This window comes from Piliocolobus tephrosceles, chromosome 15, assembly GCF_002776525.5.
Source record: "Piliocolobus tephrosceles isolate RC106 chromosome 15, ASM277652v3, whole genome shotgun sequence".
NCBI classification, from domain to species: Eukaryota; Metazoa; Chordata; class Mammalia; order Primates; family Cercopithecidae; genus Piliocolobus; species Piliocolobus tephrosceles.
The window spans coordinates 37,818,525-37,921,766 of record NC_045448.1 but is presented as its reverse complement, the minus strand read 5'-3'; the positions used below and the strand labels follow the sequence as shown (position 1 = coordinate 37,921,766).

Below are 103,242 nucleotides of genomic sequence, written 5' to 3'. Positions count from 1 at the left end.
ATATATATATATCCTACCTCATGGTATCTTCATGAAAATGAAACAAGATAATGAATGAAAAACACACTTGTCTGTCCAGTGCTTGGTATATAGTAGGCATTTAATTATATGTGTGCGAGTGTGCATGTGTTCCATGAATTACCACTCCCCATCTTGCATCACCAAGTACATCTCATATCATCCCTGCATTTTTACGCCAATATTTCTTTAATCTCAAAGCCCTTTCCTCCTCTTTGGCTTGGCAAACTAGTACAGGTTTGAGCTCAAATATCATCTTTTCATGGAGATTTTTCTGACTCCGTCAGTCAAGGGGGTCAGTGCTTCTTCTGGGTGCCTCTCTGGTGGCAATTATCTGACTCTACTGCAATGACTTGCTTACATAGCCACCCCCTTCGTTGAGGGTATTTTTCATTTTGAAATCTGCAAGGTCTCGCGTGGTGCTTACAAGCCAGGAGAACCTAAATAAATGTCAGATAAACAAATGAATGAAGTAATGGGGAAAAAGGAAGGGTGGAACTGCCACCCACTTGTTCTGGTAAGTGAGGCTTGGTTGAAAGTACCAAAGTTCAAACCTGAAGCTTCACATGATTGGAGAGCAAATCTATGTAAGTGTTCTGAGTAGGCTTTAAAGAAAATTACTTTAAGAAATTTGGAGATTATGTGGTGGGTGAATAAGAGTAATTGTCTTACAAAGGATTTCTAGACACAAAAAGATCATTTTCCAAAAATATTTTCTTTAAAGAGGAAGTTGACCAGTTGCTATAAGCAATTAGTTATTTAATTAAGAGTTTCAGTTCTATCTAAAATTAAGACAAAGCACCTCATTCAGAATGAGTGTCACCGGGGAAAAATCATTGAGTCTGCACGCAGCTGTTTACCTTTTAGTACACAGTGAAGCACACCTGAGCGATATTTGTTTTTCTTTTCACAAAGGTCAACAAAAAAGTTTCAAATCATCTAATGTATCTACATTTTTAATATCAAATCACAACTTTGTAACTAAAATCTCCAAAAAAGGGTTATCCTATGAGTTACCTTGACTTTCAAAGCAAATACACAAAAGTAAAGAGAGCCTTCCTATTGCTCCTTCAGGATCTTATGAACTTGGCTATACAAATGTCATTCACAATCCATTTGACCTCTCATGTCTACCTCCCTAGAAACATTTTTCACAGGTGGAAATTGCAACTAGAGCCAGTGGTCAGCTCTCCCACTCACCCTGCCAACATTAGCAGCAGAGCCACATCCAAAAGTCCAGAGGCAATGTGAAACTTGGCTGGAGTCACTACAGCCACGGAACCTGGTTAAGAACAAGAAACAAAAGGTTATGGCCTCAGCTGCATCTAAAGTAAAGACATTCCTGCTTTAGATTATAAACTGGTTTGGATGGAAACCAGCTGATGTGTGGACACTCTGATGGTTTCAATAGGCTTTTCAGCCCTTGTAATTATCTCTGTGCTAAAGTAAATGCTAGTGTAACCATTGACATTTGATAAGTCACTCTGTGCTACCCAAGGCAGAAGATAGATAAACTTTAATCATTGTTTGGGTAATCAATATGCATTTCTTATCATAGAACACTATGCTTTTTTTTTTTGACTTTACGTATAGAATATATTCACATAAATGTGCACTTAAGTTGACATAATTGCACAAGTATGCAAGGTTTTCTGCTTTTTAGTACATGCGTAGTTTTGAAACATGATACTCCTAGAGAACAAATGGTGACTTTCCTTTGCAAGTTTGAAGATCGGGCAGTGGTAATGGAGAGGCAGGAATGAGAACCTACTGAGAAAACACAGCAAATTAAAGATGAAGTGGTTCTGCTGGGACCACAGGCTTCTGGGAGTGTGTTTTTGCTAAGACAGATTACATATTATCCTTTTCCAGCATCATGCATGGCATCCTTTCTCAGATTAGTGAGAATAATCTTTCTCAAAAGATAAGAAACATGCCATTTCTCAATAAGGAGACAACCTGTCAAAATTATGCATAAGTAAAACCATAACTCAAGGGCCTTAGTCATTTATAGCCATTAATTTCTTCCATCTTCTTTGAAATAGCCCCAACGGAAGAAGCAAGTGTCAAGCAGTTCACACACAGAGACATGGCATACCGGGGACCCCTGCCAGCTCTACAGGATCCAAAATAGTTTTTTGGCATCTGAGCAAGGAATGGGTTCCAGGCTTGAGACAACTGCGCACATCAGAGGAATGGGTTCCCTCCCTCCAGCTGGGCCCCAGCGAATCCTACGGCCCTCCTGAGCAGGTGGTTCTGCTTTGAGGGCAGCCAACGCTTGACAAAAGCCAGCTGGGAGCAGCTCAGACCAAGCCCATACCCATACACTGCTATAAAATGTTTTAAAGACCCCATTACATCTTATTTACTCTCCTTAGCAAGAGAAAGTATCAATGTCCTCCCTACTCCTTCCAAAATAGGCAATATTGACCTCCGTTTGGGGGTTCTTCAAAGACCCATTAATGAGAGTTCCTTCCCTGGGCATTACCAACTTCCACGTGAGTTGATGGAGATCAGTTTATTTCACATTCAACAAATATTTCCTGAACATTCACTATGTTCAGGCACTGTGCTATGTCTAAGGGAAAAGTTCATGGAGGAGTAATAATCATCATGAAAAAAATAACAGCTCAGGGAAGAGTAATAAAAATAATAAGAGTAATAAGAGCTCCAACATACTGTGCTTCCTACTATGTGTCAGGCCTCATGGTATGCATGTTACAGGATTGTCTTGCTTGATCCTTAAAAACAATGCTGTAAGATGGATATTGTCATTCCTATTTTACAGGTAAGGAAGCTGGGACTCAGAGAAATTAAGGGACTTGGTGAAGCAGAGAATGTCAAGGGAATTGATTCAGTAGTGGACGGGGAGTCCCTGAAGATTGTTGAGCAGTGAAGAGACCTGATCAAATACTAAAAAAGTACATGCAATGGCAAGAAGATCAACTAAGAGGTAGGAAAATTAGCCAGGAGATCAGGTAACATTCAATGCAAAATGTGATGAAAGTTGACATGCAAATCTAAACAATATGCATATTTGCATATATGTTTTAAGAACACAGACAACTGCAAATAAAAACTATAAAGAAAAGCAAGGGAATTGTAAATGCAAAAATTCAGACCAGTAGTCAGTTCTGGAAGGGTGGGCAGGTGCAGGTGTTGTAATTAGGGATGGAATATCAGAGAGCTTCCACAGTATTTAAGTGCTCTATTCCTGAGTTGCGTTGTAGGAACCTGGGTGGCCATTGTATTTTCAGAAATCTAGATACCTGAGTTTCACAAACTCTCTCAGATCATAACGCCCTTAGTGTCTCCACAAATTTTTCAGTGTCCTGAGACAAAACTAAATACCTGGGTAGGTTTGTTAAGTCCCCAGATCTTAAAAGTCATAGATCGTGTATTGTCCCTTGAAAATTAATATACACTGTGAAGCCTCTGTGGTTTCCCTGTGGTGTCCTGGGTGCCTCAGCACAGAGACTGGGAACCACGACAGTGTAACATCATTTATTTTCATGTATGAAATGTTTCATATTTATGTGTGTTAAATATATAATTTATTAAATATGTTATAGGACACAGTTATATATATTTATGTAATAAATTAATATTTAAATATGTAAATGTTATATAATATAAATAAAAGATAGAAATATATGAATATATAAAATTTAATAAATTATTATACATTATATAACATATATTATATTTAAATATAATAAATGTATTTATACATTATATAGAAAATATATTTGAACATAATAAGGGCTTGTTCAATGGTGAGGCCAGTGGAAACAGGAGGGGGGTCTGTCTTCTTGGATTTCCTTGGCTCAGTGACTGACTGGAGGTGGGGATGGGGGAGTCAAAGGCCGCATAAAATGTTGAGGCAGAACACGAGGAAAAGTGCGAAGTCAGTGGTGGTAGGATCTGTTGAGGGATTATGGAAAGTAATAAGTGTCGTTTGGAGTACAGAGGTTTGTGGCAGCAGAAGGCATCAGATTTCCAGCTGGTTGAATATTTGGGATCAGCTTGTTGTCCCCAAGGCTTGGAGCAGGGGACGGATCCAGAGAGTGCTACACAGAGATGGGACAGGAGGGGAGAGACGACAGAAAGGCCAAGTGCAGGGATTACGTGGTGAGGGCTGAGGGCAGAGAGTAGGAGACCCCTATGTATTTGCACAGGAGAAGAGAGAGGAGCCAGGAAGAAGCCATGGAGGAGATTTTGGAGAGAATACAGGGCAAAGAGCAATAGAACACAACCTCACAGAAATTGAGGAAGACATTTCCAGAAAGAGGGTGAGGTGGGGGAGGTTGTTAATGGGGACCAATGCTGGGACAGTCACAGACAAGAAAGGTGGATCAAAGCCACTGTAATGGACAATCATGAAACCATAAAAAACAGATGGTGGGTTACTCTTGCTCTTTGAATACGTTTGAAGGTCAAGAGAGGGGGTCAAAGAGGTCAAAGGACTTTTTCTTGTTGCCTTGTGAGCAATGGAGCACCTGTGCTCACTTCTAAGTAGAGAGAACAAAGCCAAGGGAGAGGGAAGCTTTAAAACAAAAAAGCAGAAGGGATGATGATTGGGGCGAAGTTACAGTTTCTTGTTACAGGACAAGAAAGATGAGTGTGTCATCCTCAGAGACAAGAGGAAAAAATGAACGGGTGAAGCTTCAAAAGAAGAGACATGGAGAAAGGTCATGTCCATGGCTTGGTGTCTCAGGAGAGTGAGAGGACAACCTGAGGGAATGAGGCTTGGTTGGGGACTTGAGGAGAATGGGAAAGACTTGGGGATCCAATCTGCGAGATGCCTGAAAATTCATGAATCTTGTCCAAAGGATTGTCCAGCAGCTGTGACAGTCACCTGCAGGCTCGATAGCCCGTGTCAGTGGCTTCAGTCAGCACAGCCCTGCGGCTGTTCTCCTCAGTGTTTGGCAGCTCAAGAGAGAGGCCAGAGAGGGTTGGGGCAGCAAGGACAGTGCTGATGCAGTGGAGGTCAAGGTCAGGAGGGAATGGTAGAGATGTCTGATGGTCATCTGGGAGGGCCAGGGGCCTGCCAGGATGAGGAGAAGGGAGGTGTGGGCAGGGAGGCAGCTGTGTAGGAGAAGGATGTGCTGCCTGCCTGCCTGCCAGTGCCCCCAGATTCATTCTTGTTCTTTCCAGGGCCTCTCTCCTTCCAGACTTTAGGCCGTATACACCAACGTGGGGACCTGAGGGAGCACTGGGGGTGCAGAGAGGGAGAATCATGGTCACTTCTTACCTTCTTCCCCCTTTCTGTGGCATCATTGGCAGTGGTTGTGTTTCCTCCTTGGCTGTGGATCCTGCAGGGAAACCCTTTCCTCCATGATCCCAGCTCCCACTAAGCAGCCACTGCCCCATGGCCCTGACAACCAGACTCTGGTCACACTACTTCCTCCCCATGTTCCTCCAGTCTCACTAGTGGTCCTGGGTTGCTAAAGATGCTAATCTCTCTATAATCTGTGAAGTGATTCCCTGGTTGAAATACCTAGAGTGGTTTCTGTCTTCCTCAGAGGACTTTAACTGATATACTGGAATAGAATTAAAAACAAATATATCTCTCTTGATCTGCTCCCATCTCCTTTTTATACCTTTGTCTCCAAACAAGTGGGGAACAATAATATATAGTTTAAAAGTTATCCAAAGCAACAAAATAAAGGAATGAGCAAGTGTGTATACAAATATCTTCTGAATGGAGAAAAGATAGGGCATGATGGCCTTGGGTTAACTGGAAGAGCCATCCCAAGCTTCTTTGCCACTTTCCAGAGATGAAAGTGATGTGAACACAGAGCCAGGTTTGAGTACGCTGTCGTCTACATGGCCCTCTGCCCTCTGAGTAGCTCCTCAACCATAGGTTTGGTACCTGAAATTCCTCTATTCCTGATATATATATATATATATATATATATATATATATATATATATATATATTTCTATTTGATTCCAGTTACTTTTCAGCTCCAGGAAGTTTCTACTGAAATAGAATAAGCAATATAAGAAAGCCACTCTATTAGACCAGGATGGGCTGGCTCTCCAGTTGGAGAGGCTTTAGGAGATAGAACCATAATAGAACTTGGTTTGACTAGACAGAGAAACAGGGGGAGGATTTGTAGGGACAAGCCAGGTGGAGGATGGCCATGAGGACCAATGGACAGAGAGGGCAGGTTTGCTGGGAATAGACAGTGAGCACCTCCATCTGGCTCGCACTTTAAGCAATGGAGGGAGAGGAGGCTGGGCAGGTGGGCTGGAACCCAAGGACCTAGACTGCCAGACTGAGGATCTGGACTTGTCCCAGAAGGCAGTGGGAAGCAGAACTCTGCACAGAGCTAGAGCATGTCATAAGTGGCATGCTAGGACAAAGAAAGCCCTGAGTCCAGTGGCATCATGAAGAACGGATCAAAGGCAAAGGGAAACTAGAGACAGGAAGACTGACGAGGAGGTCGTTGCAATAATCCAGGCACGATGTGATGAGGACCTGGACTAGAATAGTGGCAGGAGACCAGGGAAATAAAGGATGTGAGAGATATTAGGGAGGGACTATTCCACGGGATTAGGCTGGTTGGATAGGAGAGTTCTAGCAGATGGATGAGATTCAAGCAAGGTTGATTTGTTGGAAGTGCTTCCAAAATATGCACTTTATTACTTATTCTCAGATATTTATGACTTCTCCAATGTCATTACCTAACTCACTTACAATCTGAAAACTCATATCCACTTTATCCATCACATGGGAGTCACTCGTATTCTGTGTTTTCACAAATAGATTAGCTTGACCCTTTAAAAAAGTCTTTTATAACATAACATGTAATTAATTTTTTTAAACCAAGGCTTACAGAATCCCAGAACCCCCAAATCCAGGCTTGATTAAGAATGATTAGAAAAGCTTGGAAGTGGTAATTAAGCATTAACTTAGTTTGCCCAAATGGGGGACAGACTGTACCTCTCCTATGGCCAGCTCAGGTCATGTGACAGCTCAAAGCCCAACTGCCTTATCCAGGAATCACTCCAGTGGAGTTCAAGTTGCCCCCGTTATGGAGGACGGTCATGTCCACCAGAAAAGAAGACATCCTGTCACTAGAGAAATGGTTTATTTTGAGTTTAATTTGGCAGTAAACAGAGTCCTTTCTAGAATTTTCCTTTGAGGTTCAATAGATAATTCAAGGCATTTAGATTCTAAGTTTGAGTTAAATAGATCATACTGGGTGTATAAATATAAGGATATATTGGGAAATAGACAATATAAATGATAATGGAAGAGAATCTTAGTTTGATCCAATCCATGCAAGAACTGGAAATTCTATTGCCTTTGATAAAAGGTTTTCTTCTATGAGCTATACAAGATAAGGATGCTATGATCACATGGTCGCTGTTACTTTTTTCCAGAGAATAATTTCCCTACTAGTAACTATGACTGTCCTCAAAAGCAAAATTTCTACCTTAAGACTATAAAGTAGTTGAAGACTTACAAGCAGCAGTAAATATTCAGCCCGGCAAGTTTCCTTGAAGCCACCACGCTTATCCCCCACAGTAGATGCTGGCCCCACCTCTGTGAAACCCCCTGGAAGACCCTTTTAATTCACTGACATAGTTCTCAACAGCCTGCCTCAACCCACTGTATTCCCCTCTCCATGTAGTACTTCTGAGTGTTCAGGTCATCAACTTCATTCTTTCATTTCTATCCTTCCTCTCACAGGACTCAATGTGCAATATTCCATTCCGGCTTTGAATTTGGGATCAATGGATGACATTTAGATGCTCTACTCTTGCCATGCTCTCTACTTTCATGAGAATTTTGATTTATTCTATGATTTATTCTATGTATAAACTTAGTTAATAAACTAAGTTAATTTTAATCAATCCCTACCCTTGACTTAAATGTACACGTCTGGCAAAGTCCTGGTTTGGGGCAGTTTGTTCATTTAACAAATGTTTAGCAAACACTTGCTAGTTTCAAGCACAGTGCTAAATGCTGAGATACCAAAGTAAAAATTGTGTTCCCTCCAGGAGCTCTTAGGCTGGAGGGGGCAGAAAATTATTACATACAAGCACAGATGACTCATAAGAATCTATGCTGATTTGGATAGAAATTTTCTGCCCTCGGAATTTGGTATCTAATCCCCAAATAAAACACTTTAAACAATGCCAATCAGAAGGAATAGGCAAGACTAAAATCAGTTGTTGTGTTTGTGGATTAGGGATGATTTATATTTTGATTTAAAATTTCCTTTAATGATAAAATAATATTAGGCAATCAATATAGATGTAAATTTTGGATAATGTCACTGTGACTCATAAAGTCACTACCCACCTGCCACATCCGGTGGAGACATCTGACCAATGAGGTTAGAACAAGGGGCTGCCTCAGAATCCCACACAGAAGCTGTGGACAATGTCTGCTGTGCCTCTGTGGACACTGAACTGCACGGTTTTGGTTGTTTTCACATCCAAAAGTTGCCTTTTGGCCCACCGCACCCCCTCCATTGTGTACCCATATAAACCACAAACCCCTGGCTCCACAAGGGGATGAACAGAAGAACAGAAGAGCAGCAGAATGGCACAGCAGAGAGAAGAGAAGGAGTGTCTAAACACTGAGAGTCGTTCTGTTGGAGGTGGTCAGAGAGGAGATCAGTTGCTGGATGGGCAAACCCCATGGGAAGATCATCTTCCCACTCCATCCCCTTTCTAGCTCCCCATCCATCCTGCAGAGAGCCACCTCCACCACTCAAGTCCCACATTCACCTTCCTCAAGTCCATGTGCAACCTCATGCTTCCTGGATGCTGGACAAGGACCTGGGTATCAAGAGGGCACTGAGCTGTTTAACAGTTGTCTAAGTCGTCTGTGGACAGCAAGGCTAAAAGAGTGCACTGTAACACATGCCTATTTGGGCTTCGGGAGTCACAAGCTGCCACCCCTGAACACTGCCATGGGGCTGGAGCCCAGGGGCACTCGCCGTGGCTTCTGCACACACCTCTCTGCATGCTCCCCCTCCCATAAGAGGTTTGAGCATGCCCAGTGGCCATACATATGAGCCACCCCCCATCACAGGTCCTTTGGGGTTGTGGGGGGGCAGTCAGGAAACTCTCCTGTCTCACTTGTCTACCTTGAGCCCAGCAGTGTATTGTATCAGGACAGTTGCAAAGAAAATGAAGTCCCCACCTTCCTGGGCTGCCCCAATGTGAGATTTCAGGCACTGCCACTGCTGTGAGAGTGTGGGGGAAAGTGGAAAAAACTGGCAGACGATAGGACTAATGCAGGATGTCTATGTGGTATAAAGCCTATCTGTCAGTGTCACCGAGAGGCTCAGGAGATGGATGATCAAGAAACTTCATCGTTTTCTGGAACAGTGCCAGTCAGAGGGGGAGTCACAATCTGCATGTTTCCCAGACCAGAGCAGTTATCAAATCCCAGGTCTGCTGGTTGCTAGCACCTCCCAGAGGATGCCCCCATCCAGGGAGACTGCTTGAAAACATTAGCACCAGGCTAGCTCCCTGAATAGGCACAGCTTCAGTGAACAGGGAGTAGGCTAGACCCAGAGCCTCATTCTTTGCTCAATTCAGGAGCCTTGGGAGGCTGGTGGAGGGGTGAACTGAGGTGCTGGCTGTGTAACCAGGGCTAGGGCTGTCTCTCAGGGAGTTCATAGCAGGACACTCCTTTGCTTACTGTCGAGGTTTGCTCTCTGGTGACTTCCAAATTAGGAATTCAAGCTAGCCTGGAAACTCAGGAATGCAGGAGGAGAAAAAGGCATGTCCCAAAGAGGGGACTGAGCTGATCTTGGCCCACTGCCTGAAAGGAAAGGCCACAAGCTCTCTATCCACCCGGCACTCTGATCACTCCCTCCTCAATGGCACTTTTATTCCCCAAAACTCATTTGGTTGAACTTCTGACAATAGGTATAATTATCTTTATTAAAAGCGTCAGAAAAGAACATTTGCAGTTTTATTATTTCTACTTCCATCCATAGTCTGTGATAGAAGATGATGCTCTTTGGCTTGTTACCAATGCCAACAAACAAATCATAATGTGTTTGACTTTCATTTGGTGCCGGGGACCCAGGCTCAGGTAATACTGGCCAATGATGATTATTTATGGTAGAATATAAAATGGAACTTTGATTTATGAATCAAATATTTGCTATGTGATCTTAAAATGTGCACCTACGTATTTTTACAGGGAGGCTCAAAGACAGGTGCTGGTCTCTTGGTTTATGCTTTATGGTGATTAGCAGGTCAGGAGGGGTGAGGAGCAGGCAGGCAGGCCAGCACCCAATGCATCCTGAGGCCAGGTGGGAAAAGAGGCAGCTCCATGGATCACAGGCCCTGGGGGAAAATATGCTGGCATTCTCAGCTCATCCCTCTGCCATCCCTCTGTTTCCCTTTGTGTCCTGTGCAAGTGTCTCAGGCCCCAGGCACTGTGGGAGCAGAGTTACTCTTCTCTATACTGTGGGTCCCTGAGAAATGGATAATTGCACCCCTGAGGTAAGAAGAAGTACAACACTTCCAGGAAACCTCCTTTCTTCCCTGGCCCTACCCCTGGGGGTGACGCCGGCCAGGCTGTTTTCTAGACCATATTTTATTCCTTGACTGACCCGCTGCACACCCACCAGACTCAGACCTCCACCGCATGTAACAGCTGCTCAGATCAGGATGCAAGATCACAGGCAGAGTGACAGGCAGAGCCCCAGAGCATCACCCCCACCACCCCCTAATGGTTGGAGGAAACCTTCGAGGTTGGCCTGGGGCAACCGTCCAAATTACCTTTTGGGGCCTTTTATTATTTACTTACTTACTTATTACTTATTTATTTATTTATTTATTTATTTATTTATTTATTTTGAGGCAGTGTCTCACTCTGGTACCCAGGCTGGAATGCAACCTCCACCTTCCGGGTTCAGGGTTCAAACAATTCTCCTGCCTCAGCCTCCTGAGTAGCTGGGATTACAGGTGTGCCCCACCACACCCAGCTAATTTTCGTATTTTCAGGAGAGACGGGGTTTTGCCACGTTGATCAGACTGGTCTCGAACTCCCGACCTCAGGTGATCTGCCTGCTTCAGCCTCCCAAAATGCTGGGATTACCAGCGTGAACCACTGTGCTCAGCCCGTTAGTTAATTAATCTTTAATTTCTTTTGTCTAACACATATTTGTTGAGTGTTTGTTCAGTGCCAGACCAATGGTGAAGTAACTGGCATTGTACCTTGTAGTGCTTACTGTCTAGCTGGGAACAGAGCTGAGCACCAGGCGATTGCTCTGCACTGTGGTGAGGGGGCTGATTATGGGAGCTCTGGGCACTGTCAGAGGGGCGCCTTGGCTTTGCTTGGCTTGGGGACTGGGGTGGAGGAGGACAGACAGGGAAGAATGAGTGAAGGTCGGACAGGCAGTCTGAGTTTGAGAGTGGGGGTGAGGAAAAGATGCTGGTGAGGATGCTCCCAGCAGAGGGGACAAAGCTCAAAGGAGCTGCGTGCAGACAGGAGGAAGCATGGTGGATTCTGAGAGCTGGCAGAGGCTGGATAAGCCTGGAGCCCTGGGCGTGAGGTGGCAGGCATGGAGAGGTACCTGAGAGAGAACCAGGGGACTGATCGTGAGGACTTCAAAGCCATATTGGAGGTTCAGGCTGAGAGTCTCATGGCCAGGCCATCACTCTCACTGCCAGGATCATGGTCAAATGTTCTCTGACCCCACCTCACCCAAGCGTGGCCAGTGCTGTGGGCTAGGACCAGAGGAAGGGAAGAGAGAGAACAGGACATCGTGATGGAGGGAAGCAGAGCAGCTTCCCCAAGGGCTGTGTTCTTGTCCTGCTCCCTTGGGTCACCCAGCTTTGGTGAACAGCCCTGTGGGGAGGCTCTTGCCACTTATTTTTAATTTCCAGGATGCCTTAATAAATATCATTCTTATCTCAGGAAATGAGTGAAATTTTGCAGACACACCATGCCCAGCATGGCAGAAAAACTCTAGCTGCCTCTGCAAGGGCTGCTCTGCAATCCTGATGGCCAGAGACCTGCTGCCAGGGTCTCTTGGTAGACTCAGGCTCTCCCTGGCCAGGGCACCTTAGCCAAGTCATTGAACCTGGACACTATTTGTCCAACAGATTTGTTTTCCTGTTTCAGACTCTAAGGAGGAATTGCTTTTGCTCCTCCTGGCTCTGTCATCTGCCCTCCCTGGACCTAAGCCCGCTCTTTTCTCTTCTGTGGTTCCTGGCCTCAGACAGGCTGCCCGCCATCCCACCCTGACTTCTGGCTATGTAGCAGGAATGGTGTGCACTGGACATGGCAGGTCAGAGCGGAAATGCCTTGGCAGAGAGGCGGGAGGCAGCTTTCCTGGCCCTCAGTTCTGCTGCACCGGCTTTGGGCCAACATTTCTTTTCCTTCCTTTTACAAATAGTCTGTTCACCCACAAGACTGGATCAGAAGATAACCCATTTACACAGTGAAGATTCTGGTGACAGAGGTGAGAGGCCAGTCTTGGGAGCTCCTGCTACCATGTGTGGCTTCTGACATGAACCTTGGGAACGCCTTCACTGGTCCGGCCCATGAGCAGCCAACCTAGCCGCTCCAACAATAGGCTTCACTCCTGCCAAAGAAAGCTGGCTGAGCCCCTGGAGAGCAACACCCGGCTGCTTTCACTTCCCTGGCAGGAGCTACAGTCAAGACAAGAGCCCTGGAACCCACAACAGGCCCACTGAGCATTCATTGATTTCCTAGGGGTTTGCCATACCCTTGGCTCTTGTCTCACATGCTGGCTTAAGCAGGATAAGACACTCTGCAATCCAATTCTGAACTGTGTATACAAGCTGTAGTGCTCAGAAGAATGCTGAGAAAGGGAAGGTGACATGGGCTGGAAGGTCATGTAGGAGTGCTGAGCCTCTTGGCGACTGTGTGTGGAGAGTTTTAGGTCTGTACCAAAATGCAATTCTTTTGCCTCTTTCTCACCACTAGTTAGCGGGCTCTAAGGCAGGTGGTATTCGTGGCATGTTCACTGCCTGTCCACCCGGTCACTGAGCAGACACTTACAGGACATTAAGTTTATTCCCGTCCCTGGTCAGATGGTGAGGACATACAAGGGTGAAGGGTAGGCTGCTGTCCCCAAGGAGCTCACAGTGGGGCTCAAGGCTTTGAGGTTTAGGGTCATAGGTGCTTGCTGAGCTGTACCCCAATGCAAAGCTCACAGGTAACCAATCTGATGACCAAGGTTAAGCCCACTAAAATGTTCTAATGACCCCTTGCATAGAGAACAAGGACTTACAATAGAACAGGATGACACCGGGTGCATTTTTTTCACAATCTGTTGATAGCAAGCTTTATCTGAAATCTTTTCCATTATGAAAGGCTAAGGAAGCCCCATTCATCCCAGGTACCACCACCTAGGAACCATATCCTGTGACACAGGCTAATTAGAGGACCTGGGTTTGAGTTCTGACTCTTATCTCTTCCTATCCTGGGCAGGTCACTACTGCTCCATGCCTCAGTTCCACCAAGGAGAAATAAAATATAACAACAACAACAAAAAAACACCAAACTAGTAAAACCAAAATTATCTACCATAATAATAAGGTATTAAGTTCTATTAGTATCATCATATGGCAGAATCTGGTATAAACTTAATAAAGCTAGAGGATAATTCAGTTGTAGTATTCAGTTTCCAGCCATATGATAAATACCTGAAGAATATTCATTTCTGCTTTTCCTCAACCCAGAAGCTGCTCAGTAAATTCTCACAAAACCACCTTAGATCTTAGGTGAGGACCAGCTTTCTCTTCATAAGTGCTGTGGCTGTGCTCCCAGTGAAGCAGCCTCTGAGATGAAGTTTAGCATCCAGGATGTTTTGGGGGGAGGTTTTATTTTATTTTATGTTTTGATCAACACCTGTTGAGGTGAGGGAAAGCAAGTGGGAGTGGCCAGGAGAGGAAGTTGAGCTGCATGCAAACCCGCGATGGCCTCAACAGACCACCCAGGCTCAGCCCTGGAGCTCTTCACAATTATCCCACCCTGGGCCAGGATGGCTAGCCCATCATTGCCCTGCATCAATCTAGTGTTTGGTTTTGTTTTTGTTATATTTTACCTCCAGCTGGGGAAACTGAGGTGTAGAGCAAGGGTGGCCTGTCCAATATTGGAAGAAGTAGAACCAGGACTCAAAACCCAGGCCTTGTACATCCTGTGTCACAGGACACGTGGAGTTGGAGGTGGTAGATGAGATGAATGGCTGAAAGGGCTCTGTGTGGCCCAGGACAGTGTCCACCACACAGTGCAGTAATCCTTCACTTTATCCACTCATTTGTTCAACTCATATTTCATATGTTTAGTTTTCTACAGGCATTGGTGGTTAAAAAATGAGTAAAGTGGCTGGGTGCAGTGGCTCACGCCTGTAATCCCAGAACTTTGGGAGGCTGAGGCGGGCTGATCACAAGGTCAGGAGATTGAGACCATCCTGGCTAACACGGTGAAACCCCGTCTCTATTAAAAATAGAAAAAATTACCTGGGCGTGGTGGTGGGCGCCTGTAATCCCAGTTACTTGGGAGGCTGAGGCAGGAGAATTGCGTGAACCTGGGAGGCGGAGCTTGCAGTGAGCCGAGATTACACCACTGCACTCCAACCTGGGCGACAGAGGGGGACACCCCTCCGGAAAAAAAAAAAAAAAAAAAAAAAAAAAAAGCATCATTCTTCTCCTCCATGAACTCATATTTGCCAGGCCTATTTTTCTACAAAGTTTATTTTGAGCGTCTACAAAATCAGCAAGTGCACCTCATCCTTCACTAGGCTTGTGACTCTTGCGGGCTTTTGTGAACATGCAGTTTCTGAGTCGGTAGGTCTGGCGTGGGACTGTCGCTTTGCATCAGAAATGTAATGCTGTAGGTCCTGGCACACTTTGAGGAGCAAAGGTCTGCTCTTCAGAGGCTGGTTTGGGTTTTTTGTTTGTCTGTTTGTTTTTTAGAGATGGAGGTCTCACTCTGTCACCCAGACTGGAGTGGCATGATCTCAGCTCACTGTAGCCTCGACTTCCTGGGCTCAAGAGATCCTCCTGCCTCAGCCTCCCAAGTAGCTGGGGTCACAGACATGTGCCACCATACCTGGCTAACTTTTTAAAAAAATTTTTGTAGAGACAAGTTCTCACTCTGTTGCCCAGGCTGGTCTTGAACTCCTGGGCCTAAGCAATCCTCCCACCTTGGCCTCCGAAAGTGTTGGGATTACAGGCTGGAGCCACTGCACCCTGCCCAGAGGCATTTGCTACCTGGGTCTCTCTAAGTCAGTCCCACCATGTCCTCTCCCATTGGACATATCTGGAGGATGCTTCTAAAGGGACCAATGCCACGAGAAATGGCTTTGCTTACTGAATGGCCTTCTGGATTCAGTACTTCTGAGAAACCATCTTGGACTAGATGGGAGTCCTCTTGGGAGCCCAGACAGGGGTGCATAAGGGGTTTTCTGAGCCCTTTCTCTAGATTCCACGAGGGTTCCACGTGTCACTGCCTTCACTTCACTATCAGAGAAGTGGCTTTATGGTGCTTTGTCTGTGGAAAGTACTTAGCTCTGGAAAAACCACACTTGTTCATGTGAAACCTGACTAATGACAGGACCTGGACATGAGCTGGCCATTGAATTTGCTCAGGATGGTAGGATTTTCACCAGGGAGCATCCCAATGGAATCCATTCATTTCGTTGGGCCAAAGTCAACAGGAAAATGAGAAAATTTTCCCAAATTAGGGCACAGCTCTTTTCCGATGCTGTTGATGTGACTTGCCCACCACTGTTTAAATGCAATTTCTTTTTTTCAGTTCAGCAGTTACTACTGATACTGCTAAATTATAGTTTGTGTACATGCACGTTTTATTCCACATGTGTAGGTGTCAAACATTTCACTAACCCAACATTTGGTGTGTTTCCCAGCACATTGAGACTAAGAATGGGGAGGATACACACTACAGGGGAATGGCTGACATTAATTCATAGGTTGCTTTGCTTTTGTCTCAGTAAGGAACAGGCTGCTATAGTAACACATTTTTGGGGTTTTATCTCATGGGGAAAGCAGAAAATTGCCTGTGTGAATAGCTCCACCCAGTAATTATTCACAGAACTTCAGGTATTGAAACTCACCACTTCTGTGGTTTATATTAATGGCTTCTGTAAAGTTAAAAAAAAAAAAAAATCAAAATACATTTCACTTTCACTCTGCCAAAGCAAACAAACAACCACAGGAAGGACCAAACTAAGTAGATAATTTATTTCAGATTCTTTAAATAAGGGAAAAGAACATGCATATTCAAGGCCCTGGAACCTTCAGGAACAAGATTTAACACATTTAAGAGGTACAAATTTAAAGGCACTGGAAATGCAAGAGGGAGAGAACAGAGAGGGGCCTGACCTGGGGTAATATAACAGGGGGCAGCGCAGAGATAAGGAACAACTTCACAAGTAAGTTAATTACTAAGCTCACATCCTGATTAGGACTGCAGAGGAAATAACAGGAAATGTGCTGAAGAATAAAACAGGACACCACCTTCTTTGGGTAGGGTGGCCAAGACAGACCTTCCTGAGAAAGTGACATTTAAGCTGAGATGTGTAGGAGGAAAAAGAACAAGAGGGCATGTTCTCTTTCTCTAGCCATGTAGTTAATGTCTACAAAAGGGTAGAACAGATAATTTACTACTTCTCTGGCTGAGCCAACTTCCCACCTACTTCTCGGTGCCAGGGAACTAACATTTAAGGGTTTTGTGCAGGAACTTTCTTAACCTGCAATGCTGTGAGATGGGTTGATCTTTGGAATAGGAAGGCAGTTCAGGAGGTTAAAGAATTTGGCCAGGGTTGTACAGAGAGTATAACAGGCTTGGTTGAGAAATGTGCCACATCAGGAAAAGAAGCACTGGCTGCTTTTATACTTCCAGATAATGAATATCAACATTTTTTGACCAGTGTCTACCTTAGACACACTAGCTGGAGGGGAGAAAACGTAAAACTGAGTTTTAACAGTGTCTCAGGCGCGGTGGCTTACGCCTGTAATCCCAGTACTTTGGGAGGCTGAGGGGGGTGGATCACCTTAGATCAGGGAACCCCTGACAAGCCTGACCAACATGGTAGAACCCCATCTCTACTAGAAATACAAAAATTAGCTGGACATGGTGGCAGGTGCCTATAATCCCAGCTACTTGGGATGCTGAGGCAGGAGAATCGCTTGAACCCAGGAGATGGAGGTTGCAGTGAGCTGAGATTACGCCACTGCACTCCAGCCTGGGTGACAGAGTGAGACTCTCTCTCAATAAATAAATAAATAAATAAGTAAATAAGTAAATAAATAAATAAATAATAAAATAAAGTAAATAAAGGTATCTCAGTGCATCAAATACATTTAGCGTGACTCAGTGATTTGTAGTCTTGTCTGATTGTTACAGTTTTGGTCTCATCTCTCTCAATCCTATCTATGTCTTAGGCCTAGCAGCACTGATGTTGGTGCCTGGGGCGGGTGATAGAGAAAGGAGTTACCTGTGTGTTTGCCTCTTTGTCAGTGGTGGGCAGATTGTTGTGGCTCAGTCTCCTCTTCTGTTGCTCAACCCACAGAAGATGTGCTACCTCTTGGTTCCATAGGTGGGCTTTCCTCTGGGTTCGTGGATTGATTCTTTGGCTGGTAGTGGTGAAGGAGGGAACTCATTGAAGCACCTCTCCACCCTCACTGCACATGTGAAGTCCACCCCTCAGTCCATTCCACCACTGTCTCTTTTCAGCATCCTTGATGGATGGGTTTTGCAGTGACCACATCATGATGGCCTAGCTCTCAGCTACTTTCTACACTATCTTCTTGATTGACCTACATGGAGAAAGTTTCTATCTTTGTTCCTACATTGAGTGGTAAGAAGCCAGGCTGTCTTTCCCGACCCCTCAACCTCCCACTCACCCTTTCTGCTCCACTTTCTCCCATACCCTTGCATCAGCAGGCTATCTGTCAGTTCAGTGGTTTAGTGCTAAGCTAAGCCAGTACCTGACTAAGATGGGAGGGTGAGGGAAGTGGTGGTGGTGGTGGTGGCAGGGGTGCAAGTCAGGAGTCACTGATTGCATAGGAAGAGAACTTTCTATTCTTTTCTCCCATCTCCTTAATAAAGATGAGACAGAAGTCATCGTAAAGGTGCTGTTGGTTCACTCCCTGTTAGAAACTCTGTGGCAGGGTGTGGCACCTTCTGTTCTTAGCTATGAGCAATCTGTCCATCCTTGCATTGGGTTGGATTGGTGAGGAGAAGGAGCTCCCCGATCTGTATCTCACATTCTTATATTCTAGAGAGTAGGTGGCAAAGCCAGGATTTAAATCCAGGCTATGTAGCCCCAAAGCCCATGTCCTTTTCTCTACGTAGTGCCATCTCCACTGTGTACCATATTTTAGAGTGGAGCATGCTTTGAAAAAACATTAAATTCCCAAGTCAAGAAAAAGAGTACAAAGGAGTGTGGGAATAGGGGTAAGGTGGGTGGATATTTTTTAAGTCTTTGCACAAAATTTAGGCAGAAGAAACCAAATGGGGTGGGTCTGAAGGATCTGAAGTTAAAATATCTAAATTTCTGAAACCAATACCGTGAGTTTTGCCTGGGGAACCTGTACTAATCACTTCCTCAAGGGAATGAAAGCTTGGCCACATCCTACTTCTACTCATGGTAGATGGCTCCAGTGTGTATATTATTTTCGTATGCCTATGAAGTGTGGGCTTGCAGTAAGAGCAGAGATCTGTTCAAGACTGAAGAAGGAATGAAGCTGCCAGGACTTGAAGCTATGTTGACCTGACTGTATCCAACACACAGAACTCAAACATCACACTGTTCATAAAGCAGAGCCAAGCATAAGGTTTGGATTCTGAGAGCAGACATGGGCAGGAGCCATATTAGACGTTGGGAAAGAAGGAGAAAGGGCTGCCACCAACAAAAGTGAGTGTCCTGTCCTCTTTCCACTCAGAAGATTATCCTTCTCACACTTGTCATTCAATATCTCCCCATCCAGAACACCCTCTTCCCTATTAACCACATCCAACTGACTTACTCAGATTCCTTACAACTTCTTTTTACAGGCTGTTTAAGCCCTGGGTGACTGCCTCTGACTAAATCAGTAAACTGTTGGGCATAAGTTGTGTTATCGGAGTAAGGGTATCTTGAATCAGCTGTGACTTGAGGTTGGACTCACTCAATAGTTTTGTATTTTAAGGCATTCTCTGAGGAAGTTCAGAGGCTCACTCCATCCTATTTGAATTAGATTGGGTCTTTAATTTATGGCCATTTAACTCAACAAGTGAAAAGAGTCATTTCTGACTATTTCATTTTATAATAAGCGGGAAATGAATGGAAATAAAACAGACAAAATAAATAGCATTTTCCACACTATTCACTATTACCTTTCCCTTTGGCAATTATAAAGTACGTGGCTAATAGTAGTGTGTAGCCAGGTACTTTTCTATTACCAAAGGGGAAGATAATCTTATGTGACTCACTCCCTGCCCTCAAAGGCAAGGAAATAAGATTGTATGTCTGCAACACAAGCAAGACCATGACTTTAAAAATTAAGAGATGTGAGAATTGAACTAGTATTTCCAGAATAATGATGATGATAATGATGAAGATGACTGACACTATTTAGTGTTTGCTATGTGCAGGGCACTATGCTGTTTTACATGCTGAGGAGCATTTACATATGCAAGGTGGGGCACTTGTATTGCAAGCAGATGGAGCAGCAAGAGCAAAAGCATGGAGAGGGAATGCTCAGGACCCATGTGCAAACAGAGCAATGTGGTTAGAAGGTGGAGTACATGAAGCGCGCTGGGGGGTAATAAAGCAGAACAGGTAGTTAGGGGCATGTTGTGGAAGATTTTCATTCTGTAGATGATGAGGAGGCACACATAGATTTTGAGTGATTTCTATAACTGCTCCCACCCTCCCTGGTAGAATTTATCATTTTTTATCCTGTGCCCATTGTATTCTGTTAAGCGTTATATAAACATCTGTATCCTGTAGATATTTCCAAGTGTTTTGTTTTTGTTTTTGTTTTTTTTTCTTGATTGCAAGCCTCCTTGAGAGCAAGGTGTGGTGCAGAATAGGCTCTTACATTGTTGTTCGAAGGAGTCATCATAGCTGTTACCATCAGTCTGGCTGCAGTGAACAGAATGGACAGAGGGGGAGGCAGCCCAAAGGCCAAGAGAGAGGCAATGAGACACAACATAGGAGAGGAAGTGTGGACTGGGATAGGGGTAACATGAATTGAGAGCAGGAAGCCTGGTGAGAGACAATTTGGAAGTTAATGTTGGTGAAACAGAGCAACTGCGATTTGATCTGTGTTGGCAGGTAAGATGGGGTGGACTTGGGGTCCAGGGATTATGAAAGGCTCCCAGGAGACATATTGCCAGGATAGGCAGAAAGAGTCCTACTCTAGGGGAAGGCAGAGCTAACTGTGAAGATGTGGGTCTTGCTCAGTTGCTCCTTCTGCCTAGAATTCCCACTCACCCCCATCTTAGGTAATCCAATCATACACAACCTTCAGGAACACCTCAGAAGCTTGTGCCTTCTAGATTCCCATCAGAATCTCTATCTCTAGGCATTAGCTCTCCTGCCTTTCAACCCATAGAGCATTTTGTGCTTCCATTTGGCATGTTCACTTTCATGTCACACTTATTTATTCTCTTACCCCTTCCTAACAGAACATAGGCTCCCTTTGTTCTGTGTTTATACCATTTTATTAATTTGAGTGGAACAACTGCCCTGATTCCAGAGCTTTATTTTCATATCGAAGGGGAGGGGAAGAAGTCAACAGTGACTCCAAGGTTTTTGCCTCAACTATCAGAAGGATGGAGCTGCCATTAACTAAGATGGGGAAGAGCATGATTGACAGGAAATAGCAGGATGTCATTTTTGGACAAGATACATTTGAAAAATCTACACAGCCCACTGGAGATGTTGTGTGGACAGTTTGATATATAAACTTGAAACTCAGGAGTGAGATACAAGCTACAGGTATACATTTGGGAGTTGTTAACCTACAAAGGGCATTTAAACACTTCAGACTGGATGGGATCATCAGTAAACTGAATAGGGCTAGAAAAGAGAAGACATCCAAGGACTAAACTCTGAGGTACTCCAGAGTTTGGGGAGAAAAGGAACAAATAGCAAATGAGACTGGGAAGTGGCTGATATGAAAGAAGGAAAACAAACAAAATGTAGAGTCCTAAACGTAGCAAGATTAAAGGATTTCCAGGGGAAGGGAATTGTCTATTACCTCACATTATGCTACTAGGTCAAGTAAGATAATGACTGAGAATTGAATTAGCAATGTGGAGGTCATTGGTGACCTTGAAGAGAGTACTTTTGGTGGAATGGGGAGGACAAAGGTTTGATTGGAATGAATGTAAAAGAGGAATGAAGGAGTGGAATTAGAGGCAAAAACTTTGAGAAATTTTTGTAACTAGGCAAGTGGGGCAGTAGATGGGTGGAAAGATAAATTGAGGTTTCTTTTTTTTCTTTTCTGTCTTTTTTTTTTTTTTTTTTTTTTAGAAAAAAAAAGATAATGGAAATACCAGCATGCTGATAGGAGTAATCCAAGAAGAACAGGAAAATTAGTGCAGGAGAGAGAGAGAGACGGGGGAGGAGAAAGAGAGAGAGAGAGAGAGAGACAGGGAGAGAGAGAGAGAAGTACAAGAGTGGTGTCCTTAAACAGGTGAGAGGGAATGGGAGCTGGTGTACAAGTGGAGGGAATGGCCCTACAGGCACAGATGGTTCATCCATAGTAATGAGAGGAAAGATAGCGCACAGTTGTGGCAGGTGAGTAGCTATGAAATGGAACATTGTAGAAGTTCTTTTATTTCTGCTTCAATTTTCAGGAAAGAATGGGAAATACCTGGGTGCCAAAAGTAAAAAGAGAATTCAAACTAGGAAAGCAAGCTTCTGTGTTGATACTGCAGCCAGTGTGGGGAGGTGTCAGGAATTGGTCAGATACTTTCCTGGCTTGGATTTTAATGGCTGTGGAGGGACAGAGACAAGATTGTGGGTCTACAAAAGGTGCTGAGATGGCTACGTAAAGCCTGGACTCTCAAAGGACACCACTGCAAGGTTAGACTAGAAAACATTTTGCCTTCCGGGTGTGGTGGCTCATGCCTATAATCCCAGCACTTTGGGAGGCCGAGGTGGGCGGATTGCCTGAGGTCAGGAGTTCGAGACCAGTCTGGCCAACATGGTGAAGCACCATCTCTACTAAAAATACAAAAAAATTAGCTGGGCGTGGTGGTGTGTGCCTGTAATCCCAGCTACTTAGGAGGCTGAGGCAGGGAAATCGTTTGAACCAAGGAGGTGGAGGTTGCAGTGAGCTGATATTGTGCCACTGCACTCCAATCTGGGTGACAGAGCAAGACTCTGTCTCAAAACAAAAAAACAAAACAAAACCAAAAAACAGAAAACATTTGCCAGTGGCCTAGATGATCATAGGGAAACTCATCTAGCTATGAGTGAATCAAAGCGTCCTGCAAAATGCAAATCCCAGGCCTAAGCTTCTCTCAAATTAGTGGTTCAGATATATGTTACCCCAGGAACCTCAAAGCCAGAGCCAGTGATGTCCACGGGATGCCTGTAGGAACAAATGAAAAATCCATGGATGGATGATCCCATAGCTGCAGGGGATTCTCGCATGAAAACAAACCCCACTGAGGGTGAACTGATGGTCAAAGTTATAAAACAGAGAAAGTTTAGAAAAATCCAACATAAGTGAAAATAAGTAGACCCAGCTAATAGGAGGATTGGAGGTGCAAATACTTGAGATAATGGAACAACTGACTAGAGACTCTAAATTATGTGTATGTAAACCATTAAGGGTATAATCAAAGCTTAAGAAAGTAACAATAAAATGAAAATATAATTTCTAGAAGTACAATAAGAAATCAATTAGTATTAAGAACTCAATGACTCGATAAAATGGTAGAGAAGATAAAGATGAAGAAAGAATCAGCAAATCAGAAGATCTGTCTAAAGAGTTATCCAGAATTATCATAGCGATAGAGACTGAAACTAATAAATAGACATTCAAAGCATGGTGGAAAAATTAAGATGGCTAACCTATGCCTAATAGGAGTTTCAGAATAGGAAAAGGAAAAGGAATGGGGGAAAGTTAAGATTTAAAAGACTAATGAGGCCAGGCATGGTGGGTCATGCCTGTAATCCCAGCACTTTGGGAGACCAAGGCAGAAGGATTGCTTGAGGCCAGGAGTTTGAGACTAGCCTGGGCAACATAGTGACAGGAGTTGGAAGGCACAGGAACTATGATGGCACCACTTCACTCTAGTCTGAGCAACACAGTGAGATCCTGTCTCTAAAAAAACAAAACAAACCCTAATGACTGAGAATTTTCATTATTGATGACTTGAGCCCTGAGACAAGAAGCACAAGTCCCAAAGAGGAAAAATAAAGTTAAATTAACACCTAGATGCTTTAGAGTGGGAATGCAGACCACTAATAAGAAAGAGGAGAACTTAAAAGCAACCCAAGATAAGAAACAATTTATCTATAAAAGGAATATGTAGACTTATAGACTTCTTCACAGCCACCAAACAGACCAGATGACAATGGACTAATACATCAATGTGCCGAGCAAAAAATAAAAATCATATTAGAAATACTAGAAAAAATCATACTAGAAATATACGGCCAATTAAATTATTCAAGAGTGAGGGTAAAATATAGACATTTCGGGGAAAAACTAAGAGACATTAAATACAGTATTGTTGAAACACCCACTAAAGGATATACTCCAGAAAAAAAGATGTGGAGTAAAAGAAGCAATGGTGCCTGTTTTATTGTTTTCTGTATATTTCTGTTTTTCTGGCATGTTTCAAAAGTAAAATAAAAAATTAAAATCCCCTACTTACGTATTTCAATCTATCTAAAGAAGCATAGCTTCCAAATGTTGCCTATATCATAGATCTTTTCCAAAAAATTAAATCTTAGACTTGAGTAAATTCTAAAGATAGTTTCCTACCTCACAGAAGGATTGGTTTCAATCAAAAGGGCCTGAGAAATGTTCTTAAAAAGAAAAAAAAAAAAAAAAAAAAAAAAAAAAAAAATGAAAAGGAAAAGGAGAAGCAGAGCCTGGCATTAGATCTCTAGAAAATTATTCTCTGGTCAAAGTTTGCGAGTCTCAAAAATTTAGAAAGATATCCTTCAGGCCGGGCGCGGTGGCTCAAGCCTGTAATCCCAGCACTTTGGGAGGCGGAGACGGGCGGATCACGAGGTCAGGAGATGGATACCATCCTGGCTAACACGGTGAAACCCCGTCTCTACTAAAAAAATAAAAAAAACTAGCCGGGCGAGGTGGCGGGCCCCTGTAGTCCCAGCTACTCGGGAGGCTGAGGCAGGAGAATGGCGTAAACCCGGGAGGCGGAGCTTGCAGTGAGCTGAGATCCGGCCACTGCACTCCAGCCTGGATGACAGAGCGAGACTCTGTCTCAAAAAAAAAAAAAGAAAGAAAGATATCCTTCCATAGGCCACTTCTGGCTGAAAACCAAGGACTGTTACCAAAAAATTATTGAAATTCTCCACAAGCAGGTGAATCATCTATTTAAAAGGCAGCTAAAGGCTCAGGAGACCTCGCAACTGTAGACGAATGAGCAGAAAAGAATGCTGGCCTTTAGTTCACATATTTTATTTCCCTGACTAGATACTTCTCTGGGGGTAGAGGGAAGGACCTTTGTAGGAGAGTAAAAAGTTTGTAAACACATGAAATTAATGAGATATTCCTAAGGGACATATAAGGAAGAATTTTTGTGTGGAAAAAGGGAAGAGGGGCTGCTAAAATGATCGATGCTGGGAAACATGTTTAAAAACCTATAAGGAATAAAAAAGGTACAAATAAAGAGAACAGTACTATACTGGGAGATTAAATGCAACAGTAAAAAAAAATGTCTATTTAGGAAGGGAGCTTTCCAAGGAGAACGTCTGTAATTCTATCATTTGGCAAAGGTTGGAGCCCCTCTTTGGGGTTGCCAGGAAAGATGCTTAAATTACAATTTTTATAGTTTCCTTCAATGGAACTTCAGGAAATTGGCCAAATATGTATGACTGAATATGGATCCAAATCTGACAGGCTGAGTCGTGCACTATATTAAGATTTGAATCCTCAATTTGGCCCCTTCCTTAGGCTCTTGGGCCATTTTTCATCCAGGGAAGATTTATTGAGCCTAACTCCGAGCCAGGCAGTGTGCAAGGTGTCCAGAGGTCCTAATTCATTTCTTTAGGCCATCATTCTCCTTAGCAATTAGTTCACAACTCTTCTCTGTCCTCAGCCTCCCAATCTTTTATTCATCCTCCTCTCTCTCAGCTGATGACCTTTCTCTTCAACTCACTGAGAAATAGAAGTTAACAGAAGAACACTTTCACAGGCTCTACCAACTATATCTACACCTCCCTACTTGGCCTGCCCTCTAGTTAAAATGAATTGACTGGGCTTTTGCCTGGGGCCAACCTCTCCACAGGGTCACTGGATCCCTTCTCTCATCAACTCAGATATGTCTCCAGCCAGTTCTTTCTCTCTCTTTAAACACCGTCTCTCCAATAAGAATTTTCAAATTCATGAATCCAAACTGATCTTTCTCTTGAACTCCAGACTTCATTCAGTTGCCCACTTGATTTCTCCACTTTGAATGTCTAATATAAATGTCAAACCTTACATTTCCAACCCAGTGTGATGGCTTACGCCTGTAATCCCAAAACTTTGGGAAGCTGAGGCAGGAGAATTGCTTGAGCCCTGGCGTTTGAGACCAGCCTGGACAACATGGCAAAACCCTGTCTCTACAAAAACAAACAAACAAACAAACAAAAACCAATTAGGCACACACCTGTAGTCCCAGGTATTTGGGAGGCTGAGGTGGAAGGAATTACCTGAGTCTGGGAGGCAGAGGTTGCAGTGAGCGGTGTTCACACCACTGTACTCTAGCCTGGGCAACAGAGTGAAACCCTGTCTCAAACAACCAACCAACCCAAAAAACCAAAAACAAAACTTACATTTCCAACTACTAACTCTTGTCTCATTCGCAGCTCCACACTCAGTTTCCCTGTCCTTCTGCCCTCCCCATCTCATTTAGCAAAGACTCCTTTCTATTCATTGTTTAGGTCAAAAATCTTGGAGTCATCTTGGATTTCCTCCCACCTTTCAACCCACTTCCAGTTTGTTGGCAAATTCTATTGGTTAGAAATATATCCTAAATGTGATCGCTTCTTACCACTTCTGGTATACTCACCCAGTCAAAATTGCCATTGTCCTTTGCCTGACCTTATAACTGGTCTGCCCTGCACACTCACTCCCCCACCACTTATTCTCCGTAGAAGCCATCCTTCTAAAATGTAAATCAGATCACTTGCCTCTTTTGCTCTTACCCACCATGACTTGCATCTCATTTATCTAAAATATTAAGTCTTTACCAAGGTTCTGTATTTCCTGGCATATAATGGGGATGTTGAGTCTCTGAGCTCGCCTCTCACTGTTCCCTTACTCCGCCCCAGGCACGATGGCCCGAGTACACTGTGCCTTTGCCTTTGCCTACTATGTTCTCACTGCCCGAATGTTCTTTCCAAGATACCTTCATTGCTGACTCTCCTCCTTCTTTAAGTCTTTACTTAAATGTCACTCCCTCCAAGACACCATCACAGACCACCCGATATAAGATGCACCCACTCCCTATGATTATCACTCCCCTTCCTGTATTCTCACACCCTAAGGACACAAAGGTTTCTCTGAATTTGAAGATAGTGTTTATGCTCAATTATTTGAAAATGTAAAAACAATTCAAGAGTCATTGATTTGGGACTCTGATAATTCCAGGTGTGGTTAAAATGATGTATGTTCTTTGCATCATTTACTTTTCTGCCCCCTAAGTAAGCGCAAACAAGATGCAAGGGGCTATTGTATTTGTTGGAAAGAAAAAACAAAACTGAACTGAGATGTAAATGAGCTGGATTCTAGTCTAGGTCCACCACCCAAGACTGTGCCCACGGGCCTGTGGGCTCACCTCCCTGGGGTGAGCTCACCCTCCTTCCCAGTTCCCACCTCGTAAAATGGGGATGTTCAATGGGTCTGCCATTGGGAAATCAACCTAATGAGGAATTGTAAGTGGTTACAATTAACTGTGTTCCATTCCATCCAATAAATATACGTCAAACATTTACCATGTCCAAGGCGCTATGTTAATGGTAATATGAAATAAAAGGTACTTCTTGCCCATAGTTCAAAGATAGTAGAAGAGAAAAGACCTTACATCATAGAATTAAAATGACTACATTTAAAAAAATGATGTAGTATAGTTTTACACCCTACCCTTATCTTTAGATGAAGAAGCTGAGCTGAAGTTCAGAGAAGTGAAGTGACTGATTACAGAATAAACAATTAATAATAGTAGTGGAGTCAGGGCTCTCCAAAGAGGCTAACGAGTTTGATTACTCTAAAGATAGAATTCAATTCATTCCCTAACATTTGTGACTTTAAAAAAAATCAGAATATAGATTCTAATCAGTATAGAAGCTGGATTCTTTTTTATTTTGTTAACCTTTTAGAAGCTGTATGAGAGGGCTCATTGGGAGATGATCCTCGTATTTTTGCAGCTTGATCGTCTGTCTATACCAATATGCAAAAGCAGTCAGGATTTAAATGCCTAAAGATGAATAGCCTGTTCACCTGTGTACACAATCCAGTGTTTGGACAGGATGATCTGTTATTAATTTAAATCAATAACTGAAAAACAATGCCTATCACCACTCCACCCATCTCATAAGAAAGAAAGAGAGCTGGGATCATAAAACTCACAAAGCGTACCTGAAACACGCCATAGAAAACAGTCATGGTTAATGCCTGGGTCAACACAATCCAGCTTTGGTTTAATTTACTAAAACACTATGAGAGAGAATGCCATGGGGGCCTCAACACACCCATCATAACTATGAATAATGTCTCCCAGATGATCAGGGAATCCTTTCCTGAGGAATTCAGTTCCCTGAACTTGACCTTGTTCAGTGACTTTAGAATGAAGAAGAAAATGACTGCCAGATTAAAAGAGAAATATTTTATTCTTTGGCCAGATTCTGATTAGCTGAGAAATAAGATAATGATGCCTGTTAAATGAGCAACCCTCAGAGCCTTCCCTCCATCTACAGCTACAGGGAATGGGAAGTAGCCATGAGAAGCCCTGGAGCTGCTGGATACTCTGCAAGGCCATCCTCCTGTAACTAAGGTCACTCTATTGCACTGTCAAATCCAAATATATCTTAGCTGGAAGGACCTGTGCATCACCTATCAACCCCTTCACTTCATAAACGTGTCTTCATGGTTCACAAAGACCGGTCCCAGCATCATCACACGGACACTTGTGACGCTCTAGAAGGTAGGGCAGGCATCAGTATTTCCATTTCAGGTGAGACAGTGAACTCAGACCCTATTCAGTGTTTCACCCAAGGTCACAGACAGCTAGTTTGTCAGGGAGAAGGAGCCTGAACCCTGGTTGTATCCTCTGAGTTTGGTAACTGACCATTGCCAATCTTACAAAGCAGGACATGAAACTCATCAAGGCAAGGTAGCTTCTCGTGGTTACCTAGGGGATGAGTACCAGGGTTGAGACTTGAGAGTGCAGAACACTGATTATTTAGCAGTGCCAAGGTGAGCAACCTTTGCTCAAGACATGGATGGACACTTATTGCCCAGGAAAGCATCCTGCTTCCTTCCTTCTTTCCTGTCCCTGAACATCCTAGGGATTTAACCATCTCCCTTTTTCCATTGCACCCACCTATTTTCCAACTTGGATTCCACTGAAGGAGATGCCACAAAACCTTCTTTCTTCTCACTTTCATCCGGGGAATCAGGATCAGCCTTTCAGTTTTATGGGTTTATTACTGTTGTTTTATTTTCAAATTTAATAACCATGGGGAAAAAAAAGTTAATGAGGTACCAATGCTTCCAGTTACTAGATAATTTGGAAATGATAATAATCATTTTCTAATACGGTAACTCTTACTTAACTGCTTAGCAGAGGACCTTATCTACTAATTGCTGATTTTTGGTAGATATTCTTATCATTATTATAAATACTCTTGGCCACCCAGCTAATTAGAAGCAGAACCAATACTTGAACCTAGGCCTTCAGATTCCTTGCCCAGTGCTCTACTAGGGCTGCCTCACAGGGTTGGGATGCTTGAATTAAGCAGCATAGATAAGAGAGGCTATGAACTTAGGGAAGGGGGCTGTGGGGCTAACGAAAGTGAGGCCAATTACAACTTATCAGTTATTCAGGAAGGGTCATCTAGGGCCAGTTCCTGCAAGGGTGCTGGGAAATGCAGGTCTAAAAGTCAATGTATATATTGCTTGGTTCGTTGACAGGACTACGAAAGCTGAAGGATTTATCAGCTGGAGAGGAAGACTGATGAGAGATGGGGACAGAAACTAGTTGTGCTGCCTGCTTTGCCAGTACAGTAAAAACTTTATTCCTTTGGGTGCAGAGCAAAATAAGGGGATGATGAGAGAGGAAGATTTTGGGAACCCAGAAAGAATTGGAGGCCTTAGTTTTGGACTGCTTCTAGACTAACTGTATCCATCTTCTAGACTGGCCAAGAAATTGCTTGACTCCCCCTCCTCCCCTAGCTATCCTCTCCTCCCTGGCACCCAAGCACGACCTCACGCTCATGTGTTTATTCCCGTCTCTGTCCTAGACCACTGCAAAGCCTAGTGAATCCGTATTTCCTCAGCTCCTCCCCAAGAAGCCTTTTCCAAGACTCCTCTCCTCAGGGGAACACCCGCCGTCCCCCAGGCTGGCCATGTGGAGTCTGTCTTGTTCCCCCCATCTTGTTACACTTGTATATTTGGTCTTTGACGCAGAGGCTGACCCCACATGTTACATCACCCTGTGCAGAGCACATTCAGCAGGCGAATGATTTACAGCACATGCTCTGTCTTCTGTTCTTTCTATTAGGGGCGTGATTTAGAAGATGAATGTTTATAACATGACCTAAGGAATTTCATCCTTCTCTGGAAAACTGTGTAGGAGAGAATCCTGATGGACAAAGAATAATGTGTTTTGGGCTCCAGCCAAATATTTGGACTTGTTTGAAAAAGCCTCAGTGCTCACCTTCTGCTGTTTATTGCAAACTCATCACCTCGTGATTGTCCCTAGCTGGCTCAGAAGGGAGTGGTGACAAATGAGCATCTCCTTTGTTTTCATGCAGAAACCACTTTGCAGTGATGATGTGTTAATTCTTTATTAAGTGACTTCCTGACCAAACACCTTAAAAGGCCATGTAACTCTCCTCTCCTGCATTGCATTTGTAGGGGAAAGGAGAGGGTATGGAGCATGAAAGGCAAATCAGATCTATGTACTGGGGGTATCCAGGCAGAAAAGCAGTTCCTTGTGAATGGAAAACAGCTCAGCAGTGTCTGTCCCCTGCCAGGTTCTTGGGAGGTGGTTTGCTATAGTGGAACACCAGATTTGTTGTTGATCTTAGTTAAATCACATAAGGAAGTGATATAACCTCTTTGAACCTCAGTTTCTTCTTTTGCGAAAAGAACCCTGCAAGCTATCACAGAGATTAAATTAGTTAAATTATGTGTAAAAAGAATAATTTTAAAATACTTCCTGCTGTGTTTTTCTTTGATGATTTCTTGCTACCATTATGACCTTAGAGCAGGAAAAAAGTAAATGCTGCTTCAGGAAGGAAAAGGGAGTTATGTAGACAGGAAGAAGAATTGAAACTCCAGAAAGGATTCTAAGATGTAAAATACTATTAAAGGAATCTAAAGCAGAGAGGTTTCCCTGAGAAGAGACAGTAAAAATGTTAAGTCTCTTTGAAGAATTCCTGCATTGACATCTTTTAGGTAGTAATTGGCAAAGGCAAGGTGGTAGCATAATGATCTGGGATAGGGCATAGATTTTCTTCAAAAATGAGGTTAGTGTGGCAATTCCTAGGTTTCCTGGGGCCTAGACAAGATTCTGCCAGCCCCAGGGACAGCTGCTCCATGGAGAAAAAGAGCCCCCAACAATGGTTATGAAGTAGACCCTATCTAGGTATTAGGGAGGGAGAAGGTCATGCCTCTGTAGTACCAGGAAACTCTGCGGTGGCCTGTCTAGCTAGTTGTCCAAAGACCAGTGAACATTCTGCATGGTAGAGCCAGCAATTAGATGCCACCAACAACCAGACCAGATCATTTGAAGTGACCAGCAGCTGAAGCCAGCAAAGAACAGACCATGAATTTTATTGACCATGAACTTTGGCCACGTGTTTCAGACATGTGCCCAGGGTACAGACCTTGCTGACCACATTGGGACAGAAACCCAACTGGTAAACTCTGTTCCCTGTCACTGTGAGGATGCGTGAGTTTCTCTCTTTCAGCCAGATGCCATCTTGGTTGGGAGGAGAATCTAAATGATTAAACATTTTCCCAAAGATACTTAGATTACCCTAAAGAATCAAGTTAAACTTCAAGACACTGTTTTGAATCCAAAGACCTTTATCAATGAAAGATTTCCCTTCCCCAATCCTCCCACAATCCTGTGTCCCAGTAGGATGGTTACTTATGAGAATTAGTTGCAGGGATTAGTTGCAGAGAAATAAAAAGGCCCAAGTAACTTGTAGGTCATTGTATTTTAATTCAACTCTGTATTTAATAGCACCACAGGCTGGGCGCGGTGGCTCACGCCTGTAATCCCAGCACTTTGGGAGGCAGAGACGGGTGGATCACAACATCAGGAGATCGAGACCATCCCGGTTAACACGGTGAAACTTCATCTCTACTAAAAATACAAAAAATTATTTGGGCATGGTGGCAGGCGCCTGTAGTTCCAGCTACTCGGGAAGCTGAGGCAGGAGAATGGCGTGAACTCAGGAGGCGGAGCTTGCAGTGAGCTGAGATCGTGACATTGCACTCCAGCCTGGGTGACAGAGCAAGACTCCGTCTCAAAAAAAAAAAAAAAAAATGGCACCACATATAGGAGAAAATGCATGTGAGTTCTCTTATATGTAATGGAAATATCATATTGGATAGAATCTTCCAATATGAAGAGCTTCTCACTTTTGGTATACTAAGTACTGCTAACACAGAGTAGGAAGGAAGTGTGTAGTGTGTACATATTTACTGGCCACAAGTTGATTTTATTTACAGCACTGAAAGTAAAGAAAAATGGAAATAGTCCATTATGTTTTAGTTAATTTCTTATGCTGAACATAGTTAAGATTTTTTTTCCTGGGACTCCACAGTGTGAGGGGACTGATAACATCCTAACAGTATTCCTTTTTCTAGATCAATGACATTTGCTTCACTTGTGGTGGTCTTCATCCTTCTTCTTCCTAGTGCTCTAGGGTTTGGGTCACCATCTTAGCCAACTGCCAACAGATTTTCACTACTATCTCTTTCCCACTTTATTCCAGATTTCTCCAAATTATTTTGTCATTCTTCTTCATTTAATTACCACAAATGCCTTCTATGAAAGATATTATTAACTTCATTTTGCAGATAAAGAAACAATGAATCCACAGAGTTAAGAGAAGATATTTCTAAATATTTATTGCACATAAAAATGATGAGAAGTGGCTGGGTGCGGTGGCTCATGTCTGTACTTCTAGCACTTTGGGAGGCCAAGGTGGTTGGATTGCCTGAGCTCAGGAGTTTGAGACCAGCCTGGGCAACACAGTGAAACCCCATCTCTACCAAAAATACAAAAATTAGGTGTGGGTGTGGTGGTGCACACCTGTAATCTCAGTTACTCAGGAGACTGAGGCAGGAGAATCCCTTGAACATGGGAGGCAGAGGTTGCAGTAAGCCGAGATCGCGACACTCCACTCCACTCCACTCCAGCCTGGGCAACAGATCCCGTCTCAAAACAAAACAAAACAAAACAAAAAATTAGCCAGGCATGGCGGTGTGTGCCTGTAGTCCCAGTTGCTTGGGAGGCTGAGTCAGGAGAATTGCCTGAACCTGGGAAGCAGAGGTTGCAGTGAGCCGAGATCGTGGTGACAGAGGAAGACTCTGTCTCTTAAAAAAAAAAAAAAAAAAATTATGAGAAGTTTGATTTCAGCCACAATCCTTATGAAAAGTATGATTCTTAAAGGAGGTCTGTCCAGCACAACTACAACATACTGGTCAAGGTGGATGCCAGAGTGCCCCATCCTGGTCTCTCCAGTCACAAGGGACTCTGAGAATCAAGCAGAGAGGTGGAGAAAGGAAACAGTCAACATAATCTCCAAATTATGCTGCTGGTACTTGGAGGTGGGGCCTTTGTGGGAGGTGATTAGGGTTAGATGAGGTCATGTGAGAGGGGGCCCCATGATGGGATTAGTGGCTTTATAAGAAGAGGAAGAGAGACTTGGGCTGGCACACTCCTTCTCTCTCACCATATGATGCCCTCTGCCAGATTATGACACCACAAGAAGGCCTTTGCCAGGTGCCGGCACCTTGATATTGGACTTCCCAGCCTCTGAAGCTGTGGGAAATAAATTTTCTTTATAAATTACCCAGACTGTGGTATTCTGTTATAGCAACACAAAACACAGACAGACAGTGCCCTTTTTTCTGCCATCGAAACAGAAGATGAGGGTGGGGGTTCTCAAGGGACTCTCCCCAAATCTGAAGGAAATCACAGACCTGCAGTGCTGCTTTGAAGGTGTCCATCAAGACCCTGGGTTTACTCTAGCTCTGAATTCCATTTCCACTGTGTGTATTTAGGGCTTGACAGGGATAGAGAAGGTGACGGTGATGATGGTGTGGTCGATTTCTCTTTAATCCACGGCTGTTGAAGTTCTGACCACATTTGGGCCAAATGTGGAAATTAACCTTTTTATTTATTTATTTATTTTGAGACAGAGTCTTGCTTTGTCACTCAGGCTGGAGTGCAATGGCATGAACTCGGCTCACTTCAGCCTCCACCTCCCGGGTTCAAGCAATTCTGGTGCCTCAGCCTCCCAAGTAGCTGGGAGTACAGGCATGCGCCACCACGCCCCGTTAATTTTTGTATTTTTAGTAGAGATGGGGCTTCACCATGTTGACCAGGCTGGCCTCAAACTCCTGACCTCAGATAATCTGCCTGCCTTGGCCTCGCAAGTGCCAGGATTACAGGCGTGAGCCACGGTGCCTGGTGACCCTCTTTTAAAATATACTTCACCTAGAAATCCATTTTCTGAGACAAAACATGAAAGTGATCATACTCCCTGCCAGTCTGATGTGACCAGAGCACGGCTTAACTTATGGTGTCTAAACTTTTTATTACAAAGGAAATATTACAGGGAGGGCCAGTACATACAACAGGGAAAGGCTGACAGCTCTAGGGGAAACTGAGGGCTGTCAGGAGCCCGGCCCTCCACTCTTGCTCTTCCTGCTCCCCCAACACATCTTGGGAGCATCCCTTCAGAACCCCACGGGCTCCACAGGGTGTAGTTGGAAATCACTGCATACATAGAAAATATGAGCAAGAAAACCACACATGAAGAATTACTACTAAGGGCTGCCATAAGCATCATGCTTGTCCTTTGGGGAATTATGATTCATTCACCAAATAAGAACTTACCACCATTTCTTCTAGCATGCTTTATCCACTGTGTGCACAGAAGAGATTGATTCCATTGCCACAGTGGCCATTTTAAATTTTAATAGATGCTGTCCCTTTGCTTTGGTTCTCCTTAAATATTCAAATTAGATTCATTTTTATGGTCCCAGAAATGTGCTAGATTTAACAGGAGTCATTAAAATGTCTAAAAACGTATATTTCAGGGAACTCCCAACATAGACAGTATGAAGAAACACACAGGCACATACACACACATACACACACACACATATATAGTTCACTTATATAAAGTGAAATGAGTAACAATTCGTGACAAGTGAAGTGATATTATAGGACAATGTATGATTAAAAACCAAGCCTGTTGCTCAGAACATAATTGCTCTAGGAATTCAGTATTAAGATTACCTTGTATCACAGTAGCATCCTAATTATGGTATGTAGAAAAATGAAGGAGGCTGAATTCTGCTCTCCTGGGCCCTGGTCATGTCTCACTCAAAATGTTGACTTAGCTCTGAGCACCTCACTTTCAGAAAAAAGTGGTCAAAGCACAGTGGGCTCTGGATGTGAGATCATGTCCTATGAAGAAGTGTTGGTAGAGTTGTAGCTGTTTTGTTTGGGGAAGGTAGTACACTGGTGTGATCCTTACTTCACCAGGGATTTTCATGGAAAAGAATATGTCCAGCCTGTCTACAGCACTTCTACCTCTCTATCCTCCCTATTCACCTCTCCAGTGGGGTGAACACCAGGGGGTGCCACTGACACAGATTATAGTGTGAACTGTGTCCCTTTGAGCTGTGCAAAACAGTGGCCCAGTCACTGCCTTTACAAAAAGGGATTTGAGTTTTTCCAGGTGGTTTCAAAAAGTAGGTACAAATTAAAAGACCAGAAAACAAGGGTAGTGAGATTTTGTCTTAAGATAAGGACATTCTAACAGTGGGAGAAGATAGAATGAGTGGCTGTAGATGTAAGTGTTTGGAAAGGAGTTTTATTTAGAAGGAAGTCTGTGCCTCTAAAATTGATAATAATGATAGTATCCAGTGAATTGCATTTTCATGACGTGAGTGGCCTTGTATTTTATGTTTTTCACAAGTGGTCTCCTTCTTAATCACTACACCATTACTTCTAGGTAGGAATTATAATGATCTTTATTTTATAGATAAAGAAACTGAAGTTTGGACAAATTGCATTATTTTCCTAAGGTCACAGAGAGAACAAATTTCTAATTTCAGAATTAGTCTCTCTAATTTCAGAATGCAAACCCTTAATCATTATGCCACATTGCCTTTCAACAATGAGTTACAAAATCCCATCTTTCTTAGTGTGTTCAAATGCTCAATTGTTGTGAAACTTGATCTACGAATAAAATTTGTTCTTGACCTTGTACCTCAAGGGGTAAAATCATTTTTATGGAACAAGGGTAGGTGAGATGGATTTGTCTTACTCTCACTACTCACTGATACCTATGTCTGGGACTCAGGGGTGAACCTGCACACCTGGACTCCAGATGGGGAAAGCTGTTCTACACATAGCATATACCTCCAGATCCAATTCTATCATCTCGGGCACCCAATGCATGAAAGATGTGCAAAGGCTCATGCTGGATATTTTGATTTTGTCATTTCCCAAATGCCCTCTCCAAAAATCACCTTAAGGAGGCAACATGTGGTCTTACATGAAACTTCAGAGCTGCTGGTGGGAGCAGAAAGGAACAGAGCCCATTGGAGAACAGTCGGTGCTCACTGTCATGTTGGAAACACTGAGATAAAAAGGAGAGGCAAAGTCTTTAACTATGTATGCGTCCAGCAGCTGCAGCTCTCTTATTGCTTGTGCTATGTCTGCGAAGTGAAGACCATGGTGAGACCCTCACGGAGGCTCTGTTAGTGTTAAAACAGATGTTCCTTCAACACTCACATCTTAGGTGGCCACTTTCACGGGGTGGAAAAGGATAATCTAAACCTTCCTGTTCTTGCCAAAATAACCAGGTCTTTGTTCTGCATGTCTCTGGAACACACAGATAGATTTCCAAGCAGTGGGAACCTCCTGTCCTGTTCAGTTGTTGGACAAACTCTTGTTCTGCCCATTTCACCCTAGTTTCCTGAAATCCTGGCAGTAGGGCTCCCGTGACTGGAGCCTGTGAGAGCCTCCTTTGTCAGGAGAGTTTTCACACATAAAGCCATCAAGGCTGGCAGTGAAGGACACTGGGCTTCAAGCCCATTACAGCGATGACAGGTATTGCCTTGGCTGCCCAAGCTGAGTGGTCGTCCCTCTGCAGGTCTGTCTGGCTCCATCCCAGGGAAGAAGGCGGTGGAAGGCACCCATGGACTGCAGTTGGCTCTGCCTGGCCATGGGGGAGGATGGCAGAGGACTGACCTGTTGCTGCTTCAGAAGTGTGGAAATTGTTTTGCCCTTTAAACTGATAGAGAAACAAGCTGGAACAATAAAACTAATCCTCCAAAGCAATCTAAGCATGGAAACCAGAAATGTATACTCAAATATTTTCTCCATTTTCTTTCTTCATAAATTTGGAACATTTGTGGCAGAAAGAGAAATCAGAATAAAATGGATTTAGAAAAGAGAAAGCAGTAGTTTAGAGGGTTGTATAGGGAGGCAACATGATAAAGACGGAAGAAAAATGGACTTGGAGAGAGAACAGTCAAATCTGGGCCTGCCTCTGAGTGCCTGTGTGGCCCTAGGCAAGTTTCCCTTCCACTTGAAGACCTGGGTCTCTATGATCCCTTTCAGTTGTAAGATTAAGACCTAAGAGTTCTTGCTTATATAAACAGAATTCTTCCAAGGCCATAATTATTTCCATAATCAAGAACTATTTATTAACTAAGCAGCAGTGTGTGATTTTCTCAAGATAAGAGCAAGAAGAAATGGTCCTTACAGGCTAGATAGCTGTGACATGGACCAACAACTAAGCATATCTAAAAACTCAACTAATTCATAATATGAATTCAAAATATGAATTGAATAAGCAAAAAAAAAAATTATACCATGGGAGTTGAATATTTTGGCAGGGGAAATCCAGCCCCTGACTTTAGGATGGTATTTTCTGTTTTGACTGAGCCTGAGTCACACTGGACTCTCTGGCATGGGCATAACCCAAGCATCTGCATGGCACAGTTCTGGCTCATTGCCATTTGCAACAGACACGAAGGGTGAGATCAAACACAAGGAACCTTCTCGGGTTGACCATCATAAATGCTGAAGACCAAGGCTTCAACTCACTTACTGGAGTGGATTTCCTTTTACGGATGGACTTGGTCACCCTGGGGAGACTAAGAATGTTAAGTAACTTAACCAACATGCAGTAAGGAGTGGGATCAGGATTCTTCTCCAGAGCTAACAGTTTTAACTGCCATTCTACATTGCCTGCCTGAGACAGCTGCCAACCTGGGCTTCTGTAACTGCCACTCCATGCTTCTCAAGCTGGGGTGCATGTTAGACTCATCTGGAGAGCTTTGTGAAGCCATCCATGTCCAGGCTCGCCCACACAGTCCTCAGTTTTCTTGGTTTGAGGAGGGGCCTGGGCACCAATACTTTTTAAAAGCTCCCTCTGGGTGATTCTAAGTACAATCAGGGTGTGAATCACTGATGTCCATAATGAAAAGTGTCAGACTCCAAAGCAAACTCAGGTGAAGGACTGCCTTTATGATATGGATCCCTAGCAGATTTGAGCCTTAGAGGATTGGACTAGCAGCTTGTGGAGTCGGATCTAAATCTGCCAACCCTCTAAGGGCGGATAAGCCTCTAGACTCCTGAGAACGCTGGTCTTGGTGAAAACCCCCCGCATACCACAGGCCTCCCTTGGAGGAATCACCTAAAGAAACACCACGAAGAATTCGTTCTGGCCTCAAATAATTACATGGATGTTTGTTACAGGAAGATACATTCATTTAACCATTGAAGTTCCTACTCATTGAGTGAACCTTGTCTCCCTCCTCTCTGGTTTCCAGAAACAAGGATTTTTTTCTAAACTCCACTTACTTCTTGCCTCATGGCTAATGCCCATGGAGGTGGGGTGAGTGACCTGCTGGTGACCAAGGGAAATGAATCTGCACAGGAAGTCCAGGCCCTCCCTCCCTCCCTTTTCATTAGAAGCCAGCTTCCCCTGGAAAACAGCCACATTCTGCTCTACTTTGTCGTGTCTATGGGCCCCTCCCTCAGTGGGAAGGCTTAAGTTTTGTAAGATTGACCATAAGTGTGGTGATATTTCCTAATTCCAGGGAATGGAGCGAGTCATGCCACACATTTTTGCTGTTCTCACGAACTGAGGTAATTTTTTTTTAATTTTTTTTTTTTTTTTTTTCCTGAGGAAGGGTCTTACTCTGTCACCCAGGCTGTGGTGTAGTTGTGTGACCACAGTTCACTGCAGGCTTGACCTCCTGGGCTTAGGTGATCCTCCCACCCTAGCCTCCCATGTAGCTGGGATTACAGGTATGTGCCACCTCACCTCCTTTTCTTTTCTTTTCTTTTTCTTTTTCTTTTTTGGAGAGACAATCTTCTTATGTTGCCATTTTGAACTCCTGCACTCAAGTGATCTTCCTGCCTTGGCCTCCCAAAGTGCTGGGATTACAGGTGTGAGCCACTGCGCCCTGCCCAAGGTAATATTTTGACCTTCCTTTACCTTATTCTTTGTCCATCTCTGAATTAGTTTATAACTTAGATGGGAAAAAAGAGATGTGTAAATAAATAAATCTTAAAAATATCCCATCGGTTCCCCCATAGAATGCCATTTCCCCCTAGCTGTCTATTCATGTAACAAAATGAACAAGAAAACACTACAAATTCTCTCCCTATTTATACTATCCCACCATTATGTTATAACTCTCATTATAATGTTTTAGTTTTTCCTTGAAATAATAATCATCAACCCATTTGTAAACCATATGTTTCTACCCACAAGTGACAACCAGAATTTCAGAATTAATTGCAAGAGCCATAAAGAGCTTTTTGGACATTTCCCTAAAAGCCTCCAAGAATAGTAACAAGGGCGAATAGTAACCCCCGGCTCCAGCTGTCCCCACTGCTGTGGCAGGTTATGATACTTTCTTTCTTTAAGTAAAGGCCAAGAGAGATGGCTTTTCAGGACTTCCAGAGTGTATGACATGAAAAGCTTATTCCAAGAAAGGGAACAAGACCCTTGTCATCTGACACCAATGAGATGCCCTTCCCTTGACTGGCAGAGATCTGGAGGAGGAGGAGGAGCAGATAACCTTCAACCTAAATAAGCAATACCATCATTATTCTGGCATCTCTCTGAAGCATGGCTGGTTACAGTGCGGAATTCCACAGGACACGTGTCTCTCTTGGACTCTATCCAAGGGAATAAGTTATCAGAAGGACCTCATTATAACAGGGGCTCCAGGGACAGTGTCAGTCAGCAGGCTTCAAGGTAGCTGGTAAAATTCTGGTGCTGGTCTGTTTAATCACTGCATGCTTGTTAATACAGTCAAGCCTCAGTTACAACAGAATCAACAGCCCAGTTTGTCACTCATCCATTCCTTGTTCCGTCATCACCTGGTTGAGTTTCTGGCTTGTTTATTGGACAACCCTGGGTGTTGGGCAAAATGAGTGCCTCTTGTTTGAAATGCCTAATCCAGAGGCTTTTCACCTGTGTGTTGTTTTCTCTCACCAACACCTCTGCTCCGTGCCATGCTCTTGGCTAATTGAAGTTGTGAAAGGCATGAGGATTCTGGTCTTGGACTCAGTTCTCCCATAGGGGTCTGACACCAAAGTAATGGTCACAACAGTGGAAGGAAGAATCCATCTGGCCAGGCTCAGGTGGTTCAAGGCCTTCAGAATCTGCCTTGAGACTCTCCAGTGACAGTCTTTAGACTGAAAACCATCTTGGCCCCATCCATCCCTGTAAGCAATTTAACGACAGCTTGCAAAGCACCGAGCTTTAACAGAAAGAAGAGATGAGCATGGCACAAGAACTTGGACTCCAGAAGAGCTGCCTAACAGATTATTTTTCTGTGGTATTTCATGAGAACAAACGAAGTAAGAATTTTCCTTTTGTCCGTCTGGCCTTTGGCATTGTTTACTTTCTTTTTATTCTTCTGAACTGTACTTTGAGCCCTGGCAGCATTTCTGTCCTAAAATCTTATTGTCAGAGGTTTTTCAGCTGTTTCAAATCATATCTGATAGAGTGAGGGTGCTGCCTGGACTCATCACTTTACTTCAGAAGAAATACAGCTCACCCTTTAAATGACAATGGTGATTGTCCACAGCTTTATGTTTTCTACACTGAAGTGGCAGGCTTCATTTAAAAATAATGTTTTCCCTCATCAAAAAAGAACTAGGGTAGAACCCTCAACTCTGCTGATGTCCGGGTAGTGACCTAACACCCACGTTTTGGACAATCACTGCCTTAAATCAGGTTTTCATTGCATGCAGGATAATTCTTTGTCAATGGTGGTTTTGTCAACTGTGATCTGAGGTAATGAGGTTTTCTACTTTTGCTTGAAATTTTGAAAATATACAAACTTTTAACATTTGCAAAGTTGGATTCTGTTTTCTTTACAAAGCAACCTGATTTGCCGATGTTCTCTCCATCTGTCAGGGTATGCGTGATGTGGTTCAGACTTAATGTGCTGCCTTTCTGGAACATGGACAGAGTAGCAGCACAGAAAAACGAGCATTTCAGCTCTGTGATGATTTGTGAAAAAATTTCAGATCACTGAGCAGGCATTTTGCTGACACCTGTGAAAAGTAACCACATCAGAGAGCGTGGCGTGATGGTTGGAGGCCACATGCCGGAGCTGGACTGCTTGAGTCAAATCCCAGCTGCTCAGCTGTAGTGAACTGAATGGTGGTCCCCAAAAGATATGTGTATCTCCTAATCCCTAGTATCTGTGAATGTGACCTTATTAGGCAAAAGGGTCTTTGCAGATGTAATTACATTGAGGCTCTCAGAGATGAGAACATCCTGGATTATCAGGGTGGGTCCTATATCCAATGACAAGTGTCTCCTTATAGGAGACAGAAGAAGATGCAGACCCAGAAGAGACTAAGTAAAGATGGAGGCAGAGACTGGAATGAGGCTGCCACAGGCCAAAGAATGCCTGGTGCCAGCAGAATCTGGAAGAGGCAAGGAAGGACACTTCCCTGGGGCTTTTGGAGGGAGCGCAGCTTGCTGATGCCTTGGTGTTGGACATCTGGGCTATGGAACTATGAGAACCTTCTGTTGTTTTAAGCCACCAAGTTTGTGGTACTCTGTTATGGCAGCCACAGGAAACTAATACACCCTTTACCACCTGAGTGACCTTGGCCAACTTACTTAACCTCCACCAATCAGTCCCCTCAAAGGAATACCCTCCCCCCAGGCTCACTGTGATGATTAAATGCTTTGGCATAGGTGACTGGTTTAGACCAGGGCCTGCTATCTAGCACGTGCTATGCCAGTGTTTCTATCATGGCAGCAGCAGATGCAGCGGAGCTTAGATTTCAACTGTGTCCATGCTGGTTAGAAAAGTCACAGTCTGGGACACAGGGCACTTCGGGAAGAATCTCCCTCAGTGGATCCCAGTGTTCCAGCAATGTTTTCCAAGCAGCTGAAGAACAGGAAGCAGGAACAGGGTTCCCTACAAGAGCCATTATTCAGATGCCTCTACATCTGACTGGTGTTGGAGAAGTGTGACTTCTGGAGGTTTATGTGCTCGGACTTTAACAGCATACATACTAAAAACAACATTTTCCTCAGATGCTGGGCTGTCTATGAGCCTTGACCTCCCCGAGAAGATTAGAGGCAGGTGCCTAATCTGATCAGTCAACCCAGTGAAACAACTGCATTGATTAAAGCCATAAGATGTTAGGATTCTCTGTTCTTGGTGGCCTAAAAGGTCTCGTTCCTTTCCCAAAGTGCTTAGCTTGATCCCATCCCAGGGAACAATTTTGGGTGGAGGAGAACCTGGCCACGGAGCATGAGATCGTGTATGACTAAGTCTACTTGCCTTCATGGAAAGATACATGGAGTTTTGGGCAATTTCTTTGAACCCCTCTAGAGGCTTCTAAAGATTGTTTAGCACCATCTGGTTTTTAATCCTGGATGTCAAACTTGTTGATTTTTGCTCTGGACCATCTGTTTTTCAACTTCCCATGGAACCTTTCCTTTGGGCCAAGTAGGGAAAGAAATAACTATATTTTTAATTATTTTTGTTTTGCCTTTTCATCCCAGTCACAGCATTAGAAAGGGAAAATCAACTGTCTGACAAAGCTCTGAAAGATTGGACATGAAGTGCTGGCCTTGCTATCTGCAGGGCATCTCCCTATATAGATTGGATACCTTTTCCTTCACTCCCTGATAAGAAGTGAGACAGACTGAGCATAGTCTTGTGACCATTTAATGCCTGTGCCCAGAATACAGGTCTGTACCACTTACAGCAGTCACAGTGGGGAGGAGCAGGGACCCTGGGGTCTGCCTGCCTGTGTCTGAATTCCAGCTGAGCCCATTCCTAGACCAGTGCCTGGGAAAGTTATCTGACCTCTGAGATCCAGTCTACTAGCCTCACAAGTGAGATTGTGACAACACTTACCTCAATGAGGCATTGGACATCATCTCATTTAATCCTCAACATGCCTCAGTGTCTAGCATTTAACAAGCTCCCATAAACATTAGTTATTATTATTCCTTAATATGAATAGCATTTAAAATAATAAAGTGGGAAAGAGCAATGATGCATGCCCTACCACTGGCCAGAGAGCTTGCAGCAGGAAGAATGCGTAGGTGGAACGCACAGGCCTTTTCTGTGTTCATCCCATTCCAAAGGATTTGGTGTTGCCATATATGGAACGTTAAGATTAGAAATGGCCATTTCCAAACTGGTGAATCCCTTGGTGCCTTTTTCTCCACTGTGATTCATCTGGGGCACCCTCAGTTTGCAGTGGTCATGGTCGTTCCAAACCAGCCATGAGCTGGGGGAACACTGTACTGTGGTAACCCAGGCTCACCTGACCAGAGTGTTAACCCAGGCTCACCTGACCAGAGCTCCAACTTTATCAACCCAAGTCGTAGGTGGGATGATGGACACAGGCTTCTCTGGCAAATGCTTCCTGAGCATTGCAGACACTGTCACTTCTAGGGGGCTGCAGTTGCCTCATTGTATAATTCTGGTCATCAGAAAGGAGATAGTAATAGATGAGCTGCCCTTCTGGACAAAATGACATCTCTCTTATTGAAAAAGGTTAAGAGGCTATTTTCTTTCCCCCCCGCCCCACAACCACTATTTATTGCATGAGATTTCAGAATGATGATGATAAAAAAGCAAGTTTATAGACACATCATGAGGTTGTATAAATAAAATAAAGTAATATCTGGGACAGATATACCAAAGAAAATTGAACCCAAAATGTCTAACTTTGCAGTCCATACTCAGCCAGAACTCCCAATGAATTAAAACACAGACTGCATAATTATGTACACAAAATGCCTTTAAAGTTGCTCCATAAATTTGAAGAAAAAAGGATAGTCTGTTTAAAGCTACTAGGGCAAAATTCCTTACTGTGGGTTTATAGGCACTAGTACAAGTGGTTCCCAAATCCCCCTTTTTATTTTTTAATTATAAATAAGAAAGAACAGAGTCTCCCCTTGCAACTTCCACTTCGTCGCAGCCTCCAGGCAGAGGACAGAGTTCCTGGAAAAAAGGAAGGCTTAATTCCAGGTCTCTAATAGCAAAGTTATAGTCAGACTGAACATTGATTATATTTAAAACCACTGTATTTTTCTTTTGAAAACCATATATTATTTAACATCTTGAATGTTTTACATTGAATTTGTTGAAAAATTCTCATTGTGTTTTCAGGTCTTTATCATAATTTTGTTTTTATTTCTTAATTTTTCTTTTCAAATAAGTGAGAGAATTAAGTTAAATGAACAATAATATATAAGTCATTCAGTTAATATAGAAATTTTGGGCCAGCCATGGAGGCTCATGGCTGTAATCTCAGCATTTTGGGAGGCCGAGGCAGACAGAGCACTTGAGCCCAGGAGTTCGAGACCAGCCTGGGTAACCTGGAGAAACCCTGTCTTTCCACCAAAATAAAAAAATTAGCCAGGAATGGTGGCATGTGCCTCTAGTTCCAGTTACTTGGGAGGCTGAGGCAAGAGAATAGCTTGAGCCTGGGAGGCAGAGGTTGCAATGAGGCAGGATCACATGGCTGCACTCCAGCCCAGGCGACAGCAAGACCCTGTCAAAAAAAGAAAAGAAAAGAGGAGAGGAGAGGAGAGGAGAGGAAAGGAAAGGAAGAAGGATTCTGAGAATTCTAGCTTTCTCTTGGTGCATGCTCTCATTCCATTGAAATCAAGCAGTTTCTACATGAGGCAGACAAGTTCCTAAGGTATTCAGAAAGGGACAATATCTTGGTTCTTGCTTCAAGAGAGCTAACTGCTGCTGGGACCTACAGTTGAGCAATGACTCAGGGACCTGGCTGGTAAAGAGGAAGGAAGTGGCTATGGAAAGTTGCTGTTAAGTAACTGGAGCCCCAACGTAACATAAAATTGACCAAGTCATCCCACCCCCAACACCTACCATTACTGAGAGTAACAATGTGGAGATAACTATGCAGACTGCTGGGTCCATTTGTCACTTATTTGAGTTCCCTTCCTTACAGCTCTTAATGCTACTGAACTCTAATTACATGACATGGAAATGCATGGGATGAAGGAGCTGGAGGGGATTTACCCTCAACTCCATGTCCCATGAGAGATTGATTTGTCTTTATATAAATAGCTATCAACTAAAGTGAGATCATAAGAGTTTTATCTTTGAATATACCATATAATTGCATTCATAAGAAGTATTCAAAATAATCATTTCATAAATTTTTCCAACATCCCTATGAGTAGGGTTGTTTTTCTCATTTTACCAATGAGGAGTCTCAGTTCTAAATGTCGGAAAAGTACTTAATGTGAGTAGCATGATAAAAAGTACACATTAAAACAAGAAGACATATTTTGACCATCAAACTAGCAAGGATATATAAATCATAAAATTAACAACGTTTAAAAAATAATGCTTTATGCTGGCAAGGTTATGCTGACATTGAAATGAAAATTCTCTTTCTGCTGATAAAAGTACATGTTGGTTAAGCCTCTCTGAAGAGCAATTTGCAATGTGTCTCAGGAAAATTATTCATACATTTAGATGCAGTAATTTTATTTCTGAGATTTCCTTCTAAGGAATGTAGACAAATTTTGTAAGCAAATATGTTTCTCACAATGTTTTTTATAACGGTAAGAACTTGGATATAACAAATATTTAACCACAGGAAGCGGTTATGATACTCCTACACAATGGAATATTAGGGAGCCCCTAAAATTATATTTTTGAAAACTTTTAATGACATGAGAAAACATTCAGAATGTACTGTTAAGTGAAAAAAGCAGGATAAAAACTTACATAATAGTATGATCATGGTAATATAAATACATATGTGTAAATCCATTCAAACTAGACTGGAAGAAATAGAACTTAGTTACTTGTTCAAGGTCAAATACATGCCAAGCAGAGGAGCCAGCACCTAAACACAATTCTTCTGACACTAATCCCAATGTCTCCTTCCCTATACCATGATGTCTCAGAAAATATTCAGTTTGAGTAACACATTGTTGTTCGTTTCATTAGAAAACAAGCCATTCATGGAATTATGCTAAAATCCATTACTACTTTGATTAGATTCAGGAATTCAAGTAAGTTTTGGGGTGTTGCTCAATTTCCCCAATTCTGCAAGTTGCTGAAACCACACCCACATTTACAACACCCAAGTATGCTAAGCCCACTGCTAGGACTCAGTTTCCACAATGTGTTACCTGCACTATATTTGTAACCCCCTTTAACACAGAAAGAATAATAAAATTCAATATACGAGATGACTTGGAGAGGTTATTTTTTTCTAGTAGTTTCCAAATTGAACTAAACAGCAACATTACCAGGGTGATTTTCTCAAAATGCAGATCCAGGTCCTACCCCAAGAGATTCTATTTTAGCAAGTCAGGGTGGAGCCCTGCCCTCTGAATTTTAAATAGTGCCCTGGTCAAGACCATCTTTAAACCATTCCAACCAGTGGTAGAGATGTGTTTGATGAGGTCCCTACATGCACAGAGTTACATGTGGTGATTCCACTACTTCAGATTAGAAAAACACCTCTTCAAAACCCAGATTCATTTATAAAGTGAGTATACTGGCCACTGAGTCCTGTAACTACTTGGCTCATTCTTTCAATGGTTACTGGGGAAATCACTTTATCTTCCACTGATGTTTGCACTGGTTATTTACTGTTGCTTAACAAAGGATTCTCAAACTTGGTGGCATCAGGCAACAAGCATTTATCTCATGATTTCTATGGATCAAAATGCTAGGCACAGTTTAATTGGGTGCTCCTGGGTCAAGGTCTCTACTGAGATTGCAGGCAAACTACTGGCCAGGGCTTTGGTCTCATCTGAAGGACAGAGAGAGTGAGAAAAAGGGAGGGAATCTGTTTCCAATTTCACTTATGCAATTATTGACAGGTCCTTCTTCACTGGGCTAAATCACAACATGGTAGCTGACTTCCCGCAGAAAGAGAGAACAAAGAAAGCAGGAGTGAGAAAGCAAGAGTAAAAGACAGAACAAAAGAGAGTGAGCAAGAAAATGTGCACCCATATGCACCCAAATGTGCACCGAAGATGGAAGTCACAATCTTTTTGTGATCTAATCTTGAAGTGACATCTCATCATTTTTTCACATTTATTAGAAGCAAGTCAACTTCAGCACATAATCAAGGAGAGAAAATTATACAACAGTGTGAATACCAGAATCATGGCTCATTGTGGTCCATCCTAGGGAGTATTTGATGCACTGTCCTGGGCAAATGGCAGAAATAAATTATATACTAAACCACCTTCACCTCTATCCTTCAATTTCTACTTGGTAACTAAGCAGAGGTGAGGCTGGAGTGAACTCTGCATATTTATGATAGTTAAACCAAGAGGACCAAGGCAGAAGGAAAATCTGTAAGTTTAGTGTGGGTCAATGCTGGTATTTTCAAACATACAGCATGAGCTATGAGTGTCATCTTTGGTGTCAATGGTGAGACTCGGTTAACAGTGTCACTTATTCTGTTTGTTCTTTAAAGAAGTGCACATTTGAAATAGCCTTGGGGACTATTGTTCTCAACTTCTATTTTTTCTGGCTGCAACTCATGAAACCATATTCAGTTATTCTAGAAAAGATATTTGAACGTCATGGTCTGACCTCAACTGCAACTTGCTCAGGGGGCTAACACAACTATATCTTCCATTTTCTTTGAGAGGGAGACAACAAATATTGAGTAAAAAGTGAATGCATTTATACATTTTTATATGTATATAAGTATATAGTTAACTGTTGAACTACACACACAGGTTTGAGCTATGCAGGTCCACTTATAGGTGGATTTTTTTCAAGCAAATGCAGATTGAGGGATGCAAAACCTGGGTATAGGGAGGGCCGACTTTTCATATACACAGTTCTGTAGGGCCTACTGTGGGACTTGAGCATGTGGGGATTTTGGTATACACTGGTGTCTGGAACCAATACCCCTCGTATACCGGGGATGACTGTGTGTGTACGTGTATGTATGTGTGTATATATTTATATGTGTGTCTATACATGTGCACACACATCACAACTCCTTGGGACCATCTGGAGTGCCTCAGCTTACCCCACATGTCCAGCTTAGCCTTGGTAGCAGAGCTTTCTAGTAATGTGAACAAAGTTAGGTTTCCAGACTCAACTAGTTTATCCACTATATCTACCATGTAGAGTTAAATCCAGCTTGCCATCTGGTTGCCAGATGATGACTGCTACAAGCATTTTCCAGCATCTCAACTTGCTATTGAGTCACAGCCACAAAAAAAGCAGCAGATACAGCTGCCCGATGGCTGCAGCAGAGATAGCTGCCTGATGGCTGCTTTTAGGATGCAATATTTTCTGTCTCTCCCCATGAAATCACTGGTGAGGAGGGAGTCCCCTTTGTCATTTCAGCTGCCAAGACATTTCATGCTAATGAACTGTGAAGGGGAAGTCGCTAATGATATGAAATCCCTTTTTATGGCCAGGGCTGGGCCAAGGCCACCAGAGGGGTGGTAGGGAGGTTCTTAACAACAGAGGCTGATTCTTCTGTTGGTGGAAGGTGAGAGGACAGGCCAATCCATAAACAATGCCCAAGGACTCTGGGGGCATCGACCTGTTTCCATAAGCCTCTATCCCCTTCCTCTCTGACACCTCAAAATTTAAGATGGGAGCTTAAGTTAGCTAGGTTCAGAGGGAAATAGAAGGAGAAATACTTTTGGCAGATCACCTAGGAAAACTAAAAGTAATTCCCAAGGTATCTGTTTGAATTAAGGAAAGTCCCATAAAAAATCGCTATTCCACTGGAGTCCACGTCCACCCTAATTCAAGCCAGCTGATAACCTGAAGATGTGAATGAAGGGGTGGCCAAGGGAAGCGTGTGTGGTACAGTGGAAAGACCCCTGCTTGGGAAACAGAGAATCTGGTCCATGTCTCACTTTGTTATTTTTGGCTGTTGATCTTGTGTAAAACACCAGAATTTTCTGAGTTTTATATCCTTATCTATGTGATATCAGTAGCTACTTCAGGTGATTGTTATGAAATTAAGTGATATTACATCCATAGAAAGGGATATTAAAATACTGTCACTATTTTAAAAATGTATATATTTTTTCCATTTTCTCCCTGTGACAGAAATTCTGCTACCCGAGAGGTATGACTCTTTGGAATAAGGTGCTGTTCTCCTGGTGACCTTCTTAAAAAGCAAATGTCTTTGAAAAAAAGTAACATGGGATTGGTGAGTGATCAATCAATAGATTTCTTTTCCCCAGTAAATGGAGATTTTTGTTTGTTTGTTTGTTTTACAGGCATTTTATTTAGACAACTAAAAACAATTAGATGTTCAGAAGCATTGTACAATGAAAGAGAAATCAAACCAGTTACTTTATCATGTATTCCCTCTTCTTTACAACTAAAGCAAAAAATAAAATTTAAAACAAGCATTCTGCTTTAAGGAAAACAGTCAGAAAAATAAGCCAATATATTTTTCTTCTCCATAATAACATAAACAGTGACAAGAACCCTAACTGTAATAAGAGAAATTGGATGTTGGCTTGTATATAGTCATTAAAAAGATAACAGGCCACTGTACTACAAGAGGATAACTCCACCTCTCTTCATCTGATACTCTTGAGTTTTGACTTAAAGGTAACACCAAGTTAATTGTTCCAGCACTGGAGCTGATTTATTTTCCCCATTATTTACTGTTCTTTCTGCCTTAAGCAGAGAGTAACTCTGGAAGGCTGATGCTTTTCTCTGCTTGCTCGTTTTAGTCCATAAGTTGGATACTAACTGCGTCATATGATTGACCCTCAGGCCTTAACATTAGGAGTTGAAGAATAGATGTAATCAGAATTCTCTGAAGCAGTTTCTTCTCGCTCCTCTTCTGTTGTCTCTGGAAAACCCATCTTTGGCTCTGCCAGCTCACCACTCTTTTCTTCAGGAAGCGCACATTCCAAAGGCCATAAGTTTTTCCTACCACAGTGTGCCCTAGTCTCAATGTTCCATCTTCAGAACCACTGGCATAGTGTTCTCCATCAGGACTAAATCTCACATAGTGAATAGGACCAAAGCGTCCCTTGTAGGATTCGAATTCTTCTCCACGGTTATAATCATACTTACAAAGTTTAAAAATTTCACCACCTGCAACAAGAAATTCTTTCTCAGGATGAAGAGATGCAGAATTGATGGTTGCAGGAGCTTCAAAGGATTTAATTGGGTTCAAACTTACTGCACTATGAAAAGCAATAGATTGTCCATAAGTTATAACCAAAATTTCAGGAATATATTTTTATGTCACTAACAGACATATTAAAATGTAGAGATTTCACTTCTGTCATAGTAGCATGATCCCAAAGTCAAGCAGTTTTGTCATCAGCAGAAAGAATCTGTTTATCCTCCCTGTACCATAGGAGCCTTTTTTATACCAGAAGTGTGACCACTCATTTCCTTAGGTCTTGCTTCGGGTTTGTTCAAGTCATACATGCATAACAGTTTATCCTGTCCCCCAGTTAACAAATAATTACTATCCTGCGTGAAATACACAGGATATTTATGTATTTGACAATGTATTTATGAGCCAGGGTCATCAATTCATCTCTTGAGACAGCATCCCACACTTTGGCTGTGAAATCCGCAGCTACTGTAGCTGTTTTGGTGACATTCAGTGTTGTACCCCAAACAGCACCTTTATGACCCCAAAATGTTCCAATTCAGTCTCCTGTATCTCCCTGGCATAGCATAGGTTTACCATCTTTGCAAACGCTGATTAAGAAATACCCATAAGACGTGATGCCACCGAAGGCCAAATCAACCACGGGCCACTCGTGGCCAGAGCAGGTGAGTGGCGTCTGTCTCATTGCCATGGCGGCAGCGAACCCAGTGACCAGACTGACCAGCTGAGGGTCATCGTTGTCTTTTCTTTCCTCTGCTGCAGCGCCCTGGGCTCCTCCAGTCCCCCGCCCTGACCCGGGCTGGGCTGCAAAACAGGAGAAGGAGGACAATCCGGTGGCACTGAGGTTAGGAAAGGGTGAGGGAGGGGTCAGGGAGTCTGAGACAGGCAAGTAACAGTCGACCAGGGAGGGAAAGGGAGAAACTGAGTATTTTAAAGTACTGAAGGAATAGGGATGCCAGAGAAAAATGCATTTGGGAGAAACAGGACGCTATCCTTAAAGAACAAAAATGTGCTCAGAGGTCTGATCACAGGGAGAAGGGGGGCCTTCACGGCAGGGAGACCACTTGCTTAGAGTCTGATATTTGAGTTAAGTCTCTGTCTCCCACTGAACAGTAAGTTCTTGTTTCCTGTTCGCCAATATTTTTCCACAGATTATTATAGCGCTTGGTGTACAATAGTTGCTAAATGAATGTTTGTAGAATAAAAGTTGCATTTTGCTGGCTTCGCCCTTTTGCCCAGAGTCAGCCATCAATCACCTGACTAACGTGGGATTTGGGGCTGCTTCTGTGTACACGCTTTTCCCTGACCTCTGGCCTTCTCCTGTGTTATTTCTGAGGTGGGTACAAACCCCTACATCTCTGGCCTCCTGAATCACCAGAAGCCCCGAACAGAGGTGTACGTGGTATGGCCTTTCCTGGAGACAGGTCAATCCCTCATCCTCATCTAAGACTTCCTGGAGTCTGAATAGGCACTGATTCCAAGTGTGACATGCAGTTGTAGGTGAAGTCCCTGAGTCAGGCGCCGGGCCTAGAGGAAAAAGCAACATTGCCGTCAGAGGCCAACAAGCCAGTGGATTCCCATCTCTCTGGCCTGACCCCATGAACCCAGGCACTGGCCTCCTCACTGTTTCAGGTTTCAGTTTTTATAACTCTACCTTCTGTAATCAGTTTTATGATACTTCCGTATGAAACTACATTAAACATTACAGCTCTTGTGTGATTAGAGGGCAGATAGATAGAGGCTCAGAAAAGTAACAAAATCACAAAAAACCAAACCAACCAACCAAACATAGTTTGTTCTTTAACCAAGAGACTAAATTCAGGGGCCAAGAAAATCAGAAAGTGTCAAATTAGTGAAGTCTCAAATTGGCTTTCACCTAATTAAAATAGCAGCTGAAATTTCCCTTTCTATACAGGGCATTGTCAACAGAATTTTTAAGAGTGTTGGGTGCCTGATCCTCAGAGCAGGCTGAAACACCCTCCCTGGGTTTTGCTGACACAAATGCAAAGGCTACCAATGCCAGGTCTTCGAGAGGAAGTGGGAGGCACTGGCTCCCAAATGGTAAAGTTGGTGAGACTTATCTTTCAGAAAAATGCCCCATTGTTGATGTTTTATCCTTTGATCCAATATTATTATTCTCCCTTTTTTCCTCTCTAGAAATAAACTATTTACTCACTATTTACCTCCTTTACCCAAGGCATGCTTGTGTTTTTTAAAGTTAATATTTAATTGAAAAAGGAATCACTGGGGGTACAGTGGGAATTTTGTCATATCAAGGTGGTCTTCCTGGAGTCTCTCAAACCCTCCAAAGAAGCAATCACCTAATTCACATATGAACAATGACAGGATGGCCAGGGGAGATTCTGAAATTTTCAATGTTTATGAAGGAGAGTGGATATTCCTTGGAATGAATGTTTGTTGAACTCAGCAGAGATGAACTCAGACTGTGGGGGAAGCTTGATTGCAGTACTCAACCAAACCTAGAGCCTGGGGTTGCAGAAATGCACGAGGAAGAGTCCTCATGCCATGGGGTGAGCTGTCTACACCTGGGCAATGGCATTTTAGAATCAAGGGGCTGATTGATACTAAATTGAAACAATTCTTCAGTCTAGACAAGGTAAGAAAGCAGGCCAAAATGTGCTTTCAGAATTATAGGCATTATCAGAAATACACTTCAAGAAGGTTTTTTCCTCCTAATAACACTGATATTATAACATGTTTTTTTAGGAAGTGTCACTTTGGTTGGAAGATGTTCCTAAACCAATTTCTGAATCTCTTTCCATACTGGCTCTAGTTCTGATGCACACAGAGCTTCCCTCAGCTTTTGGGCAGAGTCCATTTGAGACACATGGTAGGATTGGGGTCTCCATGCTTTAGCTCCTGTTCTCATTAAAGTAGGTGACAGTGAAGCCAAGTGTGAAAATGGCAACATAGCTCCTATTTACCAAGCACAGACTGCATGCCAGGCACACTGCTAAGTATCTTGTATATTGTGCATATTTTTTGCAGGTTTATTGACATGTTATTGATGTACAATAGATTACATATGTTCAACATGTACAATTTGATTTTACATATGTATATACCAATTAAACCATCACCACAATCAAAAATGAACATATCAATCACCCCAAAGGTTTCCTGATGCCCCTTTTTGATCCCTCTCACCTCTCCCTGACCCATACCCTCAACCTCAGACAACCACTCAAATGCTTTCTGTCACTATAGGCTGTATTTTCTAAATTTTTATATGAACGGAATCATGCAGTATGGCCCCTTTTTCATCTGACTTCTTCACTCACCGTTATTTTGAGATTTGTTCATGCTATTATGTATAATAAAAATAGTTCATTCCTTTATATTGGTAAGTATCTCATTGTATGGATATCCCACAGTGTGTTTATCCAGTCACCAACTGACAAACATTTGAATCATTTCCGGATTTAGAGCATGTTAATTAAGCAGGTTTTAAAACTGAGGTAGTCTGTTTCCTTCAATCCCTAGAATGAAGTTCTAGAAAACACACTTTCTGAAAATAGCCAGGAGTCCAGAAGTCAAATGGAACCTTCTTCAAAAGACCAACCTCTTTCTATTAGCAGTCCAGGGATCCAGATGCTTGCAAATGTCCAGTGCAGGCTGATCTCAGAACACTCATCACAACAGATGGGTACTGATGGCTGAGTACACGGTGCCCTGGGGAAGCCTGAGCCCAAGGCACAGAAGCAGGCAGAGTCCAGTTCCCTGGTTCTCCAGCACCCTTAGGTACAAGCACACCATCTTGCCCCAGTTTTGGAATTCTTCAGAACCAGAATTGCATCCAGGTCTCTTTTCATTAAAGCACTTCTAATTCCCTCACTCAGCCCCAGCACAGGATGGTGGGAGTAGAGGAGGTTCTGGAGTAAGTCACCTCGTGGACATGGGCAATAAAGGGATGATGCCCGTGGGAGGTAGGGGGAATGGGAGGCAAAGCTCCACGCTGGAACTGCTGCTGAAGAGCGTGGGGGAAGAGGCCTCTTCTCTGGCAGTGATCCCAGGGGCTGGTGGTGCAGGATGCTTTCACAGCAGTATTCAGGGGACCATGACACTCCACAGGTTCAGCTTAGAGGACATCACATCCTCCATGGCCTGGCCTACAATGATTGGCTTGTGGCTTTTAGTTTTCACACAGTCACACCTCAGGGTGAGCCAGCTCTGCACTAGGATGCACTGCTTTGTCTGCAGCCTCACAGACCTGAACTGCACTCTCATGCCCTGTGCCCCAGTGCTGGCTGGGCCTTGGTCCTATTACATCTTGAACTCAAGATAATACGTCAGTGGGCAGGATTCACACTCAGAACCACCTTGAAAGTCTGTGCTGTTACCACCATGTCGCAGAGGTAGAAGTAGAGGTCCGTATAAACAACCTTTGGGTAGCAGGTGGTCAGTTAGGCAGGAAAAATAATTCTGCTACATTATATGTATCAGGAGTATATTGACAGGAACATGTGTGTTGGGAATATATATGTCAGGAATAGCATGAAGAAAGAAAGGCCTTGCCAATTCTGAGCAAGCTACATCACACATCTTGCTAAAGTTTTTGCTGTATGGAATTGGTCATTTTAGAGATGTCAGTTACCTAGCACAAGAATTGCAAAGAACAAGGTTGTCCATGGAAACCCTTCCTAAGGCAGAGAACTATGTGTTTAAGAACAGGGGCTCAGCAGCAGATGCCTAAGCTACACAGGCTTGGGCAAGCCACTGCCCTCTTAGCGTCTGTTTTCTCATCTACAAAATATGAAAAATAACTGAATTTTCTTCAACACTTATGAAGATGATAAATGTTGAGAGTTTAATACTGTGCCTATTGTGGTAAGAGCTCTGCTCCTACTTTCTCTGCCTTCACACTTCAGACTGAAAAGTCACCCTCAGCAGCTTTCTGGGGACCACAGAAGGTCAAAATGACCCCCTCTGTGGATTCCTAGAGTTTTCCAGAGGAGGGAAACCAGAAGTCAGCTCTGCTCAGAACTGCTCCCGTGAGATATTGGCATGTGGATGAAGGCTTATTTGTTTAAATCTATGGGGACAGATATGAAGGATTTAGTCTGGGCTCCTGGAAATTCTCTTTATAAGACTATTTATACGGTACCCAGAACAAGGTTTTTCTTTGCGCATGTGAATAGAGATTACTCTATTAACATTGATAATCCACAAGGCAAATTGGATATAAAGTGAGGATCGCTTTGTGCTTGTTTTCCGAGAGTGAAATATTCCTCAATGGCAGGCTTAACTCCCTGGGATATTCACAGTAAACATCCACACACCCTGCCCCACATGCACTTACACACATACCACCTAGATTTTCTAGAAGACTTCTGAGATACTCTCCAGAGAAAAAACCCAGATTTGAGTCCTTAGGACAGGGGGTTCTCCCTTCACTGATAACACATTAAAATTTTAATAATCTTTTCTTACCCTCTCCCTTGTGCTACCCTGTTTGGGGAAAATGTAAATTAGTACAACTTCCATGGAAAACAATATGGATATTTCTCGAAGAAACATTCAATCTAGCAGTCCCAGTACTGGGTATCTACCCAAAGGAAAAGAAATCATTATATCCAAAAAAATACCTGCACTTCCATGTTTACCACAGCACTATTCACAATAACAAAGAGATGGAATCAACCTAAGTGTCCATCAATGGATGATTGGATGTAGAAAATGTGATATATATATACACACTATGGAATACTACTCAGCCATAAAAAAGAATGAAATCATGTCTTTTGCAACAACGTGGATGGAACTGGAGGCCATTATCCTAAGTCCTAAGCGAACCAATTAAGACACAGAAAGACAAATACCACATATTTTCATTTATAAGTGGTATCCAAATAATGTGTACACATGGACATAGAGAGTAGAATAACAGATACTAGAGATTCGGAAGGGTGAGAGCATGGGAGGGGGTGAGGGATGAGAAATTACTTAATGGGTACAATATACACTATTCAGATGTTGGTTGTGCTAAAAGTCCAGACTTCACCACCATGCAACATATCCACGTAACAAAATGGCACTTGTACCCCCTAAGTCTAAGTCTAATATATATATATTTTTTTTCTTTTTCTTTTTTTTTAATGACTTACCAAGTCACTCAGACCTCAGCAAAAGATAGAAATTGCTGCCCTTAGTGATACAATCAGATCTCACTCCCATTAATGTTGCTGGTCTTTCTTCATATTTTTGGGTGGGGAGAGAGGGCCTCATTGTTATGTTTCTGACAGCTAATCACTTTCTGTGCCCTCTGCCAGCTTGGTTACAATAAGCTTCCTCTGGCAGCCCATCTGGAAGTGAGTTCAATCACCTGTATGTGGGTGAGTGTATGTATATGTATTCTATTTCCTTTTATTAACATAGGGATCATTTCTCACCTTGTTTTCTAGCTTTGCAGCCAAACTGAGTACAGGGCTCTTATTGATTTTTGTGGCCTGGAGTTGGGTTTCTTTCAATGAAAATGAAACTTACTCAGATCTGTCCCATGGAGCATGGAGCAAGCAGAGAAATGAGCCATAAATTCAGGTGTACCCACGTATGGGCTACAGTTGTATTTTGTTCTTTCTTTGAGTACAGGCCAAATGTTGCAGTTGGGCTTACACTGGCTGTACAGGGCTGATTTGTGGAGCTTTTGCTATGAAACATAATTTCCATTATTCACCCTACTCACATGAGTTCTGCTAGAAAAAAGAATTATCACTGTGGATTTGAGTTTACTAGTTCTGAGACCAGTAAATTTGAAGTGGAGAGGCATGAAAAGGGGGAGGTTTCTACTCTATCCCCATGTGTTTATCATTGCTGAGCACTTACGTCTTAGGGAAGGAAGAAATGTTCTTATACTGGATTAAACTTTGCAAATAGCATTATTGTTCTATAGACCAATAGGGTTTCATTTTTAAAGTCAACTAAATTGACAACTTTTGGAAAGGATTTGAACTGTATTTCTGCTATTTCTGTTAGACAAACACAGCTGAATGACTTCTTAACTCTCTTGTTGGAGTGTTGGACTTGGTACCTTTATTAAAGGCCACTGGATTGAATTGTTATGTTCTAGGGATGGGGTGTGACCTAATGGAATATCCATATATATGAAGGGAGAGTGGATTTCTTATTTAGAATGAGACAACCAACCAGCCAACTCCTGAGGTTGATAACATGACTTTGGCCCTTCTCTTAATTTCCAAAGGGATTAAATTCCATAAAACCTTTTAACCTCAGAGTTTCACATGTTGAAAGAGCAGAGCCTGCAGGGGTCGCTCATTTCCAGTATCTTTCTTTTAGTTATTTTATTTTATTTTTTTGATGATATGAAAAGACGGCTGACTGATTGTTTGCTATTTTTAAATAAAAATTCTGTGAAGAGAGTCAAGGTAGAATTTCCTCTTCGTATTTTGTTTGCTTCGTTTCTTTCCACTTCTCTTTGCTCATCTTGCCAAAACTAACGTTTCTCTATGACTTTGGTATGCTTTATCCTCTAGCAGGACTTTTGATCTCTAAAGATTTAAAGTTTGGAATAAGCATTGGTGGCCTTGAGTTTGCAAAAATATTTCTTAAGCTCCTTAATGTCTTGCTTTTTTGAACATGCCGTTGCCCAATAATGTGTCTTCCCTTATGTAAGTCCAATTAATCAATTCAATACAGTATTGGAAAAATATCAGGTAAATTTGGAACAGTATAGCTAGGCTGAAATAAACTTTTAAGAAGTCATGAATTCACTGTAAGTGACTCTCAGAACTTTGCATGTAGAACTGGCTTAGGAATCCAGATGGGGCCCTGAATCAAGGAGAGAGTATCTCTCATTCTTAATTCTAGTTGCTATTGGTTTAGCAACTCTTTTTTGTTTGTTTGTTTGAGACGGAGTCTCTCTCTGTCGCCCAGGCTGGAGTGCAGTGGCCTGATCTCAGCTCACTGCAAGCTCCGCCTCCTGGGTTTACGCCATTCTCCTGCCTCAGCCTCCCGAGTAGCTGGGACTACAGGCGCCTGCCACCTCGCCCGGCTAGTTTTTTGTATTTTTTAGTAGAGATGGGGTTTCACCGTGTTAGCCAGGATGGTCTCGATCTCCTGACCTAGTGATCCGCCCGTCTCCGCCTCCCAAAGTGCTGGGATTACAGGCTTGAGCCACCATGCCCGGCCTGGTTTAGCAGCTCTTAAGGAAGCATGATTATCTTTCCTTTTCCCCAATTTGTTGTTCATTCTCCTTCAGAGGAAAGGTCCTTCTCATTTATTGATTATTGTGGAGCAACTTAAGCACAAAACCAGTAAGACCAATGTTCATAGCTAATTTCCATGTGGCTAGCACCTGTGTTCTGTTTCAACATCTGGGCTCATCTGTGCAACCACCTGCAAATTCAGACCACTGATCATGAAGTAAGTTAAGTGTGTGGATAAAGCAAGCAGATTCACTTCACTCCTGGAAATCTACTGTGTTAGTCCGTTTTCATGCTGCTGATTAGAGACCTACCTGAGACTGGGCAATTTACAAGAGGTTTAATTGGACTCACAGTTTCATGGGGCTGGGGAGGCCTCACAATCATGGCAGAAGACAAGGAAGAGCAAGCCACATCTTACATAGATGCCAGCAGGCAAAAAGAGCTTGTGCAGGAGAAACTCCCCCTTATATAATCATCAGATCTCGTGAGACTTAATCACTATCAGGAGAATAGCACAGGAAAGACCTGCCCTCTGTGATTCAATTACCTCCCACCAGGTCGCTCCCACAACACATGGGAATTCAAGATGAGATTTGGGTGGGGACACAGCCAAACCATATCACCTGCCATCAAGGAAAACTATGTAGTTTGAAAGTCTTTGCCAGGTTATTTTGAATTTATATTAAGGATTATATTTTTCTTAAGTACCTTGTGAAAAGTTTTTAAAAGTACAATTATAGGAAAATGGGGCCTACTTGATAACATATAAGGGTTAGGTCACTTTTTAAAGGACATAAAGCAGTTTACTTTTGCTGAAGTAGCAAGGTCTATAGTTCCTGAAGTCCTAGAATTCCCTTATTCTGATAAGACTGGGTATTTAATGGTCAAGGTTCTGAGTTGCCAACAACAGAATCCATTCTGATTAGTTTAATCAGGAAGGGGGTTTATTTAAGAATATTAGGTAGATTACAGAAAATCAAGGAGGGGCAGACAGTAGGCTCTGAGCCATTCAGGAACAATTCCTGGAAACACCACAGGAGCTTCTTGAGCAAATTTTCCTTTGCCACTATTGCTTTGTACCAATGAGGAAACCAGGATGGATACCAACAGCTTCTCCCAATTCTGATCTTGAAGATCTAGAGGGCTCCATCATATCAATTCCTCTCCATGCAGCCAATTCCTTGGGTTGCTCATTTCCAAAATCTAAGACTATCATGGGTAGATCTGATTGGTGGAATCTAGGTTATCCTAGCTACAAAGGAGTGTTGGTATGGAAGATTTCTAGCTTCTACCTTGGGCAGGTGCAACTTATCATGTGGGATGTTACTAAAAGGTAGAGAATATATCATTAAAATTAAAACCATTTATGTTTCAAAGAACACCATGAAGAAAATGAAGACAACTCCCAGAATGGAAGAAAAGCTTTGAAAATTATATATATGATAAGGGTCTTGCATTTCTTGCCTGTAGAGGAATCTTACAACTCAATAATGAAAAGAAAAATAACTGAATTAAAAGTAAGAAAAGATCAAAATATACATTTCTCCAAGAAAAGATATACAAATGGCCAAAAACACCTGAAAGATGCTTAACATCATTAACCATCAGGGAAATGCAAATCAAAACTGCATTGAGATACTATTATGAATGCACTAAGATGGCTATAATAAAGAAGCCAGATAACAGCAAGTGTTGGTGAAGATGTGGAAAAAGTGGAACTCTCATGAATTGCTGGAAATGTAATGTGATGCAGCCACTTTGGACAACAATCTGGCAGTTCTGCAAAAGGTGAAGCATAGAGTTACCTGTCAGCCAGCAATTGCACTCCTAGATATATAGTCAAGAGAATTGAAAATGTAAGTCCACACAAAACCTTTTACATCAATATTCATAGCAACATTATTCAAAATAGCCAAAAAATGTAAACAATCCAAATGTCCCTCAGCTAACTAATGAATGGATCAACAAAATGTGTATATCTATACAAAGGAAGATTATTTGGTCATAAAAGGAATGAAGTACTGATATATGCTACAATATAGGTGAACCTGGAAAACATTATGGTAGGTAAAAGAAGCCCATCACAATGGACCAGATATTGTATGATTTTATTTATATGAAATGTATTCATTTTCTAGGGCTGCCACAACAAAGTACCATAGACTTGATGGCTTAAACAACAGAGATGGATTTTCTCACAGTTCTGGAAGCTAGAAATCTGAGATCAAGGTATCAGCAGGGGTGGTTTCATTCTGAAGCTGCTCTTCTTGGCTTAGGGATGGCCATCTTCTCCCTATGTCTTCACATGGTCCTCTCTCTGTGCCTGTGCCTAATCTGTTCTTTTAAGGAATGAGTTGCATTGGATTAGAGCCTACTTTGGTGACCTCACTGTTACTTAATTACCTCTTTCAAGACCCTGTCTTCAAATACCGTCACATTCTGAAGAACTGTGAGTTAGAACCACAACATATGAATATCAGGAGGACACAATTCAGCCTTTAACAATCTGTAATAGGAAAACATATAGAGACAGAAGATTAATTAACAGATGGTTGCTGTATTAGTCCATTTTCACACTCCTGACAAAGACATACCTGAGACTGGGCAATTTACAAAAGAAAGAGTTTAATTGGACTCAGTTCCACGTGGCTGGGGAGGCCTCGCAATCATGGCGGAAGGCAAGGAGGAGCAAGTCACATCTTACATGGATGGCGGTAGGCAAAAAGAGAGAGCTTGTGCAGAGAAACTCCCATTTTTAAAACCATCAGATCTCATGAGACTTATTCACTATCATGAGAACAGCATGGGAAAGATCTGCCCCCATGGTTCAGTCACCTCCCACCGGGTCCCTCCCACAACATGTTGGAATTCAAGATGAGATTTGGGCGGGGACACAGCCAAACCACATTATTTGCCTAGGACTGGACAGTGGTGGGAGATTTGGGAGATGATGACTAATGGGCCAAGGTTTCCTTTTGGGTTAATGAAAATATTGATTGAGGTAATGGTTGCAAAATTTTGTGAATATACTAAAAGCCATTGCATTGTACACTTTATATGGGTGAATTGTAGGGTATGTGAATTAAATCTCAATAAAGCTGTTACACAAAAGAAAAAGATAAGGAGGGGGTTCACAGATATTAGGTCACCACAAGTAATCAGTGTCTATTACAGGAGATTGCACTACCTTCAGCTGAGCAATTAAGAACAAGCCAGGAAATAACACCCCATGGTCTCCTGGACTAGGCTGAAGTGTCCCCTTTCCTCAGCTTGACATGCCTGGTGGGAGCATTGGCATTGCAGCTGTTTTGCCACAATGCCAATATCCTTCTGAAATCTTTGGGAACAAGGGAACTGGTTGTGACCAATGTCACAGGATGCATGTGACTGCCCTGGTAAGCACCCCTTTCCTTAGCCAAAGCTCTGAGTACATCCCTGAGAATCTATATATGGTAGAGGAGGGAGAGAGGTTCTCAGAGACACAGTTTTTTCAGTCCTGGAATATTTGTATTTTCCAGTTAAGTGGGCATTCATTAGCCACATAACACCATTTTGGTCAACAGACTGCATATTGGAAGTTTGTCCCAGTAAAAAATACTGTATTTTTACTGTACTCTTCCATGTTTAGATACATGAATGCTTATCATTGCATTACAACTGCCTACAGTATTCAGTACATTCAATACATGTTTAAGTACCCTCTATGGTGTTTACACAATGATTAAATCATCTAACAATGCATTTCTCAGAACATATCCTCCTTGTTAAGCATTGCATGTCTGTACTTTGAAAATGTTTAACCTAGAAGGGCATCTCTGTAAGATTCAACAGAGCCTGCCCTGGTTATTTATTTTGCCTTTTTACAGCATTATCCCTTAATCCCTGTTTGGCTCTTCTGCATTACAAGGCCTCTTACTCATCTCCACTGTGGACTTCCCTCAGACTCTAGTCACTTGCTAATTGGCTTGAGATTTTTTTCCTTCTTGTGAATTTATTTGCAGTGTTATCATTGCTCTAATAGAAGTATGTATAGGAGAGAGTACTTGGTAGTGGGTGGAGGTGGAGGAAAAGAGTCAATGAAAACTTTTTTAGAGCAGAATATTTTGGATTTGAGAGTCTTTCAAGATTGATGGGGAAAGAGAAGGGAACATGGGGAGACGTGGAGGAAGAGGAAAGAACCCTCCAGCTACATGAGTAAAGTCACAGGGTACTCGACATAGTCCAGAGCACAGGGGCAAATGTGAATAGTTTGATTTGGCTTCAGTGTAGGCTGCAAAGTGGGAATGGGGCAGGAGGTGAACCTGGACAGGTGGGCTGGGCCGAAGGAAAGCCCATAGAGCCAGGAGAGCAGGAGAGAGGCTGTCTATGCCAGCTGTGTTACAACATACCCTTAAAGCGTAAGTGGTGATTAAACTAAGAGGTTGGTAGACATTTTTCAGGGACTAGCTTCTTTTGATTCATCCTGAAGTCTGCTAAATTATTCCAGAAAATGAAATCCAGGAACTCTTTTGTGGAGCAATGCGGTGAAATGGGCCCTCATGAGTATTCACAACAAGTATCCAGATAAGCTTGAAATCCATGTAGATAGGTAGAGAAGGAAGCAAAGAGGCAGCTTGAGAGCTCCTTGGTGAAAGGGAAGAAAAAGCCACATTCCACTGCCCTAAGCATAAGTCACGGATGGCTCTGCCCCAAATGGCTTCAGGAAAACTAAATCCAACCAGCAGAGATAAACCAAAAGTGACTGCAAATGTTTTTGGCAAAAGTTTTAAAGGATACTCTCCTAAGCCAGTGAACCCACTTCTTCCTCTGGATTCAAAGTCAGACATTTTAGAGCTAGAGGCACCAGTCATGACAGATGATCAATGCTTCTTCCATCCATCCATCATTAATCTATCCATGTAACTATCCATTCATAATCAGGCCTCTGAATCCCTGGATTCTACATAATATAGTCCACACTCCTGACTTTTGGTTGGAAATACACGTGCATGCACACACACATACACACATGCTTTTATTTTATAATGAATAAGTGAATGTCTAATGAAAATCAGCCTTCTTCATAAGTACCAAGGGAGTATTTTCATATCAGAAAACATTTAATGACAAGGACAACATCACCACCTCCTCTGAACATCCTACTTATGAACACTCTTACTTCTTAATTAACCTCCCCATTTTCCAGTAAATAAAACCTTTTTTCCTAATAGAACTCCCCCATGTCAAGTTTTGGGTGTCTGGAATAATTTTTAACGACTATCTAGTTATTGTATTTTAAACTCCTCCCCCAAATCTAAGTGATAAATGCCTCACCATTTTTTTCAGATACACACCCCAGCTCTGATTCAAATCACAGTCCTTCACTCATAGTCAGGAACCCACACACCTGGGAGTTTGTTGAAGAAACACCACCTTGTGTCTCTGCCCATCTCAACTCCTGTCATCTCTTAGCAAAGCAATCTTGCTCCCATTTATGACTCCTGTTCTACATCATTGCACTCCCTTGTTTGGGGGAAGTGGACTTAGTGGGACAATTTTCCAAGTTCTATTTTGAGAAAGGGGCAAGTTCATTAACTTTGATCAAGATGGGATGCGGAATGTTGAGTGATGTATTTGGCAAATCTTTACACTGGTATCTCTCTTGGAATCCTGAAAGGATAGACATACAAGAGAGTAGGGGGAGAGGAAAACTTTTTATGATTTAAAGAGGCTTTGTTGAGAACATATTTATGTGTTTGACCTTCTCTCCCCTGGTACAGTTGCCCCTCGTGGAGACTCCCCAGCCCTCTGTTTATATCATTCACAGGATGTGCTCCCTGAAATAAGCTGAGTAATATCCCCCAAGATGTCCATGTTCTTATCCCCAGAACCTCTCAATGTTGCCTGATGTGGCAAAGGGGTCTGTGTAGATGCAACCAAGTTAAGGACATTGATTGACCTGGGAAGATTCTTCTGGATTATTTTGGTGGGCCCAATGTCATCACAGTGGTCCTTATAAGAGGAACACAGGAGAAGCCCATGTCACACAGAAGTAGGAGATGTGATGATGGAAACGAAAGGTTGGAGTGATGCAGGGAAAAGGTCACAGGCCAAGGAAAGCAGGCAACCTTCCTTCAGAGGCTAGAAAAGGCAAGGAAATGGATTCTCCTCTAGAATCTTCAGAGTAAATCAGCCCTAATACTTTGACTTTAGCCCAGAGAAACTGCTCTGAGATTTCTGACCTCCAGAACTGTAAGAGAATAAATTTGCACTGGTTTAAGTCACCAAGTTTGTGGTAATTTGCTACAGCAGCCACAGAAAATTAAAACACTCCACTTAATGACATTTCCACTCATAAATCTGTCTCTTTGAATAGAGACCACAAGCTCTTCTATATCTCCTAGCACTGGGCACCGTATCAGTTAGTTCCTTCGGAATGCAAGAAACAGAAACATTCCAATCAACTCCAATAAAGGATGTTCAACAAAATGACACATGAGAAAGACAGGAATTGGCAAAACTGTCCCAGCAGCTGCCCTGCTAAGCCTTGTGGCCACTAGAATATCCTGTAGCAAACAATGTTAGTTTTGGTCATTGGGCAGAAAGGTCAGTAACACAGCAACATTAGTGGCTATTCTTTTAGATGTGTGAGTCTGTTTTTATGAGTCAATTTCTCTTTCCCCTACTACCACCAATTACCCAAGGGAGTATTTTCATATCAGAAAACACTTAATGACAAGATCCTATATCTATTGTTTAAACTCTCTTTAAGAAACAAGGTGATCTTTTGATCCATCACCACCCAGACAGCAAAGCTGTCTCATGAAACCAACTTTTCTGTGATGCTGGCCAACCTATAGATAGATGGCTGTTTGGGGGCTGGGTGCTGACCCCTGGTTCAAGCAGCTATTGTCAGGATAACAGAGCTCAGAGACACCTCTCAAATCCACTGGTGCAGAATCAGCTCTCAAAATATACTTTTTTGAGAGGAAGTGGCCAATGGGGGTACAAAAGAAATGTATGATGTGGTCTCTGCCCATAAGAACTTTGTCATCTAGGAGCAAAAGGAATATAAATATAGAACAATTTTATATGGAGATACACACATACACACACACTCATAGATATTTGGGAAATATATATATATATATTTATATATATATATATTTATATATATATATATATATATTTATATATATATGGAATAGGACAGCATTATATTCAATAGCCAAGTATCAAAATACAGTAGAGTGTTCTCTGTTAGATAAATAAATTAGAGATTATTATAATAGCCTTTTTTCTTCCCTAATGAGATGTCTTGGCCTATATGAATTCACTTTCATTTCCATGTTTCTTTTGAGCAGTTCCAAGATTTAGCTTCTAATAGGGAATGTAGTAGTTAGGTTTGTTAGGGTTGTAAGCATAGCAGGGTAAACTGAGGCTTTTTTCCTGCTTGCCACCTTTCCACACCTCTGTAGTTATAGAAAAAATATATAGAAAATATAAAAAATATAGAAAAAATATTTTTAAAAACCTAGCGTTTAGGGAGAAGCAATCTAAGCATGGCACCTTGTATGTTCACCTTTGTTTTCTTGAGATGGAGTCTCACCCTGTCGCCCAGGCTGGAGTGCGATGGCACTATCTCAGCTCACTGCAACCTCCACCTCCCAGGTTCAAGTGATTCTTCTGCCTCAGCCCCCAGGGTAGCTGGGATTACAGGCGCATGCCACCACGCCCGGCTAATTTTTTTTGTATTTTTAGTAGAGATGGGGTTTCACCATATTGGTCAGGCTGATCTCAAACTCCTGACCTCGTGATCTGCCTGCCTCTGCTTCCCAAAGTGCTGGGATTACAGGCATGAGCCACCGGGCCCAGCCATATATTATTCACCTTTTAAAAGAAATCTTTTTAATGGCACAATGTCAGGGCTGTAGGTTCTCACGAGAATGAGCTATGTTATGTTACTAGAAGTACAATAAATTGAGCCCAATTGGGAGTCTTTGAAGAGAAACAAATCCCTAAGGTGAGGTGTGTTTAATTTCAGGAATTTGGGAGAGTAAATCTCAGTTCAGAGTAGAAGTTCCTTCACCTCTTCCCCATTGAGAAGACTAGACCCCTCTTCTCCCCCCCATCCCAGGAGTCTGCAGTCACTGGGGAAGAAAGCCAGAGGCATCCTGGAATGCCTGACACAGCCAAAGCTGCCCAATCACGCCCAATCACTAGAAGAATCTTAGGGCCTGGAGTCAAATTATTATTATTATTATTTTTTTTTTTTTTTTTTTGAGACGGAGTCTCGCTCTGTCGCCCAGGCTGGAGTGCAGTGGCTGGATCTCGGCTCACTGCAAGCTCCGCCTCCCGGGTTTACGCCATTCTCCTGCCTCAGCCTCCCGAGTAGCTGGGACTACAGGCGCCCGCCACCTCGCCCGGCTAGTTTTTTTGTATTTTTTAGTAGAGACGGGGTTTCACTGTGTTAGCCAGGATGGTCTCGATCTCCTGACCTCGTGATCTGCCCGTCTCGGCCTCCCAAAATGCTGGGATTACAGGCTTGGGCCACCGCGCCCGGCCGGAGTCAAATTATTTTTGTAGGAAGAAAAATGTTCCCTGGGAAAAAATGGGGAAAGGAGAGGTATTAAAATGGCAAAGGGGGACATGGGGGGAAAAGACAGAGGGTAGAAGGAGGGGAAGAGAAAGAAGGGTGGGTGAAGAAGAAAGGGCATATTCGCAAGGAACACCCTCAGAAGGCCTGGGCAGTGAGGTCTCACCTTTTGTGTGCATTGTAAAGGAAAGAGGAGCTAGACTGGGTCCACAATGCTTGATTTCCTCTCCTTGGGTGGGTAAGCTTTGAAAACAAGACTGAAGCCCTTCAGTGAAAACTGACTTCACTCTTCTTCCAAACACTGGGTGCTCTTTGGGGAAGCAGAGGAAAGAAAGATGGAAGGGAGGAAGGATAATTCTGATCCCCCATGGTCAATAGGCAGGCATGGGTCAGTTTCTTCAAGGGTGCTGAGATGGTGTAAAACAGACTGGGGAAAGAATAATTGGAAGGCAGACCTGGAATCAATAGCTCCAAATCATCAAGTCAAAAATGCATGACATGTTTGGGTGGAGAAACAGGCACAGACAGGGTGCCTCTTCAAGTAGGCATTATCTGTTACAGAACAAACTGAATATATAGGCATCATTTTAACACTGCATAGCCAGAGAGTCCCAGAAAAGTTTCTGGTAAGCAAGAAACGGTGAATGGAAATCAGTCATCACTAACTTGATATGCATAAAACATTACTATAGTCTCATTGTTTAATGTTCTGCCTTTACTGACTTACTTTAATGAATATAATCTTATTTACCATGAATTTTATAGATTTATGCATGAACCCAGTTTTCCTAATCCAATTTTTCTCATAAGGTTTACATATTCCTCCATGAGAAATTCTTCCAAGATAAAAGTTTTCACAAAATCTCCACAGTTGGCCATGAACAAAATATACTATGGTCAAGTGGTAGAGCACTGACATTAGTTGACAAATAAGTTAGAAGTGTGGTGGATATTTTGAGAGGATAATAATAATGGCCCTTATTTATTGATTACTACTTGCAGCCTCTGTGCTCTACGGTCTCTCATTTAATCTTTCCAGCAACACAGTGAGGTGTTGTTATCCCCACTTTGCAGATGTGCAATCTGAGGCAAGGAAAGTGTGAGTGAGTTGCTCAAAGTTTTATTCATAAGTGGCAGAGAGGGGATTTGAACCTAAACCCCTCTGAATCTGAAGCTTGTATGTGCCGCAAGCCTACAGGAAGGCGGGGCAATGGAGAGAGCTTGCGATGGGCCTGGAGGGGTGGGTGGGAATCGTGTGGGGAAAGTTAAAGAGGAGAAATTCCAACTGGGGCTGAGAGGGAGGAGTAAGGGCAGGGAGGGAGAGCTGGGGAGGCCAACCTCCTTGGGATGAGGTTCACGCTAGAACCCAGCTAAAGCTGAAAATGGAAACTGAGTGAGGGCCAAATGTGGGAGCCCTGGAACCACAGGCTGAGGAGTTTCCACATGATTCATCCCTGCAGAGGCCGTTCTTGGGATTTCTAGTCTTCATTTGAATGATGCAACCAGTTCATCTCATTTAACAATCCTTTAGGCCATTTTAAACGTGATTGTTTTTAGCAACAATGATTTTGGCAGGAAGTGAAGAGGCTGAAGCGTAGAGGCAGAGAGGATAGGGATGGAGAGTATGGCGGTTCAGTAGGCTAAAGGAAAATATTTTGATAAAACTAATCACTCATGTAAACTGATTTTTCTAATTTGATTTCCCTGGGACAATGTCAGGCCCTTCAAATACAGGGAGAGGAGCAAGGGAAGAACAAATGGATTCTTTCATTTCTGCAGAAGCCTTTAGCTTGGATTCAGTTGAGAGGTACATGGCTGCTGATTTTTGCAGTCAAGCTGAGGAGTTTTCATCTTAAGCTTGGACCTTCATAGCTGATCATGGCAGCTGACTTCTGTTTCCAAATCAGCTATCCTCGCTTTGGGGAGGTCAGCTCTTGGAGTGGACTGCTGGTCGTGAGTCCTGTTTCAGGGGACCATTTAGTCAGGGCAGTGGAAACCGGTGGATTTTATTCAGGGCCTCTGTGCCAGACACCTATTTATGTTATGTCATTTGGTTCCCCCAATAATCTTGTAAAATTACGATTCCTCTGCAACAGCTGTGGAAACAGGCTCAGAACAAGCACCACAGAGTACAGAGCTAGAAAGCAGAGGAAAAAGGATTTGAACCTGCTTCTTTCTAACTCCAAGATCAGTGCTCTTTCTCCCCTATCACTGTGGACTGCAAGTTAAAACAAACCACCAAAAAATTAAGCAGAGGAGACAGGGAGAGGGAGAAGGAGGAAATACCATGATTAGATTCTAAGGAGAACAAAAGAAAAAAAAATTGAAGAAGTTTGCCTGGTTTAGATGCAAGGTTAGGTTAAGACCTGTAACTTATGGCCCCCAGTAGAGTGGTCAACATTGAGCTGGGGGCTGACAAATGCTCTGCTCTCCTCCAGAATTTGACTTTTCTAAAAGAAATCTCTCCCCACCCCATCTTTTTTTCTTTCTTTCTTCTCTCTCTCATTCTCTCTGTGTCTGTCTCTCTCTCCTTCCCAGAAAGAAATGAACCTGAAGCACCCCTCATGATGATGTGAGCATGCTGGATTGCTGCAAGGGCCTTAATCCCTGGGAGATTTATGTCTGTGACTTCACTATAAAAACAAAACTATCTTCCCTGCCCTGTCAGGGTGCAACAATTAGAAAAGAATGTGAGGTTTACTTTTGATGAAGCATGTGGTTCATAATAGAGCCTCTTTTACCAATGGGATGATTTGTAACTAAAACATAAAAACCATGGGCTAAAAAGGAGAAGAATAAAGAAAACATAACAGAATTCCTATCACCCCTCTTCATTACAGGGAAACAAAGGGTAAGCTTTGACAATGAACGATAATACATTTTTGAATATATTTTTCTGCATTAAGACTCTAAGTCACTGTGCACTTGGAAGTTGGTTTTGTATTAACTTACATAGGATGGACCTACTTTCCCTGTGATTATAAAAACATCTCAAGACATGCATGACAGGTCTTCAGAGAATGACACTGATTTTTGAGCCACTGCAGATAATTACACATCAATATGGATGGTATGAGGACTCGACCTGATCCCATTCTACGCCTGTGAGGACAATGGGAATTCCACCCCTTAGGTCACGTGGACAAAATGGCTTCAGGTAATCTTAAGGCAATACAGTCTTAAGCCAGTGAGGGTCATAGCAGTAACAAGCTAGAAACTGAACAGTTAGGCAGTCTGGGGGCAGTAGAGCTCAGAGTAATAGTCAAGGCCCAGGCAAGATGCAGACTCAAACAGTCTGAGGTTGTCATGATCAGATATATCAGAAAAGACTGAAGACAGTCATAGAACCAAGGAGAGCTCCATGGGAGCTAGCAGAATTTTCAAAACCTGCTACTATCTGCTCCTTAATATGGTAGGGAACATGTTTTGCACCCCACTCCATTCCCCAATATCTGCCATAGATCCTTACCCTAGAGCCATGCACATCAGGGGTTGGTTGAACACCTGAACTCTCTGATCATCATTTACACTCCTGGTCATCAAGTCTATGCTACCAAAAGAAATCCCAATGGGAAAAAGCCATCTCCTAGCCTTTTGAGTAGCAAAATTATCTAGGAGCTCATAACCTTTCCATTTCCATAGCTGAAATCTGCCTGACATTCTCCACTTGGAGTTGAAGTCCAGTTTGGTTGACGTGGGGTAGGTGCTTCATTTTCTAAAAATGGACTGGTTTGAATCGCAGTGTGGTCTAAATTTAGAAACTGAGACCTTGACCTCCTTTTCAACTTTCTGCTCCAGAGAAGGTTACTAATAATCAGCTGCCTAACTCTACCAACCCACTTTGGAAGCTCAGTTGAGCAACACACATACTCGAGTTGGTGTGATATGAAGTAGATTGACAGGGCCCTTATTCAAGGGTAAAACAAATACTTAAATCATTTCATATTTTTCTTGTTCCTTCCCCTGAACTTCTGCAATAATTCACATGCATTTCTGTTAGTTCTTATCATGTATTGTTTTAATTACTTGATTTTTAAACTGTGAACTCTTTGTAGGTATAGATCAAGCATAGAGCCTGATACATAATAAAACATTAATGAACAGTTGCTGATGATCGCTTGAACCCAGGAGTTTGAGACCAGCCTAGGCAACATAGCGAGACCCCATTTCTATATTAAAAGAAAAAAGAATTTGATGCTCAGCTGTACAAAGTGCAGTTAGTGGACAGCCTCCATCGGCAGTGCCTTCAGATTGCATCCTGGGCATTGGAACTGATTCCATGCTCTGCTGCAGCTCCCAGGCAATGACTGAGCTTGATGGGGGCACTAGGGTGTGTCCATTTCTGCCCAGTGTGGAACTCTTCTAGTGACAATCTGTGTTCCAGAGTTTCCCTTGGGTTGAGCTGAGGTTTTCCTTGCCCCATTTTGCTTCCTCTTCCCTTGTATTTCAGGTATCAGATATTCATCACAATCTCAAGACTTTCTCTGCCCCATGCTACTCTCTCTCCATTTATCTTTCACAGACTTCACTTCCCAATAAATTTCTTACACTCCTATCTCCACCCCCAGAGTCTGTTTCCCAGAGAAGCTGTACTAACACAACTACACAATACTTCGGGCAGATATATTATCTTCCTTAAGGCATGATGGAGAGATTTTATTAACTTGAATGCACAGTGCCTCCTACAGCAACTGTAGCCTTTCTGAAATGCCCCCCGAAGAAAGCCATTGGATCCTCATGTTGTTCATGCAAAAATGCCATCTCATGGGGGTGGCTAGACCAGAGAATGGGGTATTCTAAGTCAGCACCCCCGACATTGGCTCTTTGCAAGCTTGGATCACAGCCTGAAAGAAACCTGAGCACTCTTCCATGGGCAGGGAGGAACACTGAACACATTTGGAGTTCATAAGGGAAACAACTGCATTTGAATGAGGTTTAAGAGGGCTCTTGGATGAGACCCATAAGAAGTCTAGTGCTTTTCTTTCACTTTGGCATTTTGCATTTTTTGGCACAAGATATGTTAATGCTTGGAATGAAGTTATCACAAGATACTTGTTTTTCCAAAGAACCAACTACTGCTTCAAGTCTTATGTCCCCTTCATCTCTTTTTGCTTCTGCCTTGCCAGGGATGATGCACTCCTGTGATTTCTGGTAGTCCCACTGGTAGCCAACAGTGAGACAGGTGGAAGTCGAATGAAAGATATAGCCAAGAAAACCAAACAACCTGAGTCCTATTATCTACTTGCTGCTTGCAATTTGGCATCTTTGATGACTGTTGGAACCCTTCTCCTTATTATGAGGCATTTCAGCTGGACAGCAGACACAGACTTCTTTTATTATAGAATGCCTGATATGGTTTGGATGTTTGTGCCCTCCAAATCTCAGGCTGAAATGTGATTTTCAATGTTGGAGGTGGAGCCTGGTGGGAGGTGTTTGGATCATGGGGGTAGATCTCTCAAGAATGGCTTAGAAGCTATCCCCTTGGTGATGAGTGAGTTCTTGCTCTGGTAGTTCACACAAGATCTGGTTGTTTAAAAGTGTGGCACCTCCCCTCTCTTGCTCCTACTCTCACCATGTGACATGCTGGCTTCCCTTCCCTTTCCCATGATTGTAAGCTTCCTGAGGCCATAGATGGAGGTGGACGCTGGAGCCGTGCTTGTACAGCCTGCAGAAGTGTGAGCCAAGTAAACCTTTTTTCTTTATAAATTACCCAGCCTCAGATATTTCTTTATAGCAACACCAGAACAGCCTAATACAATGCCTCAATCCTGGGTGTTGAAAACATCATTTTCTTCAGCTGTGAGTTTGCGTGCTCAACTACACGGAGAAAAAGGAAATCTTTAAGAAGCCTCAATTCAGACACGCTTTAAGTTAATGCAGCAATAAGATGGCTGGTGCAGGTTTTTATTGTTTTAAATACTACTTAGTTTTTATTTTTCTTTTTTTAACTTTTAAGTTCGGGGTACATGTGCAGCTTTGCTACACAGGTAAACTTGTGTCATCAGGGTTTGTTGCACAGATTATTTCATTGCCCAGATATTAAGCCTAGTACTTATTGGTTATTTTTCCGGATCCGTTCCCTCCTCCCACTCTGGTGCACAGTTTTAAGAGGCAGAATATGTTGACAGAGCTGACAGCGTCCTCCATAGTGCCTTCCCTGACCTCTCCTTGGCTCCAGTCACATCAGTCATTCATCAACCCCATAGGACCTTGGGCAGGAGTCTGTATAACTTGAGTTGGTTTTGCATATTTTTATGCCCTGTCTGGGAGTTGGAAGGAACTAGAGAGGTTGTTACAGAATAACCTCTATTTGAAGGCAGGAAGCCCTTCTCATACAGAGTAGGCATCTCTTAATCAAACATTAGGTTCTAAAGTCAGCAGGTAGGGCAAAATCAGGTGTTGTCAACATCACCTTTGACAATCCTGACACGAAAGACTTGTAGGAACTGAAGCAATGAAGGTGGGGGTTGGGTGGTAAGCAGAGCTGTTTCCCTGGTCTCACTGTTACCCTTGGGCATAAACAGCCTTATAAGTGGAATGGCAGGGAGGATCATCTACACTATTTAAGTTTTAAAAAATTTGTATGTCAAAGTTACTAATGTGTATTTTATTAAATTAAACGATTTCACCAGGTTTGTCACAAAAATTATCAGCTTCCCCACCTTCACTTTCCCTTTCCCAGAAGCAATGGTTTTCAGCTGAAACGACTGTCCATACATGTTTGTATTGCTACTTTTGGAGTTTTCATTTTTAGGCATTATTTATTTATTTCCTACCATGATGGAAGACAGAGAATTTAGTTCTCTTTCATCCCCCCTCCTCACCAACCACCACACACTTTTCAGTTTCCCCATCCTTCCATTGCAGTTATAATTTTGGTTAAATCAATATTCAGTGGTTACATTTTTATAACTATATAAATGGTTTCCACAGCTGAGCCATGTTGTAAACATTTTTCCTTTCCTGAACAACCTTTTATTTTCCCTAGACTTAATAATTATTTTTGGTCTTTTTGCTTGATTTTGATATACTTACATTAAAGTAACTTCAAACTCTTCACCAGTTGTCCAAATCTCCTGCCAATATGTTCAGACATATTGATGGTCAGTCTTAACATATTGATGGTCAGTCAATTTCATCTCAGAGAATCTCCTGGGGCCTTCTGGCCTGTTCCTATATGGTCTGGTATTATAGCTGCTGTCCTGGCTCACCCTTCCATATCATCCTGGGCATATCTTTGGCCTTTATCCTGTGTTGGATCTTCCCTTTCCTGTACCTCATGTCGGTTTCTTTTTGGCTTAATCCCCTTTTATGATGGAGCACACCCTACAGAAACTTCTTAAGAATGGATTGATAGAAAGTACATTTTTTGAAATCATGCATGTCTGAAAATTTTCTTATTCTATCCCATTTTACTCATGGTTTGTCTGAGTTAGAATTTCAGGTCGTAGATTGTTTTAGCTCAGAATTTTGAAGGCATTGCTCCGTTGTTCTAACTTCCAACATTGCAACTGCAAAGTATGATAAAATTCTAATTCCTGTTTCTTTGTAAGTGTATTTTCCCTCTGAAACCCTGTTGTATCTTATCTTTGTCCCCAGCATTCTAAAATTTCATAATAATTTACATTGATATGGGTATGTTTTTATTCATTGGGTTGGGCACTTGGTAGTTCTTTCAATATGGTAGCTCATGTCTTTCAATTCTGGAAAGTTTTCTTAAATAATTTCTGTGTTGATTTTCTTCCCTGATTTTATCTATTCTCTTTATCTGTGTCACCTATTGTTTGCATATTGGACTTCTTAAACTAATCTATTTTTTCTTTTTTTCTTCTATTTTCCATCTCCTTATCTTTTTGCTCTATTTGCTGAAAGATTTCTTCAATTTTATCTTTCAATCCCTCTGCAGAGTTTTTTAGTTTGATTCTCATATTTTTCATTTCTAAGAGCTCTTTTTTTCTTTATGACTGTTTCTTTTTAATAAAACATCCTGATGTTGTTTCATGATTGCAATATCTTTTCCCTAAAGATATTGATATAGGACTGGAATATACATATACAGTCATGTGTCACTTAACAACAGGGATATATCTGAGAAATGTAGGTGATTTCATTGTTGTGAAAACATTGTAGAGTGTACTTACACAAACCTAGAGAGTATAGATTACTATACACCTAGGCTATATGTACAGCCTATTGCCACCTAGGCTACAAATCTGTACAGCATATTATTGTACTGAGTACTGTAGGCAAAGGTAACATAATGGTATTTGCATATTTAAACATATTTATACATAGAAAAGTTACAGTAAAAAATACATAAGCATTATAATCCTATGGGACCATCATGACATATGCAGCCTGTTACTGACCCAAACGTAGTTATACAGCACATGATTGTACATATACTCTTTTCTCTTACAAAATCTTCACTTCCTCTAAATTGATTTATTTATTTTTTGTTTGTTTCCATCCAACAGAAGCAGAATATACATTCTTCTCCAGTGCACATGAAACATTCTCCCGGATAGATCATATGTTAGGCCACAAAACAAGTCTCAACAAATTTAAGAAGATTGAAATAATATCAAGTATCTTTTCTAACCACAATGGTGTGATAGAAGTTAACAACAGGAGGAATTCTGGACAATTCACAAATATGTGGAAATTAAATGACATGCTCCTGAACAATCAACCAATGGAGAAATGAAAAGGAAAATTTAAAAATATCTTGAGACAAATGAAGATGGAAACACAACATACTGAGGGTTATAGGATGCAGCAAAAGCAGTTTCTAAAAGGAAAGTTTACAGCAATATATGCCTACATTAAAAAAGAAGAAGGATCTCAAATAAATGACTTAATGTCATACCTAAATAAAGAAGAAAAAAGTAAAAATTAAACCCAAAATTAGAAGAACAAAGGAATTAACAAAGATCAGAGCAGAAATAAATGAAATAGAGACTAGAAAACAATAGATAAACAAAGTGAATAATTGGTTTTCGAAAACATAAACAAAATTGACAAAACTTTAGCTAGATTAACAAAGAAAAGTAAGTAAAATTAGAAGTGAAAGAGGGAACATTACAACTGATACCACAGAAATACAAAGAATTATAAGGGATTACTATGAATAATTACATAGCAGCAAATTAGACAACCTAGAAGAAATGGGTAAATTCCTGGAAACATATAACGTACTAAGACTGAATCATGAAGAAATAGAAAATCTGAACAGATCAATAGTGAGTAATGAGATTGAACCAGAAATAAAAATATTCCATCAAAGAAAAACTCAGGGATTGCTTCAAGGCTAAATTCTACCAAACATTTAAAGAAGAATTAATACCAGTTTTCTCAAGCTCTTCCAAAACAATCGAAGAGGAGGGAATTCTTCTGAACTCATTTTACAAGCCAACATTACCCTGACACCAAAGTCAGATGATGACACAGCAAGGAAAGAAGATTACAGGCCTATATGCCTAATGAACAAAGATGCAAAACTCTTCCACAAAATATGAGCAAACCAAATTCAGCAGCACATTAAAAAGACCATTCACCATAATCAAGTGGGATTTATCCTTGGGATGCAAAGATAGTTTGACATATGCAAATCAATAATTATAATATACTGCATTAACAGAATGAAGGAAGAAAACATATGATTATCTCAGTAGATGCACAAAAAGCATTTGACAAAATTTTACATCTTTTCATGGTACAAACTCAACAAACTAGGTAATGTACTTCAACACAATAAATGCCATGTATAACAAGCCCACAGCTAACATCATACTAGTGCAAAGTTAAAAATGTTTCCTCTAAGATCCAGAACAAGACAAGGATGCCCACTCTCACCATTTCTATTCAACATAATATTGGAAATCCTCACCAAAGCAATTAGGCAACAAAAATAAAAGGCATCCAAATTAGGAAAAAGTTAAATTGTCTCTTCTCACAGATGACATGATTTTGTTTCTAGGAAACCCTAAAAATGTCATCCCCCCCAAAAAAAAGTTAGAATAAATGAATTCAGTAAAGTTACAAGAAACAAATCAACATACAAAAATCAGTAGTATTTCTATTGCTCACATTAGAAGCTTTCCTCATATGTCTGATGGTCTTTGGTTATGTTTACATATTTGAGGCATTAAAAAACTGATTAAAGGCTTCAAAACATGGGTGAGTCTTGTTGAATATGAGTTTCTTTATGCAGTGATCTGGCTGGAACTCTCAATGTCAATTTCTTAAGATGTTTCCTCTTGAGCTAGTCAGGTTTCCCAGAGAAGGTATGTCCAATCTTCTACCTGCAAGGTGAACTCCTGGATTCCAGTGTTCTCGCAGCTGATTGTTTTGGAAATTTTGTAGTGTAAATCCAGTTCCCTCTCTGCTTTCCCAAAGCTGCCCAAGGATGTAGTTTTCTCAAGTTTGTTGTTATTTACTACATGCTTCCAACACATTGCTATAATTGTCTCTTTTCTCATTCTTTTCACCCTTGATTTATAATATCCAGGAGTTTGGGATGGAGTGAAAATAGAAGAATGCATTCAATCCACCATCTGAACCAGAATTCACAATTTGTGTTGTCTCTTCATTTTTGGCTTAACACAAAAATTTGATTCATATAATTTATACAGTCATACACCTTTTCTTTCCAGGGGTTATAGTGATATTTGTTGAGTATCCTGTGGTTTATAACTTTTTTCCACTCTTGATCCCATTTGGTTTTTACTATGTCATAGTGTTATAGAAACTATTATTCCTCATTTTTAAGTATGAAAAAACTCAGGTTTAGAGAAGCTGTACCGTATTTAATTTTCATTACTTGGTAAGGAGTTGAGATAAGACTCCAAAACCAGATTTCCTGACTCCAAATTTGACTTTTCTTTTGTCACCTGCATCAGGCATTTTTTTTGCGAACAGTTTCTGTGAGTTGAACTAGTCAATCTGCAAGGCAGTCTTTTTTTGCCAGTGGATGGATAGTATTCAGCTGTCATGGATGAAACATAATGGGGTTGCAAAAGTTGAGGAATTCTGAGTCTAGGATGTTCGATGAGTGTTGAAGTTGTCCTTGGTGATGGCAGGTAGGCTGTGAGTGAAATGCCAGAACTCCCAAAGAAGGATGGTGGTGACTGACGGGAGGTCAATAGATGACAGCAACAAGGCAGGCAAAAAAAAAACGTGGTGTATCTGAGCAGCCTAAATCTCAAAGGAGGAAGAGATCTTAGTTTGGGTAGATAGTAGATGTATAAAGAGAAGACTGGTGCAGACTGACTTTGCAAAAGGTTGACCTTCCCTCCTGGTCCCTGTAAGAATGAGGTCTGTCACAGAATTAGGTCTTACAGAATCCAAATAAGACAGGGAGGGGGAGGAAACATTGGGTATATAGACTGAAGATGTAGATGGGATAATGAGAGAATGAGGTTTGGAAAGAATTGGGATGAGAATTAGTGAAAAGAAGAGTTGGGAGAAAGTAGGTTCAGAGCAATTCAAGGTTGTGTATGTGACCTTGAGTGAAATAATAAAAAACTTTGCAGCTAGGGTAGTTGAGGATAGCAGCAAGGCAGTTAGAGCTTTGTTTCAGTCTCTTCCTTTTTCCACTGGAAGCGTGTCTGTCTTTACCTGTAGCATGTCCTGGCTTGCCAGCCTGGCCCACAGGGCTCTTTCTTGTCTGTGACCGCCAAAGGCATTGCGTGAAGGATTTGGGCTGAAGCCAAAGTAAATAGCAGCTGAGAGACACACAACAGTTGGTGTCTGGCTCAGATGACTCTGGCGCCTTCCTAGACAATCCTCCTCCCCACAAAATGTCTGCCTGGCTCAATGAAAATGAAAATTAACATTTGTACAGTGCTTTGGGGTTTACCAGCCACTTCCACAAACAGCACTTCATTTCATCCTCCCAACTCTGCTGGTGGTAAGTACTATGATTCCCATTTTACAGGTGGAGAAAGCCTCAACTCCCTCCATTATAACTGATTGACATTCAGTAATTCAATAACTCACCCTGAATATCAGCTTTCTTAGTAATAAAATGGAGATAAGACCTATCATGAAGTTGTTTTGAGGATTAAATAGGATTATATGTGTACAATGCTTACACACAGTTGACATTCCATAAATGTTCATTCTATAGCCCCACTTAGATGAGTCATCCCAATTGGAGTCTCCATCTGCCCTTGCCAATAAGGAACAAGCCATTTCTAAAGGGTGAAAGCAATAATTTATAAATATGCAGCTTTAGTGACTGTGATATATTATGAGGATGGCCCCAGAAATTTCTTCCATTCCTAGATACATGCTTCTTTGCAATGTTAATTTGTCATCCAATAAAAGGCAGAGTCTATTTCCTCTGCCCCTTGAATATGGGCTGGCACTACGATGTGCTTTGATCAATGGAATGTGGCAGAAGTGACATTGAGCCCTCAGTGTCTGCTTTCACCTTCTTGATGCCCTGTGACTTCCAAGCTTAAGAAAGCCCAGACTGGTCTCCTTGAGGATGAGTGATCACATGGGGAGAGTGTCCTACTCCTCTCAGTAGTTCCAGCCATCTCCACTGAGGCCTGAGACATGTGATGGAGGCTGGCTGGGACCAGTTAGTCTTTCTCCAACTCCCCACCCCTTCACCTGCCAACTGACTGCAGTGCACATGACCTCAGGTGAGACTGGCAGAGGAACTGCCCAGCTGAACCTCGTCCAAATTATAGAAGCATAAGCAAATACATGGTTTACATGGTTGCTATTGTAGGCCACTAAATTTTGAGGTAGACTGTTGGGAGGAAATAGATAAGCAATGAATGATTAAGGTGAGACAGAAGGAATATATTTAGAGGCTAAGATTGTGCAGATACTGAACAGGCGTAAGAAGGGAGTTCACAGCATCTTTGTCCTGTAACTATGGTTGATTGTTATGAACCTAATGAATTTGTGAAGACCTACTGCTCTGATACATGTAATTCTTTGGATAAACAGATAGGCTATAATCTTACATCCAGGGAGTTCCAAGCTGAGAGTCTCATTAACTTCCACCTCATCCTTATGATCAATAAAGGGTCAGACCATCTGTGTCTGATAGAGGGTCTTGGGAATATCCCCGATATCCTCAGTCAAGCTTGGGGCCAAACCTCTCAGTCCTTGATCTCTATCAATCCTCGCGGCCATGTGGTGAGAGCATGCTCACCTCATCATCATCTAATCAGCTCCTCAGAGATCTCTAAATGGTTCTGGAGGAAATAATGCTCAGAAAAGTGGATATGGAAACAGGCAGGATGGAAATAAGGTATTTCAGCATAAGCTGAACTGATTATTCCAGACCTGACCCTGTCTGGGCCAATTTAAGCATTTCAGAGGAATTTTGGTCTGAAGAGGCTGAGATGATCCCTGAAGTCCTTTACAACCAAAGTGAAACATCAGAAGCAGATTGTTCTTCTCTGAGCAGGGAAGGCCATGGTGTAATTCTCAGAGCATCTGGTAGTTTCTACCCTGAACTTGCCCACAGACAGGGGAGAAGGCCAAAGTGACTTCGTGCAGTGAAAACCAAACCACGTTCTCCCTGAAGATCAAACAAAGAAGCTGGTTTCTGAGAAGTTAGTCCGCGGGCCAATGGGAAAACACTAATAAAATCCACATGCTTTGGGATGCAGGTTGCTGTGTAGATTCTAAGAGTCCTCCCTTCCTTCTTAGGTTCAGTCCTAGTGCCACCATCCCTAATGCACTAGGATCCATTTTATTAGGTTGGTGAGAAAGTAATCGCGGGTTTTGCCATTACTTTTAATGTAACGCATGATTACTTCTGCACCAACATAACAGTTAAATCTCTCTCACTGCCCCTCTTGTTCTCTTTGTCAACAGCAGAGATGAGGTGAAGATGAGGAACAGCAGAGATGCTCTTCCTCTCTCAGGGAGAGCAGAAGTGGCTCTGGTTTCTGAGCTCTGCTTTCTCCACACAACTTCAATGTCCGTGAGTGTGGGGAGGAGAGAGGGTGAGACTGCCAGCTGGACCCACCACGGCTCAATGCTAAGTGCTTGAAGCGTGGTACGCAGCCCTCCTATGTGCCCCGTCAGCAAGCCAGCATCATTTTAGAGGCTCCGAGGAGACTCAGCCTGCTGGAAAGGACACCAGGGATAAGGAAATCTGGCTCCAGCACGGACCTGTTGCATGAATTTAAGCAGGTTAATTAAATTAACATTTCTGAGGCATGCCACAATTTACATTATGCTTTCAAAAGTACTTTTGAATGAATCCTCTCAAACTCCCCAACACATATGTGACATATGATGTATTTTTTTTCCTATTTAAAAGAGTAAGAAACTGAGGTCCAGAGAGGCAAAGTGGTTTTCCAAAGTCACCACATGTCAGATACCATCAGAATCTGTTGCCTCCAAGCCCTTTGCTTTTCACACCACACTGAGCCACCTCTTGTGTATTTACTTCTCCGAGCCTGAGTTCCACCATCATTAAAACAACAACAATTTTACTGTGTGAGGTAAGCATGTTACCTGTATTATCTCATTTAATCCTTAAAATAACCTATGGGCAGAAACTATTTTTATTCCTGTTTTACAGGTGAGAGAACTGGGGCTTAGAGAGATTAGAAACCTGCCCAAGCCAAAGCCCGTACTCCTAGCCATCTTGCTATATAAGTTCCCATCTTTCATATGGAATCCCTACCCACCTCACCAGGTGATACTGAAGATAAAATTAGGTGGTGCGTGGGAAAATGTTTTTTGCAAGTTAAACATGTGTAGCATAAATGTAAGGAAAAATAAAAATCTATACTCCTGAAGATCTTATAACAAAGCTCAGAAGAACTCCCCAAAAAACTGACACAACCACACATCTTCACTGACATTAAGTAGCAGAGACAGCTATATAAACAACCTGCAACAGGAGGATCCTAGAGCCCGGAAGCATTAGTCCTGGAGGACTTCCTGAAAGAGGTGAGTTTTGGCTAAGTTCCTGGCAATGATGCTGGCATAGTACATAAGAGATGGGCACAGTGGCTCACGCCTATAATCCCAGCACTTTGAAAGGCCAAGGCAGATGGATCACCTGAGATCAGGAGTTTGAGACCAGCCTGGCCAACATGGGGAAACCCCACCTCTACTAAAAATACAAAATTAGCCGGGTGTGGTGGCGGACGCTTGTAATTCCAGCTACTTGGGAGGCTGAGGTAGGAGAATCGCTTGAACCTGGGAGGCGGAGGTTGCAGTCAGTCAAGATCACGCCACTTACTCCAGCCTGGGCAACAGAGTGAGAGATCGCACCACTGCACTACAGCCTGGGTGAGAGTGAGACTCCATCTCAAAAAAAAAAAGAGAGAGTGATATGAGAGGAGAGACATTCCAAGCAAAAGCTCTGGCCAGCAGGGCCACACTGCTCTGTCGAGCAGGTGTCCGGGCAGGAATGGAGATTCTGATAAGAATGGGTGGAAGTAGACCAGGCTCTAAGGCCATAGAAATGTACGTGTGTGACAGATAGGGCCACTCAGCCCTGACCCTCTGCAGCGTTGTACACAATAGCTTCCACATTATCCTAAACACAGACCACAACTCATCCGCCAAGCATTTTTTGCTGCTACAATCCTCAATCTCCTCAAAAATCAAAATACACTCTCTGATCTTGGCACAAACGCTTGCTCTCACTTGTGGGCCTTTTCCATGGACTTTTATGTCTCTGTTTATTTTGTGTGTTTCATGAGTGGCTCATGCCTTTAAAGGAAATGCACTAACCTTGGCCTGTCATTATGGTCCTGTGCTCACCCCACTCCTGGGATGGGTGAGCCTGGGCTTTTAATTTGCTGTGATGGGAGATAATTGTTGCTTCAGTTTCTACCTCTGAAAATAAACTGGGGTGGTGCTTCCCGGCTGGAAATCCACAGAAGCAAGCTCACCCTTGGGGCCTGTGCCAGAGGAGGCTTAAGCCAGGGCTGGAGTGACTGATCTTAACATCCCTCACTCTTTTCCTTTTCTGGATTTCAAAACATACAATTAGTGTTTTCTTTAAGAGCACAAGATGGCAAAGTTACAAAAGTTCAAGGAGACTTCTTGACCTTGTATGCAAGAATTCTAGAGGTGAGACTCCGGGCAACTGGTAACATACTTGATGGTGGAAACTGTAATTCCAGGACACTATGTGAAGCAAGGTGGAGTGGAGCCCCCAGCCAACCTGCACTGAACATTTAATGAGACTGAGAAGTAAGCTTATCATTAGCTACTAAGATTTGGGAGTTGTTTGTTGCCACAGCATAAACTAGCCTACCCTGACTGTAAAAAAACATGAAGCACTTAGCATAGTCTCTGGAGCATCGCAGCCTCATAGTAAGTGATAGCTCTTATTATGATAGAGCTGTCTTGAAGTAATCACACAGAGTCTAGCACAGTTCTGAGCAAATGCTTGTATACTCTTTTACAATGACAGAGGATGAGTTCAAAGTCAGTAGAGGCTATCAGAACCCAGGAAAATACTGTGCCCAAGAAAAATGAAACCCTTACCAGAAACGGGAGAGGACTGCTACTTGCCCAACTTGTAGAGTCAAGTCATCGTATGCTCCAGTTTTCACTACCTAGAAACTCATTCTCATTTCTACTCTCAGTGAAGCTATTTCTGAGCCCTGAGTCTGATGCATTCTCAGTTCAGAATAACAGGTAGCAGAAGCTAGATACCTGATCCCCAAATTTGTCATTGATTACTTAGTGCAGAAACCAAGATGTCATAAGGGTTTTTTGTTGTTGTTGTTGTTGTTTTTTAATTTCACTCAGTAAGTTACAAAACTCTAAGGACCTCAGTTACATTAGAGTAAAGGCAGCCACAGTTTAAAAAGCTGACCACTGTTTCCAGGGCAGTATTTAGTGCCAAAAGGAGTTTATCACATTGATTACAAATAAGAAGAGGCAGTGCAGGTAGATGTTAAGAGTGTGGTCTTAGGTGCCCACCCACAAGATGTAGGCTTACATTCTAATTCCTTAACTACAAGGTGGTATGTGTTTAAGAACTTAGAACTATTCTTTATGCGTAGGGATCACTCAGTAAATAATAAGCCTCATCATACACACTAAATTGGTTGATGATTTTTAACATTCATATTATTGTTTTAGTCATTTATTTTTTCAAAAAATATTTGCTTCAAACCTTCTCAGTGCCACTACCTCATTTAATCATCTCAGTGACTCTATAAGATCAGGGAAATTGCTCTCACTTTATAAGTAATTAAACTGAGGCACAGAGATAGTACTTTTAAAACCACGTAGCCAGTTATGTGGCTGGGTTTAAACCCAGATCTTAAATAGGAAAATCCTACAAAGTCTTAGTTCATTGGGAAGTGGATTTTGTGAGTCAATTCAAAAATTTTCACAGCTTCTAAAAAGGGGGAAGAGATTGTTCTAATACCACTCAGCCCACTCTGAGGTCCAGTTTGTACGTGATAGGGATATTTAATATAGAAAGGTATGCTGACAAGGGTGTGAGTCATCTGAAGATAAATACCATCTGTGCATGGAACATGTGGTTAAATAAGGAAAATGCGTGTCAATAAAGAGTGACCACTTCCCCTGAAAGCTGTGCAGACCCAACACGGTAGCCAAGGGCCACTATTCATTGCTCTCTCACCAAGAGGTTTCTTGAAAAAGGATGCAGAGTTGGACCTTGAAATTAGTCATTCAACACATGTCTAAATCTTTTCCAGTAAGTTAAACTCTCTCTCAGTCATCTTACTTTCATATAGCTTCACTGCATGAAAAAATCATGGATAAAAAGAGACTTGCATGTTTAGACTCTAGTCATTAACACACACAAAGAGCTACTCTGATCGCCGGTGTTTCCTCAACCAAAAAGGGGCAAAGAGGGCTGAAGTGTTTTATGAGTTAGCCCATTCCTTGATAACTTCAGCTTTTAAGCTTTGCCAGCTGCTGCCAAACTGACGAATTAGATGCATTGTATTTCATTATGTTTCATTCATTAATTCAACCAATATTGCTTGGGTACCCTCTAATGAACCTAATGAGTGTGGCCAGGCTCTGTGGGCAAGGCAAAGATGAATTCCCTGCCCTGGGGGAGCTTGTAGTCTGGTAGGAGACAGAAGTACCCCCAAAGGAAGGCTCTAGAAAAGCAGGGTCAAACACAAAGGACTAGCTGCTGTCCAGGAGTGGAGTGGAGTCTGGACTGGAAGATGATGACAGTATTTGAGTCAGGTTTTACCAAAATACCTGTATTACTGGTAAGCTCAGTGTGCATCTCTGGCCAAGCCCTGAGAGGCTGGGAACTGGAGTCCTATGACAGAACCTGCTTCCCTGCCACTGGGGCCCTGCACCTCCCTGGTCTCTAGCAGATGCTGCCTCTGTGTTCAGCACAGAAATGGGAAGTCTGCCCCTCTCCACCAGATCTCACAAGATTCCTCATCAGTGGGGCCCGTTCAGCCTCTGACTCACCCATTCCAGGGCTCAGTCTGAGGTGCCTGTGAGAAGAAAAGATCCAAGGCTGGGTGGGCGCCTTTCCTCTCTCTCTAGACTCAACTCCACCTGCCTAAGCACAGACTTTTTCTTGATCTAAAATGAAAAGCCTCCATGTACATCCATCCTTGAAACAATGCCTGGGGCTAGGGAAATGATCTCCTTTAGAGTGGCTGTAATTCATCATTCCAAACTGAGAAACTGCAGAGAGTGGCAAATGCAAGCTGGAAGGGACTCTAGAACCATAGTCCTAAGGAGCGTCCCAGGAAAACTGAGATCTGTGGCCATTCTTGTTCCCAATTACATCCAGTCTCTGCTGGCCCTGCCACAGGCTCCGGGGACTCAGTGCTTTATGGGTGCTGCGTTAACATTTGCTGGCCAAAAGATGCAAAATAAAACCACAGCCAAATTTCAATGGCCTGCCTAGAAATATAAGACCAGTACCTAGGAATTTGAATGAAGGAACTGGTTTAGGGGTTTGAACTTCCACCAAATTGACTCAACCACCGTGTAACTGGAGGCCCCAGTTTTTGGGAGATAGCTGTCTATAGTCTGTTTGGTGACATTTTTCAGGCAGAATAAGGAAATTCTCTCAGTCAAGAATGTATTTGTCCTAATTTGTACTGATTTGCTGCTGCCTGTTCAAAGGATCTTATTTAAGACCAGAGTAATTTGTTTTCTGTGCTGCCTTGAACAAAACTCCTCCCTGCACTTGAGTGTACAATATTTGTAGACATTTGTCTTCAGGCTAGTATAGTAATCTTCCTTGTATGCAACTGGGTTTTCTCTGAAAAGACAGTTGTTTAAAGTTCAGCCCAACGTTTATTGACTTTTTTTTGTGCTTATATCTACAGAGAAATCATAGTCACTGGTTTGAATGGACTAATCAAGACCTATGAACTGCTGTCTGCACTAATATCCACTTTCCCAGAGATCAAAGCCACGTGGCCGGAGAGAGAGACTTTCAGCTGCTTTTCTTGCATCCTTTTCTGATCAGAGTGATTTATCACTTGAATGCCATCATCAGGTCACAGGCTTTTTACTTCAGATATTTGGTATCAGACTGTTGAGTATCAGATGATTTAGCATTTGAGTTTATGCTTAATCTGTCTTATAAACAACCCCGTGATTTAAAAGAAAAAAAATATAAAACCTGTTATATGAGAAAAGACTTGTCTACAGAACTCTAAGAAATGGGAGGAGGCAATACTTAGGAAATCCAATAGGCCTCATTTAATCTCTTCTTCCTTTAACCCAGGGATAGACCTGCATATTGTGATGAGGACATTCTATCCCTGAGCCAGGGTGAAATGGTGCAGGGTGAGGGCATAGTTCCTCACTGTGCAGGGAGGAAGAACAGGGATCCTTCAGCCCCATTTTTCAGAGGGAGAGGCTCTGAGATTCCCGGCTCCTCTTGACCCTGAACTCACCATTGTATTTTTGGGAAGAATACCCACAGTACTTCCACAGACAGAAAAACCTCGAGGGCAAGGCCCAAGTGTTATGGTTCCTACGATCTCTCTACTAACCTCAAAGAATAAACTACAACATTCTAAGCAAATGGATCTCTATGTGGCCCCTGCCAGGAAAATTGTCTGAGTCTGGTACTAGCCCTTCAAATCCAGAAGAGCTGGGCCCTTAGGTGGTGCTGAGCGTGTAGAAGAGGGGTTGCAAACCAGCTTTCCTAGTTGCTATGACCACAGATCCTAGGGACCTCTTCAGTGTTAAGTTTCTCCCCAGACCCCACTGCTGCCCTGTGGGTTTGCTGGATATCACTTCTTACACCAAGAGCTGCCTTTCCTCACCTTTGCCCTGCCATTTGATGTCCCAAGTCTTGACCAGGCCTGCGTGGCCTCATCTTGATAGCACCTTCACCATAGTAAGTATTCAGTATCTGGATTGGCAGACCACCAGGCGGGCCCAGTGAGATTGGCTGGTACCCAGTAGCAACTCAATCCATACTCCATGAACGATTGAAGGAAGTATGAAATTCCAGCCATGCTTCCCAAGGGAGAGTCTGCAGCCCTGACTCAGACAGAGACGGTAACAGGAGAAGTTTGAACCACCCATCACCACTCCAGCCTGGAGGCTCTGTGGGAAGAGACCAGGAGCAAGGGAGAAAGAGTAGGCCCTTGCTCTGGACAGATCCTCTAGTGCTGCCGCTGTGAGGCCAGAGCCCTTGTAAGGATGAGAAAGGAAGAAGTGTCTTCTCTACAGCTCCGGCTAAGTCCAAGCAACCTCAGCATTTCTTCATTCAGAACCTTTGCTCAGCCTAGGATGTGTTGAGGACATAAAGAACGAAGTGATGAGTGCTGCCCTGACTCTCAGGGGTCCCAAAGGGGTCATCTGTGGTCTGACGATCCTCCTGGCTAAATGGTTCCTACAGCTGTTGCTTAGGTTCAGAAGAAAAGGGGCTTCCACACATCCATACCTCATCTGCTAGGATTAATATTAAAAGATAAGGCTAGTGGTGTTGCAGCCTCCTGACATCATCCTGGTCAGTCCACCTTAAAGATGGAACTTCACAGAAACGAAGGGGTGGAGAGGAGTTGTATGAAACCAGACATCTTCTGAATTCTGCAGAAAATGCTATGGCCAGATTCACTGTACGGATTCTGATAAATGCCAGAGGTGAGAAGGGGGTTTGGATGTGGTCACAGTCAGTCATAGGGCTGCAATACAGCCCGTATGTCTCTGGCTTTTTTAAAGATTAATTCACAAAACAAAAAGTTCTCAAGTGTGCCTGGTAATGACAGGAGCTCAGTAAATAGTTGTCGATAGACTGACCCAGCATGTCCCTAGCTGCCTGTATACTGGTTGCATAGAGCCATTTTCCCAGAGGCCGAGGCAGATCTGAACCATGACTAGAATCCACGCAGGTGGTGATGTACACGTGGCAGCCTTTCCATTCCACTCATCCGTAGCCTGTGTTGGCCAGGAGAGAAGCTCTGAATAGTAACTTCTCTATATTTTTGCCGTTAAAAATAACAAACCCTGGGCACTAGATCAGGAGCTATTTCTTTCCTTGTAGACAAGTAGGTCCTGCATGGAGAAGCAAGCCTCTTCTGCCCAGAGGATCCATAGTCAAATGCTTGCAGAGGAGATTATATTCTAGAAGCTCTGAAATAGTCAGAAATGCCCCCAGGCTTTCTGAGGGAGGGATTCATTCCAACCCAAAAGGATGTCTCTATACAGGCTCATGTGAGCATGGGGTAGCTAAAGGAGTCTTGGGCAGCAAGCACCTGCACACCTGGCAAGGGCCACGGTGACAGGTGAGACGGGTCTGAAGTGAGGGCAAAAGGACGTGGCTTTATGGAACCTCAGACTGACTTCAGAGACACCCACCTTCTGCCCCTGCCAGCTGCTCAGCCTGGCCCCCAGGGCACCTCCCCAAAAGCTTACCAGTCATTCTCTAGCGATGGTATTTGTCACACACTGGCATTTCCTACACTCCTTCTACTGACCACATCTCCGGGGACTGCTGGGAGCCCACTGACCAAGCTCCCGTGGATGTGAGTCAGCAGGCTGGCATGCTTAAGAAAGGGGTGTTTGGTCCTGGCTTGAGAGCTTCCCAGACCCCGCATTCCTGCTCCCCTGCTGTATCAAAGCCCCCAGATCACCATTTCTTAGAAAGATAAGAAGGGCATTCCATCCAGTCTTGGGCCTCTTTGATGTTCCTGCCCCATTGGTATCCCCAGAGGGAGAGCATCAACATTATTCCTTTCGAACGGCACTGGATGAAAACAGAAGAATCGTTGAGAAGCTGTTAAACATTTAGATTCCTGGGCCCCACTCAAGACATTCTCTGGGGTGGAGGGTCAGAAGTAGGAAGCAGCAATCTGCATTCAAATACATCCTCCAGGAGCTTTTAAGACCCTGCCAGGACTAGGAATCACTAAACATTTAAAGAGTATAACAACTTCAAAAGTACATTAAAAATTTCCTTTTTTTTTTTGGCTAAGGCCTTTGGAAGAGGAATTTGACTCAGAGATAATTTTGCTTCCTGATAACTGCAGAAGTAGCTCTGTCTTTCCTTAAAACAGGGAGAGCCTCTGGGATCTCTGTGTATCTGAGGCCAGCAGGAATCTGAGATCATCTCCAACTCGGTGTAGGCTGCAACTCGCCTTCCTAGGCATTCCAGACTCCCACAGACGATGCAGCTCCCAGCATGTTCCTGACTGCCAGAGACAAGTGACGCTATAAGTTTCTGCCCAGGGCTTACCAGATTCTGAAAACTTCTAGAAGGGATTTTCCTGGGCTATCAAGCACTGACACCTAGAAAGAGGTAAAACTTGATGTATCTTGCAGGACCGATCCCCGGAAACTGCTAAACTTCCCATATTATACGAAGGGCAGAGATGTGTCTTTAAAAAAAAAAATCAGAGTGAAGCCAGAACATATGCTGCCAACAAGACTGAATTAGGTAATGAGAAAGACAATGTTTGTTGCCAGGACTGAGGCAGGAAATAAATCGTTTTTCTTTAAGGAATCTCTCTGTTTACATTGTTCTCTTTCCTCACAGGACTGGCTCAGAAAAGACCTGTTTTTGTTTTTGTTGTTGTTATTTTGTTTTGACTCCTTGGCCAGTAGGATTTGGTCCCATTGAGCCTCAGCCCAGGAGGGACCCACAGCTGAAGCCACTGTTGTGAGTCACAGCATATTCGAGGGGATGAGGGGTGAAGGCAGCTTCCCCGCTGGGGTGGCACCTGCCTGCTGCTGGCGGGGCCCAGCTGGGGCTGGCCTAGATGCTTGGAGGTCGGAGGGGGTCGTGTCTGACTTTCTCACATTTGTATCCTTAGCTCTTAGCGCAGCACTTAACCAACACCTAACACAACAATGACAGGACGATAAATGATTGATGGCTTCGAAGATGGGCAAGACAAATCTCTCTCTCTCAATCTCTCCACACACTTACACATATATACACACTGGGGAGAAGGAAGGAGGCGGAGGAAGAGAGGGAGAATGATAGATGCATAAAGTATTTCATAGGTCAGAATCATAGATAACTGCCTGGGGGGCTAGGGGGAGGACTCATCCCTGTCACCATAGCTCAGAGGTTCCAGGCCCATCAACAGCCCATTTCATCTGTTCCTGGAATGCTGCATGAAGAGGTAGGAACGGGCCATGATTAGAAGGCCCCAGAGCAGAAAGCCCATCTGTACCCACTTTGACCCTCACACATGGTCTCTGGCCCACAGAATACCTCCTGCAGAATCATGTGAAGTCCTGCCCTTGTCCTGGTTGTTTCTCTTTCCCTGTATCTCAGAAACACACTGGTTTCATCTCTGGTTTCGCCACATCATGACATTACGTGCACGAGAGGGCTCTACCTCTTCACAGCATCATCAGCCAAGGGTAAGGAGAGAAGCCCCACTGTCCACAAGAAAATGAGGGTGGTGCCACCGCATTTAACTCCTTCCTTGCCCATCTGCTCTTTCCCTGGGAAAGGAGTGTCATGACAATATCAACCCTTATTCCACGAATAGTCACGGTTCTGTGGCATCAAGGACAGATGTCTTTGATGACAAAAGTGGCTGGTTGTGTGTGCAATGGAGAGATTGTACTTCATATGCATTTTTCTGCCTTAAAATAACCAGAAGAAAATCGCTGTTCTTTTGGCTCAAGCAAAAATAAAACTGTTTTTTTTTTGAAAGCCTTATTTAAAGGGTTCATTATCTTGCAGGCTGCTAACTATATACTCTGCGCCACACTCAATAAAAGCTTCATATAACTGTCTTTGAAATTAACAGCCACCTCTTGTGCTTTTCAAGTTATTAAAGATGTTGGCATGGTGGAGAGATTGTAAACTTTCTATACTGGTGATTAGTCAGCGGGACCACATCCCACCAAATCCCCCAGAGCGTTCCTAACAAAAAGTTCCTTGTGACCGAAGCGCCAATTTTTCTTTCTTGTCTGTTCATTCTAATTCCACTCAATTACTCCTGAGCAAGCTGTTTTATTCCTGTCAACTCATGTTATTTACTGGAGCCTGTCAAGAGGACCGAAGTGGAGGCTGATATTATGTAGGATGTTTTGAGACTCATTAAAACACTTTAAAACAATCACCTATTGTGATATTCACAACCCTATGCGGGGTGGCCTTGCCCGGACCATTTGGAGCCTGGATCACTTTGTTTATTTGCTATTAAAAGCTTCAAGTGAGAATGGCTTTTCTTGCTGCAAAATTTTTGGACGTGGGGATGCAAGGCCTGGTCAGGGTTCCTGGAGATTTCTGGGCAAGGATCTGAAAATAAATGGATTAAGTGTGTGTGTGGTGGGGAGGGCGGGGGGAGGACTCCTGGACCCGCTCTGTATCTCTGATGAACTGATGAGAAATGGGGGCCAGCCCCAACTTGCCAGAGAGCTCTTCCTCCTAGAACTGGGCAGATTTCCTTAGGAAAGTCGGTAAGAGCAGTTTTCCTTTGAAGATGAAGTTCCCTGCTGTGTCATTTTTAGTCCATTATCATTCATACAATAATGAACAATCTGTCTGAACAAGGCACCAGGCTAGATTTCCTGAGAGTGTAAAGCAAGTAACTCTATAGTCCTTAGATCATTAGCTGAAGAGTCCATTTAGTTGATACTATATGGAGTGTCAGGTGCCAGGTGGGCCACATGCAGCCTGAACTCTGGGCAGGGAGGGTCCAAGGCAGTCTCATTCTGTCCACACCCCTCCCAGCCTCCTCTTGCTCCCCACTCTCGTCTCCCACGTGCCGGCTGCCCATCCTCCCACCTGCTACCAGCATCTACCCCTGGCTGAGCGTTGCTAGGAACTCAGCCTTGACAGCCCCTGGGGTCGGAGGTTGATTCCTGTTCTAAGCTCCCTCAGAATGTAACAAAGAACCTGTGTTCAAGCTGGGATGGAAGTTGAGGATTCTTGATTTCCAAGTCCCAAGATCTAGAATCTCTTATTTCTTAAAAAAATCCTTGAAAAAAAGGCCTCCTTTCTTCACTGATTCTAAGATACTCTACGATGGCACTGTCTCAAAGCAATACTGAGAAAAAGGCCAAGTCACCTGGGCCACTGCCTGCATCATCTCACACACTTGTAGAACATGGTTTTTCCACCAGTATCTCATGTGTTTACACGTGTCATCGCTACCCCAATCTGGGGGTGTAGGATCAGGCAGAAGCAGCACAGGCAGAGGGGAATGAAGCGGGAGGTCCAGAGCCTATATCATCATGCAGGCGTGAGCTGGGCCAGCGCTTCCCACCTGTGTCCCTCCAGCAGTGGGAGGCTAATCTCTACTCTAAGTGCAGATGCTTCCGGGTCATATAAGCCTGGGAAGGACTGCCCGCTATATCCCCAGCTCCTATGCTGGTTCTCACTACCATGAGTTTAGAAAGTGCTAGACTAGTTGATTTCCAAGATTCTTCCTAACGCTTGAAATTCTAGGAGGCAATGAATAGAGAATGTGAACACACAAAAAAATTTAAAAGGCATTTGCCTAAGGCAGGGGTTTTCTACACTGGCTGTGTATAATAATCACCTGGGGAGATATATAAAAAATAAAAGCCCACAGGCCTATGTCCTTAGTCTGAGGACTAGGATTCATCAAGCCTAGGGTGAGCCCCAGCCTCTGCATTTCTAGCAACCCTCCAGTCAGTTTTGATGAACAGCAGACATCAGAGCTGAGAAGCTGGGGCCAGGGGTAAAATCAGACACCTTCCCAGGCAGCGAGATGAAGGAAGAGCTGACGCAGGATTCTAACATGCCCACTTCTGTTCATGGAGTTTGGCCCACGGGTGATTGTGCCTAGCACATCTTTAGGAGATACTTCTCCAGAAGTCAACAATTGAAGATGCAGTGAAACAGAATTTGTTTTGTTTTGTTTTAAACCTCAGACTGACACTCAAACCACATCCCAAGGGCAAACATCTTACAGCTTAATTGATAGGTAGCCACCAGCCTTAGCTATTGCTTGGAATCAGATGGAAAGCAGTGCTGGCTGCCCACCCTAGGAGCACTGGGGACCTGAGAGGACATGGGCCCCTGTAAGTGGTGGCCTCCTCAGTGTCCTCTGACTGCAAGCAGAGCTGACCCAGCCTTCTGTTCAGAAGGTCTCAGCTTCAGCACAGAGAGGCTGGCCTGGGTGGCAGGGTAGGACAGAGACGGCAGGAGTTCAGTAAGTGAATCAGAACAGCTGCCCAGGCCAGCGAGGTTCCTTTTCATAAACCAGGCTGAGTTCCTGGGTGAGGAGGACACTGTGGCCCCTGCATCATGGGTCCTCACATGCACACACACAGGAGAGCAGTTCAGCAGCCTGACTGCTGGGCAAGTGCTGCCTGTTCCCTGGGGGTGTCTGCTCCTGCTCAGGAGGACGAGCCAAAAGAGATGAAGCTTACAGATGACTGGAGTTTAGGGAGAAGTGCAAGCCCAGAAAATAGATCTCATTCCTGCTACTCCCTCTCATATATTCTGCAATTCAGACAAACTGCATGAGTCATTGCTGTTTAAACAAATCCTCTGCTTCTCCTCTTTTGTGCATTTGCTCCTGTTTTTCCCTCCCTATCCCTGTCTGCTGGACTCCTACACATACTCCCAGGCCTACGTCAAATGTCTTTTCTGCTCAGCTCCCCACTGGGTGCAGTGATATCACTCCCCTTGGGAACTGCCAGAGTATATTGCATGTATCTATCATCTGGCATTTCTCTTACACAGCCGTGTTTCTTATCCCCTCCTATTACAAGCAATCGGAAGGCAGAGACTGGGTCTTTGTCTCCCTTTGGCCCCAGTCTGTTTCAATATTGTGCTTTTTATGTATTATAGCAGGCACCCATGAGTGTCTATGGAATGGAAGTCAATTGTGGGCTGACAGTAAATTGCAAAGCATCATGGCCCTTGCTAGCTGTCATGGGAAGGCAATCCTGGGCACTGTCTTCATCACTGCTGTCACCAAGTATGTAGCATGATGTATGAGTCCATTCTCATGCTACTAATAAAGACATACCTGAGGCTAGGTAATTCATAAAAGAAAGAGGTTTAACAGACTTATAGTGCCACATGGCTGGGGAGGCCTCACAATCATGAGGGAAGGTGAAGGAGGAGCAAAGGCACATCTTACATGGCAGCAGGCAAGAGAGCATGTGGAGGGAACCGCCCTTTATAAAACCATCAGATCTCATGAGACTTATTCACTTTCACGAGAGTAGCATGGGAAAAGCCCGCCCCCATGATCCAATTACTTGCTACCGGGTCAATTCAAGATGAAATTTGGGTGGGGACAGAGCCAAACTGTATCACATGGTATCAGCAGATAGCTAGACCTCCTGAGCAGAGCCAGGGACTTGCCTGGAAGGTCCAGACCCCTCTGAGTTCCAGCCTCCCTGTGGAGTTGAAAGGCACTCCAGTGTGTGTTAAACTTGGTATCCTACTCAAGAAATCATGAAAAAAAAGGACATTTACACCACTGGGAATAAAACTTGGGTATACTCATGGTTCACACTTTACAGCAGATGGGCCAATTATCTGATTAATATGACTGTAATTTATCATAATGAAACATACTATTTCACGTACTTTTTTATTTTTTTGAGACGAAGTCTTGTTCTTGTCACCCAGGCTGGAGTGCAATGGCATGATCTTGGCTCACTACAACCTCCGCCTCCCAGATTCAAGTGATTCTCCTGCCTTAGCCTTCTGAGTATCTGGGATTACAGGCTCTTGCCACCATGCCCGGCTTGTTTTTGTATTTTTAGTAGAGATGGGGTTTTTTCATGTTGGCCAGGCTGATTTCAAACTCCTGACCTCAGGTGATCCACCTACCTTGGCCTCCCAAAGTGCTGGGATTACAGATGTGAGCCACCACGCCCAGTCTCACATACTTTTCTTATGTAGAGTTTTTATGTTTATAGCTCTTACCTCCTTAAGAACAATTAAGTTTCCTGAGAACAAAATTGGTAACTATAGCAGTAGAAAGGATATGGGTTTTGGAGTCAGACAGAACTAGATTTGAAGCTTGGTTTTATCATTTCATGACCAGGTGTTGCCATGATTAATTTTATGTGTCCACTTGCCTGGGTCACATGGTACCTAAACATTTTGTCAAGCATTATACTGGATGTTTATGTGAGGATATTTTTGGATGATATTTGACATTTGAATCAGTAGACTGAGTAAAGCAGATTGCCCACCATATGTAGGTGGACCCCATCCAATCAGACAAAGGTCCAAATAGAGCAAAAAGGCTGACCCTTCTCTAAATAAGATAGAAACTATTCTGCCTGATGACCTTTGAACTAAAGGGAAAAATTGGTTGTTTGCCACCTTTGGACCTAAAGTGGAATATCGGCTCTTCCTGTACCTCAAACCTGTCAGCCTTCACACTGTAACTACACCATTGGCTTTCCTGGGTCTCCAGCTTGTCAACACACCCTACAAATCTTGGGCTTTGCCAGCCTCCATAATTGTGTGAGCCAATTCCTTATAATCTCTCTCTCTCTCTCAGTAGTTCCTTTTCTCTGGAGAACACTGACTAATACAGGCACTTCTGTATTAAGAACTTTCTGAACAGCATTACATTGCTAGGGCCCTGCAATGGGAGGCGCCTTCTCAGTTTTATCACCTGGAACCTGCTCATCCACATGATGCAGAGGAGGTACATGTGACGTTTGTCCACCTGCTGATGCCTCTGTCACGCTGTCCCATTTTCCATGGGTACTTCTGTCCACATCCTCTCCTAGGGTGTTTGCCTCAGAAGTGCTTGAGGGGATTAGCATCCAGCAACAAGTAGGCTCTGCAATTAAGGCTCAAATTAAGAAAAACAAATGAGCTTACACTGGCCTTGGGTATTTCCAGTAGCTGGAAAATCCCACTGCTGGAAACCTAGTGAAGTCGTCTCAATATAGTATTTTATAGATCCTGCAGCAGGAGATGAATTAACCCGAGAGGACCAGAGTGGCAGGACAGAAAGAAAGTCTGTCAGTGACCAGATCTTTTTAAAACAAAATGGCTGTTTCTGTTTTGGTGTGTGTGTGTGGTTGTCTTTATTTTGGATGCTAAGGTGCGTTTCTTTTTCCCACCACCGAGAGTTTCAAGAAAAGAGAGCTCCATCTTCAATTCACTAACCAGGCAAATAACAGTGAGCACGGCTCCTCTTCCAAGATCCCACTCCAAAAAGCTGACATCAAGTTTTTGACACAGACTGCCTGTGGGCACACTGTAAAGCAGTGGACTTTGTTTTGACGGGGGCCTGTGGAAGCGGACTTGTAGTGCTTAATCCCTTAAACAGATAGTGTTATGAATATGGCTTTGACGATTGTTAGCAAAAGTGAATTTATCACACAGCCACGAAACCAGCAGCTGTGTCTTTGCCACAGAGTTTGACCCCGTCCTGCATATAGACAGGCATCGTGTGTAATTACTCAGCGTTTGCCACACAGCACAATAAACTCGGGGTCTGCCCACTGGGGACGTTTATGTGTTACAGTGGACTGGATTAGGCCCGAAAAAGAATAGTTGTGGTGTACGCTCCATCCCAACTGCTCATTCCCTCTCCTTGACCTACCCTTTGTGGGAAGCCAGGAATGCTAAATATTTCTTGTAGCTCTGCCCAGGCCTCTACTTTATTTATACTCCCCCCAACTCCCCAGCCCTAGCCCTGTCTCCTCCTGTGGCAAACTCAGGCCTTCTTCCCTGAGCTGTTGAGCGACTACATCTTTTGTCTGAGATGATACATCAAAGATATTTCAAATAAAGAAAGACAAAAACATAAAATGTTGTCTGCTGGACAGCCAGCCATGCTCTGGCAAGGATAATTTGCAATCTCACTTAATGGACTTCCTGATATCGACGAACTCTACCAAAGTTTCTAGACCAGAGATAAAACTACTTTTTTCAAAAAGTCAAATAAGATAGAGGCAGTTGAAGAAACAGGAGGTGGAAGATTGATGGAGAACATTTTTAAAGAACCCACGGGCCACTCTGTATGTTTGTTTCCTGAAGGGCAAAATTAAGCCCTTAGAGCAGGTCTTTCATTTTTTGGTTTCTTTTCTAATTCTAGAATCTCCTCTAACCACAGTGGGCAAGACAAGTGGGAATGTGACTTCCCCTAGAGTTATTGCTACACATTTGTGAGGATATTTTCTTCAACAAGTTTGTTTTGCCCCAAAATACATTTCCAGGCAGTATAACCCTGGAGGTGGGGCCTCAGGGAAGCTACACATGCTTCAAGTGTGCAGTAATTGCAAATTGCTAAATAGAAAAATACAGGTATGGCCGTGTGTCCGAGTCCTTCTGGGGCATGCTCCACTCATGCCTGTTGACCTGGTGTGATTATTAATAGTGCTCTCTTTCAAAAATGTCCAGTCTGGATAATAAATTCTATGAACATCCTGACTTTCACCCAGTGTACCATTTCTGAGTTCCATTTCAAATACGGTGTACAAATAACAGGTTCTGCAGCCGGTCTGGTGGTCAGCCTGGCCCTGCTGAGGGGAGGGATGTCTTCTGAACACAGTCAGGTGGCACTGTAGTCTCAGAGGCTCCAGCACTGCTAACCCCTTGGCGTAGGTCCTGAGCTTTGCACCTCCCCTGCTGACTGCATGTCGCAAATGAGATTTTTGTTTTAAAGCCCTAGACTTGAAAAATCAGACACTTGGCTTTTGAATAGAAGGCAAAGCAGACATCTGGGTCTCTTCTTCCCCACCTCAAGTCCTCATTGTCATGGAGACTCCTCAACATCTGTGAATGGATATGACCCTGCCAGCTGAGGCAGGCTTCTCGCAGCCCCATTTTCCCTCCATGATGGGTGGAACATCCTTAGGTAGAAAGAAAAACACCCAACATACTTTTACCAGCAAGTATCAAAAATGTATCAGAGAGTTTTCTCTGATGTTCATGCTTATCCAATCAAGCTATTTGCAATTCCATGTGAGTCTGGGGTTGGAGGTAGGAGGTAGATTTTGGAGACTGGGGAGGAGGAACAGAGAAGGGGTTGATTTATGGTGTATCCTCAAGGCACACACTAAATATTTGACTAATGAGTATGTGAATAATTGCATCTGTGGAGGAGATTTTTGTCCACTCAATAAATTTTAGCACATGAGAGAGTTTTGCTTATCTTTAACAAAAATTCATAGTAACATATGCACTCATTTCCAGACATTTTTTCCTAAAAATACTGCATTTGGGTGTGTTTCATTTTACTCCTTAGGCAAAGCTGATATATAATTCTGACAGTGCACCTACAAAATTAACATGACAAATGCCTTGTTTGATTTGTGTTATTTTTTATTTTAACTGGGATTAATTTTAAATGAGTTGAGAAGTGACCTGTGATATTGCAAAATGCCTCTTTAACTTCCAAGTTAACCATGATATTGATGGACACAAGATAGATGCAGGGTCTATAATTAAAACTTGTCTGCCAAGTCCCACTCTGTTGAATTTGGGGTGATGCTGCATGGAAGAGATGGTTTTGGTTAAACTCTAGGTCTAAAAGAAAAAGAAAATAACTTAATTGTCAAACCTATCCACATCTATTTGCATATACCATATGATATCTAAATAAGGTAAGACACAGGATCATTTGAGGAAATAAAAAGCCTGTTGGGAATGGGAGAAAATTTTTGCAATCTACCTATCCGACAAAGGGCTAATATCTAGAATCTACAAAGAACTCAAACAAATTTACAAGAAAAAAACAAACAACCCCATCAAAAAGTGGGCAAAGGATATGAACAGACACTTCTCAAAAGAAGACATTCATACAGCCAACAGACACATGAAAAAATGCTCATCATCACTCGCCATCAGAGAAATGCAAATCAAAACCACAATGAGATACCATCTCACCCCAGTTAGAATGGCGATCATTAAAATGTCAGGAAACAACAGGTGCTGGAGAGGATGTGGAGAAATAGGAACACTTTTACACTGTTGGTGGGACTGTAAACTAGTTCAACCACTGTGGAAGACAGTGTGGCGATTCCTCAAGGATCTAGAACTAGAAATACCGTTTGACCCAGCCATCCCATTACTGGGTATATACCCAAAGGTTTATAAATCATGCTGCTATAAAGACACATGCACACGTATGTTCATTGTGGCACTATTCACAATAGCAAAGACTTGGAACCAACCCAAATGTCCATCAATGACAGACTGGATTAAGAATATGTGGCACACATACACCATAGAACACTATGCAGCCATAAGAAAGGATGAGTTCGTGTCCTTTGTAAGGACATGGATGCAGCTGGAAACCATCATTCTCAGCAAACTATCGCAAGAACAGAAAACCAAACACTGCATGTTCTCACTCATAGGTGGGAATTGAACAATGAGATCACCTGGACACTGGGGCCTGTTGTGGGGTGGGGGGATAGCATTAGGAGATATACCTAATGTAAATGACGAGTTAATGGGTGCAGCACACCAACATGGCACATGTATACATATGTAACAAACTGGCACATTGTGCACATGTACCCTAGAACATAAAGAATGAAAAAAAAAAAAAAAAAGCCTGTTGGTTTTAACACGGGTGTATCTTTCTTCCCTGTTTTATGCCTGGGATAATGGGCCAATGGTTAAACGGTAGAATATTTAGAATTGGAGAAGTTATCAATGTACTTAAAAAACATCTCTGAATCTTGTAATCTACTTTGGAGAGATCCTCTGAACAGAGGGCATGAACTAATTCAAATAAGGAATGACCTCAATGAGAAGAACTGAAATAAAATTCAAATAGTGAATACTCACACTCACACATTGGTGAGCTAAACAAACTGAAACTCAGTTTTTGGCAGTTTACAATCAGAGTATATTTGTTTGATAAACAGTGTTTGGACAGCAGCTTTTCATATCTTCTTTGCTAGATACTTCATCATCTATTATCTCCTCTTTTCAAAGAATGCCTCCATGCCATTGCTGTGGAATTCAAGACACAGCTCTGTTTACAGAGTGAGCTGGTGCTGAAGGCCTGCCTCCTGTCGACTCCTCCCCTTCCTTTCGCTAATTAACATTCTTGACATTTGACTTGACAGTCGTATTTTAGAGGGTTCAGACACAACTCTTGTAAACAAAAATAATATTCTTGCTGTGAATTCTTGCTCTTTTAGAAGAAAGAAACTGGTGCTGTTTCCAAACTAAAACAAATGCAGTTGATTTTTGTCAGTTACAAGTTTCTAAGATTTTTGTTGTTTTCTTTCTATTTGCTTCAGAATGCACCAGAGAACTTCCCTGCCATGAACCTGGTCTGCTCTTTTAAACGATAACTCCTTTATGAAACAATCAGAGTGTATTAGAGGTTTTTAAAAATGTATTATAGAGTGTTTTGATACATGGTGTTGCATGGATGTCATTCAGTCCTGGAACCAAAATGGATGTGAAGAATAATATAACTGATAAAAAGTAGAGTACTCCTCATCTAAGGAAACTGTTTCAACCTAGACCAAATGGGCTTTCCTTTGATGCATCACAAATATCAGGCTTAAATCACTTCCAATACAGATTATGTATCTGTCACATTTTGCTAACGTGGAGACGTAATCCACTGTTCTGATTCCTTAATTATTCGTCTGGTCAAATAACAATCTTTAAATTAAACTGAAAATATATTAATAATTACTTTAGATGTGTAAAATGTATACAAACTGCTTGTATAGAATACAGAATTGCTTTGGTCCTTGACAGACCAAACATTATCAAAATATTAATAACAGCAGTGATAGTATGTTGCTGACATTATACATTTACATCAGCAAATTTCTTTCCCAGAATATCCTGGAACTCTAAAACTATGAATCAAAGTCAGCTAATACCTAATAGCAATTTTTATTTACTATGTTCATTAGTTACTATCTTTTAACTCTTCCCCCTTTATTTCACAAAGAATGATAGGTTTTCCATTTCAAAAGTAAGATAGATCAAAGTGGGACTTTTTATTTATACAATTAAGCACAGTCTTATCCCTTTTCAACTATATTTTGAAATAATTTTAGATTTAGCTCCCAAAATAGTCTAGAGAGTTCCCTTTCACCCTTCACTCAACTTCTATTATGAACATCTTTCATGACCAACCACAGTACAATGATCAAGTCTGCTTTAACGTTAACCCAATACTAATAATCAAAGACTCTATTCACATTTTGCAAGTTTTTCCACTAATGTCCATTTTCTGACACAGGAGCCAATCCAGGATCCCATGTTGCTTTTACATCCTTTCAACATATTCCCAGCCTTTTCTGAGCACTTCCTTTCTGCCTGTCGAGCTCTTTTAAAAGAATGACTCAACTGTTTTTACAAAGTTGGTACATACTCATTACAATAAATTCAAGCCATACAGAAAATTACAAAGAGCAACAGAAAAATTATACAAACTCTTGCTGCCAATGAAAGAGCAACTATTAACACTGGATAAAAATTGTCCTGCACATCTCTTTATACATCCATACAGTTTAAAAAATAAAAAGTTAGAATTTTGATGAAATAGAATCCATTTTTGTAGTAAAAGTAGAAATTAGACATACGAAATGTGATTTTAAATAAAAGGTATTAAATGTAAGTTTCCTTTAACAGAAGAAAAAGAAACTGAAATGTAATTGGATACGCTGGATTTCAGGTAAACGTTTCTTCACAAAAGACATTATTTTCTAACTTCTCTCTCTAAAGTCAAGAAAAAGATTATGAAAAACATTTAGACATTCATCATATTTAGCTTTTGTTGACTTATAAATCACCCCCAAAACACTGTGGCTGAAAACAAACACCATTAATCATTGCTGCAGACCTGCAGGTCTGTAGGGATGGTCCTGCTAATATGGCTTGGCTGATCTTGGGTGAATGAGTTAGGACATGCGTCAACTGGAGCCTGGCTGGCCTAGAATCACCTCACTCGTGTGGTAGTTGATTATCTCTTGGCAGGGAAAGTTGGGGTGACTTGGCCCTGCGATCTCTCATACTCCAGCAGGATGGCCCAGGCTTGTTCACATAATGGCAGCAGGGCTGTGAGAAAGGGAGTGAAAGTATGCAAGGCCTCTTCGGGCTGTAAGCTCAGGGCTGCCACGAAATAATTTTCACCTCATGAAATCAGTCAAAGCAAGCCATGAGACCAGACTAGATTCAGGGCTGGTTGCCCATATTATTTTTATGTACTGGTGTTGATCATTCAAATAAGTTTTCATTAGAGCATTATTCTCTCAATCTGCAGACTTAAGCATTTGTTCTGGGATTGGTTTTCCTATGTTTTAAACATATTTTCTGTTTCTTTTGTTCATTTCTTCTTTGCAAACACCAATTATGTATTTGTTGAATATTCCTTACCTATCATTCATGTCTTTTTCCTTATAATCTTTTTTATAATAATATGTGCATAGAATGTCTCCCCAGATATTTGCAGGTCTGAATCATTCATGATGTTATACAGGCTTCAGATAAAATGTCCTGCAGTGAGACAGACTTCCATGGTCACCAGTAACTTTCATACCCTATTATGTCATTCTGTTTTCCTTTATTTACGGCACTATCAAAATGTATTCTTTACTTTTTACTATCCCCCATCCACCCTAGGTTGTAAGCTCCATGAAAGCAGAGATGTTGCCCACGTTAGACGCTGCTAAGTTCCCAGCATCAAGAAGCACTCTGGGCATGGAAGGGGTATTTACTAATTAGTTGAATAAATTAATGAATTAGTACAAGTCCTGTCTGTTTTAAGTTAGGTTTATTCTAATTTTGGGTGCTTGTAGTATGGTTTTCTTTTTTTTTTTTTTTTTTTTTTTTTTTTTTT

The 103,242-nt window shown here is 42.5% G+C and overlaps 2 long non-coding RNA genes and 1 pseudogene across 5 annotated transcripts; 2 read left to right on the top strand and 1 right to left on the bottom strand.

Moving 5' to 3' along the window:
* The first annotated feature begins 38,672 nt into the window (after nucleotides 1–38,672).
* LOC111545375 lies at nucleotides 38,673–75,891 on the top strand. Of its 2 annotated transcripts, none has more exons than XR_002732424.2 (4): nucleotides 38,673–38,824; nucleotides 39,046–39,153; nucleotides 49,273–49,375; nucleotides 75,547–75,891. It is a non-coding gene; the product is annotated as an uncharacterized LOC111545375 (long non-coding RNA). The 2 variants fall into 2 exon arrangements; XR_002732423.2 differs by lacking the exon at nucleotides 75,547–75,891 and adding an exon at nucleotides 60,633–61,093.
* Nucleotides 49,432–51,036, bottom strand: LOC111545374 (annotated as a pseudogene). Its single transcript, XR_003309551.2, has one exon. The product of XR_003309551.2 is annotated as a serine-threonine kinase receptor-associated protein pseudogene (transcript).
* A 793-nt stretch (nucleotides 75,892–76,684) lies between the features above and the next one.
* Nucleotides 76,685–89,944, top strand: LOC111545376. 2 transcript variants are annotated; one of them, XR_002732427.2, is made up of 5 exons: nucleotides 76,685–81,235; nucleotides 81,366–81,549; nucleotides 81,630–82,003; nucleotides 86,365–88,141; nucleotides 89,554–89,944. It is a non-coding gene; the product is annotated as an uncharacterized LOC111545376 (long non-coding RNA). The 2 variants fall into 2 exon arrangements; XR_002732425.2 differs by lacking the exon at nucleotides 89,554–89,944 and having other exon boundaries at nucleotides 86,365–89,432.
* The last annotated feature ends 13,298 nt before the right edge of the window (nucleotides 89,945–103,242 follow it).